This window comes from Mustela erminea, chromosome 7, assembly GCF_009829155.1.
Source record: "Mustela erminea isolate mMusErm1 chromosome 7, mMusErm1.Pri, whole genome shotgun sequence".
Classification (NCBI taxonomy): Eukaryota; Metazoa; Chordata; class Mammalia; order Carnivora; family Mustelidae; genus Mustela; species Mustela erminea.
In genome coordinates this window covers 88,790,440-88,934,618 of record NC_045620.1, presented here as the reverse complement: position 1 = coordinate 88,934,618, position 144,179 = coordinate 88,790,440, and the positions used below count along the sequence as shown (strand labels likewise).

Here is a 144,179-nt window from a genome sequence, read left to right as displayed (position 1 = left end):
ATAGTGCGGTCCTTCCTTTAGCTTTGCAGAACTTATTCATCTTGCATAACTGAAACTTTGTACCCTTTGAACTTCACCTCCCCAATTTCCTCTCCTCCCAGCCCCCATTCTACTCTTTGCTTCTGTGTTTGACTATTTTAGACTAAGAAGGAAAGTATTTTTTAATATAAAATAAATGTAAATCTATTAAAAAGTATATAATGACACTCTATGCTGGAAATAAAAAAATATATATATATAAAAAAAAAGTATATAATGAAAGCAGAAATTAATTCATTGAAAAACAGAAAAGTATCATTGATAATTCAATCCAATCTGGTTTCTTTAAAACAAAAACAAATTAGACAATGCCTAAAAGGTTAGTTTAAAAAGAGAGAGAGAGAGAGAGAAACTATGCTAGCTGGATTGAGGATCTTTATGAAATGGGCTGATTTTCAAAGGAGAATGTGTAAGTAACCAAAATTGACTAAATAGGAGGTAGAAAGACTGATTACACTACTAATCCTTAGGGAAATTTAAAAGTCATAGAAGAAAACCTCGAGGCACCATGTTTGGATGATCACTTGGACACCCCTTGGGCATTACTTGGAATCCTGTAGGCCTTAGTTGTCCCAATGTAGGATGCCACTGGGACCCTGCCTGATGAGCCAGAGTAAGAAGCAGTTCATGTCTTTTGGGTCAATGCTTGACCAAAGCTGAGGGGAGCAAGTGGTTAAATGCTTCCCCATTTCTTTTCATAGGAGCCAGACTCTGAGCTGCATGTCAGAAAGTTCAGACTGTCCATTGGGATTGAGCATCCTGGAGCAGTAAGTCAATTTGATAACATATCCTTGTTCTGACTCTCCTTCTTTTCCTGATTCATTTCCTTATACTTCCCTCACTCCTATCCCAATCCCAGCTCTACACTCCCAGATGAACAATCATGTTTGAGCCTTGGTCTCAGGCTCTGCTTTTTTTTTTTTCTTTTCCAATTTGCTTTCGATTTCATTTTCTGTTTGAAAATCTTAGTTTTTACATAACATATTTAATTCACTTACATTTAGTGTAATTATTAATACATTTGCATTTACATCAACTTAATACATACATATTTGTTCTTTTTAAAGATTTTATACTTTTTAGAGAAATTCTAGGTTTACAATAAATTGAGAGAAAGGCACAGAGATTCCCTATATCCCCTACCCCCAGATATATCTAGCATTCATCTATTATTCATGTCACTCACTAGAGTTATATTCATTACAATTGATGCCCCCATATTGACAGACTGTGATCTCCTAAAGCCCTTTGTTCACCTTGGGGTTCATTCTACGGGTTTTGGCAAATGTATATAATGATGTGATCCCATCCTTATAACATCATACAGAGTGTTTTCACTACCTTGAATATGTTCTGTGCTCCATCTATTCATCTCTCTCTTATCCAACCTCCCAACTTCTGACAACCACTTAACTTTTTATAGTCTCCATAGTTTTGTCTTCTCCAGAATTTCTTAAAGTTGGAGTCATAAAATACGTAGACTTTTCCAGTTGGTTTCTTTCACTTAGTAATAGGCATTTGAGTTCTCTCTGTCTTTTCATGGCCTGGTAGATCATTCATTTTTAGCACTGAATATTCCATTGTCTGGATGTTCATTCACCTGCTGAAGGGCTTCTTGGTTGCTTCCAACTTTTGGCAATTATGAATTAAGCTGCTATAAATGTCTGTGTGCAGGTTGTTGTGTGGACATAGGTTTTGTTGTTGTTGGACATAGGTTTTCAGAACCTCTAGGTAAATACTAAGGAGTGTGATTGCTGGATCATATGGTAAGACTATGTTTAGTTTTATAAGACACTGCCAAACTGTCTTCTACAGTTGCTGTGCTTCGTTGCATTCTCACCAGCAATATCTTAGAGTTCCTGTTGCTCCACATCCTTGCCAGCATTTGGGGTGGTCTGTGTTCCAGATATTGGTCATTCTACTAGATGTACTAGTATCTCATTGCTGTTTTGATTTTCATTTCCCTGAAGACATGCGATGTGGAGCATCTTGCTGTATGCTTACTTGCCATCAGTATATCTTCTTGGAGGTGTCTGTTACGGTCTTTGTCCCATTTTTAAAAATTGGGTTGCTATCTTATTCTTAAGTGTTAAGGGTTCTTTGTATATTTTAGATAACATTTCCTTATCAGATGTATCTTTTGCAAATACTTTCCCCAAGTCTGTGGTTTATCTTCTCATTCTCTTGACATTGTCTTTAGCAGCACAGAAGTTTTTGATTTTAATAAAATCCCTTTTAGGGGCGCCTGGGTGGCTCAGTGGTTTAAAGCCTCTGCTTTCAGCTCAGGTCATGATCCCAGAGTCCTGGGATCGAGTCCCGCATCGGGCTCTCTCCTTGGTGGGGAGCCTGCTTCACTTCCTCTCTCTCTGCCTGCCTCTGCCTACTTGTGATCTCTCTCTGTCAAATAAATAAAATCTTTAAAAAAAAAAATCCCTTTTATCATTTGTTTATTTCAGGGACCAGGCCTTTGGTGTTATATCTAGAAGGTCCTCACCAGACCAAAGGTCAACCAGGTTTTCTTCCATCATCTTCTAAGAGTTTTATGGTTTTGCATTTTATGTGTAGGCCTATGATCCATTTTCAGTTAATTTTTGTGAAGGGTATAAGTTCTGTGTCTTGGGGGGTGCGGTTTGCATGTGGACATTCAGTTGTTCCAGCACCATTTGTTGAAGACACTATCTTTGCTCCATTGTATTGCTTTTCCTTTTTTGTCAAAGATCAGTTGGTTCTATTTATGGGAATCCATTTCTGGGCTCTCTATTCTATTCTCTTGATCTATTTGCCTTTTCTTTTGCTAATACCACACTGTCTTGATTGCTGTAGCTGAATATTGGGTGGTGTCAGTCCTCCCACTTTATTCTTCTTCAATATTGTATTGGCTATTCTGGGTCTTTTACCTCTCCATAAAAATTTTAGAATCACTTTGTCAAAATCTACAAAATAACTTGCTGGGATTTTGATTGGGATTGCCTTGAATTTATAGATGAATTTTGGAGGAACAAACTTCTTAACAATATTGAGTCTTCATACCTATGAACATGGAATATCTCTTCATTTATCTAGTTATTCTTTGATTTCATTCATCAGAGTTTTGTAGTTTTCCTCATATAGATCATGTATGTATTTTGTTAGATTTATACCAAACCATTTAATTTGTGGTGGTGCCAATGTAAATGGCATTGTGTTTTAAATTTCACATCCCACAATTCATTACTAATATCTAGGAATGTAATTGACTTTTGTATATTATATTATGTTTTTGTTTTATATACTTGTATCCTGCAACCAGGCTATAATCACTTAATAGTTCCAGGAGGGGTTTTTTTCATCAATTCTTTTTGGATTTTCTATATACAGAGTCATGTTATCTGTGAACAAAGATAATTTTTCTTCTTCCTTCATAATATGTATACCTTTCATCTTGTTTTGACTGTTGCATTAGCACGGACTTCCAGATGATGTTGAAAGGAGAAGTAAGAAGGGACATCCTTGTCTTTTTTTAATGCATAAAATTTTTTTTTAATTTATTTGAGAGAGAGAGAGAGAGAGCACAAGCTCGGGGAGAGGCAGAGGAAGAGAGAAACAGGCTTCCCACTGAGCAGGGAGCCTGATGCAGGGTTCGAACCCAGGACCCCAAGATCATGACCTGAGCCAATGGTAGATGCTTAACCAGCTGAGCCACCCAGGTGTCCCGGAACATCCTTGTCTTGTATCCAATCTTCGTAGGAAAGGTTACAAACTCTTAATACACATTGACATCAAAATTACTAAGTCTCTCCCTTATGGTTGACTTGAATAAGGCACAGATGAAAAGTGAAGTGTTGGGTTTTGAGGGGCAGTGCTTGAATTATGGGAGGCAATTGCAAGGATAAGGATTTTGAAGTTGTTTAATTTTTTTTAATTTCATTGAAAGTCTTGAAAAAAGAAAATGATAGAATCAGGAGGGTCAATTCTCAACACACAAAGCATGCTGTATAAGCCAAACTGTTTCTATAGAAGCCTTTAGTGAAACCCCTCCCCCACAATTCCAGCAGCTCTGGGACACACCATGTCAAAAACCTGGCCCAGGATCTAATTGTAAAGCTATCAGAATAGAAAAGGAAATAATACACATCCATAATAGGTGTTACATGTTAGAGTCAGGGTCCTGATACAAAAAAGAATGAATTTGTGAGACAAGGCACAAGGACATTTTGATGTATGACTCTAATGATTTAAAACCCCCAGATTCCCCTGAATTGTCTGCACCAGGAGAATAGTTGTCTCCCTGTTATCAAGGAGAGTAATTTCCCCTTGCCTGGAAACTCTGCAAAGACTTCAGCTGAGGCAGGTACCTTGCAATGTCGACCCTCATCACTCCTAATCATCCACAGGCTGCCGACCTGCCTGTGACCAGCCTGAGGTTGTAAATACGGTTTGTGCTCTGGGAGAAATTATAGGACCTAACTCATAGGGTATTGGCAGGAACCAGGAAGAACATCTGGGAATAGGCTTTGAAGATTTGAGATGTGGGGATGTAAAAATATAAGGCTGCATAGGGAGAAATACATTGAGGAGAGACATTCACCAGTGAGTTGAATGTAATATTCCGAAAGGGCAGACTCAAACAATCTGGTAGAGTTATGTCAGGCCTTTAAGAAAAAAATATTGGGGGCACCTGGGTGGCTCAGTGGGTTAAAGCCTCTGCCTTCGGCTCAGGTCATGGTCTCAGGGTCCTGGGATCGAGCCCCACATCGGGCTCTCTCTGCTCGGTGGGGAGCCTGCTTCCTCCCACTCTCTCTGCCTGCTTCTCTGCCTACTTCTGATCTCTGTCTGTCAAATACATAAATAAAATTTAAAGAAAAAAATATTGAAGGAAAAAGTTGTTGTTGTTGTTTTTTAACTGCTCCAGAAAGGGATGCCTGGGTGGCATAGTAGGTTAAGCATCTGCCTTTGACTCAGGTCATAATCCCGGGGTCCTGAGATGGAGCCCCATGTAGGGCTCCCTGCTCAGCAGGGAATCTGCTTCTCCCTGACCCTCTGCTCCCCTCCCCCCATTCATTCTCTCTCTCTCAAATCATAAGTAAAATCTTAAAAAATAAATGAATAAATTGCTCCAAGGAATACAAAGCTATAAAGGCTTTCTGATATAGAAACTAAACTCAACTTCTAAAATAAAGCTAACATAGCCCTAAAGGCAAAAGTGATAACAAAAATTACAAACCAATTTCCATTATCAGTACAAGGAGGGAGATTCTTAAATAAAATTTTAGCAAATCTTCTTGAACAGTATATTTTTTAAATATACCACACAGTATCCGGATAAGTGTTTATTCCAGAGTCCAGGGGAACAATCAGAAAGAGAATATATTCAGAAGGAAAATGTGTTCTTATGTGATGGTACTGTTCCAAACTCTGTCCGCAGGATTTGTCTGTCATCTTTTGGAATAAATTCTTGTTCTTCTTTCTATGAAAGAATATTTGAACTGAAAGGAGAGTGCTTAAATATGTTTTAAAACATATATTAAAAAGTCAATGGTTTTACTATGTATCAGTAATGACTAGCTCAAAATATCCAATGGAAAAAAAAGTTCCCAGTGACCACAGTTACAGGAACTATAAAATATCTAAAAATAAATTTCATGTGAAATAAGCAGCAAATAATTTACACTTAGACAATATAATATACAATGAAACAGTATATTACAATAAATAACATTAATTGAGATAGCCATGGAACAACAAAAGCTTGATAGAAAAAAAAAGATTTAGGGAAAACATTAAAAAGTCCAGAAACAGAAAAAATGTACATAACATTCTAGTCTATGGTAAAGGTGATCCTTCAAACCAATTAAATAAAGGATAAAATTTTCAATAAATGGAAAAATGGCTAACCATTTATAAAAATATGAAGTTCCTACCTCACACAATAAATCAGCATCACAACCATAGATTAAAGATGTAAGTGTGAAAAATGAAATTATAAAAACCCTTAATGAAAATAAAGAAATAGGGCGCCTGGGTGGCTCAGTGGGTTAAGCCGCTGCCTTCGGCTCAGGTCATGATCTCAGGGTCCTGGGATCGAGTCCCGCATCGGGCTCTCTGCTCAGCAGGGAGCCTGCTTCCTCCTCTCTCTCTCTCTGCCTGCCTCTCTGCCTACTTGTGATCTCTCTCTGTCAAATAAATAAATAAAATCTTAAAAAAAGAAAAAAGAAAATAAAGAAATAGCTATATAGATTTTGGGGTTGGGAAGTACTTTCTAAGACTGAAATTATAAAAGAACTAGATCACTAAATTTTGGCAACATAAAAAAATAAAAAAATTCTTAAGATTAACAAGCAAATAACAATTTTCTTGGGAAATATTTGCAATTTGTAAAGGAAGCGAAGATTCTATATCCATAATATATGTAATGCTTTTATAAATTAATTGGAAAAAATAAATGGTGAGAGAGAAAAAGGAAAAAAAAAAAAAACCAGGAGCCTGAAATTCACAAAAGAAGACCAAAAAATGATACATGAAAAAAATGATCAGGGACAATAATGACCAGGAAGTGTGGGGCGCCTGGATGACTCAGTCAGTTAAGCATCTGAGTCCTGATTTTGGCTCAGGTCACGATCTCAGGGTCGTGAGGTCAAGCCCTGCAGTAGGCTCTGTACTCAGTCAGTGCTCAATCGACTTGCTATTCTCTCCCTCTCCTGCCCCTACCCCTGCTTGTGTGCATGCGCACACGCTCTCTCTCTCTCTCAAAAAAAAAAAATCTTTTTTTAAAATGGCCAGGAAATTCAAATTTTAAAAAATGATATATCATTGTATACCTACCAATTTGATAAATATTGAATAATGAAAATAATAACTACAATTACAGAAGATGTAGGAAGTGAGTCTCCTGCTAGTTTGAGTATAATATGGAACAAAGTTTTTGAAGGAGAATTTGGAAATGTATATCAAAACTCCAAATAATGTTTATATATTTTTGAACCAGAAATTCAACATCTGGTATCCATTCAAAGGCATTTATATTAAAAATATGCACTTTGACTTCAAAAAAAGGCTTTGACCTCAAAAATCTCATTGCCAATAGCAAAAGCAATAGAAGCAATCTAAATCTACAACAATACAGAATAGATTAAATTTATTAATATATTGTTGTATGCAATCCTATGCAAGCATTAGGAATAATGTTTTACAGCCATCCTTAGTGACCTGGAAAAACTAAAATATATCATTAAATCAGAAATCAGTTTACTAAGCATGTGTACCACATTTTTGTTTTATAAAATAAAATACAAGAAGACACATGTCAATAGTGGTTAGCACTGGCTTGTGGGATTCCCATTTAATTTATATGACCTTTTGTGACTCTCTGCCTTTTCTAATGGGCAACATAGCACTTTCATGATTTTTTAAGAAAACCATAAAGCCTGTAATAAACAAACATAAGAACATAAGAACGACTATAAAGTCATACCCCAGATGTGGCTTGTTAGCTGCCCAGGACAAAAGTGGCAATAGGAAATCGAAAATGGAGATATTATTCTTGCATTAATTACTATTATTATGGAGGCACAATTGCAGTCTGTCGGTTACCGAGTTCCTGTTATTACCTGAGTCTAAGTCTTCAGGGAGTCTCTGTGCCCTTCTGGTCTCTTTCATCAGCAAATCTCAGAGCGGTACACAAACATCCCCTTCCGGGTGAATGAGACATGTGGCAAAGACCATCCTGGCTTCTAGATGGACAAACAGAGCCCTGGAGAGGAAAGGGGGTTTTCTCATCACAACAGTGGAACCCCTGAGCCTCCGAGCTGGAAATTCCCCTAGGAGGCCTCTGTCAGCCCAGTGCACTGCAGAGTCCTTGTCCCCTTCCTCGGCAGAGTGCTGTGCCTGAACCCAGGCTCCGGGAGCGCACCACCTCACAAAAAAATGTTCTTTCTTTTATTGGCCTTGCTAAGAGTCTGAAGGCCTTTCCTGATATCAAGGCAAAATATGCATCCCTAGAATTTTCTTTTCTCTCCTTTCTTTTTTTTTTTTTTTTTTTTTTTTTTGCATCCCTGGAATTTTCACCCACTCACGATCTTGGTCAGAGAAAACGGGTTTTCTGGAGTTGTTCTATGTGGCTTTGGGCTTTGCTGGGCTTCCCAGCCATTGACCATCCTGCAGGAGAAATTACTCTTGGCATCTCTAATAGCTTTCTGTGCTCTGCTTTTTTGTTTGTTTGTTTTTTGTTTTTTTTTTCTTTTTTTAATTTAACAGCTTTTGTGTTAAAAATCCACACGCTATAATAGAGTAATTCAGTGATTTTGGGTAAATTTACCCAGTTTTACCTATTTTACTATTACCACACTCTAATTTTAGAACATTCCCATCACCCCAAAAAGAAATCCTATACCTCTTGGCTCACTGCCCTGTGCTCTCTCCTACCTATCTGTCCCCTAGGTTTCTATTTATACAGGGACCTACACCTAGGGCATTTCTTGATTATATTTGAGACTAGCATTTGCCTCCATACCTTTTTTCTTTTTTTAAAACTATTTACCTGTTTTTTTCAGGCCCCATTCTAAGGAATGCGAGCTAACCCAGGTTTAGAAACTGCAGAGGGCTTAAGGTAAAAAAAAAAAAAAAAAAAAAAAAAAAAGTGCCCTCGCCATGCCTAGATGCTACTGTGCTAGGCCATCTCCACCAACGCTTGGCAGGCATCTTTTGAGGAAGATAGTGCGCTCCTGATTGAGCACTGGGTGTGACGTAGTTCAGCTAAGCTTGCCCAGGAGAGGACAGGCCCCACGGTCCACCTTTGAACCGTGCAGATACGATGGTTCGCAGAGCCCTTGCTTCACACTGACCTTGCAGTGGCCGGCACCGAAGATCCGAGAGTGACGTCAGTCCTCTGAGGCGCCGAACTGGGAGGGTGCTGGACCTCCCAAGTGGAAGCCTTTTATACAGCAACTGGAGGCCAAGAAAAGCCTCCCCACGTCCGGATCCTCGGTGTCTGGGGATGCCGTGGGAGCGAGGAGACTTTTGCGAAGATGTAACTGTCCATGTGGGTCCTGCAATGGAGATGCGTGCCCCGTTGCTGAGTGCGTAAGGCAAAGCAAGGAGCCACGGAAGGAATGACTCGGCCCTGAGGAGTTCTTTCCACGTTGACTCTAACCAGGAGTAGAAGTCTTCAACTGTGAACATACATCTGTAGCGTACTGTTCCGGCCATATGTTCCTAATTAATTCTGTCGTGCCCCTACCCCCACTTTCATGTTAATATCATCAAGCTAATCCCTTAATCAGCTCCCCACTCTGGTCTGCCCCCGCAAACAGTTTTGGGTTATGTTTCCTAATCCTCGTTCTTCAAGGGAGCCTGCAGCCATTATGTTTAAACTAAACCGAGATGTTCAAGGTCTCTTTCCCTCCCAGCTTGGAGAAATGTTTCACCCCAACTACCGACACCCAACCTATTTCTCCAAAAATGCTTCACTCCCTGAAGTCTCAAATCACTATTTCAGGGGATGTATTGAAGGTGAGTGGTGAGGAAAACCTCTAAAAAGTGTAAATAAAGCCCTGGAAAGGAGTTAAATTTCCCTGGGGTTTACATCTGAATCTAAAGTTTCACCAGCCTCTCCGGCCAGCTCTAGCCGTCCTCTTCCACCTAAGAGAAGAGAAAAAAAAATTTTTAAACGTTTGTGAAGTTCACAGTCTAGAGGCCTAGGCTCACTAAAAGCCTAGGACCTAATCCCAGGATTACAGAACATTTCCCCTCCCCCAACACCTCATAACCACATTAGGAAAGGCAGGTCTTTTTACCTGGTACATTGTGTCCTGCTATCAAGAAAAAATTACAAGGCATAACAAAAGGCACAAAAACACTATTTGAAGTGATAGAGCAAACATCAGAACCGGACTGGGAGGGATGTTGGAATTATCAGGCCAACAATTTAAAACAAATAAGATTAACATGCTAAGAACTCTAGTGGTTAAAGTAGACAGCATTCAAGAACCTAAGAATAATGTAAGCAAGAAGGTGGAAATCTTCCAAAAGAACCAAAAAGCAAAAAGAAAACTAGAAATAAAACACTGTATAGAAATGAGGACTGCCTTTGATAGGCTTAGTGGTGAGCCCTGGATATAGCTACGGAGAGAATCTTGGAGCTGGGGACTATCTCAATAGAATCCTTCAAAACTAAGAAGCAAAGGGAAGAAAGGCTGAAGAAACAGAGCAAAACACCCAAGAACATGGCTCCATCACAGAAGGTGTAACATACATGTAATGAGACCAGAAGGAGAAGACAGAGAGAAAGGTACAGTAGGAATATTTGAAACAATAATGACAGATTTTCTCCCCAAATTAATGGCAGATTCAGGAAGCTTGGAGAACACCAAATAAAATAAATGCCAAAAAGATTATGCCTGGGCATATCATTTACAAATTACAGAAAAAGTGAAGATAAAGAAAAAATCACGGAAGAAGCTAGAGGTAAAAACCAAATCATCTTCTGTCTCTTCAGAAACCATGCAAGCAAAAAGAAAGTGGAGTGAAATATTTAAAGTGTTGCAGAATTCTGTACCACGTGAGATTGTCCCTCAGACATGAAGGAGAAATAAAGACTTTTTCAGACAAACAAAACTTGAGGGAATTTTTTGCCAGTAGACTTGCTTTGCAGTAAATGTTAAAAGAAGTTCTTTAGGGAGAAGGAAAAGAATAAGTCAGAAACTCAGACCTCCATAAAGAAAGGAAGAGCTTCAAAGAAGATTTAAGTGAAGATAAAAAGAAAAAAACATAAGGGTTTGAGGAAGACGAGTAGGTTGGTCAGCCATCTATGATTTGCAGAAGATACATCAAGTGTGGTTCTGCTTTCTAAGAGAAGCCAACTAGTGGGAAAGCAATTTGTTGCAGAGTTCAGTGTTTGGAAAATGTGAACAGTGAAAGGGAGGAGCAGGGAAAGGGGAAAAGAAGAGATAGAGGGAGGAGGATGAATCCCTGCTTAATGAAAAGAGTTAGAAAATCCCCTTAGGTGCCCCCATGTAACCGCTTATTATCATTTAGAGTCTTGCCACATTGTCTACAGGACAGTATAGCCCACCTTTAGAAAATCAAACCACTGGAGAGCCTGGGTGTTGCAGTTGGTTGGGCGTCCAACTATTGGTTTCTGCTCAGGTCGTGATCTCAGGGTCCTGATCTCAGCATCATGAGATCGAGCCCCACGTCAGGCTCAGCACGGAGTCTGCTTGGGTCCTCCCATTTGTGCTCTCTCTCAAATAAATAATAAAATCTTTTTAAAAATCTAACTATTTATGACTCCCCAGGGTTTCCAATACCTGGCTTGTGGCTCTGCTTTCCAAAGACAAATCTAAAGACGCACATAAACTGGGGAAGTTTTTAAGAAGCTGCAGCTCTGTCTTCTGATTTGGAGGCTGCAGATTCTCCTCTTCACCAAGAAATCTGCATCCAGCATTGCTTAATTGGCTTTGATTACAGGAAGGGACATTGTGAGGCTTAGTCGTCCTCTTGGATGGCTAGGCTTCATTTTAGAGATAAAACTATGCCGCAGGCTTTAAATATTGGCAGAAAATGTATTATTCTGTAGGCTGATTAAGAAGGGAAAATATAGGGGTGCCTGGGTGGCTCAGTGGATTAAGCCTCTGCCTTCAGCTTGGGTCTGATATCAGGGTCCTGGAATCAAGCCCCGCATTGGGCTCTCTGCTCAGCAGGGAGCCTGCCTCCTCCTCTCTCTCTGCCTGCCTCTCTGCCTACTTGTGATCTCTGTCTGTCAAATAAATAAATAAAATCTTTAAAAAAAAAAAAAAGAAGGGGAAATATATATATATATATATATAAATTTACAAGCATATATACAGTAAGCATATATATATTTACAAATATATATATACTATGCATATACTTTCTTTTGTTGGCATAGAAACAGAGATGAATAGTGAGAAAGTTGTGTTCAAGTGTGACATGAGGATAAAGATCAACCTTATGGAGTTGAAGTAGACCCATTAAGCAGGAGTATGGGGTGTTCTTGAGAGGGACCCCATCACGGGACTCACTGGATGGACATTCCCTGATCCCCGCCAATGAATAAATGAATAAAATATTCAAAGGAAAGTACTAAAGGTGTATTCAGAGACCATTTATAACAGGAAAGAACACACTGAAGCTCTTATAGAGTAGACTAATTCAATCCATGGTCTACTAGCAACAAAACCAGTGGGCTATGCATATTGAGAATTGTGGTTGAAAGATGACCAGAGAGGGAGACAAACCAGACAAACCATGAGACTCTTAATCTCAGGAAACAAACTGAGGTTGCTGGAGGGGAGGGGGTGGGAGGGACGGGGTGGCTGGGTGATGGACATTGGGGAGGGCATGTGTTATGGTGAGCACTGTGAATGGTGTAAGACTGATGAATCACAGACCCATACCCCTGAAAAAAAGAATACATTATATGTTAATAAAAGAAAAGAAAAAGAATTGTGATTGAAAGTGACAGGATATAAAGGAGAAATAAGAATTGTCAATGAAGGGGAGCCTGGGTAGCTCAGTGAGTTAAGCCTCTGCCTTCAGCTCAGGTCATCATCTTGAGGTCCTGGGATCGAGACCTGCATCGGGCTCTCTGCTCAGCGGGAGCCTGCTTCCTCCTCTCTCTCTGCCTGCCTCTCTGCCTACTAGTGATCTCTGTCTGTCAAATAAATACAAAGAAATAAATAAAACCTTAAAAAAAAAAAAAAGAACTGTCAATGAGGGCACCTGGGAGGCTCCATCAGTTGGGCTTTCAACTCTCGATTTCAGCTTGGGTCACAATCTCAGGCTTGTGAGATCTGCCCAGATCAGGTTCATCAGGTTCTGCGCTCAGAGGGGAGTTGGCTTGGGATTCTCTCCTTCTTTCTCTGCCCCACTTGTGCTCTCTCTCCCTTTCTCTCTCTCAAAAAAGAAGGAACTCTCAATGAATATATTAAGAAATGATCAACCTCACTAATATATGAAGAAATGCAAATTAAGAGTTGTCAAAGGTGAAAAAAATAGTGAAAAAGTTGTTTGCAGAGTGCTGAAGACAATATGGAAAGGGATTATTCATGTTTCAGGTGGAAACACAACCTCCATGGTGGCCAAATCATCATTTGGGTCATCCTTAATTACAAGTCACAGTCATACTCAGGAAATCCTAGCATTGCCCTTGGTACCCAAACCAGGCTTCCAAAGCCAGAGACAGCAAGGCTGAAACTGGATAACACCCACAGACATACCCATTCTGACCACCGCAGGCTGCTGGAGGTCCTCTGACCTTGACCTTGACCTTGACCATCATGGTTTTTTCTTAAAAGGGAAGAAGTCTGAGAAAGGGAAAGAAACGTTTTAAAATAGACTAATAATACTATTTTTCCCAACTTGTTTATTTGATGAGCCCAGGTCTTATAACAAGGGTCTGTAGCCTCTATGGGTGACTTCCCAGAGGATATTTTTTAAGCTCAGATCTATTGCTCTGACCTAATTCACCAACATCACATTAGTTAAAAACTGGATACTGTTATTTTTCTAGATCACATTTCAACAGTGCTACAGAGCAGTAGAGCAATTCCTGTGAATGTTGAGGTTAACACAATTGTGGTCTGAAGCATGGGTGGAGACCCAGATGGATACAATCTGTTATTTACAGCTGTGTGATTGAAACGAAACCACCAAATCCTAAAAGCTTTAATTACGGAAATGGTAATTTGCCTTTTCCTGCTTGTTTTCAGTATAAGTAGGACAAAATCTCAGCTAATAAGCAGACCTCTTGTATCATGAAGGTTTAAAATTCATACTTTCGGCCAGACTGGTATATTCAGCCACTTATTTAACATCTTAGATATCAGCTCTTAAGCTTAGCTTGTCCAAAACTGACATTCCCCCAAGAATCATGTTCTAGTTCCTGAGCAACTAGAACAATGCCTGGTACATAATTGTTATTGTCTTCTGCATGTCAGCAAATGGCTTTTCCAAACTCCCAGTTGCCCAGGCCAAAAAGCTCTTTCTCTCCCACGTTCCCCAGCTAATCTTGTCATTCCTCTCTATCATCAATATTTTTCCAAAATTCAAGCCCTTCTCACCAATTTGATGGGTATCACCCTGTTCCAAGGAAACTTCTTACACCTGCACTCTTGCAAGAGCCTTCTGCCTGATTTTCCTGTGTGTACTTCTGTGCACCCTCCTTGTTCTCAACCTCACAGCCAAAGTAACCAGGTGATGGACATGAAGAAGGACACGTGTTGGGATGAGCACTGGGTGTTACACGCAAATGACGATTCGCTGAACACTACAACCAAAACTTAGGATGTACTATATGCTGCCTAACTGAACATAATAATAATTTAAAAAGGGATCCTTTTCAAATATCAATCAGGTCATGTCACCCCTCTGCCTAACACCCCCCCAGCGGCTCCCATCAACTCATGTAAACAATGAGCAAAGTCCTTAAAATGGCCCACAGGGACCTATACACCCCGCCCCACAATCAGTTACTTCTCTACTCCTCCCACTGCTTCCCTTTGCCTTCCTGTTGCTCCCCATAAAGGGTAACATCCTCTTGCATCAGGGCCTTTGCACTTACTTTCCCTTACCCCAGACCACTCTATCCCAAATGTCTGCAAAGTTTACTCCCTCACCTCCTCTGGACCTTTGCTCACCTCTTAGTGAAATCTTCCCTGACTACACTTTTTTTTTTTCCCCAGACTACACTTTTTAAAAGGGCTACTCACCCCCACCCCTGTTCTCTCTCCTTCTTCCCTGTTTCATTTTAGCCCCATAGTACTTGTCACCATCACATATTTTCTATTCTATTCGTTTATCATCTATTTGCCCAATAGAATGTGAGCTACATGAGGCCAGAATTTTATGCAGGTTTTTTCTGGTGCTGTGTAGTGAACAGCAGAAGAGTGTCTGGTTTTTATGTACTTGACACTGATGAACAAATAAATGAGTGCTAGAGATTTGTCATGTCCACGGAAGGAGGTGAGTTCAGGAGCCTCCTAGGTTGCCCTCTTGGACTGGAACTTCCACGAAAAAGCTTCTTGACATGTGGCTTAGCAATGATTTTTTGGATATGACACCAGAAGAATAGGCAACAAAAGCAAATAAAGAAGTGGAACAATATGAAAAAAAAAAAAAAAAAAACCAAAAACAACTCTGCACTGCAAAGGAAATCATCAGTAAAATGAAAAGACAACCTAAAGAATGGGAGAAAATATTAGCAACTGCATCTCTGATAAGGGGTTAATATCCAAAATACACAATGAACCCTTCAACTCAATAACAAAGAAGACAAATAATCAGATTTTTTAAATGGGCAATGGATCTGAATGGGCATTTCTCCAAAGAAGACATACAAATGGTCCACAGGCACATAAAAAGGGGCTCGGCCTCCCTGATCATCGGAGAAATGGACATCAAAACCATAATGACCTAACACCTCGCTCCTGCCAGGATGCCTCTTATTAATTAAAAAAAAAAAAAAAGCTAAGTGTTTGTGAGGTTGTGGGGAATTGCAAAGTGGTACACAGCCGTTCTGGAATACAGCATAGCGGTCCCTCAAAGAATTAAAAAATAGAGCTGCCGTATGATGTGGCAATCTCACTTCTGGATGTTTATCCACAGGAATAGAAATCACGACCTTGAGGGGATCTCTGCCCTCCCGTGATCCCTGCAGCAGCATTCAGAATTGCTAAGGTATGGAAACAGCCTGAAGTCTAGTGACAGATAGATAGGAAAGAAAATGTGGGAGATTCATACTGCTGTGGACAGAGTGTACCCAGCCCTCCACAAATTCATAGATTGAAATCCTAACCCCCAGGATGATGGCATCAGGACGTGCAGCCTTCCGGACATGAGCTCCCTTTTCCCTTCTGCCATGTGAGGACACAGTGAAAATAGACCAACTATGCATGGATCCTTACCGGACACTGGGTCTGTCAGTACCGTGATCTCTGACTTCCCAGCCTCCACAACGTGGAAAACAAATTTCTGTCATTTATAAACTCCCCGTCTATGCTATTTTGTTACACCTGCCTAAGCACACGCGCGCGCGCACACGCACACACACACACACACACGGTGGAATATTACTCCCCCATAAAAAAGAAGCAAAGTCTGCCTTTTTTGACAGCGTGGATAGACCTGGAAGACACTGAGTGAAATGAGCCGGACACAGAAAGACGAACACGGTATGACTTCACTTACGTGGGCAATAGGAAAACTCATAGCAGCAGGGAGAAGAATGGTGATTTCTAGGGGCTCGGGGGAGGTCATAGTCTGAGAGCCCAAAGCTTCTCTTATGCAAGATAAATAAGAGATTTACTACACAGCATTGTACCTATGATAACAATAATATATTTTATACTTGAAATTTGCTAAGAAAGTAGGTCTTCTGTTAAGTGTTCTTACCACATACACACATCATCATCATCAATCACCATCACCATCTCCAAAAAGGACATGGGAGAAAACCTTGGGAGATGGTGGACATGTCTGTGGCCCTGATGATGACAATGGTCTCTTGGTTTGTACTTATGCCCAAACTCAAGCTGTATACTTTAAAGATGCACAGCTTTTTATGTGTCAATCATACCTCAATAAAATTTTTTTTAATGTAGGACATAAAACAATGATTTTATTATTTCCTTTTGCTCCTGGGAGCCAGGAACACAGGAAGGACTTAGCTCTATGCTTCTGGGATTCCATGCAGTTGTAGTTGGATATGATGGCTGGAGCTCAGACACCTGGGACCCGGAGCCATGGAGGAGCTGAGCAGGTAGTCACCCAGTCTTTGCTTCACATAATTGAAGGGCCTCTCTGTGTGATATCTTGACATAGGCTAGTTTGGGCCTCACAGCAGGGCACCTCCTTGCCGCTGGAATGCTTACATGGCAACTGAAATCTAAAAGAGTAAGTATCCCAATAATCCAGTCGAAGTTGCACTGCCACTTCTGATCTGCTTAGAGAGTCGTGCAGCCTACAAACCCATCTAGAGTCAAAGAAAGAGAAATTAGACTCCATGTACTGATGGGGCAGTAGCAAAAGTCACAGTAGGAGATTGTGTAAGATTTGCTTTGGGATTGCAGTCCTATTTGGAGAGAACTGATACCTAAACACTATTGTGTGTTTTGATCTGTGAACGTGGTATATTTCTCCATTAATTTTCGTCTTTAATTTTTTTTTTCTTTTCAGTATTTTGTAGTTTTCAGTGGGGAGATCTTGGAGATCTTCTGTTACACTTATTTCTATCTAAGTGTTTGATAATAATGCTATTGTGCATATTAATTTTACTTCACTTTTGCAAGTGGGAGATGGTGTGGGAAAGGGCAGATGGAGAGGGAGAGAGAGAATCTTAAGCAGGCTCCACACTTAGGCTGAAGCCCAACACGGGACTTGACCTCACGACAAGGAGATCATGACCTGAGCCAAAATCAAGAGTCTCACGCTTAACCAACTGAACCACCCAGGCACCCAATTTTACTTCATTTTTTTAAAATTTTACTTTATTTTTTCAGTATTCCAAGATTCATTTTAAATTATGTATTGCTAGTACCTAGAAATAAACTGATTTTTATATTGATCTTATATTCGGCATTCTTGTTGAAAGTCACTTATTAATTCTAATTGTACATTATATTGAATGTTATACATATGCAATCATGCCCTTTACAAATAAATTTTGCTTTTTTCCAAGCTGTACACTCCACCCCTGCCCTCTAGACTTCAGAGACTATGTTGAATAGAAATGGTGACAGTGGACATCCCTGCCATGTTTTCAGTTTCACAGGGAAAACATTTGTTATTTCACCATTAGTTATAATAGAAGCTATAAGTTTTCTGGGATACACTTTAACCAGATTAAAGACATTCTCTTCTATTCTCAGTTTGCTGAGAATTTTATCATTAATCCATGTTCAATTTTACCAACTTATTTTTCTTCATCTGTCAAAACAATCGTTTTTTTCTCTTTTCTGTTAATACATGTAATTCATGTAATTACATTGTTTTTTGCAATGCTAAATCAAACTTACATTCCTGGAATACATCCCAATTTGTCATGATGTAACGTCTTTTAAAAATGCATTTTCTGGGTTCTGTATGCTAAAATTTTATTTAGAAGTTGTTATCTCTTTTTATGAGAGTTGCTGCCCTGTAACTGATATAATTATGAATAGTCCCCCACTTCCACTCTAAATAGGATAAAGTGATCACCCTAATAAATTCGACATCTTTTTGGATTTTATTGAAGTTGTAATCTTCCTGAAATTTTCTTCTGGTTCTACCAGAGATTGTTTCCAAGAATCTTCAGAATTCTATCTGCTTTTCCTTAATCTGTAGGATTCTTTACATATGCCCCATTTTCAGGTATAAACAGTCGGATTTTTTTTTTCTCTCTCTCATCTTGAACCAAGACGGGCTTTCTGGACTCCATGTTGGTCATCAGTGAGCCCAAGTGTGTTGCCCTTGGCCACACACTCAGTACACTGTGCAATGAGCATCTCCTTTTCAGACTTGGAGTACAAGCTTCTGTGCACAGTGTCCAGACCCAATTTCAGCTTCTAGCAGGCAAGCAGCTAACATGGTTCCATTCTCCTGAGGTAGCACCTTCCTCCACCTAACTCTCTATTCCTCTGGCCCAAGGAGTCATCTGCAAACTCACAATGGATGGTGTATACTGCTATTAGTGATCTTCCTGTCCCCACCCCTGCCCTTAGTGCTTCACTTGTAAATATTACACCTCCCAGGATATAATACAAAATTGCTGTTTCTCCTTCCTCCCACCCCTCCCCCACACACTTCCTGACCAGTTACTTCCTGGGAGGAGCTACTTCCAAATAGATGTGGTATCAGCATCTCGGAAAGCAGCCCTTCCATGGCACGTGAGTATCCACCTCATGTACTACTTGGTATAGACCTTGGATCTCTGCGTCTTTAACAAAAAGTAGGGCAATTGGTTTCCTATCGACCTCTATTGCATGAGATTTTACTTGGATAGGTTTATACTGATCCAATGTCTTCCACTTTAGAATTAATAGAAATTCTTCCTAAATCTAGTAAAGCCATTGATTGGGTCCAAGTTTCTAGTATTTTTTTGAGTTCTTGCCTTCCTCTTTGTTTTCATAAACGTCACTAAAAAAATAAAAAAGTTGAGAAAGACTCATACACTGCTAGCTAAATGACATTTAAAGCTAGAAGTCATTTCTTTGTGTCTACCTATTTTTATATGTGTGTCATCAGGGAGAGAGGCAAGTTTCCAGAAATCTGTGAAATAAGACTGTTTGGTTTTGGTTGGGCATGAATGGCGTGAAGAAATAGAGTCCAGACCTTAGAGAATGTTGTTATCATGTCACGTTTCATGAGCTGTTTTTACAGGAACGGATTTTGTCTATACATATCAGATGTCGCTGCACTGATTACAGCATGAAGAGACCCCCTCTTTCCTACCTCTCCTTCCCCGGGAGATACTTTTCTAACCACTGGACCATGGCCTTTCTCATCAGTTGAAACCTCATAGAATGGAGACCTCCACGCAGTATGTTTTCTGCAAAGTGAAAACTCCACTGTCTTCCGCTTGCTTCTCAAGTCTCCTTCTTGAGTTTATCCTTTTACAGACATTTGATCATGTGGTAGAAAGTTGGAAGAACATAAGAGAAAGGGGTGGTCTGGCAGGACCCATCAGAGGTAGAAGGTGAGCCCTTGATAAACATACCGAATGCAAAGGGGCTGAGGCCCACTCTTAGTAAAATTTTCTTTATTCTTCTTACCTTAAAAAAAAAATACCCAAACACCAAAAAACCTTTTTTCAATATTTGTCATTTTAGACTTGCAGGGCTGAATGTTGGGTGGTGGGAGCTTTATGATTTTGCCTTGGTAGAACTTTTCGATAAGAGCGTTTGTTATTATCAGAAGAGCAAGGAATTTTTCAAAGATTAATTCATTTTTCCGTGGAGTGAATATTTGTTGAGAGTCAACCACATTGCAGACTGTGCTAGGTATATAAGTTTCCAACAGGGGAAGGGAGACATAAAACTGACAGTTTTGGAAGTTCTTCTGTAATTATAATTGAGTATGAGTATAATGGTTTTGAATTTAGATAAAAGATCCCTTTACTTTTTCGAAGTCAGATTAAATATTGCTTAGGATTCCACTTGCCCAGGTTGATGAGGTTCACTCTGGTGAGTCCCGCTACCCTAGAGTGGATGCCATCCAGGAAAACGGGGTGGGGCCCCATTGCTCGGGCTGGATGGCTTTCCCTTTGGCTGCCCCTTATCCTGATTCATGTATCCCTGCAGTGGCAGCTCATTCTTCTGGAGGTTCCACTCTACCTAAGCGTGACCACGAAAGCCCACTGAAGGAACCATGTTGACAGACTTAGTGCCTCCAGCCCCAACTCCTCATGGTTCCAATGCCCACTTTGGCTCCCACTCACATCCGGGATGGCCATGGCCTCCACAACCTTCTGGAGATGCTTCTACTTAACAACCTAGGATACTTGCAAGCCCAAGAGAACATAGTTGGGGGGGAGGGGTTAGCACAGAAGGGCATCCATTTCTGCATTCTGGGGTCAGATAAAACACCCTGGGATGGGAAAAAGGAAATGTCAAGGGTGCCCTTGAGAAGCCTGCAGGGTATTATCAGAGTTCATGGGTGGCCCTGACCGTGTCTGAGGAATCAGAGGAGGTTGCCTGGAGGAAATGGCATTTAGGCTGAGCCAGGAAAGGGAGGAGGAGTGAACTAGGAAAGTTTTAGACATCAGTAGTTGGGAAGGGTGTGTGGGTGGGTGGGTGGGTGGGTGGGTGTGTGTGTGTGAGAGAGAGAGAGAGAGTGCGTGTGTGTTCTGAGAATATAGTTAAGGGTAAGAAGTTAATTATTGAATTTGAAGGATGACTTTTTGATTGTGATCATAGCTTGGTGAGTAGGAATAGTTCAACTAAACCTCATGTTTAGATATGTTTTATCTTCCTGGGACTTTTGGAGACATTCCCGAGGAAACTGGTGGTGGTTCTTACTTCCCAGCTGAATTGTGCAAGAGGCAAGGAATTCAGAGTTGTATCCCAGATTTTAGGTTGTTCAGAATGCTCTACAGAGGTAAATCATTAGACATGTTCCAGACTTTTCTTTGTTCTGGCTTTGATTTCTTTCAAATCATTCACCACCACCATACATGTGAGAACGTGTTCGGTGGTAAGATTCCTGTGTGTGAAGCTCCGCGCAGGTAGAACCCCTCCCAGAGGGAGGCATGCTCCTCATTCCTCATGCCCTTAGTCACTTGTTTCTCGAGTAGCTTCTTTGGCTCTCATGTTTTAAAGGGTTTTTTGTGATTTTTTTTTTAATTGTTCCTCTCTCTCTCTTTTTTTTTCTTTTTACAAGTTTTTAAAAATAAAAAATGGGCAAAGCCAGCTTTCTTTTTCAGAATCAAAATGCAAAACAAATGGAAAAATTGTGGCATTTAACCTTTCCCAGCTCGAGCCCCCACAAATAATGCAGCCAAGTCTCACATTTTCTTTCTTTTTTCTTTTTTTCTAGTTTACACTCTGTCTTCTCTAACCGGGTTCCAAGTTTTCTCTTCCTTCCCAGTTTCACCAATCCCGTTGTTATCTAAAAAGAAAAAAAGAAAAAGCTTTTTTTTTAAAAGAAAAAGCTTCCTCTGTTACCAGAAAACCGTAGAGTGGATGAAGTGAGCTATGAGAGTCGAACACAATTCGTGAGGGTCACAGGGTCCTCACGTGAATCTGGTTGCTAACATTTCTATTATTTTGTGACAGTGATGCCCAACTGTTTTATCTGTGGAAAACGGGGGAATTCCTTTCTTTTTCACGCAGGTGTTACATAAAAGGGCAGTCTCATCAGCTGAACTGGCAGGGAAAATCCAAAGAGGCCAAGAAAGTTCTGAGATCTGAAAAATTGATGTCACAAGAGGACATTGTCTTTAATTCCTCTTTGCTGAGGGTCCTGGGGCTGGTCATGCCGTCTCCTGGAGAGATGGCCTTCTCAGAGAGAAGCAGTGACTTCCGTTTAGCTGATGGGAAGTGTCATGGGGGCAAATGTTTCCTGAGCCTACTCTGTGCCACGTCCTGGATTTGGAGTTCAGGGGCCAGAGCTCAGAAGCTTGCCATGTCCCTCCCTGGTTGTGTGACCCTAGACGAATCACTCAGGTCTCTCTGGGTCTCACAAGGCTATATCAGTAGTTTCACCATTTGATTTTGAGGTAACGATCAAATGAGATAATGATTCAGAAGTTCTTTGTAAGCAGCGCCATGAGAGAGAAGTGTTGGTTATCTACCTCGGTGTGATCCAACAGCAATATCATAGAACCTGTCCCTCCTAGGAGGTCCCGTCCAGGGGAATTCCAAGGTCTCATCCAACTGGAGAAGCAGGTCACTTGGCACATCCCTGTCTGGCATGGGAAGCCTGTGATAGCCAGCAGGCCAGATCTTAGTGATACTTAGTGATACTTAGTGATACTCAGGCAAGAGCACCGTAGGCAGCCATGCTCGCTTAGATCAGGATGCAGTTTCAAGACACAGAGAGAAGTAGGGTCACCGGCAGGCACCCACTTCCGCTGAGCTGTTTACTACTCTATCTGCAAACATGTGCCATCAAGTTTATATGAACGCCCACAAGAAAAAAGATATCAAAAGCCAGAAGTCCAATTATATGAGAGTAAGAAATAAAATGACAGCCTAGAGAATCTTTTAGACCAGGATTGAGGTCCAAAGGTGGTGGTTGTCGTTGTGGTTGATGAAGAATGACGTACACACTGAAAGGGGGGAAAAAGGAAGTGGATCCCATCTGGACAAAGGCCAACTCAATGTCGATTAAAACGAATAAGTAAAATGTTAACACACTGTCCTAAAACTCAGGATGAAATCTCAAACCTTACTTGGTAGGATTAAATAAACCATCATTAGAATGCTTAGTTTCTCACGTTGCTGGTGAACAGAGAGAGCCGGCGAGGGGTGGCGGAGTGAGGGGAAGGAGGGAAAGGAGAGGCCGGCAGGAGGGTGGAGAGCTGGGCAGGTAAGACGCAGGCCAAGGCAGCAGGAAAGCAAGCTGAAATAGGGGAGAGGGGAGAGGAAAGAGAAAGTTCTAGAGTTAGGCAGGGGACAGAGAAACTGTACTTGTCACTTTCCAGGTGGACCTCCAGATAACTTATTACTGACTTTGGCTTTCTGGTTATTTCTCAGAGCAGTCACTTCTGTTCTAGAAGTAGCTCAGCTACCTGTTTTAGGAAGAAATGCTTGTTTCCATTGGAACTCTGAAAAGCGTGTGATATGTGACGGAATGGCCTTAAGTATTAGGAGTTTTCTTTGTGTGATCTTAGGTAGGTCTTAAAGTCCATTATATCTTAGTTACATCTTAAATTCCTTATGCTATACCTGACAAATCTTAGTTATATCTTAAAGTTGGCTTACCTTTCTTCCATGTCCCTGCTGGGGGCCAGTCACAACTCAGTGGCTAACGAGGAGTAGATTGTGCATCTCGCCGGATCGCTAGCTCTTCCCCTGCTTCCAGTCAGGGCCTCAGGGGCTGATCTCTGACGAGCTTCCCCAGAAGAGCTGATTGAGGAAGTCTCTGGATCTGGAATGTGACAAGCAGCTGTCCCTTCAGATATTTGCCTCTGATGTTGGTAACTGGGCAAAGGAGGGTCACATGGATATCAGTTAGTGTCTCACCTTTCCTCTTCCCATACTGTTCATTTGCACACCACACACAACTGGTGGTATCACCTCTCATTGCCCCTCTCCATCTCACCCCTCTGAGAGAGGACTCTGAGGGCAGGGTCACATGTGGGGTGTGCAGAAGCCCCTCAGCTTGGGTTCTCATCCACCCCCCTTGACTATTACAGATATGATGGGAGTTACTCAAAACCAAGCCAGCATCAGGCAGAACGCCACTGTCCCTTCGGGCTGGGCTCTGCTGGGGCTCCGAGGACTCTCTGTGCTGAGTGTTATGATTATTTTCATCTGACCGGCGAAAAAACTGACAAGCAGAGAAGTCCAGAAAGTTGTCCCATTAGTACCGGAGCTGGGATCTCAACCTAGAACCTGCGAACGTCCATGAAATTTGGACTCCGTCGCCGTGGCCTTCGAAAGCCCATTCCCGGTAGTCTCAGACAGTCTTTTGATGTAGAACCACCTCGGGTTTTATGACGGAAATACTCCTTTTCCTGGTAAAACTTCCATCTTTGGTAGGTCTAATTTTCTAAGAGATGGGGATTTGAATGAGTATCTGATAGGAAAAGAGTGTTCCAGTGTGTGGGAGGTTAGGCGGAAGGGAGGGAAGACAAGGCGTGGCCATGAATATGTGGGTGCTTCCAGCCTAGAATGGGCTTCTTGCAAAAGGTCAAAGGTCACTTGTGCCAGCCAACCGAGGTACTGGGAATGCCCCATTTCCTGGGAAATGAATGGACAATTCAGGGGCCTAGTCAGTCACTGCTACTTCTTAGCTTTTAAGCCATAAATCTAAAACAAACAAACAAACAAGGGAAGCTCTTTAAGACTCCCTCAGCAATCTAGTCTGATTGATTTTTATTCAGGGAAGATGCCAAAAATCCCCAATCCACTACAATTTGTTTTTTTGTAAGAAACTGAAAAGAAGGAAAACTCAAATGTTTTTGCTGTCCTTCACTTGAACGTTTCTAATCCAAAGTAAACAGGGGACCTCTGTCCTTTGTGTCGGACGGTGGCAGACACAGAGCCCTTGTTCGGGGAGCAAGCGCGGTACGGGCCCATCACAGACCCAGCGCACACTGAGGCCTGTGTCCCCGAGGGAGAGATGGGGCCCCGTGCCTGCGGCTGCTGGTGCAGCAGCGCAAACAGTTGGTGTTCAGACTTCTCTCTCCCAACCCGGTGATCATCTTTACCCTGACAAGAAAAGAGAAACCCTCTCATGGCTCTTTCTCTGCCACCCTGAATCCCACCACACTGCCCTCACTGCCTTTCTCACTGAAGGAAATCAGTTTGTTCATTGTGGGATGTTTAAATCAGTATGGAGAAGAACAGACAAAGAGTCACTCCCTTTAACCACCAGCCCTAAGGCTTAGGCATGTAGTGTCTCAAGAGCCTCTGTTTCTCTATGCACGTGTATTAACATGCTTACAGGAAGGGGTGGCATTCGGAGCATACTGGACGTTAGTTAGGGATGTATTGTAAAGATTCTCCCAAAACATGGCAATTGGATTAAAGAATTAAATGTAGAAGGTGGTGGAACAAATGTAGAGGCGTATTTATTTCAGCTGTTGTTAACCCGGGGTCCATGCGTAAGCTTCAGAGTATCCTTAAACGTATATAATAATATGCACAGTTTGGCATATGAATGTAGGTAGACGTGGGTGTGAATATAGTTATAGACAGGGCTGTATGGGAAGTGTGGGGAAGATGCTTCGTAGTTTCCATCAGAATCTCTGACGTCTATGTGACCCCAAAACCAAGGATTTATATTAACCTGGTTTGGGGGAAAATTGCTAATATAGGAGACTGCCTACCACACAAAGGGTGGGAGTGTTAATGTGTTCAACTTTTCTGCAGGGCAGTCTGGGTACCCAAGTGTGAGTGTGTGTGTGTGTGTGTGTGTGTGTGTGTGTTTTAAAATACACATAGCACATTATGAACCTAAAATAATGCAAAAGAGTTTATTTATTTATTTATTTATTGGGGGACAGAGATAGACAAATTAGTAATACAGAATATAAAGCCTGGGGTGTGTAGGGCCAAGAATAGAACATTTCTGTGCAATGGTGAAGGAATTAGTGCAAACCAGTAAAGAAAGAATGGGGAAAGTTAATGAGTACCCAAAACCTTAAGGTTCTTCACCACCAAATCAGACTGTATGGAGAATGTTAATTAATATCCTTTTTTGCTTCCTGCTTGCTAATAGGAATGCTTCTAAAGTTTTCAAATGAAGGATTTTATCTGTGCCCATTTGGCACAGGTATTCCTTATGCTCATGAAATAGCCTATTTCTAGTTAATGAAGAACTTCTCCCACAACTATATATTTTATCTTTGATTTTAAAACGTGAAAAATGTGTAATTGTATGTGGGATGTATGTTAACTAGACTTACTGTGATCATTTTGGATTGTATACAAATATTGCAGCATTATATATTATATATAAATATATATTATATATTAAAATTAATATATGTCCATTATATCTCAATTTAAAATGTAATTATTTACACTGATAAAATATTACCTGAATTACCAGAACAAATGCCACTTGGTCATAATAAATTGTTTTTGTTTTTAGGTAGGCTCCAAGCCCAACCTGGAGCCCAACACAGGGCTTGAGCTCACAACCCTGAGATCAAGTATCAGATGCTTAACTGACTGAGCCAACCAGGTGCTCTGGTCATAGCAAATTGTTGTAAGTAATGTTTTCGTGTGTGTGTGTGTTTTTTTAATAGGACTTTATTTATTTTTTAAAAATTTTTAATTTCTTTTCAGCATAACAGTATTCATTGTTTTTGCACCACACCCAGTGCTCCATGCAATCCGTGCCCTCTATAATACCCACCACCTGGTTCCCCCAACCTCCCACCCCCCGCCCCTTCAAAACCCTCAGATTGTTTTTCAGAGTCCATAGTCTCTCATGGTAAGTAATGTTTTGGATTTGACTTGCTCGCATTTTATTTACCTTTTCTCATCTCTGCTCTCAACTCAGATCTGTCTTTAGTTTCCCCACCCCCTCTTTTTGTTTATTTTTACTACTTTTGTTAGTCTGAGGTATCAGGGTTACTTTAGTTTGGAAGACTGATTGTGGGGGGTGCCTGGGTCGTGCAGTCGGTTAAGTGACCGGCTCTTGGTTTCAGTTCAGGTCCTGATATCAGGGTCTTTAAATCAAGTCCCATGTCGGGCTCTGCAATCAGCATGGCGTCAGGTTAAGACTGTTTCTCCCTCTCCCTTGGCCCCTGTCCCCATTTCTCTCTAAAATAAATAAATTTTGGAAGGGGGAGGAAAAAAAGAAAGGGGCACCTGGGTGGATTAGTCTTTAAGTGTCTACTTTCAGCTCAGGTCATGATCCCAGGGTCCTGGGTTTGAGTGCCACATCTGGCTCCCTGCTCAGTGAGGAGCCTGCTTCTCCCTCTCTGCCGCTCCCCCTGCTTGTGTGCTCTCTCCCTCTTAAATAAATAAATAAATAAAGTCTTGAAAGAAAGAGAGAGGGAGAGAGGAAGGAAGGAATGGAGGGAGGGAAGGAAGAAAGGAAGGAAGGAAGGAGGAAAGAAAGAAAGACTAAATTGGGACACTTTCCATCCTCTTTTATGTTCTGGACCATTTTAAACAACAAGGACATTAAATTCCTTGAGGGCTAAAAGAAATATACTTTATAACGTGGAACAGGCACCATTCATTGAGTAATTATTTAACAACATTTCCCTTTCTTCCCTGATTATTAGTCTTTTCAAGTTTCTACTTCTTCTTAAGCCAATTTGGCATGTAGATCTTCCTAGAAAAGTGAATCATTTAAATAAGATTTTTCAAATTCATTGCGTTATACTCTATTCTTATAATTAAGAAATCTTTTCTGCATATGTTCTATCCCATTTTTAATTCCCAACTCTTCATGACTAGTCTTACCATGCTTTTACTATTTTTTCTCAAAAATGCTTTTGCATTTTGATTTTTGGTTTTCCTAATTTATTAATTTGTACCTTAATTGTGACCCTGTATTTCTGCCTTCCTTAGGTTTTACTTTTTTAAATTTCTATTTTAGTTAAATTGTTATTTCATTTAGTTTATTTCTTAATAGTAAAAGAAAATTTGTGGCTATTAATTTTTCTTTGCATAGCTTTGCCTGAATCCCAAACATTTTGATTTTGTTTCATCACTTACTTTGTAACATAATTTTAATTTTCTCTTGGATCCCAGAGCAGTTTAGGAAAAAATTTCATTTCCAAGTGATTGTATGTAAAATGTCCTTTTGTTATTAACTTCTACTTTAATTGTATTACAGTTAATGATTGTAGTCTAAACAGTTTTTTCTTCTTGGAATTTATTAAGGTTTCATTTGAGGGTCAGGATACAATCAATTCTTAAATATCTTTGAAGAATAGTTGAAAGGAATGTATTTATATTTGCAGAATAGGAAATCTTGATCTGGATACAGTAAATTAATTTTTTGGATAAATTACTCAAATGCATCATGACTTCACCTCGTTTTTACCCTTTTGAGGTGTCACAGACAGAAAGAAATATTCACATTTCATAATGCATATCCGTTATCTATGGCTGCATAAAAAACCACTCCAACATTTATGGTTGAAAACAATGACATTTTATTATTTCTCCTGATTCTGTGAGTTGGCTGGTTTCCCTCTTACAGCTGAATTCAAATGGTGGACCAGATGGGGTTAGGTTAAGGAATGGTGGCTTGTTTCTCCTCCATGTGCTTTCCCATCCTCTAGTAGACTAGCTTGCCTGTCTTCTACCCATGATGGCAGAAAAATTCCAGGGAAGCAAACCCTAAAGCACCAGCATTTTAAAATCTCTGCTTGTACCATCCTCTTTACTAAAGTCCCACTGGACCAAGCCAGACACGAGGCCAAACCCGGGTTTGGTATGGAAGGGGACTACCCAAGGCCATGAGTAACAGGAAATGTGCTTCAGTGGGGGCCATTAATATCACAGTCTGCCACACACATGAATTGTAATTTGTCTTTGTAGCTCCCGTATATTTCTAGTAGTTTTGATTAAAATAATCCTATTTAGAGACTCCTTTTTTTATTTTTTTGGCTGCAAATTTTCATTTTCTTATAGTATTACCTCATTGGATTTCTTTTGGTTTGCATTTACAGGCAATTGTTTTTGCTTTTTACATCACTGTTGAGTATGTTTCTTAAAAGCCTGTAGCTGGATTTTGTCTTTTAAAAGGTGAGTTAGGGATGCCTAGGTGGTTTGGCGGGTTAAAACCTCTGCCTTCGGCTCAGGTCATGATCCCAGGGTCCTGGGATTGAGCCCCGTATCGGGCTCTCTGCTCAGCAGGGAGCCTGCTTCTCCCCCTCTCTCTGCCTGCCTCTCTGCCTATTTATGATCTCTACCTGTCAAATAAATAAATAAAATCTTTTAAAAAAACGTGAGTTAAAACTATTAGTGTTTAATGGGAACACAGACACATGTGTGCTTCCTTCTACAGAACATCTGATCATATATAAGCTTTCTGGTTTTCACATTTCTTGCTAACTCAGTCTTTCTCTCTCTCTCTCTACCTCTTCTCCCGTTTTTCCTCTAGAAGTTTGGATGCTATGCATTCTATTTTTATTCTATTACTAGTTACCTTTAATTTTTTAATGAATCTATGTATCTATCAAAGAAGAATTTTACAGTAGCTCTTCAATGAAAGAGGACAAAATAAGCACATTTTTATTTCCCCTTCTCCTATGCCACCCTGGCCTCCTAGTTTTTTTAATAACCTGGCCTTTAGATTTAGATTATTATTATGTCTTAATCCCAACTCCTAACCAATGCATATATGTTTTCTTTCCCGAATTGTCTTTGTGGGTGGTACAGTTGGTTGAGCCTCGAGTCTTGATTTTGGCTTAGATCATGATCTCAGGATTGTGAGATCGAGTCCCACAACTGGTTCAGCACAGAGTCTGCTTGAGACTCTCTATGCCCCCCCCAATAAATAAATAAATATTTTTATAAAAGAATTATCTTCAATAGTTTTATTAAATTTCCATCCATAATTTCAACTTCACATATCAGACTCCATTCCAGTGGCTTGGACATTAAGGGCATTTAATTATATAGCACAAGAAGGAGGGATGTGGGAGACAGGTCCAGGTTGGTCCAGCAGCCCTTACATGTCAAGATGCTGAGTGTGCATCTCTCAGATTCTCTTGACCTTCCCCTTGTGGTCACAAGATGGATGTCATACTCCAGATACTTCATCTCTAAACAACCGTCTTCAAGAAGAGAGGTCACCTCACTGCCTTTCTTTTTTTTTTTAAGGTTTTTTTTTTTAAGATTTTATTTATTTGACACACAGAGATCACAAGCAGGCAGAGAGGCAGGCAGAGAGAGAGGAGCAAGCATGCTCCCTGCTGAGCAGGAAGCCCGTTGCGGGGCTTGATCCCAGGACCCTGAGATCATGACCTGACTGAGCCACCCAGGCGTCCCCTCACTGCCTTTCTTTATCAGGAAGCAATTCTCCCCCAAGAAGACTGACAGGAGACTTTCCCTGACATTTCTTTTTGGGAGGGTTCTCCCCCCCCCAAAAAAGGAGCAGAGCGAGAAGGAGAGAGAATCTTGAGCAGGCTCCATGCTCCTACCACAGAGCCTGATGTGGGACTCGATCTCATGACCGAGATCATGACCTGAGCCAAAATCAAGAGTCAGGCACTTACTGACTGAGCCACGCAGGGACCTCATCTCTGCCATATCACTGTTCAGAACTCGATCACATATCCAGCCCTAGGCCAGACTTCAACAATGGACGGTGAATTGTCTGGCTTCATCCTCTGCGTTTGGGCATGTTGTCAATCACACAAAATTGGGATTCTGTTAGTAGGAAGGGAAGGAAAATGGGCATCCTCCTGGTATCCAACAGTGTGTGGCACAATGTATTAAAAATCAGGCATTAGGCTCATTAAGTTCTGCTTTCATCATTCACTCCTATGTCTTTTAGACTATTTCTCTTGCATTATCGAGTTTATTTGCTTTGCTGGAACACTTTCTGTGGAATCTTTTTTTTTTCCCCCTCAGTTGGGTGGCAACTGAATGGTTTATGTTTTTAAAGCTGCTTGTCTAAGATATCTTGGTAAGAAACAGAAATTTTTGTCACAGTCACTTCCTCCCCAAAATCCCATGCATATTGCTTTGTTGTCTTTGGCATTTATATAGCAAACAAAAGATTTTTTTTTTTTCCTGAGGTAAGCTGAATTCTTCTGAGTGGCTTCACAAAGCAGAGAACACTTTACTTGTCCATTGTTGAATCCCTAGTGCCTAACTCAGTGCCTGGAACATAACAGGCTTGTCATGGAATGAATGGATGGAAGAAAACAATTAAGAGCCAGTTGTCTTTGGAGACTTTCAAAAGAGCAGTTTTGCCGTCATATTAAAGAGTTTCTTTCCCCCAGCATGTAACCACATCAAGCTAGCTGGGAGCCACTTTGGCTGGCCTCACCACTGCTCCCATGGTGATGTTCTTGTCCGTGCCAGGCATCAAATCTGAAGCCCCTCAGTGGGCCCCTTGCCCTGGGTGCACCCCCATACCTGGGCCCTTTCTGGGTGCTTCAAGAGGGAGGAGATGGCCCCTTCCAGCTTTCCTGGGATTAATTTTGCATACACTCTTTGTCACAGCCAACTTTGGGAGCATTACTGGGTTCTGGTGGGAGTCTCTCCCTAGAGAGACAGTTCTCGTCTGTGAAGGAATTGAAGGTTGTCAAACCCTTCTCTCAAACTGGTTTCATCTGCATTAAGTCTCATAGAAATTCCTTGAAGTGTCTGGTATGTGGGTGTACTCCTTGTTCAGTTTTGAACAATGACAGATTTCCCCCTATCATTATTTTCCTTTGGCTGTTTCAATGGGAGTTGGGAAGAAAGGCAGGATGAGAAGTTCAATTTGAGGGTTTAAATGTCACAGAATGGCAGTCTTTCCTTGCACCTATCGTAGGCTCTTTAGACCAAGTCCCCTCCACCTTACAGACCTATGGGAGGTATACGCCCCTCCTATCATCACTAACCACTCCCATCCAGGGTTCAAGAACAGGTTCTCCTCTATCAGCTCTAAGCTTCCTTGCTGGGCACTCTATGAAAAAGATTTTTAATATCTTGGCTTTGTCTTTCTCAGTCTCAAATCTTATCTCTCATATCTCTTCTGTCCTTTGGCTCTGAGCTTGGGGGGAATTTCTTGAGTTTATCAGGCAGATTGAGCCATCATTGAAAAATACATCACTTAGTCTCCTTTGTACAACTCTCCCTTGGATTCCTCCTTCCTCAGTTCCTTGTGTTTTCTTTTCCCTGTCTCCCTGTTGCCTCTCTAGATCATCTCCACCCAATTTCCTCCAACATTGTTAGTTTTACTTGCCTAAGGATTTCTAGGCATATGATTTCGGACTTTCCCCTCCACACTCCTAAGAATTCTGGGGACCATCTTCTCAGAAACGTATGGCTGCTGGGGGGACAGCAGCAAAGGCAAGATTGAAGGCATAGCTCTTCTGCCTCCAAGCATGCTTGATGGGATAGTTTGACATCAGCTGAGCTGAATCCTCTGGGTACCTCTACTGCTTCCTGGTCATCTAGGCAGTTCACAGGCTACATGAGAAAATGATGTCTTTAGTCACAGCCAGCCGGTAACTTCCAGTCTTAGATACTGACCAGTGCCTCGGTGTCTTGGCCCTGCGTGTACCACCCATGGAAGCATCAACCTCCAGACTTCACTAGTGGGCATTAGGGCCATGCTGTGATATTCCTTGGGGAGAAAAGAGTCAAGCTTAGTATGCAACTTCAGTGTGCATTCCAAAGGTAGAGAGCTGGGGGGAGGGGGGTTGGGAAACATTAAGCAGAAGGTCAAACCACTCTTTGGACAACATTGGCCATGAAAATCACCCAGGTAGCTGAGGGACAAAGCCAATGCACATCATAGATTCACACTCCGCCCATTGTGTTGATGAAAACTGTAAAAATGGATTCAGCACAAGGTTTCCTATTTTTCTTTTGACTAAAGGTAAGGAATATACTAATAGCTGAGGTTGTAGACGGGCCTGATACTCAGACAATACCTTACATTGGCTTAGATTTCTGTTCCTAAATCCCTTGACACAGTAAAATCTCCTCACTCTGTCTAAAGAGTTGTCCAGAGTTCTTTATAAACAAACACACTCACTCTCTCTCTTTCTCCTTCTCTCTCTCTCTCTCTCTCTCTCTCACACACACACACACACACACCATCTGACCTTTGCCATCCTATTGGGCCAGGCACCCTTTTCTGGTTTCCCTCTGAGCACCCCATCTGCTGCTACCACTGAGGAAGGTCCCAGAGCCACCTGAAGCCAACTCTGGTCATTGCTCTGGAAGCTTGTCTGCAGGGACCGCCGTCCCATCAGTGCTGCGGCCCAGAGCTGTACTCCCTCCCTAAGAATGCCAGGGCCATTTACTCACTAATATTGTGGGCGATTGCCAAGCGCAACAGTAAGCTCAGCTGGCTTGAATCATTCAGGGAAGACTCTGGTGCTTGTGGGCCCACAATCTCTTCCCAGATGAATCAGGAAAGAGGGGGAGGCTGATTACAGTGAAGAAGGGACTCTTTAAACATATGCTCTGTAATAAGTATGTAGAAGAAAGGAAAGGGAAAACGGACAGTGGGATTTTACCAGCCGCTGAGTAGAGCACAACACAGTTCTTTTGTTTGCATAGGGAGAAGAGACTGTCATTGGCTTAAGACAGAAGGGACGGTCCTTGAGCTCAAGGCCAGCTGAAGCAAGTGTGTGCAAAAGCAGCCCAGGCGTATTCCTAGTGGGACACCATATATTCATCAGGCAGCACATGGACACAGAATCAGGACCTTCGGTGGCCTGGCGAGACAGATGCCTACAGGTGAAGAATGCTGGAACATCACATGGCTCAGAGAGCGATGTATTCCATACGGCTAAAATACAAAAATATCACACCGTCTTTTAGGAAAAAATGATTTCTTGACTTTAAATCACATCCTCGCCATTGCTCTTACATCACAGGTTGAGAAACCAAATTCAGAACTCCTGAGGAACCTGTGAAGCTAACCCCATAGGAAGGCACGCTCACACATGCACACGCACCGTAGACATGAGCAAAAGAAGTGGTGTGGAAAAGATAAAATATGGATCATGCTAGGAAATTGAGAGAGGGGCAGGGTGTGTCCACTGAGAGACTTTCCCTCAACAATGGCTGTAAGTTTTGATAACAAATACGGTGCTAAGCCTGCAGATAGGTTCCTGTATCTAGTCCTCACGTCGACCCAATGAGTTAGGTATTATCCTTATTAAAAATGTGGAAACTGAGGCAGCTTGGCAGAGAAGCCAACACATGAGCCTGGGAACGAGCTCATTTTGCTTTCAGATTTGGGCTCTGCCACTTGCAAGCTTTGTGACTCTGGGTATTTACTAAATTCTCTCGGTCTCAATTATTTTCAAATAAAGGGAAGATGGACTGTATCTCATAAGGTTGTTGTGAGGACTGGATGAGACATGGAAGATGCCCAAGGCAGAATATTTGCATTTTAGGATATTAGGTTTCCTCCCAGCTCTATAAATAAATGTTCAGAAATGATCTCAATTCAGTCTACAGAAAAATGTTTAAATGCTTTGTAAGAAAATGCTGATTATCTGTTTGACACGAATGAATTGGAAGGTTTATAAAACCGTAGACGTGGATCTTGAACATGTTGGCGGAGAATTAAGAATTTCAAAGCACTAGATGTACTTTGATTGGAGTACTCTTTAGTTTACAAGATATCAAATTATCTCTTGATTAAAAAGATTTTACAGTCCTGAAGGGGACAAGCTCATTGGTTTGATTCTACTACTACTTCCCCCCACCCACAACTCTGTGTGTGCGCAGCAGGCAGAGAAGGGAAGACTGCTGAACTGACTCTTGCCAGCCTGAGCAGCTAGCTCTCCACCATTGTGAACTTGATGAGTGCCTCCCAGCAGGGAACAAGAGGATGGGTCCATTTTCCAGTCCTAGCTGGGGGTCCTGGATAATGGGAGAAGGGCACTGAAAACTGATTCCTTCCCTACTGTGACCAAGGCAGGCTAGTCTAGGAAAGAGATCAAAGGGCCACCAGAACAGGTCAATACCAGCCTGAAGGAGGCGGGCACTGAAGGGAGTCAGGGACCACTTACTAAAGAGAATGTGTGTATTTACTGTGTGCAGGCATGGTGTGGACACAGGAAAAGATGTACTCCAGAACTTACCACACAGCCCTCACTGCAGATGATTAAGGGTTGAAAGAACAGCAAATATCCTCTGACAAATGTATTGAAAGGAATGGTTTCCCAAAGTAAATTTAGGGTGTTTTCAAAATCCTTTTCTACACTGGTGTTTCCTGCCAAATGTTGAGGCCAACGGCCTGATGCCTCCTTTTCCAAACTAGGCCCCTCAGCTCCTATGAAACAAACTTAACAAAAGTCAACCCTGAAAGTCTGAGTTTTAGGCCAAGAAAACAGCAAGAGATTTCCCCCCACCTCGACTGCCCAGTCACCCACCCAAGGAAAGTGGGTCTAACCTAAGCAGCCAGGCGGGAGGGGTCAAGAGAAAAGATTTAGTCCCTCAGCTTGGGACATCTGGAAAATAAGATGGGTTACTGCTTCTTGAGGGCATACAGTCCTCTAAGAACCATCCTCAGGGGACTTTGGGATAGTCCCCAAGAAACCTATGGGTCTTCCATTCTCCACCCAGAAGATCTTCCCTCCATGCCCTCCACTTGTCCAAATGCCGGCACCAGGGGCCAGTTCCAAGCCACAAATCCTTAAAGAGCCGCCCAGGTGGCTCCAGCCCATACATCCCTCTCTCTGGCCCCCTTGCAGCACGCTACCCAGTTCTTGGCCCCAGCTGCCTGTGGCAGGGTGCGGGGGGGTGGGGGGTGGGGGTGGACTGGGGTGGTACTAATGGTGGATAACCAGGTACCCTTAGAGACCCATCGTCATTATTCATCCCAGGCCGGATATATGAAAGCCCGGGGATCTTAACAATGTGCCCTGGAGGCCGGCATTCCTATCATCGAGAATTCTTCATCGGGATAAGGGTGCGGGTAGGAAACCTAGCTGAACAAATTCTCTTGATTCTGGAGAGCCCTCTCCTGGGGCCAAGTACTGGCAGGCGGCGGGCGAAGCTCGCCGGTCCCGTTCCGGCCGGGAGAGCCCCCCGCAGCCGTCCGCGCAGGTGCCGGACGTCCGCGCGGCTCCGCTCCCCCGCGCAGAGCCTGGAAGCGACCACCGCGTCCGCACTCTCGAGCTGCGCGGCGGCCGCACGGCGCGGCTACTCTGAGGCTAAGTCGGGCGCTTCCTGCCTTCGCGGCCGCCCGGGTGCCGGGCTCGCGCGGCGGGGCTCCGAGATTCCCCCGCTCGGCTCGCCCCGCCCCGCCCGCCGCCGCCCGCGCCCTGCACGGTGCGCGCGGCGTCCCCGCCCCCAGCCCCACACCCCCACCCACTGTGGCCGTAGGGGGGCACCCCCACCGGGGCGGGAGGGTGGTCCGCGGTGGCCCGGTCGCCGAGTGGCGGAGAGGTGGCGGTAACCGCCTTCCCATTTCCGCCCGGCCGGCCGCTCAGCGGGGTGAGTGCGGCAGAGAGCGCTCGGTCCTGCCTCCGCCCGCCCGCGCCGGGGGCTGGCCTTGCCTCGCCAGCGCCTTTTTCCCCCGCAGCGCGGCGCCGCTTCGCCACTCGGGCACCGCAGGTAGGGCAGGAGGCTGGAGCGCCTGCTGCCCGCCGCCCGTAAGATGGTCCCCTCGGCTGGACAGCTCGCCTTGTTCGCGCTGGGTACGTACGCTGCCTGCTGCGCGCCCCGAGCCACCTGCCCTCGGCGACACCCCGCTTTCCCCTGGCCCCTCCATTGCTCTTTTCCCGGGGGTTTTCTGCGTCCGCCTAGGAGAGTCGAGGGAGGCTCCTGCTTTTCAAGGGTTGGGGGCTGGTGGGGCAAGGGGGAGTCACGAGGGCTTCCTAAATATTTGGGGAGCCCCTTCCGAAGGGGGGGACCGTGGAGCGCCCAGGCTTTCCCTGGGGAGTGGCCGCCCGGGCCGTGCGTGAGAACGCCGGCCGGGGAAGGGGAAGCGGTGTGTGAACGGGCTTGAACTTTAATCCGCCGCGGCTGTGTGTTCTTCCACTTGCTCACACCTACCTGCATACCTGGCAGTATCCCACCAAGCCCGTCTACGCGGACGGCGGTGAGCGTAGACGCGATGGGAGCGGCGGGCGTCAGCCCCTACGGCGGGACCCTGCCTGCTTCCCAGTCGTACCCCCTGCCTAGCCCTGAGCCCCAGTGACGGGCAGATGGTCACAATCAGCAGAGGCGCCCTCAATCTTCTAACTTGAGGAGCTCTCGAGCTTTGGGGTATGTTTTGGATTTTTGTGCGGATTAATTGTTCTTTTAATTAACTTCCCTGGGAGAAGTGGTTGAAGTGTCAGCCGAGGGCAGGAGCGAAACCCTAGACGGAGCGTTGCCAGTTTCCTTTGAGTTTGTTCTTGGAAGGGAACGAGAGATGGGGGAAGGGAGGGGAAGTTTAACCCGGCGAACCTGGGTCCTGTCTGTGGAGCCCTTGAGTTTTTCCGCGGTGAAGTTCACAGGTCTGCGTGTAACTGGTGAGGGGTGCAGCGCCGTGCGCTGGCCGGCCGGCCGGCTCTTGCCCCTCGCGGCGCCCGGCCTCTGCGGTGTTGAGACAGCCGGTTAATAGCCCAGGTGTCCAGGTTTATTGGTGCAGCTCCCTGAAATGAATTCCTCAGTCGGTGTCCTCTGAGTTTAACCCTGTAAAGCAAGTAGCTCCTACCTGGAGAATTTATTGGAGCCTGAGAAGAGCTGTGGAACCCTCCCAACCCACCTGCACCCCTAATGCCCAGCCCCACAGCCTCACCCAGTTTCAGGGGGCTTGCAGAGCCGCCTGTAATCCTGCGCCTGAAACGCTGAGAAAGAGAAAACGGGGGTGGGGGGTGGGGGGGGCGGTGGCAGTAGTGGAACCCAGTGCTCTGGGCTGTACCCTCCCTCACCTGAAACTCACCAACAGGTGGCATGATTCTGGGCGGCTCCCCCCTTCCCAAAACCCTTTTAGGTTTTTTGTATTGATGGTTGTTCTGATTTTATATATGTGTGTATATATATATATATATATTTTTTTTTTGAAGCAACAAAACGTGACCAATACATCAGAAGCCTTCCGTTTGTGGGTGCCTCTGCGTTGTGTTTTGCAAATTCTGGCAGTAATGGTCATAATAGCTAATGCTCTCTGAGTACTTACTCTGTGCCCGGAACTGTTCTAAATGCTTTATATGATTTCATTAACTTTTCTCACCAACCTGATGAAGAAGGTATCATCTTCATTTTACAGAGGAGGAAAAGGAAGCACACAGGCCCACCATTAGTAAGTAGTTGGGTCAGGATTATTAGAGTGTGGAAGAATTGAGGGTTTGAAATGTCACCTGTCGTCACCATAGTCTCCTCTCCAGATCTGGGGACTTTTCTTGAAGGAGAGATTATATGGAATGCCCAAGAACTTGTTAAATTGGGTTTTCTGGTGGACTCCGAGGATCTTAAGGTGGCCTTAGGTCATTAGGTGAAAATTAGAGATGGGAAATGATGAAGGTGTGCAAATTTGAGAACACCTTTGAAAGTTGCCCTGCCCCCCCCATACTGCACTTGCCCATGAAGACTGCAAGCATTCATCATGTTATTTTTCCTTTTTGCCCAAGAGTTGAACCTTATCTTTGCTTCCTTCCTTGAGAAAAAGATGTATAAACCTAAAAAGGTTGATCAGTGTGTAAAAAAGCTGCTCATACAATTCCAAAATAGAAGCAGTTGAAAAAAGAAAAAAAGAAAAGGCAGGATACCCGTTTTTTTTGTTTTGTATTTCTTAAAAAAAAAAAAAAAAAGCCGTTCGTTCTGATCATTGACTACAACTTCTGCCTCCCACCTCATTTTCTGCTAGATTACTAAACAGCACTCATCAGTGCCACATGCATCTTTAATTTGCACATTTCCTCCAGTGCTGTTTCCCTCTCTAATTTTTCTTAAATTAGTTGAAGGCAGTTCTAGGCAAATCAGCAAATCGAAAAAACCAAGATCTCTCCCCTCCCCAGCTTTCGTAGGGACAGTCTGAAAAGGAGTGGGTTGTTTGTAGTCTCAGCTGATGTTCCTGATTACTTGAACCTGAGCGTTGATTGATGTTTTGGCAGAGAGCAGGCGGAGACTGTTGCTTAAAAGGCAACACTGGAAACGTCATCCAGGTTCCTGTGGTGGCTGCCCTCCATGTCGGACTTCCGTCACTGGCCAGGCACACCTCACAGGGGCTTGTCACCTCCAGTCCCACATCCTCCTTTGTGAGCAGGGAGCAACATGTGTGCTCTTGGGCAAGTTACTTAGCTTTTCTGTGCCTTGCTTTCCTCATCTGTAAAATGTTGCTGTGAATAGAGTGGTTAAGTATATTTAATGAACATAGAATGGTGCCTGTCTTGTAGTAGGAGTTGAAAAAATCTTAGGGCCATCATCCATCACCATTGTCGTTGTAAATTTGGACCCCTTAGAGTTCCAGATGTCCTAGCAGGTTGTATCCATTCTGCAGCTCGGAGCTTTCAGCTCTCCACCCTTCCTAAGCCAGGAAATACCACCTAACCTAGAAACCTACTTAACGATTTTAGTGAGTCTCATTGGGCAAATACCAATTCAAGCAAGTTTAGAATCTGGGGGGGACGTCATGAATTTCTAAATTTTTGATGCAAAACATTTGTCTTTCCTCCAAAGGAAAGGGTGCCCCCCTATGGCAACAGTAAGTTCAGTGGTCAGTTTATTGAAGTCACCACTAAGTTTCAGTTTTCTCGGTGAGAATAATAAAACTGCACCTACCTCACAGGTTGTTACGAGAATCAGATGAGATAGTAAATACAGAAGCTGTTTATAAACTATACAAATAAAGAATGACACAGAAAATGAAATTGATTAAAAAAAAAACATTATTGTGTTTATGGCAGCTCCCAGAAATAGGACTGTGTGTAGCTTAAAAAATGGTCCTAGGACACTCAAGTGTCATTAAGGATGGGTAGAGATGAAGCCCCTTTCCCTGTGGATTTGGGGCCGAGGGACCAGTAGGGGGCAGGAGCTAAGACAATCCTCCTCTCCCTTACATGGAAATTATGTCTTCCAGAGTAGACGCGTAGGTTTGCCCAGGACACATGTTTTCCTTATTGGGCAGCCATAATTAGGGAAAGTTCACTTAGAACATAGGCTGTTAAGGTGTATATGGAAGCCTTAGAGGCTAAGTTTCCCATATTTGCTTTTCCAAAACTTGGTTTCCTAGGATAAAGAGATCTTTCTGTAAATATTCAATGTCCCCTGCAAAGGGGACCTTTCTTAGAGGAGTAAATGATGCTTCCTGTTTCTATGGTAACATAGGAAAACTAGCTGACTTTTCCATTAGACCTATCTCTAAGGGCCTTTTGAAAGTGTGTTTGAACAAAGTCCTACTCTTCAGGCTGCCCACCGAAAGGGATGGGCCGTGGGAAGTGGGGCGTGGGTCAGCCAAGACAGGACGAGCCTGACACGCCCAACTGGGCATCTTGTGCTTGGTTTCACATGTAAAAACCACTGTAGGACCTTCCACAGCAGTGTCCTAGAACCACGGCCACCTGGAGGGCTTGGTACACCAGGTTGTCCTGCAGGAGGAGGTGGGAGGGTTTGTGTGTCTGACAGGTGTCTAGGTGTCACTTATGCCGCTGGTGGGGAGGGAAGAGAGGGACACTTGGAGGACCATCGCTCTTCAGCCAGTTGATGTTCGGGCAGCTTCTGGCTTAGCCAGCTGTGTTTCATCTAGTCTGTCCTGACATTTCTGAATGCTGCTGTGGGTTTATGAGCCATTATTAAAAGGTGCTCCTGCAGCCTGTCTTGTTGACCAGAGCAGAGCAAGAACTCTTGCTGAGATCTCTTAATTGCCATTAAGTGTTCTTGACCTTTGGCCCTGGAAAACGTGATGGTCCTTTGTTATTAGGCTTAAGTAGACCAACACTAAGCATGTCACACTTTCTTTGGGGGGGGGTTGCCAAAAATTGACCGCTGTTTTGCTGCCATTTCAACAATTTTTAATGACCTCAATTTAAAGTATGAATTGAATTCTGTGCTAAAGGCTAACCTGGTTAAGATTGCATCTAGGGGCACCTGGATGGCTCAGTCGGTTAAGGGTCCAACTCCTGATTTGGGTGGGTTCAGGTGGTGATCCTTGGGGTAGTGAGATGGAGCCTCCATTGAGCTCTGTGCTCAGGACAGAGCTGGCTTGAGATTCTCCCTCTCCCTCTACCCCTTTTCCCACTCTCTCTTGCTCTCTAAATAAATAAAATATTTTTTGATTGCATCTAAATAGAGAATTCGAGTACTTTTACAGTGACTTCTGGTTTTGTTATGCTTTTTTTTTCTCCTTGTGAAATGTCAAGTATAAAAATTTTTCATGAAAATCAGGAAAGCCTAAAATCCAGGCTACCAGAACCATCTCTTAGGAGCTCTTCAAGTACAAGGCACATTCCCTTTAGATGAGCTCTAAAAATCTGGATAGTCTTGGGGGTGCCTGGTTGGCTCAGTTGGTTAAGCGACAGACTTTTGATTTTGGCTCGGGTCATGAGCTCAAGGTCCTGGGATTGAGCCCCACATAAAGACCTGGCTCTTTGCTCAGTAGGGGGGTCTGCTCTTTGCTCAGTAGGGGGGTCTGCTTTAAATCTTTTCCTTCTGCCCCTCCCTTCCCACGCCCCACTCATACGTGCTCACACTCTCTCTCATAAATAAATCTTTAAAGATTTATATCTGAGTAGTCTTTTCACACATTATGAATTGGGTGTACTGAATATGACTTGAATATGGAAGTTTGTTGAAATGGAATTTTATGTCTTTATGAGTGCCTTTTGTGTTTTCCCTTTAAGTCAAAGGAAACACAATTTCACATGGAGTCTTTCCCCAGTCAAGGGAATTCTGTGCTCAGCATTTTTGCTTTTAATTTGTTGTTGTTGTTGGGAGCGGGGTTTCCTTCCCTACCTTGAAAAGCTTTCAGTTTCCCCCACCTTAGTCTTTGTATTTCTCAAGTATTTGTGGAGAGATGGTTAAGGACTTCCTCAAGAAGGGATGTACATATAAACTACTTTTTTGTAACAAGCTTGTATGATGCCTTGCCTTCTTTGGCTTCAATCTTTGAATGTGTTAGCTTTTCTGGCTGGGAACCTTAGCAGTAGAGTTCAGGTCCCTCCAAGTCCTGCCTTGGATTGATATTGGTTGGTGCTTGTCTTCTCTACTAGGTGGAGGGTTCCTTAGAGACAGAGATCCTGGGTCTTCGTCTCTGCCCTTGGCCTATTCAGAGAACGGGTAGAGCCTCAGAGGAGACCACTAAGCACTTGATGATCCCCTTGGGGTATCTGGTCCTGGATTCTCCAAACTGTAGACTCAGTTGGCAAACATTTGGCCACATAGTTAACATGCATTCTGGAAAAATCTTCATTGTGATAATCAAGGGTTGCAGGTAAATTCTAACAACACAGATGCAACTAGTCTTCAGAATAATTGTTATTTTAAAAAAAGATTAGGATTTAGTGTTTTTAATGATCACAAAAATATTTTGTTTCCTCTAGACCATTTGGAAAATTCTAGAAAGCATAAGAGAAAAAGTGTTGCGATGACCTATAGTTCTACCACCCAACGATAACCGTGATTAACATTTTGTCATACAGACTGTGGATGAATGTATAGGTAGATATTCTTTGAAAGCAGCTGTGATTTCTGATGGACTCACACCATTTAACTTATTCATTTTTGCAACTTGACAACCTTTATAATAAACATTTTTATGTTATTAAACATTCATTCTTAGTGTCATTGCATCATTCTTAGTGGCTGGCAAGTAATCTCTTGACTATATTTACTACAACCCATTTTGAAACCCTTTTGACCATATAAATTTTTCCCATTTTTCATCGTTATGAAGAATCCACACACTTTGTTGGGAATGTAAGTTGACATACCTTTTTGGGAAGTCAGTATGTGGCAGTAGCTATCACTTTTAAGTGTGGGCATAACTTGGATCATTAGTTCCACTTTTTGATATAGATCCTACCTAAATACTTGCCTGTATGCGCAAAGAAAAAATGTAAAGGATGGTGATTGTTGATTTTGTTTGGAACCGTAGCAAGTTGCCAGTACCTACTGTTGTAATTATTTAAGAAGATTCCTTAAATAAGTTATATATAACAATACATTGGTTTACTATGTATCTATTTAAAAGAATAAAGGTTTCATTATATCTTAAATTTGGAAAGGCATAGAACCGTATGTATTATACAGTGCTTTGGTTTGAATCTGTTAACTTTTTTATAACAAGCCTGTATTAAATTTATAATGCCTAAAGTCAAGGAAGATAAATGGTACAACAGATACTTTTGTGCATAAGTGTTTGGCACATCTTTAGGATAAATTCCTAGCAATTGGCCTTTTTTCCCACAAGCAGTATATGAATGCCATTTTCTTGATTCTTCCCTAACACTTGAAGTTAGTTTTAAGACTTTGCCAAGTTGATTGGGGGGAAAAAAGACCTCAGCATAATCCTCGTATTTAACATTTTCAGGATGATTCGATTTGTTTGTTGGCCGTGTCCTCTTCTTTGCATCTTAACTTTTGTAATTTTTTTCCTGATTATTCTTTTCTTAGAGCTTTATCACACTTTATATAGAAAGGATATTAATATTAATATTTGTTGTAAGTCTTTTACTGTTTTGTTTATGGTGTGTTTGACATCCTGCACATTTTTATTTTTATGTAGCAGAAACTAGAAAAATAAATCTTTCCCCATAAGCTTTCTACCTTCACTTATGCAGTTAGGACAGCCTTCCCCAGCCTAAGATAGGGCAAATACTTATTTTTTTTCTCCTGGTCTCCTGTATCATGTTGAACTATTCTACCCAGAACTTTTCTTGTGTATGGTATGAGGTACGACTCACATTTCATTAAAAAAAAAAAAAAAAGATGGTTAATAGTTTCAATTGCTGTTTATGGAATAAACTGTTCTGTCTCTTGGGGCGTGAAATTCCATTTTTATCACATGCTAAATTCTGATAAGTAATTGAGACTGTAGAATTTTATTTTGGTTCTATTATTTTGTATTTTTGTGCTTATTGTGCATTTGTTCACTCATGTATCCTGCAAATATTTATTGAGCACTTACTCTGTGCAGAGACTGCTTCTAGATGCTGGGGAATCAGCCAAGAATAAGACACAGAGCTTGTGTTTTAGCGAATTCTACATTTCCCACTGCTCTCTATCCTAACTGGTTGCTGCTAGCATTTAAAGCTTTTTTAAATATACCTTTATTTTGTAACGGTTTTTGTTAATTCTAATAGTCCTTCAGTTTATTCTCTTAGGTGCACAGGTCCGTGACCATTCAATCTTGAATAATGATAGCTCTGCCTCCTTCCTTTTAATGTCTTTATCTTTTATTACATCTTCTTACCACTGACTGGAACTTCAGGAACACTTCTTTTTTTTTAAGATTTTATTTATTTATTTGACAGAGAGAGATCACAAGTAGACAGAGAGGCAGGCAGAGAGAGAGAGAGGAGGAAGCAGGCTCCCCGCTGAGCAGAGAGCCCGATATGGGACTCGATCCCAGGACCCTGAGATCATGACCTGAGCCGAAGGCAGCGCCTTAACCCACTGAGCCACCCAGCCGCCCCAGGAACACTTTTTAAAAGGTGGTAGATATCCTTGTATTTTTCTTGACTTACTGATAGGGTTTGTAGCATTTAACAGTTAAGTAGGGGGATGACTTGGTCATATATACAAGTGAGAATGTCTTTATCTACATATCTACAAAGATGTATATATGTGTATCTACACACATGAACTATCACGTTAATAAAAGGTACTAGTCTTCATAACTTACTAAAAGATTTGGCATTTTTGCTTTTGTTGTTTTGTTTTGTTTTGTTTTAACGCAAGGAAGATAATACAAGTTGTGGGTTTTGTTTTTTTCCAAATGTTTTGAGGACTTTGATCAAGTCAATGATGTTAATGCCATCCTTAAATTCCCAGAATGAATCCCTCATGGCTCTGTGGTATTATTCTCTGGGCACACTGCTAGACTGGATCCCTTCTGAAGTGTTTGGGGCCTTGGTTTCTTTTTTAGGATTTGATATCAGCATCATGTCTCCTTCATACAATACCTTTTAAAAGCTTCCATCTGTTTCATGCTCTTGAGTAGCTAAAATATCATGGAATTAAGTGGCTCTGTGAAGGCTTGAAAGAAATTGCTAGTGGTCAGTTTAATTAAGTTCTCCTCCTCTTGAGTCATTTTTTGGTAATTATTTTCCTCACAATCTATGCATTTCAGATTTTGAAATTTTTAGCATGGATTTTATAAATAATCTTTCAACCTAAATGCTTTTTGGTTTTGGGGGTTAGTTTGTTTGTTTTGGTTTGGGTTTTTTTTACGCATCTATGGCCCCAGTTAATGTGACTTTACCAAACAGGGAAGTGAGTAAGCACCTAGGCCCCCAAAATAAAATACATTTTCAGGTTTGTTTTTGTTAACAATACTTTGGGGGAAAACAACAACAACAAACCCTTCTTTTTAATCTTAAGTCAAATTCAAATGAAGGCTTCATTTTAGTATTGTTCCCAGGAGCCCAGGGAAATTTCACCCACTTATTTGCCTAACTGCGTGTGATGAAGCTGCCACAGTAATACCATTTCTGGTTTGGGTGATGCACGGCAGTATAATTTCTAGCAAAGGCTACTGACTAGCTTCCTGTTGGTTCCTTAAGCTTTAAGAAGTTTAAAAACCTCCGAATACACTATTGGGTCCATTCGATGTGACAAGAGTGTTCAAAGCAAGACAACCAGTGCTCCTGTGGGAGATTTTTGCTGTTGTTGGCTCATTTGCTTTGGGGTGATTTTTTTGTTTTTGTTTTTAAGATCAGAACTTGGAGGTGGAAATATTGGATTCTTACAAAGAGACCGTATCTTCAGCTTGAGTTCTGTAGGGCCTTTGATCTGAGTCTGAATGAGGTCAGTAAACAATTCTCCTGGGCACGTAAAGGATAGATGCGCCTTTCCTGCTCTTTCGTCCTCTCTCGCTGGGTCAGAGGCGTTCGCCGGGTAATTGCTGTACTTCCAAGACGTGCAGATTAACTGGCTAAATGGTACACGTCATGTAGTGACACAAAAGCAGCCGAAGCTGATAAATGAGAGGTTTGCAATTACACACTCTGTTCCCCTCCCTCTGCCAGGCCTTGGGACCCAGCAGGGTAAAAACAAATGCAACATAACTTTTCACGATGGAAAGAAGCAGCATAAGGCTTGTCACTGTTACCATGGCAGGGGCGAGGAGGGACTCTAAGCTGTGGAGGGGCCTAACCTGCTCACCTCCCTAGGTCAGAGCTCAGCTGGCAACTCCGGGCTTGAACACTTCTTGCCTTGGAACAGTGTCTGGGTTATTATTTTTGCACTGGAGGAGCGTACCATCGGGCCGGTTTGTATGCTGTACACACTCCCTGCCAGCACATTTAAACAATGACAGATGTTTTTTGCACATAGCAGACCTTGGGTGTTATAATTAGTGTTTCAGGGGATGAATCATAGGCCCCTGAACTGGAATGAAAGCAAGCTTGGGGCCCAAACATTGTTTAGGGAGGTGAGGTGAACTCCTCAGGCACACAGATGGGGAATCCTTCTGGATCTGGACTCCCTCTAAACTTCAGCAGCCACTCCCCTGCCATGCGCAGAAAACCCCAAAACAAACATACTTCTGGGGCAGACCACTTAGGGTTCATAGAACACAGGCACATTCTAGTCCCCACCTCCCCTCGTGGGCCATGCTAGAGACACGCCTTCTCTGCCAGTCTTGGTTAAATCCCACTCACTCCTTTTCTTTTTTTTTTTTTTTTTTTTAAAGATTTTATTTATTTGCTTGACAGAGAGAGATCACAAGTAGGCAGAGGCAGGCAGAGAGAGAGAGGAGGAAGCAGGCCTGATGTGGGACTCGATCCCAGGACCCTGAGATCATGACCTGAGCCGAAGGCAGCGGCTTAACCCACTGAGCCACCAAGGCGCCCCCACTCACTCCTTTTCCAAAGTCAAATCAAAATCAGAATTTACGAACAGAAGAATAAAAAAGCACCCCCAAGTTTGACTCCCAGAGTCAAAGTTTAACTAGCAAGTATCTGACCAGGTCTCTTTCTCTATATGAATATAGATATTATTTTTTAATATTTTTTTATTTTTTATAAATATATAATGTATTATTAGCCCCAGGGGTACAGGTCTGTGAATCGCCAGGTTTACACACTTCACAGCACTCACCATAACACATACCCTCCCCAATGTCCATAATCCCACCCCAATGTCCATAATCCCACCACCCTCTCCCTACACCCCTTCCCCCACAACCCTTAGTTTGTTTTGTGAGATTAAGAGTCTCTTATGGTTTGTCTCCCTCCTAACCCCAACTTGTTTCATTTATTCTTTTCCTACCTCCAAGCCCCCCCACATTGCACCTCCACTTCCTCGTATAAGGGAGATCATATGATAGTTGTCTTTCTCCGATTGACTTATTTCACTAAGCATAATACCCTCTAGTTCCATCCACGTCATCACAAATGGCAGGATTTCATTTCTTTTGAGGGCTGCATAGTATTCCATTGTGTATATATAGCACTTCTTCTTTATCCATTCATCTGTTGATGGACATCTAGGTTCTTTCCATAGTTTGGCTATTGTAGACATTGCTGCTATAAACATTCAGGTGCACATGGCCCTTTGGACGAGGACCACTACATTTGTATCTTTAGGGTAAATACCCAGTAGTGCAATTGCTGGGTCATAGGGTAGCTCTATTTTCAACTTTTTGAGGAAACTCCATGCTGTTTTCCAGAGTGGTTTCACCAGCTTGCATTCCTACCAACAGCGTAGGAGGGTTCCCCTTTCTCCACATCCTCGCCAGCATCTGTCATAGCCTGACTTGTTAATTTTAGCCATTTTGACTGATGTGAGGTGGTATCTCATTGTGGTTTTGATTTGTATTCCCCTGATGCCTAGTGATGTTGAGTACTTTTTCATGTGTCTGTTGGCCATTTGGATGTCTTCTTTGCAGAAATGTCTGTTCATGTCCTCTGCCCATTTCTTGATTGGATCATTTGTTCTTTGGGTGTTGAGTTTGATAAGCTCTTTACAGATTTTGGATACTAGCCCTTTATCTGATATGTCATTTGCAAAGGATATAGATATTCTTATACCCACTTTTTCCCTTCAAATAAAAAGGCATTTTTTAAAGATTTTATTTATTTATTTGACAGAGATTATAAGTAGGCATAGAGGCAGGCAGAGAGAGGAAGGGAAGCAGGCTCCCCCATTGAGCAGAGAGCCTAATGCAGAGCTCGATCCCAGGACCCTGGGATCATGACCTCAGACAAAGACACTGAACCACCCAGGCACCCTTCCCTTTCTACTTTTATGTTGTTACTTTTCCAAGTTGAATTTTCAGTTCTTGGGGAATGTATTTTGGTGTAAGATGTGAGGTAAGACTCTAACTTGCCTTTTTGCTAAATATGGGTCCAGTAGCTCCATGTGTGTTTGTTTAACAGTTTATTCTCTAATCTCTGATAGCAAATCCTACTTTTGTCACTTGATACAACTTAGGAGTCCTTCAGTCTACCTGTGGAGGTTTTGTTCCACTCCATTCATTTGGGGCTCATTCCATAGCGAACCATTCTTCTGAGCTGGGAAGCATCATTGCCCTAGGAAGTGGATGCAGAAAACATTGAAACTGGGAAAGGAGACATTGGATTACAATGGATGTCCCTTCATGTTCACATCTCCCTTTCATGACAAGACTTCTACTTCTGTCCCACCTGACCATATTGGAGGAAGAAACGTGGGTGGTGGTAGAGAGGATACTTACTGTGTTTGAATCCCAGGGAGAAAGGATGACGACCTCATTCCTCAGCTTGGCTGAAGACTGATAGACATTGGGTCTCACTGTCCTGAAAGGCATGGCGTGTGCTTGCTTCGGCAGCATGTATACTGAAAGGCATGGCGAACCTGCCTGTGTGCTCCTATTGTTTCTGGAACTTTGCGCTTTTCATGAATTGCGGGTCATGAGGCAGGCCTGCCGTCCTCCATGTGATGTTCTGGTTAACCAAAACTGTGTATTTGCATGTCTCCTTTTCAAATGGGAGTACTGTGGGATACGCAGTGATATGCTCAGAGCCTGGCGTATATGGGTACATCTCCCTGGAATAAGGAATAATTAAAGAATCAAAAAGGAATTTAACTGGCAAGTCATATTATTTTATATATTAAAACAAATTCAGCTCTACTAGTTGATAGAATGCAAGATTGAAATAACAAAATTAATTTTCAGGATAGAAAGATAAGTTGTGATTCTTTTTTCCATTTAGAATATTTCAGAGCGTGCCCCAGACTCTAGAGGAATTGGTATGAGTTTCCTTCTCTTTGCCATTTGTGGGGTGGGGGGGGGTCCTAGTGAAAAAGTTTGAGGAGCATTGTCTCATGGGGAGGACTGGTTTTCAGATAACTTAAAGTAGGAAAAACAGTAACTAAAACTAATACATTCATTAGTCTTCTGCTTGTTTCAGGTTTAATTTGCTTTCCTATGTTTTCCCAAGATGACAACTTGGATTATTAGATGAAAATTTAGCTTTTTCTTCTTTTCTAATCTATTCATTCAACGATGTCAGCTTCCCTGTAAGCACTGCCTTTTCCGCATCCCACAAATATTGATGAGTTGTATCACCGTTTTTATTTAGTTCAGAATGTTTTTTAACTGCCCTTGAGATCTCTTCTTTGACCCATGTGTTCTTTGGAAGTATATTGTTTAAACCAGTATTTGGGGGATTTTCCAGCTGTATTTCTGCTAATCGATTTCAAGTTTATCTCCATTCTGGTCTGAGAGCAGATGCTGTATGATTTCTAGTCTTTTAAATGTGTATTTTATGGTCCAGAATATGGTGTATCTTGGTGAATTTCATGTGAGCTTGAGAAGATAGTGTATTCTGTTGTTGGATGTAGTCTGTCTGTAGACATCAATGACCTCAGGTTGCTTGATGGTACTGTTGAGTTTAACTACGTGCTTACTGATTTTCTGCTGGTGAATCTGTCCATTTCTGATAGGGGGGCATTGAAGTCTCTATTATAGTGGATTCATCTTTTTTTTTCTTGTATCCTATAGCCTGACCTTCTGTTGTTAGGCACGTACTCATTAACGTTGTTAAGTCCCTTCACCATTCTTTAATGATTTAGAAGCTATTTCTGGGTCTCTAGGTGCCTGAAGGTCATTGCTAGGTCAGAGGGTCAACTCTTTAGCCCTGCATGGTACCTGATGCAAAACTTCACATTTTACCTGTGAATGAGGTGTTCACCGAATAAGGTTTTCTTCCTGACTGGGATAGCAGAACTCTGATCTATTTTAACTTATCTTATGGAGAGAAAAGAATCTATAAAAGCCATCTGTACCCCAATGTTTATAGCAGCAATGGCCACGGTTGCCAAACTGTGGAAAGAACCAAGATGCCCTTCAACGGATGAATGGATAAGGAAGATGTGGTCCATATACACTATGGAGTATTCTGCCTCCATCAGAAAGGGCGAATACCCAACTTTTGTAGCAACATGGACAGGACTGGAAGAGATTATGCTGAGTGAAATAAGTCAAGCAGAGAGAGTCAATTATCATATGGTTTCTCTTATTTGTGGAGCATAACAAATAGCATGGAGGACATGGGGAGTTAGAGAGGAGAAGGGAGTTGGGGGAAATTGGAAGGGGAGGTGAACCATGAGAGACCATGGACTCTGAAAAACAATCTGAGGGTTTTGAAGGGACGGGGGGTGGGAGGTCGGGGTACCAGGTGGTGGGTATTATAGAGGGCACGGATTGCATGGAGCACTGGGTGTGGTGCAAAAATAATGAATACTGTTATGCTGAAAATAAATAAAAAATAAATTTTTAAAAAAGTCATTAAAAAAAAGTCCTGGACTAGTGCTTTGTTAGGATCAAGATAGTGGGATCTTCTTTGACAGAGGCCATCATTTCAAGTACGTTCTAATTTTGAATCTTCTGTAGGTTGTAGAAGTTTTTGGCAAAAGGATTGGTTATGCCCCAGTGAACCACTTGAAAGTTAGAGATTTACACTTAGGAAAACAGCATCAACTCACTTTGTAATGTGAGCTTCTTTTCTTGTGAATTGCCTCTTTCCTCTACTGCGGAAGAGAGGGAAAAATAAACAAAACGGTCCTTTCAACTAAACTGGATTTTTTGGATTTCAGATTAAAGACCGGCCATTTTTCTTTTAACAGTAATGACAGAGGCATTTGGAGCATCTCAACTGTCATCCCATGTAGAATATACCCAAGTGATCAAACAGTAGTTTTAATTTTTGTGAATCAAGCCTAGTGTAACATCCGGTTCTTAATCCACCCAAACTGGCTACTTCAGTCATTTAAGGCTGTGCTATAGAGCCAATGGGATGAATTACCAAAAGAAGATCCATCAGATTGAAATGAGGGATGCTATTTATTTATTCATTTGTTTTAGGGGATTTCTTTTCTACATGGGTTGTTCATTCTAGCAAACACTTCATGTGCGTGAGATCTTCTCCTGGGTTTGGTGATAATAATGCAAAGAGGGCCATGCCCTAGCTTTTGCCCCCAATCCCTGAATTCTTGGCAGAAGCAGACACTGTTTTTATTTTGTTTTATTTTTTTACAATATAACACAAGGTACATGGTGGGTACCTTGCACTTAAGACCAGGGTTTTGGGCAGAGCATGACCTGAGGAGATGATGGCTATCACTTAAAACAGCGCATGGTAGGTGGTAATTTCTTTAAGAGTTTTATGTGTCATACAAATCCCTTTAGCCCATCTAGCAGCTCTATGAGATAGGGTGATTATCCCCATTCTACAGATGGGGAAACTGAAGCACAAAAATGTTGACTTGTCCACGCTCCCACAGCCAGGAAGTAGCAGAGCAAGGATTCGAACCCAGGTGCATTGCCTACTGATCTAGTCGTCCCGCTACTCCGTGTCATTCACGAAAGCCTGTGGGTGCTGAGGTGCCTAGTTTCTTTCACGTGCGAAAGTGCCATTTTGTAGCAGACTGTAGGCCAAGTGTAATTGGACTTTTCAAACAGCCACTCCCTTAAGGTTTTTCACCATAGTGAGAGTAATTGCCATACAGGTAATTGTCATGTTAGCCAACAAGAAATGTTGCCACTTCCCACTGCTGGGAAATAGAAACAAATGTGGCCCAGGTCTTTTTTTTCTCTCCTTCAGGTCGGGAGTTAGCTGTTCAAGAGACAAATAATCACTTGAGGCATGCTACTTGCCCTACTTCATTGTGATCGGGGTACCTCTAGTAATAAATTCACTCATGGAGGCTGGTATGCATTTATGTCAACCATTTTTTTCTTTTTTAAAATTTTATTTTATTTAAATTCAATTAGCATGGAGTATATCATTGGTTTCAGGGGTAGAATTCAGTTATTCGTCGATAGCATGTGACCCCCAGTGCTCATTCCATCAGGCACCTTCCTTAATGCCCATCACCCAGTTACCCCTCCCCCCCCAACCTACCATACATTGTTTAAAAGGTATTTGTTTTAAAGGGTGATTTCTTCCATTTATGTGGCAGCCTGTCCTCCAGTGAGTGACATGCCTGTAAGTCACATGCACATGAGCTCTAGCCCCTGAGACCTCTGCTCAACTCCTGGCTTCTTCTCCTCACCTCCCTCCTATGCCCCACCAGTTGACATGTCCCCCAAATAATAGCAGAAGTAGGCAGAGTCTTTACCACTTTTGCTTTAACACCTTTAGTTCTTCACAGCCCCACTAAGGATAGAATCTGTGTTAGCACGTTTGCTGGTAGCTGGCTTCACCCTTAACCTGAGCCATGATGTGGACCCACAAAACACACAGACATTTCCACTGACTTGCTAGAGCAGCAGATCAGAACAGAAATGGGCTTTCCTGCTTCACTCATATGTAGGAACTTCCTTCATTTGGCTGGCAGCATTTTTTTAATGGCCTTTGCACCTCCAAATAGATAGTTTAGTACCTGGATCCTCGGGTGTGAGCAGGGCCGCAGTGGGGACGTTTTACCGAGGTTTATTAAAGGTGGCGATTTTTTCCATTAGGTAAAGGAGTCGTACCCTTTGTCCCATAGTCCACAAGTACCCTCTTCCCCTTTATGAAAGTTCGTGTTAGGCCACTCAATTTTACAAAAGACCTACATCAGTGCCTTTTTTTTTTTTTTTTTTTTTTTTTTTTCTAACCAAAGGAAATCTAGAAGGAGAAATCGTAGGAGTGAAAATAGCTTCCAGCATCCGTTTTGCAGCGAGCTTTCATAGAGGCACCCTGTACCCGAGGTGGCGAGAGTGGCCCCACCAAGCTCGTTTCCCCGAACTACACTCAGCCTTTGCAGCTCCAGCCGCTATGCGTTTGAATGGTGTCTGCGGGCATCTATCTGTGCTTGATCTCTGTGCATCTGTTAGCAAGAGGTGTCCTATCGAAGTTGAGAGGCAACGTGGGGTTCTGGAGGGTAGGGAAGGGAAAAATGAAACAAGATGGGTCAGGAGGGAGACAAACCATAAGAGACTCTTAATCTCACAAAATAAACTGAGGGTTGCTGGGGGGAGGTGGTTTGGGAGAGGTGAGTGGGATTATGGACATTGGGGATGGTATGTGCTATGGTGAGTGCTGTGAAGTATGTAAACCTGGCGATTCACAGACCTGTAACCCTGGGGCTAAAAATACATTATATGTTTATAAAAAAATTTAAACATTTATTTTAAAAAATCACTGTCTTATTTAAAGGACCTTACTTGATAATCCTTTTCTAGAACACTGTCTCCCTAATTTGTAACTCCAGAGTATTCACATCTCTAGTTGGCTTACAGACGATGGCCTCCCCTGCAGTAGCTTCCCCGGCCCCTCTAGAAAAGGGTTGACCAGCTGGTCATTTCTGCACAAGCCCATCCTGCTGGCCCATCGGGGGAGGGAAAGTTGATGTTTTAGGCAGCCAGGAAACTCAACTATCGCCTGAGATTCAAACACCCAGATAGCACCTCCTCATAAAAATTCTGTTGTTCTCCGAGTAGAAGGCCCCCTTGTATTTTCTGAGGGCCTGTTCCTCGCTGCCCTGGAGGCTCCCTTCAACTTCACTTGCAGCCCCTCCTCTCCAGCGACCCACTATCTAGCATTTCTTCCTCCAACTGATGCTCTTGCATTGTGACATTCGGCAGGAGAAAAAGATGAAAGAAAGGTTTAATCTTTTGCAGCAGAGCAGTCCGTTCTGGGTTCAGATGCCCTCATCCTTTCAGCTTGACCCGAGACCCCAAGGAACCCCAGGAGCAGGGAGCTGCTGAGCTCCTGATAACTGGGATGAGACGGTGGCAGAATAACCCACTGTTGCCCAGCAGAGCAAAGGAAATACACGTGCTTAATCATTCGTCCGTGTGCTTCGCTTACTGATCAGGGAACAACCCTGTGTGGCTGCTTTCTCTTCCCCTGTGGGCGGCGGGGAGAGGGCTCCGCTCCAGGGGGCGACTGTTCCCGGGCCAAGCACGGAGCCGCTCTGTCTGGGAGCCACAGCCGGATAGCCGAGTCGAGCTCCTGGCCTGGAGAAGTGAGCCACAGGGCTGGGATCATCCCACAAAACGGGATGATAAGGGTCTTCCCTGGAATATGCCTCATTAAATGAGCAGGTGCCAGCTGCCCTCACAAATGGCGAAGAGGGTCGGGGTGCAAAATGGTAAGACCTTCCTGGGCCTGTGGTCTTCCTCCCCACGGCTGGCCGTGGCTCCACCAAGATGCCCTCTGGGGGCCGTGATGTCATCTGACTCCGCTGTGAGCGGAGAAGTGGGCGAAGGGCCTCACTGTTTGGCCTTAAAGATAAAGTCATTAACTTTTGTGTAAAAGCATGCTTAGGCGCCCAGTGAGGTCATTAGAAAGCATTAAAGACGTCTGGATTGTTCTCCACCACCTACCCATGCACGTTCTTGGTTTTCCTCCAGTTGAGCCTCTTTAGAAAGGGCTTCGTTGTTTGTACCTGGGCTGTTGATCACCTGGCGAGCTATTTTCAGAGGCTCCCTGGGCAGAAACTTTCTGAAAATCTAGGGCTTTGTTTACATAAAAACCTTCCATTTTAGGATGTAGATAAATTGGTATGAACAGCTATTGGTATTATCAGGTACTGCCTCCCTTATGCTAGGGAAGAAGAATCTACTTTCATTTTGTGGTCCTAACACTGGGGTGTCTCCGGGTGACCTCTTGCTCTGTTGACCGTGAGCCTGTGTATGTGTGTGGGCGGGGGGGTGGGGAGGATTCATCTAAGGATTTCTGTTCCTACTTTTTGACTTTTTCTTTCCCCTTTCCTCTTTCCCTTATTCTCAATTTCTGCAGTGCCTTGCATGATACCTGACATTTAACAGTTGACAGATACATTTTTATTGATGATGAATAATTTACTCCCAGAGTCTCCCTCTTCTTCTCTCTCCTTTTCCTTTTCCTTCTTACCCCTTGCTCCCCAAATAGCATTGACATAGCAGATAGGAACGCTGACTTCTGCCTTCCTTAGAGGGAAGGACTCCTTTCCCAAGGTTATGTGGCCTGTCCTAGTGCTCCAGCCCTACACCCAACTCACCATTATACCCGCATCAGCGGGGCTGCCTGTCTCTGTGTCTCTCTTCCAGGCACCGGGGGCTGGGGAGATGTGAAGGACAGTAGTGAGCGAGGCTGTGCTTGCACAGGGCAGGACATTTAGGACAGAGAATAATCTCTTGGTCTGTACATTTGTAGCTTGTGTGCTCTGGTCCCAGGTGAGTTCACTGGTTTTTTTTTTCCTTGTGGGCCCTTCTCTCTCAAGCCAGGAATGCGTTAGTCCAGTCTGCAGGCAGGAGTGGGAGGGACACATGGTAGGCAGGGTCAGATACTGTGCAAGCTTCCGCAAAGCCTTGAGCCCAGCTGTCATCACCCAGAGGCTAGCTTCTCCTGGATGTTGGATGTGGGTCTCACACGTGAGCCTGCAGTTACCTTGGACAGAGATTCCTGGAACCTGCCTGGGAATAACCAGGGGTAGAAACTTCATTCCAGTTTGTAGCATTCTGGGGGATCTCAGGGATTCTGGGCAGACTCTGCAAGGGAACTGTCAGTGAAAGCTCTTTAGAAAAGTCTGAGAACATCAGGATCAAGAGAAAATTGGCTTGTGTTAAGCCTGCTAGTGGGTTTCTCTAAGCCTGTGTTCTTATTTGTTTGTTTATTCATTTCTTCTTTTAATTTTTTGAGGGAGGTGAGGTCCTCCATCTGAGGTGGGCAGGAAAGATTTTTGCAGACATTGATGTTTGAACTGGGCCTTGAAGGTTGACCATGGCCTAGGAAGGTGAAGAGAAAGTGGAGGAATAGTAGAGGCAGAGACAGGGTGAAGAGTGGGGGACCCTGCAGGAACGAGACCAAAGCACACCTCCCAAGTTCAGTGAGTCTTGTTTCTGTTCTGTTGTATACCAGAGCACTTCTTGAGGCCTCCCCTGCCACCTCTCTCACCTTTTACCGGGACTCCTGCAGGTGTCTCATCCTGTCTCATCCTGCTCCTCCAATTTCCAGTCTTGCCTCCATAAGGCTTCTTCCCTTCTCAGTCTCCTTGGTGATTGCCATAACACCTACATCAGGTGCCACTGTTCCTCTGCTCAAAACCCACCTGTGGCTGTCCAGCTTGAAAGGAAATCCAGACTCCCAGCTCTCTCCATGAGAGACATTTGCCCTGGCATTTTCCCCAGCCTTGTTTCCCTTCACTGTCCTACTCCAGCCTTCTTGATCTTCCTTGAACACACTGCGTTGACTCCTACCTCAGTACCTTTGCACTTGCTGTTGTTTCAGCTCTGGATGCTCCTTCCTCAGTAGATATTTGCAGGACTGTTTCCCTCATTTTATTCAAGTCCCCTCATTTATTCAAGTCAGATGTCATCAGTTCAGACCATGACAACTCTATTTATCTGCGCACACACACACCTCCATGATGAAGAATACACTCCAGCGTCTGAATGATTTTTTGGAGAGCTGTCACCATAGAATAGTTCTAATGGTGTTGCCTTATACCAGAATGAAAGAACCTAGATTTTATAAAGTCCTATGAAGTGCTCCCGCTCAAATAGGAGTTCAAGTATTGTTTTTTGTGGTTCACGCTCCCTGACCGTCTCTGGAACTGTCTGACAAGTTTGGCTTGAAAAGCAACTAAATTGATTCAGTGAGTGTTGTTGAGAGTGATCTCTGTCAGGCACTGTCCTCAGCACTGAGAATAGAGCCAACTGAAAAACTCCCATCTCCCTCCCCCCACATGGTCCCAAGGAGACCGAAAATAAACATGCAATAAAATGTCAGGTTATGACCATGCAGGGGCTGGGGAATAAGCCACTTGCTTCATCACCTTGTGTGTGGGTCTTCACAGAAGGATGATGTTGGACAGTTAAAAGGCCCCCGCCCTCTCTCATTCCTTTCCTGCCTGGATCATAAAAAAGGGCAGGAAGAGGGGGATGGAAGGCTTCTCTGTAACTGGCGCTTCGTTTTGGTATGACGAATGCTGTGCTTGACACCCGCTTGGGAACCCACTCTTAGATGAAGCGAGAGGGTCAAGGAATTGGGTTGGATCAAACCACCCTTCTAGAAACTGCTCCCTCGGTCTCAGAGCCGACAGCCAGTTGACAACAGACTGAAAATTGTATTCATAACTTGTCCTCAGCTGAGTGATAGCATGTCTACAATGTGTTATCTATTTTATACTAAAAATCGCCAAAGCAAGGCCACTTGCCCTGAAACCAAGATACTGGATTTCCGCGGTTATTTTGAAGGCCTCCGATTCCTGACTGTCCCTACCAGCCTCTCCCTGGAAGAGCCCTCCCCCTCCCGCCCCTCCTCTGTCTCTGGCCTGTTTCTACAAGGAACATAATTCTCCTCTGTTTTCTCTCATCCGTCACACTCTCAGTTTGAGAGTGAGACTCAGGGTGTGTGGCAGCCCAGACCAGTCCGTGACCAGAGCTGCTCATTGCCTCTCCCTGGGAGCCGCTATCAGGAAAGGTTTATCGAGCACACCCGTACAACACACTTCACGATGTAAGAGAGCTAATTGTACTTCTTGTCCTCTGAGCTTTCAGCCAGCTGGAATTCACAGTGATGAATTCAAAGCCACACTTTAGCCAAGCTGACGGACGGGGAGGGAGGCTCAGATCCGGGGCCTCCATGGAAGGCTGAGCAGTGTCTAGTCCACATTTCCAGAAAAGTCCAATTCAAGCTGCTTATGCCATGACCTTCCTAGGGCGACATTTGACTTGAACTTAGGGAAGCAGAGTGATGGGACAGTTTGGAACATAGAGTAAAATAATTCAGCTTCCTACTGTGGTAATTGTCAACAGCTGTTTTTTTAATAGACTTTTTTTTTTTTTTGTAGTTTCAGGTTTAACAGAAAAATTGAGTGTAAAGTACAGAGAATTCCCATAGACTTCCTCACCCCTCCCCACATAATTTCCCCTACTATTAACATCATGCCTGGGTGGTACATTTGCTACAGTTGATGAGCCAATATTAGTACATTATTATTAACCAAAGTTAATTTTTTTAAACAAAACAAATGAACAAGCAAATAGCAGAATCAGACCTAGAAATATGGAGAACAAACCAATGGCTGCCAGAGGGGAGGAGGCAGGGGAGGGGGGATGGACAAAGTGGGTGAGGGGGAGCGGGAGGTGCAGGCTTCCAGTCAGGGAATGACTAAGTCACGGGATGGAAGGCACAGCGGAGGGTAAATGCCGTCAATGGTGTTGTAATAGCGCTGCGTTGTGACCGATGGGAGCTTACTTGTAAGCAGAGCACAGCCTCTGGAGAAGCTGAATCACTGTGTTATCCACCTGAAACTCATGTAACATCATGCACCAACCATTCACAAAAATAATAATAATAATATAATCGGGAATAGCATCAAAAAGTAGCTGTAAGCTCAAAGACAGCAGCTATAGTGTTAATTTAAAATCATAAATATGATGGCCAACAGTTGGGAAAATGCTTAAGAAAGAATGGTACCACCGCAGGGCAGACCCTTGGGTTCCAGGGTATGGACAGTACTTGCGGGGGTGCGGGGGATCAAGATCTAAGCCTACAAGAAAATATTCAGAGGGAGAAACCCCAAACTGCTAATAAAAGTGGTATTCTCCTCCCCCAAACAATGTCGATGCTCTTTTCAACTAAATTTAAAGTCCCTAGTTCACACTAGAGCTGATTCCTGTGTTATACATTCTCAGAGTTTTGACAAACGTGTAGTGACCTGGGTCCCCCCCCAACACCACACAATAAGTTGTACTGCCGGAAGCCCCCTGTCTTCCCCTACTTCTCTCTGCCTCTCTCTCTTAAACCACTGGCAACTGCCAAATTTTACCTTTTCTAAAATGTCCTATAGTTGGACTCCTACAGTTTAAAACCTCTTTTGCTTGGCCTATTTGACTTAATACCATGCATTTAATATTCCCCTATCTGGGTATACCCCAGTTTATCCATTCATCTATGGAAGGACCTCCTGGTGATTTTAAAGTTTGGGCAATTATGAGGAAAGCCACTATAAACCTGTGTGCGCAGGTTTTTCTGTGGACTTGGGTTTTCAGTCACTTAGGTAAACACCAGGAAGCTCTTCTGCTGGACCATGTGGTTACACGATGTTTTATTTTGCCACAAGCCCTGCAGCTGTCCCCCAGAGGAGCTGTACGTTCTCACCAGCTGGTTTTGCTTCCTAGACCACCTTCATCTAGATAAGTCTGATTTTTTTTTTCCTAGGCAATGCTTTGGAAATACACTGAATATTAAGCAAGACCCCCTTCTCACTGTGCTCCTGCCTGGGACTGAAACGTGCAGGCTGCCACCCACGTCGTTCTGACTTTCTCCTATTCTTGCCCGAGCTAAACCACCCTAGCAGAAAATGTCATCTTTTCCCTGTTCCCTCTTCCCTTTTGCTTCTCCTCTCTACTCTTTTCCCCTTCCAGAAGTTCAAAAGAGTAAACAGGGAAAGGGTCAGGAGCAGGTTGGTGTGAGAGATCCCATTCCCATTTCCCAAGAGGGCTACTATGTCTTCCCAGGTTTTTGGTCTTCCTTTAAATTGCATTAAGTTGACACAACTAAAAGGTACGTGATGTTGTCCACCCCAAAACTGTGGGGACAAGCATGCCCTATTCCTTACTGGTTTGTCTTCGCAGCAGAGCAGACTTTGCCCATACGACTAAGTGTTTTGGGGGCATTCATTGAATGGCAGTGCTCTCTGTGGCCAAAAGAATCCACATTGGTAGAGGGAAATGTGTTGGGGACCCTAAAATTAAGCAGCGGGCCAAGAGACGAGAATATATCCTTCCTCCTATCAGTTCCTCCCCCTAGGGCTTCTGGGAGTCTCTTTGGAACCCCATGACTATACAACACTGGGAGTGGGCTCTGTTTGTGCTTGGTCAATCTCATTACTTTATAGGTAGGCTTCATATTGTGCAACCCAAGCGCTCCAGGTTCATACAGAGAGACAGACAGATGGACAGAGGAATAGAGGGAACCGCGAAGGGGGAAGAGAGCATCCCAGTTAAAAGAAAGCAGGCAATGAGCAGAAGCCCCCTCCATCCCCCCCATGAGCTTCCCAGAGACCACAAGGCTCTAATGAGTGCCACCATCCATTCATGAGACTTCTGGCTTATTCCATTTCCCCCAAGTTTGGGGTACTTCTGCACATGTGCAGTTGGAGGCTGAATGCCCCGTGCTTGAAGGGACTATCCTGGTGGGTGCAGGACTTCTCAACGGGGTGTACTATGAGCCTCTTACGCAAGACAAAATCCTGTGCATTACAATAAATTAGTGTCCCTGCTCTTACTGCCTAAATACCAGGAGTGCCCCCCAGTCATTGTGACCATCAGAAGCCACCCCCACCAGTTTTCAGACTCTCCCTAGGGAGCACTGCTGGCAGTGAGAACCCCAGGGTAAGCGTGGCCTGCCCAGGGATCTCCCAGTACAAGGCTGGCAGTCCAGTGCCTCTTGCCCTCTTCTTGTCTGGATCCTTCTCAGCATCTGGCACCTGCCCTTGTCCCCAAGAAACTTTCTTACCCTCATTCTTTCTTCTCCTTTCTTTCTTCTCCTCCTGGCCCTCACCTCCAAGACCCAAGGAAAAGCACTTAACATTTTCCCAGTCAGCAGTGGGATGGAGGATGAGAAATGTAGGGTTACAAGAACTTTGGTGTGTTTTCCCCTTAACTCTTAAAACTGTAGTCCCAGGAATCTGTTTCCTCTGTTTGGCCCCTGCTTCTCGATCAGTGGCCCTCATCTGATCAAGTGAGTTCTCCTAAGGGGCATTCTGTGGCCAGCCTTGAGAACACAGCACACGATGGAAGCCTGAATAGCATTGGTGCGGGGCTGTCTGTCCCGCTCTGTCCACCATCCCCTTCCCAGGTTGACGCTACATCGATCTGAAATTCTTCCAAGTCACGCTGGTGTTTGTCTTGGCCCAAGTGCTGCAATGCCTTTGGCAGGGTGGTTCTGAGGGTGTCCGAGTAGAGCAGCGGGAAGGGATGAGTCTGTCACCACCAAGCCATTCACATGGAGGAAATGGGGCAGAGTTCAAGGATTGCGTATTTTTTATCTCCTCCCGGCGCCCAGCCTGATTCCAAGCCACTTGCTGTGAGTGGTGTGTACTGATGGCTGTGACGTAGCTGAGGGATCGGCTGGATTTTGTTGGGACTGCTGAGAGGCTAACTCAGCCAGTCGAAGGTCCTGAGCCTGAGCCACTGCTGACCCTGGGCCTGGCGGGTGGCCCTGGTGGGGCCGCAAGGCCAGGAGAAACTGAGCCGTGGCCATGGGCCTCAGTGGAGGGGGCGGGGGGGTGATTATAAGGTTCCCGGGGGGCTCTTCCAGAGCCGGCATTTGATTTCTGAATTTCCTGGCAGCCAGGTCTCAGCTCATCTGTCCTGGTGCCGAGGGACCTGAACCCTGCAGGTAGGACCACTGAGTCTGCCACTTCATCCTGGCCTGGTCTCTAGCCCATTCCCATAATCCTTCTCTCCTCTGGGACTCTGAGGATGTCCAATGTAGCCCTTTCCACGGACGCTCTAATGCCTCTGATCGGTGTCAGCGGGTGGCATCAGGTTTCGGGGTGCCTCAGCCTGGCACAACGGCTTGCCACCTCAGAGCTCGGCTCTGGTCGAGCCTGTTGGTGATTCAGCAACCAGGGTTCTCCAGCAGGCTTGAGGGCTCCGTGATCCTCCCCCCGCTGCCCCGCAGTCCCTCCATGGGGCCCTCAGGCAGCCAGCACGGGAGCAGGCCTGCTGGGAAAGGAAGTTTGACTCAGTACCCAGCCCTTGGCGCAGGCCCTTGCTAAGGCTTAAACTCTGTCCAAGAGATGACTGCTTCCTCTCCACAAAAAAGGGCGTAGCATCGATCTGTGGGGGGTGGGAGTGGGCACAGGGCCATTCCTGCCCAGGGGAAACGTTTGGTGCATCCTGGCTAGCCCATTTTTTGGTAAAGATATGTTGTCCCTGAATGTGCTTTGCTTCAGCAGAGTGAGTGCTCTATACCACCAAATCAGTGATGGCATTGTTCTAGGAGGTTCTGAGGGGGGAAGGGGTGTTAGAAGAGGAAGGTGTCTGTGTGGCAGTGAGAGGTGTGACGTCACCCACCAGATCTCAGAAACGAAGGTATCCCAACAGGCAGCCTCCACATCCAGCTGAGAGGGTCTCTCTGCTTTTTATTTAGTCCTTTATATTTTTGGCACACCTTTCCTGAAGTCCAAGCACACATCACCCTCTGCCGCCGCATTCCTTCTCTCATGCCTGTGCAGGAGGCCTCAGTCCCGGGCATTAATAGAGATCTCGACTGCAAAGAGCTTAAAGCATTTTGTAAATATTCTCATTTGGCCCTTGAGGGTAGGGGAAGAAAGACCAAAATCATCCGTTCTTCTAAACCAGAGACAGTGGGAAATGAGGACCTGGCCAAGAGAGGGAGAGCAAGGGGCTGGCCCATGGGCATGAGTTCGGTGGGCCCCGCACAGCCCGGTACCCGCCCTCCCCCCGGTGCTGACGGGGCCCACCCTGTCCAGGGCCGAAAGGAGAGGCATGCTTGCTGGAGAGGTCTGAAGGGTGCTGTGGAGGATGCAAGGGTCTAGTGGGCCCAGAAAGTTGGGTAGAAGAGGCTGGGGCAGCAGGAAAGAATGAGGAAATTTGGGACGCCTGAACCAGGTAGACATACTTGGGTGGAACAAAGGGCTTGAATAGAGATCACGAGAGATGCTTGCGGAAGGTGGGTACGTGTGTTTGCTTCGGTTGTGTCTCCTCCTATAGATTGTAAACTCCTTCGGTAAGTCCTGCCTTGGCCCAAAGAGCCCCTGGGCGTGTAGCGCTCAGCAAACAGTCCTTGGGCTGGCCCTCCTGCTGCTCCAAGCCATTCACTCTGCTCTGGGCCCCTCTTGACTCTGTCTCTTCCTCCTTGGGGTCACCGGGTGCAGGTCTTCCTGTTTTCTCATAAAGTTTTCGGGAAAAGCCTGTGAGTTAAGCATATGAACATAACCCTCTCTGGAGTCTGTCAGCAGGTGCCCAAACAAGTCAGGGTCATCTCAGCCTGCAGGTTCTGGAGACTCACTCCAGGCTGCAGAGAAGGATAGCACTGCCCATTCCTCTCTTCTACAGAGGCCAGTTCACATCACTATTGAAATAGAAGACACAGGGGCGCCTGGGTGGCTCGGTTGTTAAGCCTCTGCCTTTGGCTCAGGTCATGATCCCAGGGTCCTGGGATGGAGCCCCACATCAGGCTCCCTGCTCAGTGGGGAGCCTACTTCTTCTCCCTCTGCCTGCCTCTCCCCCTGCTTGTGCTCTCTCTGTGTGTCAAATAGATACATAAGATTTAAGAAAAGAAGAAAAAGAAGTAGAAGATACATTTTAACTACCCCCCCCCCCAGCAGAATGATGGTGCCTCAGATGTCTATCATGGAGTTTAGTGTGAATGGTTGCCAAGAAAGGGAAGGATTGCTTCTCACAGGAAGGATCTGTTGCAGGCCCTGTAAGACAAGGAACTTTTAGTCCTTTTCTAGGTCTGCAGCCCCTGGAATGGTGCCTGCCATGTAGTGGTACTCAGCAAGTACTTATTTTTCTTTTCTTTTTTTTTTTTAAAGAATTTATTTATTTATTTGACAGAGAAACAGCAAGAGAGGGAACACAAGCCAGGGAAGAGGGAGGGGGAGAAGCAGGCTTCCTGCTGAGCAGGGAGCCTGATGTGGGGCTCGATCCCGGTGTCCTGGGATCATGGCCTGAGCCAAAGACAGATACTTAACACCTGAGCCACCCAGGTGCCCCCAGTAAGTACTTCTTGAATGAATGCATGCGTGCATACCAGGTTTCAAGAGTTGTTCATCTTGGCTGAAACCAGAATGAGAACCAAGATTTAGAGTTGTGTCTCTGGAGGGTCTACCGTGGAAGGGAGGAAGGAATTCTGAGGATCAGCTGGTTTTCACATTCCCCGTCCACGCACTCTCAACACCCACCCCTCCACTCTGTTTTCAAGCTAGTGACCTCTTAGAGGAACGCAATTCAGCATAGGTCAAAGACCTAACTAGGTGTGAGACATGGTGCCCGGTGAGGGGTAGAGATGAGTGGTGCGTGGTTCCTGGCCACAGCAGAGAGGGAGACCGAGAAGATGGGAAAACTTCCAAACTGCAAGGCAGAATCAGATAAGGTCTGCTCTGAAGAAGAAATGATTATTTCTGGCATTTGGGTGGGGCTTTGAGAGGCAAATCTGACCTCCAAGGGCAAGGAAGAGGAAGGGGCGTGCCAGCCTGAGTGATCAGCCGAACATTCCCGGCAGCTCTAGGTGGGACCTCCATGTGTTGCATGTTTATTACATGCCACTGTGTGTACCCCACGTTTTCCGTGGTGCCCTCCCCCCATTTAATCTTCATCACAGCCATGTGCAGGAAAGAGATATCTTTTTAGCTCTTTTTACAGCAAAGAAACCTAAGGCTCAGGCAGTTAAGCATCACAGAGCCAGAAGGGCTGGAATCTGGACCCTGGTAGCATGAGCCTACGGCCCTGAGCTGAGTGAGGGCAGGTTGTACACAGGGAAAAGGGAACCATGACAGGCAGCTGGACTCTGTGGGTCCGGCGGGAATAGCAGGTGGAAACGGGGTTTGGGACCAGGTTCTGCATGTTGCTTCTCTGCTCAGGACTTCAGACTGGGTTATGTGGGCAGGTAGCCTGTGGGGAGTTTAGAGGAAAGAAGTGCTGTGGTCTAGCAAGTGTTTCAGGAAACTCACTCTGGCAGCAGGAGCAAAGGTAAAAAAAAAAAAAAACCTGTTGGCAGGCAAACCAGTCAGGCGGCTATTGTGATAGCCCAGGAGAGATGATGAGGCCTGAACTGGGGCATTGGCAGTAGGGATGCGGGGATGGATGAGATAGACGAAGTGGAGGCAGACTGCGGAGGAGGCCTGGGCTTGGATATGGGGTAAAGGGGAGGGAGGGGTAGCCGATGGCTGTGGGTTCCTCAGCCCCGCCTAGAAGCCAGGAGGAGGTGGAACAGGTCAGGGATGAGCCGAATTTATTTTTGAACACGTGGGTTGAGGTGCAGGCTACTGGAGAGTGGTCGGGGTGCTGGAGGCTGAGGAAGCAGGGTGTGGAGACCTGTGATCGGCATGACGCTTGGGCACCCCATCCTCATCTGCCTTTGCTGGCGTATGGAAGACTGTATTTTTCTCTGAGCCTGTGTACTCCATTTTATTGTATTTAATCCTTGCGGAAGCCCTGTGGGGGGGTCGTCCTCCATATTTGTGAATGAGGACGCTAAGGCTCGGCAAGGTTAGCTTAACACACCCAAGGCCTTGCAGGGAAGGATGGCAGAGCTCGGACTGGAACCCAGTTCTGAGGGCAGGGCTCCCTTCTGCTCTGCCATAACAGACCCTGAGTCAGAATTAGAGAACGATCAACCCTGCAGCTGAGACACCCTTCTGCTCATCTCCTCCTCCCTGATCCTGAAGGTTCTCCCTGAATACACTGGCTTTTCCCCATGCACAGATATATTGAGATGGTTATGGAAACTACCCATGAGCATTCAGCCAACACTGGCTTATTTTCCATGATGTCATAGTCCTGAGGTGTTGCTTAGACCCATCAAGCTGGACTTTGCCACTTACGGCCACCCCGAGGGTCACCAGGAGGGACAGCTGAGAGTCCCAAGCTCACTAACCCAAGCTCATTCCCTCGTGGACTGTGAGCTTGGAGTATATTTTCAAGATTGTGCTGAAAACGTAAAGATAGAAAGTGCTTGATTAGGATTAGAATAGGGTCTCACCCATCTTCTGATATTTGATATAAACACCCTGGAAAATTGAAGGACAAAATTACCATAAACCAAGCTTGTTCGCACACAAAAGGCTTTACTTGGTCTGGTCCTTCTTTGAGGCAAGGACCCACCTACAGCATGCTGGAATGAAGCCATTGTGCCCCCCTTCCCTGGCTGGATGGTTGAGGAAGATGTACAGTCCAGTATCTTCATAGATGCCTGGAATTTATATACTGGCAGACATTCTGGCCCAACTCTGTCCTTTAAAGAGCTAAGATTGAGAGAGGGGAAGTGCTTTGCTAAGGGTGACCCTGTTCATAGGGAACCGTCATCTCTGGGCTCCCTGTTAACCTGTGTTCCCTGTGCCGCAATGCGTACCTGGCTTCTCCACAAGGGAGAGGAGGTGGCGGCGGACTTTTCTAGCATGCCTTTGTTTTTTGTACCTCACGGGAGAAGCAGAAGCCAAGTGAGGCCAACTGGACCTGGTGACAGGAACTTGCAGTATAGGTCACTTACAAGCTAGAGGACCTTGGGCAGGTTACTTATCTCCTGCCCCTCTACTTTCTCACCTCCAGAATTCAAGCACTACAGTATCTACTTCCCAGCACTTGGTGTGACTCTCGAGGGAGACTGCAGGGCCCGTAGTCAGGTCTCAGGCCAGTGTTGCAGCTCTGACTCGTAGCAACACTGCCAGTCGCGGGGGTCATCCCAGGACAGAATTCCGGACAGACAGAGGGGAGAGCTCGCAAGACCAACCAGACTCCAGTGGTTTTCCTGCCACCACCTGCCACTGGCGTGGAAATGTCTTCCTGCTTAACTTGTCCCATGTGACACCTCTGTTGGGGCCAGGGGGTCAGGACCTTAGCCTGTGTGGGTTTGTAACTAAAAGCTGCCGCCTCCCTGCACGACTGGTCTCTTCGCTGTGCATGGCCACCTCCCACCTGCCCCACGACACTAACACTTTCAGAGAGTCTCTCTGGAAGGCTCTCTCCTTGGGTAGCAGGGTCCGGCCTGTGTTTTTAAAAGTGGTGTTCCAGAGGCTGGGTTGATGGAAGAAAGAGCCCTCTGTCCCATAAGCCCATCTGCTCAGGTGATTCATTCCCATGTCACATATTTCTGAACTCTCCCTGCTACCCCCAGAGTATCCCTAATCCTGTCTGGCCAGTTCTTCCACAAATTCCTCTGTGGCTTTGCCTGCCACCCTCTGAAGCAAGTGTCCCTGATGTCTCTGTAAGCAGGGGCCAATGTGAATTGTCACCTCTTCCTTGGAGAGAAACCATCGACTCTCTGAAGGCCACGCTCCCTACACGGGAGTGACGGGGATTGCATGTGTCTGCCTCCAGCCGCAACATTTATGGGTACACTCGTCAGGAGCAAGCTCGTGTCCTGGTCCTACCACACTTCCTCCTTGTCCGTCCCCTGCAGTGTTCTCCTTCTCTCTTCCTAACCAGTTCTGAACCTGAAGCCAGACAGCATTGTCCTGTGGATCAAAACCTCTTGCATTTAAAAATACTGATAAAATCCTACAATATTACAGGTTTTGCTATGCACTTAAAATCCTGCCATGCTAGGGTGCCTGGGTGGCTCAGTGGGTTAAGCCTCTGCCTTCAGCTCAGGTCATGATCTCAGGGTCCTGGGATGGAGCCCCACATTGGGCTCTCTGCTCAACAGGGAGCCTGCTTCCTCCCCCTCTCTCTGCCTGCCTCTCTGCCTACTTGTGATCGCTGCCTGTCAAATAAATAAAATCTTTAAAAAAAAAAATCCTGCCATGCTTACAGGTAAACCTTAAATGTTGGGATGCTGCTCAAAAGGGAAGAGGCCTTAGAAGTCATACCAGCAGGCCCTGGGTCCTATGTGACCTGCTTACATGTGTTTTTGTGCCCACACAATTGCTCCGTGTGGGTCCCCTGTAGACCTCGGGCCCACCCACCACTTCCTGAGCTCCTGGCTGTGTCCCCGATGACTCTCCAGCCCTGAGTACAGCAGGAGAGGAAAGGCAGAGTGGTGGGGGGGGGGGGCGGGTAGAATCCTGGCTTCCCTCCTTCCAGCACCCATACTCTCTTCTGCCCCTCTCTGCCCCTCTCCCCTGCCTGCATTGTTTCTTCATCCTTAGACCTCTTTTCAGCACCTCCTTTAAATCCAGTGTATCCTTGATCCAGAAGGGTCTACAGCACCCTCTTGCCCTCCCCTCATCTCCCTGATACCACAACCTCTGCTTCCCTCTTTCACTCAGGCAGTCTGACTTATGGGATTTTAACATGAATGAAATGTACAACTCTTGATTTCTAGGAGGAACGGCTGATCCGAACAGTGGACTGGGTCAGAGCCGGGAAGCAAATACTAGCTGTCATAGATGCCAGAGCAAGGCAAGGTCAATGCCACCAGGATTCCCAGGGAGCTGAGCATGCTTCCCCCAGATCTGGGCACCAGAGCTGAGTGTCCACAGAGGAGGAAGTCACCAGGCTGACGGGTGGGAGAGGAGAGAGGGTGTCCCAATCCCATGCATGAGTGAGGGGCTGCACTGAGGGACCAGGGGAGGGGGGAGTTGCTGCTCTGTGGCCCAGGGGAGATAAGGGCCCAACACCTCTCAGTAGCAGTTAGGACTGCCCCACCAGTGTACCGGTTTCATGGTGGCTTTGGTCTGTGAACTCACCAGATAAATAGGTCAGCCTCTTTATTGATGTTTTTTCTGTTGGAAACTTTAAGTTCCACACAGCTGAATTAGAAGCACTACAACACTTGCCCCACCCCCACCCCCGCCAAGGGCAGGTCTGGGTTTCCACTCTTCTCTGTGTGGAGGATCAGCTTTCATAGCTTTCCCCCACCCCCACTACTAACCCTTTTTTCCTTTTTGAAGTCCATGATCCAGGGATTCCCATCTTTATAGCTATTTAAGCAGAAATGTCCTGGCAAGAGCAGCGCAGAAGGGATTCCTGCCCCAGAAGGAGGTCACGGGGTTGGGGGTGGGGAGGTTGTGGCCAGCAAAGAGAGCCTGTGCCTACAGCCTCCAGGCCCCCATCTGAACTGTGTGTGGTCTTCCTGAGACCACTGCAGACCGCAGCCGGCCCATCCCCACACAGGTGCCCCAGGGAAGGATTTCCTGTTTTGGATGAGCCTCCAAGCCTATCAGGGCCACAGGTTTCTAGAAGGCCCTCATACGGCTTTTCCAAGCACAGCCATGGAGCTGGCAGTATGGGCTCCTAGCTATACACAGATGAGGCGGCTGGGGGTCTGGATTGCTCACATTCTAGCCCCTCAGAAGATGTGGCTCCTAGTGAGGGAAGTTGGAGGCAGCAAGAAAGCCCCAACAAGCAACACACACCTGCAGACCAGAGAGATGAGGCCTCGAGGCTAGGCTTCTGAATCTGTCTGTTGTTCAGACTTATTTGGAGGTTGTAGCTGGTGAGACACACCTGCCAGTGTTTCGTGACAGACTGTGGTTAGAGGACCGTGAGCGGTGTGATGATGAAACACTGTCCTGGGCATGGACTTCGCACAGCCTTGAGCTTGAACTTGACTGCAGGAGCTCAGGCAAATTCTTCAACTCTGGAAGCCTCCTGTTTCCTTGCCTGTGAAACCACGTGTTTCCAGAAGCTGGACCTGAAGGCAGGGAATCAAGACTTGATTCACCAGATGGTTACCATGGGTAATCAAGTCTGGTGAACGCCCGAAACTGGGTGCCGGGCCCAGAACGGGTACCTGTCCAGTAAGGGGCACCCCCACACGGTGGGGATGGGGGGCAGTGAAAGAGGTCCGGCCCCTGTCTTTTGACCTGGAACCCTCAGGAAAGCAGAGGCCTCTCCTCTCATCAACAGAATTTGTGCCTGAACCAAGACTGCAGGGCACTGGGTTGTTTACCGTCAGATTTTGCGGGTGTAGAAAGGAACTAGTCTCCATATTGCTCAAAAAACCCAGTGATTTTCATCTGTGGAACGTGGTGATTTTGCAAACTCCAATGAGTTCCCAGAACGCCTTTGTGAGCTCGGCAGCTGACGGCTTTATGGGTGAGGAAGAGAGCAGGCAAGGTGACCTGCCCCACAGCTCGGGGTAGGGGTGGGGAGGTGACCCCTCCATGGACGCTGGAGAGTGAGCGTCCGTCTCTGCTCTGTCCTGGCTGCAGTTGGACGGTATTTGCTTTCTTGTCCTGGCTTTGCTCAGGCAGCGGTTGATACGGTGACCAGGAATTGTATGGGCTCTGCTTTCGCTGACTGACAGGATATGAGGCCCAGGAGGGAGGGAGCAAGATAAGTCATTGGTTCAGGGACAGTTTGTGACAGGCCAGCAGCGCTTCCTCAGAGTTATGCAAAGAATCCCCGTGTTCTTTATGTTACCACCGGTCACTGGCTGACTTGGGCCCAGAGTGCTTGGTGGAAGTCCCAGCAAAGTCAGGTCATGGCTGGTCCCCAGTGGACAATGTGGACCTGTCTCTGGCAGGAGTCCTCACTTAGACGCTTGATGTGTGGATTCCAGACTTGGCTGTTTAAATATGGCCAGAGGAGGACACCTGGGTGGCTCAGTTGGCTAAGTGACTGCCTTTGGCTCAGGTCATGATCCTGGAGTTCCAGGATTGAGTCCCACATTAGGCTCCTTACTCAGCAGGGAGTCTGCTTCTCCCTCTGACCCTCTCCCCTCTATGTTCTCTCTCTCTCACTCTCTTTCTCAAGTAAATAAATCTTTAAAAAAATAAATATGACCAGAGGAGCCCCAAGAGCCATGCTTCCAAAATGATCGGCAAGAAGGAATTGCATGGAGAAAGGCGTTTGATTTTACTTACCCACTTTCTCTCCTCGCCCCCTGCCCGACTCTAGCCCCAGTATCTGGTTCCTGGGCTGTGTAAGGGTTTGGGAAATCCATGCCAGACCTCCAGGAAAAGTGGGCCGCTGTTTTGTGATGTTTTTTTATCTCAAAGGCCAAAAGGAAAGTCCTGAAGGTGATTGTTCTACCTGTGCCTAGTTAAGTTTCTCCCCTGAGAATCAAGGTCTTCTGTGTCTGCACCTGAGTGGAAAGGGGAAGGGGCCCTCACAACCTGCATGCAAGAGTGGGTGCTGGTGGAGCAGTACCAGCACCCACCTCTGCCTCTTTCCTGTGCTGACTTGATTCCGCTGTCTTCCAGGCTAACCTATAGGTGGCACGGCCTGTGTGTGGCCACCAGGGTATCTTTCTACATTTCAGTTTTAGGAAGTCATTTTAATTTAGTGCATGCTGATTGTGTAACTCCCAAGAGGTTCCTTCTTTATTGGAACTTTACTGCTCTTTCCAGAAACCTCCAGTACTGTAATGGGAGGGCACAGAAAGTCCTCTGCTGGTAGGGGCAGCTTCGTGGGCGTGCACCCTGTGTCTTCTGACGGAGTCCCTACCCTCACATGCTGTGCAGTTGCAGTCTTGAAATTCCTAACAGTTTTTACCCTTGAATTTGTGTTTCAAAAGTGAAGTTCAGTGAGACAGTAGAGAGTGTCCTGGGACTTGGAGTCTCGGCTCCCATAATCCTACCGACTGCCACCTCCCTGCCTCCCCTGAGTGGGTTCTCACCCCTGCCACATTCTGCCCTGGACACAAGAAAAGGTGGTGTTAGCTCCATAGCCTGTTCGGCGGGTGACTAGACAGGCACAAGGCTGTCCCCTGCCCCTGATCTAGATACCCGATGCGTCCAGACACAGACCTTGTAATACCCTTGGGGGTCAGTTGTCTGCCTCGGTTGGAGTCTCTGGGAAGACGAAAGTCCTGTCCAGATGGCCTTGCCCTGACTGGGTCTCAACACATCATCCAGCTGCTGTCGGGAAGGAAAACCAGCTGTGGGGGGTTACCTGTGCATGTACACACTTGTCCCTGGGGACCCTGGGCACCCAGGGTTCAGCCTGCCAGGATCCTTACACCTCAGAGAGAGATGACAGACACAACGAAACCACCCTCATGACATGCACAGCAGCCTGAATTACTTAATCCTACTGAACTATACACATAAAAATGGTGGACAACAGTAGATCTTATGTGTGTTTCATTACAATAAGAAAGAATTACACAGTGTTTAAAAAAAAAAAAAAAAAAAAAAAAAAAAAACACCAGAATAGGTAGAGACCGTGGAAGGAAGGAAAAAAATAATATATTGAGTACCTTTAAAGGCACACGTTTTTTTTTGCTGCTTTTTGAATAGGGGTCCAACATTTTCCTTTTGCAGTGAGCCCCCCAAGTTATGTGGCCAGGCCTGCCTTTTGGCCACTCTGTAGAACTGCCTGGTCTTTTCAAGGGGCCTGCCCTCAAGTCCTGAAAGCCTCTTACCTTTCCTCTCTTCTCCCCATGCAGGTCTCCTGTTGGCTGTGTGCCAGGCCCTGGAGAACAGCACGTCTGCCCTGAGTGGTGAGTCCCGCCCCCTCTGGGGGATGGTGCGGGAGTACTGGATGGGAACAGACCTGGCTGGCAGGTGGAGCCTGCCCTCCAAGCTTCCTGTGGGCTCCTGCCCTTTCTGCTCCCGCAGGGCTGTCCCCTACCCCCTGGGTGCCCTTCACGCCAGGGGCCCGGTTGCGCTCCTCAGGGATCTTCGTTGCAGGAGTCGGGGCGCAGGAGGCCGTTCCCCTCCCCTAAGGCTTGCCATCTCCCAGCTCTGTTCAGATAGTCCTTGTGGGCAGGGGTGCTGGAGAGCTCCAGACCAGCCGAGTGTTCAAGCTCACTTAGTAGTGCATCTGTAGAGGAGCCCAGATTCCTAAAGCCTGTGTCTGCTTCTGCTCGGTGATCTTTGTTTTGTTATTTTATGTCGTCTTTTATGGCATTTCTAGTAATATTTCCCTTATTTGGGAGATCCTAGATCAACATATTGGGAGGTTTGGGAAATGCAGAAGGCAGACGTCTCCTGGTCAGAGTACTGCGGATGCATCTACTCTCGAGTTGCTCTTAGCTTTGTCCGGGTGTGCTCCTATTTTTACACGGTTAGTCGTCCTGAGGAAACGATGTTGATTCTTGCTTTTTAAACTCAAGTTTTCAAGCTGTACATTTCTCCATGTTGCTGAAAGGTCTTGAAATTTATCCTTTTAAAATGTCTTGTCCAGGACACCCAGATGGCTCAGTCAGTCAAGGATCCAACTCTTGGTTTTAGATCAGGTCAGGATCTCAGGGTTGTGAGATCAAGTCCCACTTCGGGCTCCACACTCAATGGGGAGTCTGCTCCAGATTCTCTCCCCGTCTCTCTCTGCCCTTCCTCCTCCCTCCCCCGCCAAGCTTGGGTATGCTCACTTGCTCATGCTCGTGGCCTCAAATAAATAAATAAATCTTTTTAAAAAGGTCATGATGTTCCACTAAAATGGACATGTGTGATTCAATTAAGCGTTCTCCACTGGATATTTATGTTGCCTCCAGTTTAGATTATGATGCTCCCTCTTTGTGCCTAGAAACTTTTCCCTTCCTTCAGATTCTCTCCTCAGGGTATGTCTCTGGAAGCATGAATAAATATATTTATGACTCTTGTAACAAATTGCCAAATAGCTCTTCAAATGCAGTGAGCTAACTCTCATGCCAGAAGGTCATGAGTCTGCCAGTTTCACTCTTCCCTTGTTATTCTGGGCGTGTGTTCCCATCTGTTTCTGCGGCGGACCCCTGCTGTATCTCCCTAGTTCTTTCAGGCAGGAAGATGTGTATGGCAAGGAGGCGTGCGGTTCTCACATATTCATAAACCCTCTAACCCTCTAACCAACCACACAGTGTCCCTGGTACTTTGCTCTTCTCCTCTTCCACACCTTTCGTTCCAAACCCACTGGAGGGATGCAGCCGCTCCTGACAGCACTTCTGTGGCCCCACGCTCTCCCCCTTGGAGCGGTTATCCTTGATGCTGTTGGACCCTTAAGGTATCCAAGCCACCTGGTGGCTCATGATGCCACAGATGGAAATAACTCCCTTCCTCCATGTTTTGCTCTGCTTAAGGGTGTGCCTGTCCCAGAGCACCGATGCTGGGGTCCGGGCTCTGCCAGAGCTGCCGCTTGTTAATTACCTCCCCCCGTCACAAAGGGCTCAGATGTGAATATACTAGGGGTAAAGTGGGGGCATTGGATCGTGACCCACCATGCTGGTCCCAGAATTGTCGCGTCTCCCTTCCTAGGATGCGTTTGCCCCCAGGTGCATCCTTAGTCCCTCCCCCCCCCCTCAGTCCACACTGGAGGCGAAGAGCCAGGTTCTCTACTGAGTCACTTGCAGGTGGTAAGTTGCAGTGAGGCCAGATGCTGGCACCGCCATCCAGTGAGAGCAGATGCTGATGCAGCCCGGCGCCCTGGTCTCTCTAACCTTTTCCCGATCTTCGTCCATTCATACAGACAAGAAAGGCCTGGAGGGGTGTCCTCCCTCGGTTTCTTTCGTCAGGTGTGGCTCCTGCCAGGGCCCTTTGGGGTTTCCCAGTCTCTCCTGAGCAAACGTGGGAAGACCTGCTGTATTCATCCCAGAATGACTGTCCTTGCTGCGCTAGTGACCAGCTTGTGTTCCGTCTTTCTGGACTTGGTTCTATGAGAATGTCTCTGACATCAACAAGTACCTGATGTTTGTTCTTCCTCTTTATGATAGACCCTCCCAAAACTCGTCACGCCCTCCTGCATTGCACGTTACCCTGTAACAGGCTGAGGGCTGCTCTGTGGCCCAGTGTGGCAGGTGAGGGCAGGGGCAATGCCATGACATCTAGCATGCAGGGCACCTTGAGATCCTAGAGCTGATTGGAGGTCTGTGGAGAAGGGATGTGGGCTGTCTGACTGGCCTCTGTTTGATAGGTCACTTGGCTGTGGAACTTGGGCCCTAGAGAAGTTGAAGGAATATCTCTCTCCCATTTTTACGTACTCTCTACCCTGCCCTATTGGACCCAGACAGGAGTCCAGAGAGAGCTGGGCGAGGAGGCGGGCCCACGTGGCAATGATGGTGTCAGATCCACCTCTCCAGGCGCTAGGGCTTTGCACCTGAATCTGGCTTGTTTGCCTAACTTCCTCTTCCTCTAGGGTGACCTTCCTTCTCCTCAAAGACTCCTTGGGCCCTGGGAGGCCTTGACCACCCCCACTCTGTCCCTGCCAGACATAACTGAGATCCTGCTGTGGGTGCAATACAAACTGGGGACCACCCCACCAGCCACACTCACGACCCCCAAAGATTGCGTATTGAACTCCTGCCTAGTTCAGTAAGTGAAACCATTTGCTACTGTGGACTAATGGGAATCTTCATACACAGAAGAGAAATACTAGCGAAATCAATCCCCATAGCCCCATCACCCATTAGCATTATCTGCCATTCTTCCTTCCTCTATTCTCAAACCATTTTGATTTTCTCCCTTTGCTGGGATATTTTAAAGCAAAGTCCATTTCACTTGAATGTTACTTATAGCTCACAGATAAGGACTTTAAAAAACAAAACCATAGTCACACCAACAGAAGTAACAATAATCCTTTCTTGTTAGATCTTAAATTTGGAGGGTAGATGCTGCTGCATTCACTGTTTTGTTGTACTTCACTTAATTTGCGTTTCCTTTAACGCTTTCATCTTTTGCTTTCTACTTACATTTCCTTTTGGGTGAACACTGTTTTTGTTAAGTGAGCTCCTTTGTAGATGGAGTGACCGACGTGCACATCTGAATCCCTCCTAACTCCTTATTCTCTGGATGTGGGGGGGCTCCCTCACTAAATCCCAGAACTGTTCATTTAGGTGTAAAGTTGGGTTGTTATAGGGGCCCCTGGGTGGCTTAGTGGGTTAAAGCTTCTGCCTTCAGCTCAGGTCATAATCCCAGGGGCCTGGGATCGAGTCCCACATCAGGCTCCCTGCTCAGCAGAAATCCTGCTTCTCCCTCTGCCTTTCCCCCTGCTCATGCTCCCCTCACCTTTCTATCAAATAAATAAATAAAATCTTTAAAGAAAAAAAAAAAGATGGGTTGTTGTAGGACAGAAGCTATACAAGGTTTTATCCATGACATGAATATGCAAGTCTTTTCACTCTAAAGGTTGACAGGAATGAAAAACAGTAATGGATATAAGAAGGTTTTGATACATTCTTAAATTTTAGTACTAGAGCACAGGCACACTCAGGATTCAGCTCTAATGTTTTGATGGAGTAGCACAGAGGGAAAATTGTTAATTCCATGTACCAGTCAAGGGTGGCACATGAACTTAGGGAACATGGGGCTGATCCCATGTGGTTTTCTTGTGCTTTTGGAGAAAAAAATTCCATGATCTTATTACTTGAAAGTTGCCTTTGGCCTTTCTTTTTGAGGTTTCATTGTTTTCTTCCAGTCTTTCCCTCTCTCAGAGCTCCAAATGTGAAGAGTAAGTTATGCCAGAGGCAAAGGAAACTAGCATATTGTCATCAGTAAAGGCTTTTCAGACATCCACTTTGAGTGGGACACTGGAGAGATACATGCCTTAGGCTGGAGGTCAGGAATCTGGGGATTGGGCCCAGCTGGTCTGTTTTTGCCGAGCCCCTGGGCAAGTTGTCCATCTGTCTCCTGTTTGGATCTGAGTTTCCTCATCTGCTGGACTTGAATCAGGAAGAGCCTATAAGGTTTTTCACATGACCACTCTGATAAATTGGTAGAGATTGCTTGGTAGGCTTTGTTGAGAAAGATTATAAGGCTGCCTGCAGGCTCTTAGGATATATGGCCATGACCCATGGGTGATGCCTGCCATGGACTCTAAGTAGAGAAACACTGGTGTGATGGCCATGTGTTTCATTTTCTTGGAATCAGATGCTTTTTTACACTTAGGTTCTAAAATTCTAGTTCCTGGACTTCTTTCAAGACACGTCTCCAAAGGCAAGAGAAACAAAAACAAAAATGAACTTTTGGGACTTCATCAAGATAAAAAGCTTCTGCACAGCAAAGGAAACAGTCAACAAAACAAAGAGGCAACCCACTAGACGGGAGAAGATCTTTTCAAATGACACTGTAGACAAAGGGCTGACATCCAAGATCTATAAAGAACTCCTCAAACTCAACACCCAAAAAAACAGATAATCAAGTCCAAAAAATGGGCAGAAGACATGAGCAGGCACTTCTCCAAAGAAAACATACAAATGGCTAACAGACACATGCAAAAGTGTTCATCACCATTAGCCATCAGGGAAATTCAAATCAAAATCACACTGAGATACACCCTTATATCAGGTAGAATGGCAAAAATCGACAAGGCGAGAAACAACAAATGTTAGAGAAGTTGTGGAGAAAGGGGAACACTCTTACACTGTTGGTGGGAATGCAAGTTGGTGCAGCCACTTTGGAAAACAGTGTGGAGGTTCCTCAAAAAATTAAAAATAGAGCTACCCTATGACCCAGCAATTGTACTACTGGGTATTTACCCCAAAGATACAGATGTAGGGAAAAGAAAGGCCATATGCACCCAGGTGTTCATAGCAGCAATGTCCACAATAGCCAAAATGTGGAAAGAGTCGAGGTGCCCTTCAACAGACGAATGGATAAAGAAGATGTGGTCCATATACACAATGGAATATTACTCAGCCATCAGAAGGAATGAATACCCAACTTTTGCATCAACATGGATGGGACTGGAAGGGATTATGCTAAGTGAGATAAGTCAAGCAGAGAAAGTCAATTATCATATGGTTTCGCTTATTTGTGGAACATAAGGAATAAAATGGAAGACATTAGGAGAAGGGAAAAATGAAGGGGAAGAAATTGGAGTGGGAGAAGAACCATGAGAAACTGTGGACTCTGGGAAACAAACTGAGGGTTTCAAAGGGGAGGGGCGTGGGGGGATGGGTGAGCCTGGTGATGGGTATTAAGGAGGGCATGGATCTCATGGAACACTGGGTGTTACACAGAAACAATGAACTATGGAACACTACATCAAAAACTAATGACGTACTGTACAGTGACTAACACGACACAATAAAAAAAAGTTCTAGCTGCTAGGACTGTATGAAGAAGCAGCCCTTCTCCATCCTGGTGCTCAGAAAGCCCACCACACAGATAAAAAGGTAGCTCGGGAGCTCATAATATGAGCCTCATGATGACCTAAGGCCGCCTCAGCTGACTGCTTTGCTGGATGATTTGGGAAATAATTGCTGTGGGAGTCCAGTCAATAGTCCTGGGGTTAAGACAGAAAATTTTTATCTGGTTGGTTGTTAGTTTGTAGAACACGCAGAGAAACCTAGCTGGAGGCAGAAGGAGGGTGGCAGCACATACAGATTAGAACATCTGTCACACCCTCCCAAGGAAGGAGTTATGACCTATCTTCAAAAGGTGCCTTTTAATGCCCCTTAAAAGGGACAGAACGCAGCCGGTTAAGTTGTTGGGTGGCTCCTTGCTTAACCCTCTGAAATGTTGTACATTTCCCAGGCCGCCCATCTGGTTCTCATGTTTTCATGAGGCTCCCTGTAATGGCCGAGGGGTGTGGTGAGGCCCTTGCTCAGACACCTGGCAGCGGGCTCTGGGCTTCCCCCTGCCATCTGCCTTGCTCCATCTGCATGCCTCTTGAAACCCCTGAACTTCTCCTTCCTCTAGTCCATGCCCACTACCACCCAGCCAGAACCAGGGAGTGTTTGTGAGTGTCTGGGAGACTTTGCAGCGGCGGTGATGAAAGAACGTGGTGACGAAGTTACGTGGTGGCGGTGTTCGTGAGGAGGGTCACCGTGCTCGCTGGCTTGGGGAGATGGTGGTCAGATCTGGGTGAGGACATTGGGCTTAACTACAGAGAGAGGGTGAGCTCTGGCTGGGGGTGCACAGAGGGAGGGAAATCAGATCCCAGGGAGAAGTCTTTGAAGGCGTAACTTGTTTGGGAAACAGGTAGAACGTGGGTCGGCCAGCAAGCGAGAGATCTGTTTATTGCTCATCTCACCTAACAAAAGCTTTTCAGAACTGCAAACTGCTTCCCCGTTCCATTGTCTGGAGTTTTCCCACGTGGAGCTGAAGTCATTCTAAAATTAGAAGGCTCACGTGCTCTACGCAAGTACACGGTTCACTGTTCCAAATATGTGTCGGTAGTCCAGGAGATGTGAGAATGTCCTGGTCCGGGAGGCAAGAGCATACACCTGTGTGTGCCGGGACTGGCTTGTTTCCGAGGATGTTTGGAGGAACGTGGGGCCTCCGGAGAGAATGAGGGACTCTGCTTTCCTCTTGTCATCCATTTCCTCACTTCACCTTCTACTTTTTGCAAAGAAAGCTACGCTGGATGAGAGGGAAGGTTGCTCAGGGTAGCAGACAGACCACAGGCTGTGGAATCCATGGTTATAATTCTGACTCACTTAGCTGTCTGACCTTACTAGAGCTCTTCAACCCTCCTGAACCTCAGTGCCCCATCAATAAAATTAAGGAGTGGAATTAGGCAGCATCTTTTGAAACCGTGAGTCACAAAATCACTCTAGTGGGTCCAAGCCAACATTTTGTAAAAATGAGATTGGATAGCTTAGGACCGAGAATTTCAGCGTACATTTTAGGAAGGAAGGTCAAGGCATGATTCATGATATTCTTGTTTTAGTTATCAGTGGACTCCTGCCAACTGGCATTCTGCATCATTTACTTGTATGATCTGTACCCGTATTGCACCCTCTGTAATTTCCAGGTCTGATTTCTTCAGTGGAAGAGCTTACAGTGCCGTAAATCTTTCTAGACCTATACACTGCCCCCTCCACATATACCTAATTTCTTATAGTTGTCTTGTTCACCGCTAATTTAAAGTAGTTCTTTGAATCTATTCCCCTTTAACAGGTCTTTCCAAAACAGTCAACTTATAATAGAAACAACAACTTGGGCACAGATATCTCATTAGTTTATGTAATATGGAATTACATCACGTAAATACGTAAGCGAGTACAACCAACACAAACAGGTTTGGGAACAAAACACATATGTCCTCCTGGTAAATAGACAGCTTAACTGGTCCAAACAGTAATGGGCTTGTAAACCAGACTAGCCAACTAGCTAACTTTTTGCATGCTGAGGGCACTGGTATTGATGTTTGTAGGAGAGGAGGGGACTGGGCAAATGAGGCGCATGGTTTCGATTGAGCCCAGTTAAGAGACCACGTGCCATCTTTGAACGAAGCAAGGCCAGTGATGCAACTTGTGGATTTTTAACAAATCAAGGCCATTAGAAGCCTTACTGTTTTCCTGCTTTTTAGTTTTGGACATTTATTTAACACACACATTTATTAAATACACAGTTCACACAATCTATAGTCACGTACAGAGCAGGATCAAGGGCATTACACTGGACGGCCATTACAAGATGAGGCCCGTGTACGCTGACTTTTGTGCTAGCGTCATTATTCAGGAGAACGGTTCTTTTGTAGAAATCCAGCATCTGTTGGGTGAAACCTGCATCCACAGGGTTTAGAAGGGACCAAGAGAGGCTCGTTGAGTGTCTCGTGCCTGGAAAGATGAGTTCATTTTTGAAGGAAACAATATTGAACTTGTGTCAAATTCACTGTTTTGATTCAGCAAGCCATAACTATTAAAAACAAAGATAGCAGAAAATTTCTGGATGGTGTCTGTGTTTCTGAAAAAGGAACCGTTCAGCAGGCCAATGAATAAGATCTCGGTTATCCAGCTACAGAAACAGCAAGGTGCCCGATGATTCTTCAGACCAAGGATATTTCAAAGATGCAGTAAAAGCCGTATATTTATTTGAGGGGGAAAAAAATTGCATCTTGCTCCGCTTGGCGCATGGTGCTGGGCTGGTTTTCCACGCGATTGGTCATTCTTCTGACTCTGCCAAGCCCCCCATGTTGCAAGAACAGAACCCGACTGCGCATCAGCGTGGGTAAGAGGGGGTTGATTTTTTTAAGGAATCGGGCCTCACGAGATCCCTGGAAATGCTGTATAGGCTGGCCCTGAGGCTGCAGGAGCCAGAGGGACTGGCAGGGGTCTCAGCTGTGGCTGTTTGTGTACCCTGTACCTACCGTGAAGACAGTTCTGTACCAACTCATTCCATCTCTGTGCCTCGTCCCTCCGAAGCTCCAGAGAGAATCCTATCGGTCGGTCTTCCTAGGCCAACTGGTTACCCAGCTGCAGTGGTCAGGCTGGGAGGGGGATTATCTCTGGCGAATGGGAATATAGGGGATTTTTCATTTCCTTCATACATTCCTTTGTTTCTGCCATATCAGCAATAAGCATATTTTAATAATCAGGAAAAAAGGGGTGGGGGCTCTCTTTTTCAAAGGAAGTAAAAGGCAGTCACTAGCGTCTGCCCGCAGGTCCGTTGGCCAGCGTGGATTGAGCACAGGCACAGGCACTCCTGTTTTGTCCAGCGACTGCAGCGGTCCCCGAGGCTCAGGTGGCTGCTGTTCCTGGAACACTGGGACCTGCCCTCCTGCCCTGCTTGAGGGCTGCCTGGTCCCTGCAGCTTGAAGCCCACACCTTGCTCCCCTGCACGCAGGCCCTCCAGGGACCTTGCTGTCTGGAGAGATGGGTCCCGATCAACAATCCCCAGTTGACCTCCCAGCTCTGGGGATGCTTCTCCAGACTCTAATAGCCCTTTGTTTCTAGATCTGGATCTACTGTGCAGAAACCCAAAGTTTGCAACACCTCTGGGTTTCCACAGAGAAGCTGGGCCTTTCTGGGCGGTGGGGCCGGTCTCTAGAATGTGAGTATTTGGAACTAGACAGGCTAAGTTCAAATTCCACCTCTGCCACTTAACTAGCTGTGAGACCTCAAGTAAACTACTTAACCTGTTCGTATCTCAGCTTCCCTACTTATAACACAATCTAGTAGCACCTGCTCATGGGGTTCTTCTGAGGATGAAGAGCTTCTGCACGGAGCACTTGGAGTTGTGTGCGTATACAGTAGGCGCTCCAAGTGCGAATGCTGCTGCCTTGCTTACTAGGTTATCAGTGATCTCATAGAGCGAAGCAAGACCTCTGTCTTCATGCCACTTCCGTTCTGTCCTGAGGCCATGTCAGTGTGCAGAAGGGCCATCCTGAGGACTGCAAGACTCAGGTTCCTGGGCCCCACACAGGTGTGGCCCCGAAATCTGTACTTGTAGTCCTCTGCCACCTGTGCCAAGGCCCAGGGGGAAGAAGCCGATTGCGCAGGACCCTGTGGGCTACGACACCTTCTCCTGAGGGCAAGGATGCGCCCCTTCCCTGGAACTCTTGCCCCCCCTCAGCTAGACAGTGCTGGTTCTGAGTGTCCGGGCTGCATTCCTGTTCCAGAACTGACTTTCTGGATTTTTGGTGTGTTGTGTTGTTTGTTCTTTTTTTTTCCTGAAGATTTTATTTATTTATTTGACAGACAGATCACAAGTAGGCAGAGAGGCAGGCAGAGAGAGAGGGGGAAGCAGGTTCCTCACTGAGCAGAGAGCCTGACACAGGGTCCAATCCCAGAACCCCGAGATCACAACCTGAGCCGAAGGCAGAGGCCCAACCCATTGAGCCACCCAGGTGCCCCCAGTGTGTGTGTGTGTGTGTGTGTGTGTGTGTGTGTTTTAATTTAAATTCAGTTAACATGCAGTACATCATTATACAGTACATACATACAGTACATCATTAGTTCTTGATGTAGAGTTCAATAATTCATCAGTTGTATATAACACCCAGTGCTCAGCACATCACCTGTTCTACTTCATGCCCATCATTCCCTGGAGAGCTTGGGAAACAACAACAACAACAACAACAAAAAAAAACCCTCAGAACTCAGCCCATCACCTCAAATGATCCTCGTTCTCATTAGCTTTGCTGTCGTGAAATTATGACCATGGCAGCTTGGTCAGCTTTGCTTACTGAGGGCCCAAGCCCAAACTTCCAGCTTCGGAGTTTGGAAACCGCCCAGAGAGTCCGGTTATTTTCTATGGGAGGGCCCTCTCGATCTGCCAGTCCAGCCCGGCTCACACATCCTCCTGAGCAGGCTCCACGGCCGTTTGTTTTGCGGGTCCCTCTGCATCCCTCTTCTTAGCTTCCTGACTTGAAAGTTTTGGCCCTACTCCTCTAACTGAATGTGGGGTGGGAGGTGATTTCTCACACCTGGACCCTTTTTTCCACTAGGCTGCATGAATTAAACTGTTCCCTAAATACCAAAGCACACTAGTGCTAAGCAAGGGGAAAACCGGGTAAGATTAAACAGAACACAGGCCCCGGTTCTGCTCACACGGTCTCGCCATGTAGCCCGGGGTTCAGAAGAAGGACATTTTTCTTCCCAGCTGTCACTTGGCAACCTGGCTGGGGATCTCTTTTCTGGGCCTTTTTCCATCCTGACGACTTTGAGGGGCTTGGGATATGATGAACATCTCTGCTCACCTTACACCATAGGTCTCAGAAGGCATTCTTGGAGTCTTGAAAGTGGAAGATGTTAGATCTGACTGTGAAATCTTGCTGGTGTTCTGAAGCATGACAAGTGGAAACAATCGTGAATCACGCAACACTCCATGGGAGGCTCTCCCGTTAGAGAAACACAGCCCGCCACAGTGAAAGGCTGTAGAAAGGCTCTAGGTGCACATCTAACCAAACGATAACCATATTGCATTTGTCACTGCAGACAATTTCCCAGGGATTTAACTCCAGCTCAGTACTTACAAACCTCTTCCAGAATAGAGACCCACTTTGACCTTCAAAAGGCTGTGATACACCACAGAGAGCTATCATCTCACACCTGTCAGAATGGCTACTATCAAAAGACTAGAAATAAGACGTGCTGGTGAGGATATGGAGAAAAGAAACTGCTGGTGGGAATGCAGACTGGTGCAGCCACTGTGGAAAACAGTGAGGAGGGTCCTCAAACAATCAAACACAGCATTACCCTATGATCCAGCAGTTCTGCTTCTGTGTATTGACCTGGGGAAAGTGGAAACACTAATTTGGAAAGCTAGATGCACCTTTGTGTTCATTGCAGTGTTACAGTAGCCAAGATATGGAAACAACCAAAGCATCCATTGATGGAAGAATGGATAAAGGAGTGTGCGCACGCGTGTGTGTGTACACACATAATGAAATACTATATAGCCATAAAAAAGAATGAACTCTTGCCATATGCAACCACATGGAGGGACCTTGAGGGTATTGTGCTAAGTGAAAGAAGTCAGAGAAGGACAGTATTATATGATTTTGCTTATATCTGGAACCTAAAAAACAAATCAATAAATGAAACTCATAGGTGCAGAGAACCAGATTGGTGGTGGTGGCCTGAGGGGAGGGTGTAGGCAAAATGGGAGGAGGGATTCAAAAGGTACAAACCTCCAGCCCTACATAAGTCACAGGGATGCAATGTACAGCATGGGGAATAGGAGCCATAACACTGTATTTCATTTTATGTGTCTCTGTGTGGTGACAGGACACTAGACTTGCGTGGTGAGTGTTTCACAGTGTACACAAATATTTAATCTGACAGATGCTTCCTAAAGGAATCTTTGCAAAGATTTCTCTGAAATGACTGTTACTAGGCTTATGAAATGCAGAGAATCAAACCTGTAGACCCCAAGGTCACAAAGTCCACGTGGCTGAAAACCCAGTCCTCCCCATCTTATGTGCAGTGCTCCCCATTTGCTAGCTGCCTACGGCGTGTCTCCAGTGGGGGGTGGTTTTTAGGTTAGAAATACTCACAGTATTCTTTGATCAGGTGCTTCCCTTGGTGACAGCCTCTCACTGGCAGGTGAGTTACGCCTTTTTCATCCACTTCAGTTTGGCTTGACAGAAAGGGGCTTAAAAATGAAGGTCAAAGGAAACTTGGGTGGCTCCGTCGGTTACGTGTCTCCTTCAGCTCAGGTCATGGTCCTGGGATTGAGCCCCACATCAGGCTCCCTGCTCAGCGGGGAGTCTGCTTCTCCCTCTCCCTCTGCCTGCTGTACCCCCTGCTTGTGTGTGTGCTCTCTTTCTCTCTCTCTCTGTCTCTCAAATAAATAAATTCAGTCTTTTAAAATGAGGATCAGGTGGATCTGACTGCACGCCAATGGCAGTATGGGCTAAAGCCAGACAGCCAGGGTTCAAGCCTGAACTGTGCCCCTTGGCCACTGTGAGTTCGGGCGAGTTCCTTAACCGCTCTTTGCCTCTGTTTCCCCACCTATAAGGTGGAGACAACCACCGAGCCTACTTCAGAGGGTTGTGATGAGGATTCAGGGAGGTGACGTATGTAATGCATTGGCGCTGTGCTAGGAGCATAGGAAGTATCTGTTACCTAAATCTTTTTGTTTAGACTGACAGAGTAAGAAAGCGGTAAAGTCATGTGAGAAATGGTATCTGCAGTACCAAGATAGCCTAAGCCAACTGATGGCAGGGACGTAATTAAAGTTTGAGGGACAGGACCTCTGCCACGGCAGGGTCAGCCTCCCAACTCAGTGCTCAGGGGCGTGCCCTTGACACTGAGCGGGTCAGGAAGCCCCACCCTGCCGCCGGGAAGGGGTGTTATGAAACCTGCCACCCCAGTAGATGCCCAGAAATGCAGCTTCGCTTTCAGAACTGCAGCACTCAGTGCGGAGGGAGCGGTCTGCACCTCTGGTGCCGGGCGAGTGCGGGATGGCGTGCTCTGCTCTGAGCTGGGAGATGGAAGAGGAGGAGCAGGGGGAAATGGGAGAGAGCCACCCCGCAGAAAGGCTGGAGGCTCGCCAAGGCAACCCAAGGACAAAAAAAGGAAGGTCGAGAAGCCAAGACGGCTTCCTTTGTGAAGGGCTCAGCCCAGGTCACAGGACCCCAGAAGTGAACACGGTGTGGTCACTCGCTTGCAGAATTCACATTCTCACTTGCTACAGGGCAGCCCTTGGACGGTGTTGTTTGAAGGACTAACGTCTGCTCTCGCTTCACCGGCAGGGTTCAGGGAGAAGCTGATGATCACATGTGGAGACTATTTATAGTGATTTATATGAGAACAGTGCACTCCTAATTCCCCTTTTACTCGAAATGATTTAAGAATCTTAAGCGGGAGTGCAGGTTCGAGATGCATAAAGAGAGGGAAATAATTAGACAGTTAGTCTGAGAGTGTTCCTAATTGAAGAGCCGGAGCTGTTGGGATTCAGCGGCTCTTAGGATTAATGATCCAGGTGAAAACATGGAGGAAAAGCGTATCTTTTCAAAAAAGAAAAAAAATAGTTCTTTGGTACTCTTGAGAAAAGGGATATCATGCTGAAGGGATCTTTGGCCCAATTTGCGTTGAGTCCATCTTTCTGTGAGTATTATTTTTATATCCTTGTGATTGAATTTGAGGACTGACTGCAGAGGGCTATGCTGGGCAGCAGGGACAGGACACGGGACAGTCCCAGCCCTCAGGGCCCTTAAGTGTGGGGGTGAGCAGTAGACCTGCCAAGGGTTACTTGAATTAAACGACTGCCACCCCCCCCCCCAAGTTGTAAATAGAACAGTGTCCTGAAATGCCAAACATGGGCTGTGCTCTGCCTGAAGGGACTGAAGAAGGCCCCCTGGAGGGCATCTCTCATCAGAGCTCTACTGCCTGCAAAGTCTTCTCATTCCGGAACCATTTCAGCAATGACAGGGGCATAAGGATGTGTGTTTAGATGATCCTGACTGGTTCAAAATCCGGGATCTCATATCTGTGAACCATAGAAGAGTATGGCCTCCAAACCACTCATTTTTCAACAAGTTAGACTTAATATTTTTTTTTAAGATTTTATTTATTTATTTGACAGAGAGAAATCACAAGTAGGCAGAGAGGCAGGCAGAGAGAGAGAGAGGGAAGCAGGCTCCCTGCCGAGCAGAGAGCCCGATGCAGGACTCGATCCCAGGACCCTGAGATCATGACCTGAGCCGAAGGCAGCGGCTTTACCCACTGAGCCACCCAGGCATCCCATAGACTTAATATTTTTTTTAAAAGATTTTATTTTGAAAGAAACAGAGTGAGAGAGAGAATAAGCAGTGGGGAGGAGCAAAGGGAGAGGGAGAAGCAGACCCCCCACTGAGCAGAGAGCCCGACACTGGGCTTGACCCAGCACGCCCGGGATCATGACCTGAGCCGAAGGCAGACGTTTAACAAACTGAGCACCCAGGCGCCCCAAATTTAATATTGGTGAGGGATTCTGAAATGGAAATGTGGTGAAACGTCTAGACCTCCTATCAGCTGTGTACCCCTCCATGCTGGCCTCCCTGAAAGGGCACTTGTGATTAGGACAGAGCAGAGGTGGCACCCGACAACCTGTTTCCACTTTGCTTGTTGGAGGGAGCTCCTCTGAGCCAGTCTTGCTCCCTGCGAGTCACTCCTCTAGTTAAAATGATCAAAGCTGGTAAAGAGTATTGGGACTGCAGAGCTGTCCAAATACTTCCTCTTGTAAAAAGTCTTCAGAGGTGTCTTTTTGGCATTTTTACCGCAGATTGGCTTACTTTGTTGACCTCAGCTTAAGTAGTACAATTTGCGAGTAAATAGAATCCCCTGAACCAGGGTGTGGTTTGGGGGAGAGGGCTGGGACAATGACAATATTTTTAAATAGCACTGTATTTTTGTTGGTGTTCAAAAGCTTATACTGTTAAAAAAAAAAAAAAAAAATTCTGGCTCAAGGAGGATCCTGAGTTCATGTTTTCTTTTTAGGTGAATGAGTGCCCAATGCTCAGTGTATCCTCCTTGAAACAAATGTCTTTTTTTTTTTTTTTTTTTTTTTAAGTAAGCTCCACACCCAGTGCGGGGCTTGAACTCATGGCCCCGAGACCAAAAGTGGCATCCTCCATTGACTGAGCCAGCCAGATGCCCCTGAAAAGTAGGTCTTTCGTAGCCTCTGGCAGCTGCCTAGAGCAGCACCTTCCAGTACTTCCGCCACGAGTGACTGTGGAGCCCTTGCCATGCAGCTAGTCCACACTGAGGGGTGTCACAAATATCAAAGACACACCAGACTCGGAAGACCACCTCGTCATTCTTCTTTTTAAGAACTCTCTTATTAATGTTTATATTGGTGGTTTATTGAAATGACACTATCTTGACCCTACTGGGTTAAATGTTCAAATCAATCTCACTCCCCCGCCCCCCAAGGTGGCTTCCAGGAAAGTGTAGAATCACCTATCTGACTCAGATTTATTTCTGCTGGACGACACAGCTCTAGAGCCGTGTGGCACCTTGGTTCCCTCTCACTTCACTTCCCTCCATCCTGGAGCTTTCCCTGAATGCCAGCCCCTTGAGCCCTCCCGCCGCCTCCTCCCAGTATTTTGCTGCAGCCCAGCCAACTGTCTGATGCTTTCTGGTAGAGCTGTATCTGGGAAAACGCTCTGCCTGGGCAGTGTCAACCTGTCCTTGAAGATGGAGGCTACAGTCTCCCTTTTCAGAAAGCTGCCCTGCCTATCTGTAGGCAGGATTAATTTATTCCTCTTCTGTCTCCATCCCTTCGTTTTTTAAAATCTTTTGTATCCCCCCCACCCCCGGGCTGCCTTTTCTTATGGTAAGCTCCTTAAGGACAGGGAAGCTCTGTCTTCTTCATCTGTTTATAAGGTAAAAACTCAGTGCTTAACACAGGTGGGTGCGCAGCAGAAGTTGAATGAATGAATGAATCCTCTCTCTCTGAGCTCGCCAATCTCTGTATAAAGACATGAAACACGGGGCACCTGAGTGGCTCAGTTGGTTAAGCATCTGACTCTTGATTTCAGCTTAGGTCACGATCAGGGTCATGAGATGGAGCTCCAAGTTGGGCTTCATGCTCAGCAGGGAGTCTCTTCGAGAGTCTCTCTTTCTCTGCTCCTCCCCATACACACTCTCTCTCTCTTTCTCTCTCTAAAAATAAATCATTAAAAAAAAAAGACATGAAACACATAGACACACAAAAGACATGAAACACATAAAGTTAACACAGCATTGGGCACACTTCTAGAAGTGGAGGCCATGGGCTGCCAGCATGAGAATCACCTAGGTGCTTATGAAAATTAATATCCCCAGACTTCACTCCAGACTGACACATTCAGTCAGGAAATGTTAGGTTGTGCTACAGTGGCAAATGTCATTGCCTTAATAGCAAAAGTTTAATTCTCATTCAAAGTCCACTGTGGGCCCTGGGTCACTCTCCAGGGAGACTGATGTTTCAGATTAGGTGTTTGTATCAGTGAGGGGGATGTAAGATCTAGTGCCCATTGTTGACGCTCTTACCCAGATATGTGTCACTTTTCAGTGTTCACATTTCATTGCCTGAAGCACTTGTATGGCCATTCTAAACTTCCAGGCGGGGAGGAAGACCAAGAATTCTGTGTGCCTTCTGTGAAGTGTGTAAACCTGGCGATTCACAGACCTGTACCCCTGGGGATAAAAATATATGTTTATAAAAAATTTAAAAAAAAAAAGAATTCTGTGTGCCTTGAAGTAGAGGTATCTGTATATTGCTACAAAAGTTTAATGTGCATCTCAAAGGCGAGGTCCAGGAATCTACATTTTTAACTCCCTTGGTAATCCCTATTTATACTATAATTTGAAGACCTTTGAGAAGTACAGGAGTCCTTAACCTTAGCTGCTCATAAGAATTACCTGGAGAATTTTAAAAACATTGATGCTCTGGCCCTACTCCCCAGAGATCCTAATTCACAGGGGGTGGGGAGTCCAAGCATCAGTATTTTTTCAGTCTTCCTAAGGGATTCTAGTATGCATCCAGGGTGGAAAGCTACAGGTGTAAGAAAAAGCCACAGGTTGAATCCTGACTGTGTTATTGACGGAGGGAGCCTCCAGTTTGCATATCTGTTAATAGTACTGAAGATCAAATAAGTGTGAAAATCTTTGTCAACTATAGTATTGAACAAATATTGGATATTATTATACACTGGGGTGTGTACATTTATATAAACAGGATTTGTACGCATGCCATTTACTACACACACACACACACAGAGCCAGGAGAAGAAGGAAAGTACCCTCCACACTTCTGCATTTGCCTCCTCCTACAGTCAGTAAACAGTTGGTCCCATCTGCCAATCTTAGTGACAAAGGTGAGAAAAGCAAAGGAAAAAAACTTCCTTCCCTGCCTCTGTTTTCCTCTCCCTGGCCTGTTACAAGCCCTTAGCCCTTAGGTTACGGCTTTTGTTCCACCATAGCCTTTCCCAGGCCTCTTCCATTCGCTCTCCTTTTTGATCTGAGACTTATAATCTGCTACAGCCCTATTTCCAACCTCTTCCTATAGCTCATTCCCCACTGACACCCAAATCCCATGCCAGGACAGAGAGTGAGCACCCCGGCCCTGGGGCAGCCCCTTTTCTGCTCTCTGATGAGTTCAGCAGCATAGGAAATCCGTATCCTCAGGAACTGGGTCTCCAGGGTATTGTCCTGGAGGATCACTGGGGCTGGCAGATTCAACAGCGCTCAGTGAAGTCAGTCCACTTTTGTGAGTAGGTGTAGCATTCTCACCTACTCTTTGTAGTATCTTGTTTCCTGTAGTTTCATACTTAGTGTTACGTTAGATCCTGAGATCTAGCCAACTGGTTTACAGCTTCTTGAAACGCTGCTGTTCCGTAACCTGGAAATTGTCACAGAAGTCTCTTTTCTTTAGTCGTAAAAATACCACATTGGCTCTCTTCCATTGACACAGCTAAGACTTAATGCTGAAATAAGCTGTTTTTAATTATTTTTCCTCTCAGATCCAACAGTTTTCAAGGCAGAACAATGCAAGAGCTCCTTGCAGGAAATAAATGCAATGGTGCTTATAAAAATACAGATTTGTGCATTTGATATGAATTGTGGGCTTATAAAGGGATTGAAAGAATCCCTTGGCCTACACAGCTATGATATAGATCCTTTGAAATGATTCTTCATGGTATGACTAATGCCACTGAGGTCTTTGGCTGTGAAGACTGTGTGTCCAACATTAGACTATACGCCACCCCAGTCTATCTAAAATCTGGAGCTCACTTCCTACCTACCCGCTGGCCTGAGCCTTCTCCCCACTACGGGCTCTTCATCAGAAGTTGGCAGGACCGGAATGCAATAGGCCCAAAGGGAAAGTTGCCCAAGGAGCTTAGCACCCCACTGGCAGGGACCTCCCAGTGTAGCTTTTCTGTATGTCCAGTTCCCACGTAGGAAATGAAGTTCATGGTGGTGGTTTTTTTTTTTTTTTTTTCATTGATTTGTGCATGACATTGGATCTAGGAGCAATATTAGAGACTCACTGAATTTAACAGAAAGCTGAACCATCTTAAAAGGAGCCTCTGTGGTATATTTTCTTACAAATGAGATAGTGAACATGTATTTGAGTTTCTGGTCTAAATGGCGACCCAATACAGTATCTCCCATATCACCATCAGTTATAAGAACAGACCCAATGCAGTATCTCCCATATCACCATCAGTTATAAGAACAGCAGCAGCAGAAGCCGTGGGTTCTCAGAACAAGGCCCAGGCACAGCTTGCCCCGAGAGGCCCTGCCGCACACTGCTCCTGCCTTCCTCTCCAGCCGCCGCTCACAGGTCTGTCCTTCTCCCTTGCTCTGTCCTCCTCTCCTTCTCTGTCTCTAGGCTCAGCACTTGCTGTTCCTTCTGCCTGGGATGCTCTTTGCCCCTTTTCCCCTATACCAGACTTCTCTGTGTCCTCCGGACCTCGGATCTGCTTCCCCCACTCAGAGAGTTCTTGCTGATTGGTGACCTCCCACAGCAGCTCTCGGCCACACCTCTGTCCTTCATAGTCCTCACTGCTGTCTGTCATGATTTCGTGATTCCATTTGTTTGTTTACTCACTATTTGCCTACCTTCCCCAGTAGACCTAAGTTCCTTGAAGGCAGTGGCCTTGTCTGTCTGGTTCATTCATGTATCCCCAGTGCCCGGCACTGTACTTGGCATGCAGGAGACACTTGCTATTTGAGTGAGTGAGGGAATGAGTACCAAGCACGGCCCAGTGCTTTCCATCACGTTTTTGTAACATTCACTATTGATAAATGAGGGAACTATGGCCTAGAGGCGGTTGGTGGCTTGTCCAAGGTCAGAATTAGTAAAAAGAGCTGTGATTTGATCTCCATCTACCTGCCTGCAAGAGTGTGTGCCGGAGTCAGGTCTGAGGTTACGGTTCAGTTGTAAAGTTTTGCCTTATTTTGGACCTTGGTAGTTTTTTTTTTTTTTAAGATCTTATTTATTTGACAGAGATCACAAGTAGGCAGAGAAGCAGGCAGAGAGAGGAGGAAGCAGACTCCCTGCTGAGCAGAGAGCCCAATGCGGGGCTCCATCCCAGGACCCTGGGATCATGATCTGAGCCAAAGGCAGAGGCTTTAACCCACCGAGCCACACAGGCACCCCTGAACCTTGGTAGATTTTAGTAAGAACTATTTTGTGCTTATTCTTGTGGCTGAAAACTTTTTATCCATGACCTAGGAAAAGGGGTCATTTCCCACCATTTTGTGCAGAAGAACTTGCTAGTAACAAGGAAATACTCCAGTGGAAGCATATTTTGGAGAGAGTTGTAGACCTCCGCTTGAGCATGGAGGTTTTAGACGATCCTTATTTTAGAAGTATGGCGTGTTTTCAAGTCTAATTTTTTGGAAAACAATAAAAATAATTATGGCAGCAAATGGAGAGCCAGGTCAAGCTCCAGACAACACTGTTGACACTCTGGTAGCAACACGTCCCCAGCGGCAGGAGCTTGGGAGGTTTACACGCGTGGGTGTGGAGGCAGCTTGGCTGTGTTGCTAAGATCTGCAGAGCCATCAGACTTTTTAGACTAGAGGACTGACAGAGGGTGCTCAGCAGACTCTTGTTGGAAAGGAAAGACATTGCTGCCTTTGCAAACTATGTAATTACATACCTGGGAAACGCAAACTACCAGAATGCCTATTAGAAATATTTGGAGTATTTTTAGGGTCCAAATAAGAAAATAAGCAATCAGTGGTTTTCCTATAAACTATCAGTAACCAATTAAAAATATACAGGGGAAGAGCGCCTTCAAAATAGTGGTGAGATACAGGGGTGCCTGGGCGGCTAAGTTGGTTAAGTGTCCGACTCTTGATTTCGGCTCACGTCATGATCTCAGGGTCCTGGGATTGAACCCCACATCATCAGGCTCTGAGCCTAGCAAGGAGTCTGCTTGAGATTCTCTCTTCCTCTCCCTCTGGCCCTCCCCCATTCAAGTTCCTGCTCACTCTCACTCTCTTGGTCTAAAATAAATAAATCTTTTGAAAAGGTAGTTGTGAGATAGGGATTGTGTAGGAATAGACTTAAAAAGATGGTCAGGATCTATTGGAAGAATGGCATAAAACTTGCCCTTTTTGATAATTTGACTAAATGAAGATCAGTGGCTCGATAGGAAGGTGTAATATTATAAAATTGTCCATTCTTCCCATTATTACTTTAGAAACTTAAGGGAGTTCTAGTCTTTTGGAATAAGTAAGAGGGAATTTGACAAAGGTTTCTAAAGTTTACTTGGATAAATTAGACACAAGAAATTGTTGCTTTAAAAGGTAGGAGGATTTGTACTATCAAATATTAAGAAATAATATAAGACTGCTCTAATTAAAACTTTGAGACACCAGAACGAGAATAAACCAATTCAAGCTGGCATGGAAAGCTCCTGAAGAAAGCCAATTACACAAAACAGTTTGATGTGCTACAGAATGGCATTTCCTATCCCTAGGGAAACAAGGGGAAGACCTCACAAATGATTCTGGGGTCAGAGGCTAACCATTGAAAAAGAAATTAAGTTAAATAGGGAACCCTAATGATATCCTAAAATAAGTTCTAGTTTATTGAAATATCTTTTAGTGGAAGTGTAAAATTTCTCTAAAAAAAAAAAAAGAAAACATAGGTAAATATTTATATAACTTATTCTTTAAAGAGGGAACTAATCAAAACATTGAAAACTAAAACCAGGGACACCTGGGTGGCTCAGTTGGTTAAGCGGCTGCCTTCAGCTCAGGTCATGATCCCAGTGTCCTGGGATCAAGTCCCACATCAGGCTCCTTTCTTGGCAGGGAGCCTACTTCTCCCTCTGCCTCTGCTGCCACTCTGCCTGCCTGTGCTCGCTCACTCTCTCTTTCTCTCTCTCTCTGACAAATAAATAAATAAAATCTTAAAAAAAAAAAAGAAGAAGAAAAGAAAAGAAAACTAAAACCATAAAAGAAAATAGGTACTTAAAATTACAATCACCCCCCCAAAAAACCACTATAGAGAAAACCCATAGGCAATATTTGCCAGTATTTGAATCCTAAAGAGGAGTCCTTTCTTTCATAAGAAAGTGCTCTTACAAACCCATAACAAAACTTTTAACACACCAATATGAGAACAAGCAAATTATCTGAATAGTTAAGTTACAAATATGACCAACAGACATTAAAAAACATGTCTAGCCTCATTAGTCATCAAAGAAATGCAAATTAATGTGAGATACTATTTTCATTAATCAAATTAGCAAAGATAAAAATAAGTGTTGGTGAACAAAGTAGATAAGGTTGGAGACTTGTATTGTTGGGTGTATAAATTATTACAACTTGTATGAGAGCCATTTGGTAGTGCTCATCCTAAAGCTTTAAAATACCCTGCTTACCTGCTGACCCAGAAATACCACTTCTAAGAATTTATCCTAAGGAAATGAGCATGGGTAGATTTGGGTCATGTCTTAGTTCCAATGGTGTTCATTGCAGCAAGATATTAAGCAGGAAAACTCCAAGCATTGAAATGGTAAGAGGAGCTGGGGAAGGTTTAGAATTGCTTTAAGTGGATGGGCAGGGCCTGTGACCATATTACTGGACCACACCAAACATTTAGTACTCAGGTCACTGGCTGAGGGTCAAATGAGGCATACATGTAAAGTAAATGGCAGTGATGCATTTGATAGTCTTATTGTTTGGAGGTTTTTTTCTTTCCATATTTATGGATGTTTTTCAAGTTTGTATCTTTCAAGTTGCTGTGAATTTGGGGCCAGATTTACAGTTTTACTATTGAACATCTGCTTAGGTTTGCATAGTATTGGTAGACGTGGTCATTTTCTCAATCTCTAGCTTGTGTTGACTCTCTGAATGTACCTGTACAAACAGGACACCAGTTTCTTCTTCCTGCTGCTCTGCCCAGTTTTACGTTTTAGAAGGGCCAGCAAATTTGCAAATATTCTTCTATGGACAGCAGATGACTGGGCAAACAGAAAGTATTCTTTTTGTTTGGTGTGGTAGAAGGAATAACAATCCCCCAAAGATGTCCACATCCTGAGCCCCCGATTTTGTGATCATTACTTTACTTTACATGACAAAAGTAACTTTACAGATTGATTAGGGTAAAAGACTTCAAAATGGAGAGATTATCCCAGATTATCTGGTAAATCTATTGTTTAATCAAAGGGCCCTTAAAAGAGAGGAGGAGAAAGGTCTGAATCAGAGTGGGAAGGAAGATACAGAAATGGAAATCGGAAATCAGAGTGGAAGAACTCTGGCTAACCCTAGCAGCAGAAAAAGGCAAGGAAACACATTCTCCCCAGAAATCTGTAGACGGAATTAGCCCTTGATGACACCTTGATTTTGGCCCATTCAGACTCCTGCCCTCCAAAACTGTAAAAAGATATGTTTGTGTTCTTTTTAAGTTGCTTAATTTGTGGTACTTTGTTACAGCAGCAAGGGAAAACTCCTATATTTGGAAAAGATGGAAAGATCAAATTTATACTTGAGCTAGAGTTATACATCAGTTGGTCCCTGGTGAGAAGTTCCAAGACCTGGATTTGAGTCACAGCCTCGTTTGATCTCGTTTTCTTCATCCCAGAGGTTGGCTTCTTGCTGCAAAGTTCCGTTCCTCCTTGAGCATTTGTTTACCACCATTAGCTACATGGCTGTTATGACACTGATAAGTATGGCTGAGGCTGGTGAGTAGGTTTTAGTTTATTTGTTTTGGAAGCTGGCTACACTGTTGTTAGCATTTTCCTTTTTGGGGTGTGCGCCTGGGTATGTGGCATGTTCTTGTGTGGAAGATCCTGGAATATTGCAGTGAGCACCGTGGAAGACACACGCTCAGGTTAGAAGTCATTAGATCCATGACAAAAACATAGCAAAGTGAGCCTGACATTTAGCACACAGGCCTCGCAGGGTCTCCCACAATGATCCGAGACCCTCCTGAAGGATCTTCTGGAAGATCCCTCCTACTCAGACCCCTCCAAATGGTTGCAAAGTTTTACACACAGAGAATGAAAAGTTTGAGGGAATAGTGGCACAGCAGGGCCCTGCATTGGAACCCAGCAGACCCACAAGAGCCTCCCAGGAGAAGGAGTGGGCCTGGTTCAGTCTTCTCTGCTCACGCACGGTCTGCCTTCTGGCCCACGGAAGGCGCCTAGTTAGCGCTGCCGGAAAAAACTTGGAAACGTTAGTGGTGAGAATTATCACTTGATACCACAGAGTGTATGTATGTTTAATTATTTGATATGTGGGCATTTGGGGGTTTTCTTACATATATTCTTTCCTCATTAGCACAGGAACCATAATCAGCACCCATTACTGTTTGAGTTGGAATATATGAAAGGTAAATCTCTACATGCACTTTTCAAACTGGTGTTTGAGCCGACAAGGGATCAGGACTACATTTAAAAATAAGAATGAATTAAGCATATCACCATTGGGAACAAACTGTAGAATTCAGCATTCACACCGAAAGTAAAGCTGTTTCTATTGGGGAATGACATGAAAGGCACCATTGTGTTGCGGCGCACACTTGAAGCACGGTTGGTGATTGAGAAACGCACAGGAGGGGGTTCGTAGTTATAACTTGTTATCCCAACGTGTAGCGAGGTTGTGAAATGGATCTGGGGTTTTGAAGTGAAACATGGGAATATGGAAAACCCCTTCTTCACACAGATGCAGTTCAGTAATCAAAAGGGATATCAAGGAACATCAAGGTGAACAAGTCAGCCTAGTACAGTGAAAAAGTGGGAGTGGGAATCCCCGACTTGATTAACCAGACAGGCTTGGGTCCATGGCTCTGTTACCAACCAGCAGCGTGACCTTGGGCTAGTCACTTAACCTCTCGAGCCTGTCTCCTCATCTGTAAGACAGGAAAGATAATACCTGCTTGTCGGTGGTGGTGAGAGATAAGGGTTGATGGCTGTCACCAGCAGCTACTCATCTCGTCCGTACCTGACCCCAAGGGATGCACAAGCCAGATGAGGAGATGCCAGGGCCATGCTCCACTGACCAGGACCGAAGACAGAACTCATTAACTCCTACTCCAGAATCCTCTCTGCTGGGCCCCACTTGGCCAGGTGTGGAGAAAGACGAGCATGTCTGAGTACCTGCCAGGGCCATGATAGGCTGTGGAAGGCTCCGGTCAGTATGAGACATGCTCTATGGCTCTTGTTCCCCTTCTCAATCCTTTACTGTGTTGAGGCCAAGATTCTATCTACAGTCTTCCCTCCTTTCCTTTAATCCTTCTTCGTATCTCTGTTCTTCTTGATATCATGGTTTTTCTCTTTTACAGTAAGTTTTCTTGCACAGGTGATAGAACCCACTCAGTTAACATTTAGTGACAAGAAAAGTGTAGAGTGGCAGGTCTCACTTGTAAGACACTGGAGATGGACCTTTGTGCAACTCATTTCCCGAGATTTGCGAACTCTTAACCCACGCCATGTGGACTGGTGCCCTGGGAGTTCCCAAGGGATGAAGGTGGGAACCCGACAGAGTCATGGTATTCGCCACATGGCAGGGAAGCTGTATGAGAGACTTCCCGTAGGGGGTCAGAGGACAGCAGAGAGAGACATTCACTCATCAGAGCAGAGCCCTTGCGAGAAGGCAGGCGATGCCCGCAGTGTTGTGCACAAGACCCTGTTACACTGCTATTTCCAGAAAGGCCTGGCTGGCAGGGGACAGGGTGACAGGGAGACTTTTCACAGCATACACTGTGTTCCTCCTGAATTTTCATGGAGATAAAGAGAATTAATGTCTTAAAAGCCACATGTTCACATAGACCAGTTCAGAATCCAGGGAGATGCGTGGGAGCCTAGGTGGGCTTTGGGGGAGGGCCCTGGGGCAGAGCGGAGCTCCTCTGCCCATGCCCAGTGGTGTGACTTCTGGATCATGCCAAGCTGGAAGGTTTGGTTTGAGTCTGCAGGCTTGCTGTCCCCTGCAGCCTATGGAACTGAAAGGCCCTGGGCCTGGCCTACCTCCTGACACCTCACCCTTGCCTCCCTCAACGTGGGGCTGTCCTGGGCGACTCCGTTCCAACGCCTTTCCTGACACCACACCCCTGGGAGCCCAACAGCCCACGAGAAGCGCCGTGCCGCAGCCCAGATCCTGGCCCTTAGCCCCGCTCTCAGAGAACCTCCTGAGTTTGTGGCGGGGCCATGGGAACGAACAGCGCCTCCTGTAGGAGTTCAGGGAAAGCTGGGTGGGTGGGTGGATGGGCCTATGAACTCTGCAGTGCTCCTGGGCTGGGAGTACTAAATACTGAGCATTTTTCCCGAATCCAGGCCCCACTGCATATAGTCGGGTCACGCGTAAAACCTGACATGACTGAGGAGACCCGAGCCAAGAGTCCCTTGATATTTTCTCGAGTGACTTTAACAAACAAGTCAGTTGAAAGGAAGGCGCTCACCGGTACGAGGACGCGCCTGCACGTGGTCCCGTGGGCCTGCTCCGTCACCAGATCATCGTGCGACATGCAGGGAGCCCCGGAAGCCTCCGCTTGGCTTCGGGACTGACATCCTGCCTCGTGGCTGGAACGTTAGGGCAGATGTCTTTTCATAGCTCACCTATGAGTGTAAAGCAAAATAAGGCAGGAAGTCAGAGAGAGACCGATTCATACCCCCTTGATTATTTACTCAACATGATGCTGAAAGACATTTGTGTTTTTTGGAAGTTCTGTCCCCTGGCAGTGAAATAAAACCTCCTTTTTAGGCTAGAAAGATTGATGTCCAACTACATTAAAGGAGTAGGTGAGTAAAAGGAAACTCTGTATTCTGCGAGGAACACAAGAACTTCCACTGTACTTATGTAACCCTAAAGCAAAGCGCATTATCAGACCCGAAATGTGCAATGCAGAAATCACATCATTCCAGGAAGAGTAAAGCACAGAAATATTCCCCCTTGCCATAGTCTGAATGTGTCATATGAGGAGTTGCTGGTGTTGTGTTGGTTTTTTTTCTTAGTCACAAGATGGAAAGAAGATAAGAGAGAGGAAGTGCTATCTTTCAAATTCACTGGAGTATGATTCAATCTTGTTTTACTTCTTCTCTTCTTAAAGACATTAATCCGTGCTGTGTGGTAGAGACACCTCAAATCAGTGGTGACGTGTTCAGTTTTTTCTCAATGAATTTCCTTAGTTGTTTGCAAAGCTTCCTGTGGATTTCCATCTCATAGTCCAAGAAGGAATTTCTTAATTTTTTTTCTTTGAATCTGTTTATATGTGTACTAGACCAGGGGTTCTCAAATTTTGCTGCATATTCGAGTCACCCGGGGAGTCTTGTAAAAATCCCATTGTCTCAGCTGTACCCCAGAATAATTAAATTGTAATCTCTGGGGGTGGTTCTAAACATGGGTACTTTTCCAAGGTGGTTCCTATGTGTAGCCAAGATTGAGAAAGGGGGAGTGGGGGGGCGGTCTGGTTAAAATGCAGATTCTGATTCAGCAGTTCTGGGGTGGGGCCTGAGATTCTGCATTTCTAACAAGTTCCTCGGGCAGGGCCAACACTGCTGGTGCGTGGGCCACACTGAGCAGCAAGGTCCTGCACTGTAGAACTTGCAGCTAGACACAGTGATTATAAAAGGCTGCGAGGGTTCTCACTTGTCCCTTGACTGCTGGCTCCTGCTTTGTAAACAAACAGCAAAGCCACCCAAGTTCTTTCTCTTCCTTTTTCTGCAAGTCCCCCCTCCCCCGGCCCTTTTTGGTTATTTACAAACCCCAAAGGAGAAGCCCCTCTTCCTCAGACATGGCCTGATGCTTTTCTTGTGCTTGAGGACATCAGCCATCCTCGAGATGATGAGTGGGGTCCCTCATCCTGAACTGGGTGGCCGGGTCCTGCAGTCTCCAGGGTGGCAACCTATGTTCTCTGCTCTGGCGGCTCGCCCAGTTGTGGGAACATTCCCCGGGCAGCCCAGGGAGCCCTGGTCCTGGGCTTCGTCTCGTGGGGAGCTAAGATTTTAGTAAACACTGCGTGGGAAGAGGAATGAAATGGCAGAGAATGAGGTTAAGGAATGGGTGTGTGAAACGCCAGGTTGAGCGAGGCCAGGGTGCCTGGGAGCAGCATTCCAACACCCACCTGTCCCGCAGCTGGTGGGAGAAGGCGCTCACCTGCCAAGGGAGGCAGGCAGTACAGAGCACCGTGGCGCTTGTGCCCCGAGGGCTGACAGCCCAGCCACTCCGGGCCAGCTCTGCACGCATGGGTCTGGGGGTGGGATAAAGGGGCTGCTCCTGCCCGAGGCTCCCAGTCCAGGTGATCCACGACAGGTCTCCGTGCCCCGTCCTGTCTCCTGGGCCAGGAAAGCCCATCTTGCTCTGTCCCCCCAGGCTCTCTCAACTCCTGCAAAGGTCAGATTCAATTCCAAGACCCCTAAGTTAATGTACCTGGATTCTGTGACCATCTTTGGACCAAGGAAATGTCAGAACTGGGCTGCACTTTCTGCACTGGGCACTTTCTGTGGGGAGTGGGCAGATACTGTGGAGCTGCCTCCCAACACTGAGCTCAGAGAAACAGACTGACGAACACTGGCTTGAACTGTGTCCCCCTCCATTGTTCCTCTCTGGTCAGGAGTCTGCCGTGGTCCCTCTCTCCCATGTGTTCGATCTAATCTGCCTCACCCTACCCCCTACACACCCCCCCGCAACTCCTACTGCCTTCGTCCCGGACCTGTGCACTTACGCTCTGCATCAGGGCTCCGGCTTCCTGCTTCCTGTATCTGCTGTACCTCACAAGCTCCCCCATCTAAGCTCACCTCCTCCAGCAAGCTTTCTCAGATTAAACTAGCTGCAAACAAATACCCCTCTATTCTTGGCTTGCCTCTAAGCATACCACTAATAACAGCCATCCTGTTTTAATTTCTAAGAGACTCCATCCTCTTCCAAAGGTTCTCCCATCCACCATCTCACTTTTGGTGGAATCATAACTTTAACACATAACTTTAACTTGCCTATACAGGGAAATCCATTTCACAGAGGAGGAATCTGAGACTTAGGGAAGGGAACAATTGGGCCAGAGTCCCTCAGAGTGGGTGTCCTAGCCACCCCCAGGGCTCAGGCTGCCGACGTGGAGTGTTGTGCATTGTCCATCTTGCAGCAGCCAGGGCACACAACGATGGCAGTAGGCAGGGTGGCTGGGGGCCTTTGCAGATCCTTTCAGGGACACTTAGCGCTAAGCTGAGGGTATTACATAGAAAAAAAATAAATCCAGCCATGGTGATTGTGTGCTGGAGCTCCATGGAACCTTCCCGCAGGATGCACAAAGGAGATTTGAGTAGACGGACAAGCCTAGCATTTGTGATTAAGAAATCTGCCTGTTTGTATGAACCAGTCCTCTCTAAGCCCATTTAAAATGTCCATCTCCAAAAGATTTGGCAATGGGAGAGGGGCCTTTTAAATGATCCAAATTTCATCAGGAAAAAAGTAAACCCGGGATTATCTGTTTTTAAAAAATGAGGGCTGGGGCAGAGAAGAATGACAAATTTGTGCCGCCAGCTAGTCAACCATGTTACAACGTCACAATAAAGAAAATAGTTTGGTCCCCATGCAGAAATAGCCAGAATCTCACTGGAACCAAATAGACCACAAAAGGAGTACTTGATGTATGATTACGATAACATTTCAGATCAGTAGGGAAGTGAGGAAATGTATAAGTGGTATTGGGAAAATTGGTTGGATATTCAGAAAATAATAAAGTATACACTATACACTAAAATTATAGATGGTTTAGAATAAATGTAAACAATAAAATAGTAGAAGAGTAGATAAATATCTTTGTAATCTTAAGGGAGGGCCTCTAGTCATAATGCAAGGTGACTTCTGCATAAATAAAATGAAGACACAACCCCAAGTTATTTGCAGTATCTATAACAGGACACCAAGTTCTTATTATTTTAAAGACCTCTTACAAATAAATAGGAAAGGACGTATTAGTGGGAAAATGAGCAAAAGGTAAAAACAACTAATTAACTAGAGTTGAAATACAAATGCCAATAATCATATGAAAAAACAATGGGCATCATAGGTAATCAAGAAAATTCAATATGAGACAACCATCTACCTGCATGACCTCGGTCAAGAGGGAAATGGAGGATCGTATCTAGTGTTGGGAAGGGTGTGAAGAACTATTCATCTCCCCCTAAGGGGAATATAAATTGTTACAAATGTCCTGGAATGCAGCTTGACATTCTGAGAAGTCTTAGAAATAAATATTCCTCTGTCACGCCAATTCTGTACCCAAGAAAACCATCACAGATGTACATGAACAAATATCTATGTAGAAGGATATTCAGTTCTGCATTATCTACAAAACTGAGACATTGGGAAGCTATCACAGCATCCAGTGAGAAGAGACTGGCTGAAGAAAATGGATCAGTGGAAAACTTCAGCCACTGAAGGTTTCCTGGCAGTGGGCACCAGAATACTTTCCTGAGTTAGGGAAATGTTAATGGTAGCACCATTTTATTCCCTCTTGGGGACAGAGTGAGAACACAGAATAAAGAAAAGACAAAGGTTATCCTTCAAAGTACTAATAGTGATTATCTATGTGAAATGGGCTTATAGCTGACTTAGGTTTTATCTTCCTTTGTGCTTTGTCTCGAGCGGTCTAGAGTTTTCTACCGTGAACACACGTGGCTTTGTCAATTTCAAAAGTACTAAAACAAGGAGGGGAAAGGAGCTGCAATAAGAATCTAGGTGTGAGGGGTTCCTGGGTGGCTCAGTCATGAAGCATCTGCCTTTGGCTCAGGTCATGATCCTAGGGTCCTGGGATCAAGCCCCACATCGGGCAACTTGCTTCTCCCTCTCCCACTCCCCCTGCTTGTGTTCCCTCTCTCACTGTGTCTCTCTCTCTGTCAAATAAATAAAATCTTTAAAAAAAAATGATCTAGGTGGGATTTACAGATGTTTTTGAGAGACCACTGAGGTGCTTGTGATTGGGGTCTAATATGGGAGGAATGCACCCTAGAGGGAGGTACCCAAACAAAGATCAAAGGAGGTGACATATCTTGCCCTTGTTCCCTGGGTCCTTCCCATAAGGATTGGTGTGGAGTAGATGTGTATGCTCATTGTTTTACCATCCAGGTCTACAGAGGGCATTTTTGCTATGTTGTCTGGAGGCAAAATATAGACTTTGCCCGTTTTGATGAAATATCTCACAGGTGGGCACATGCAGAAAAGATCCACTTCAGTGGGCAGTAGAAAGCAATGGCCTACTGACTTGGCAGGCTAGGAAAAATATATTTAGGATGCATGAATTAAGAGACTTGCTCTGTGAGCTTCTGCCTTTCAAATACCATCACCTCGAGACATGGGAGAGTAGAAGATCCAAAGAGTCCTCAATTCCACGAGGAAACAATATAGTTGGGAATTGTGATTTCCTATTAAAGGGTGTGGTGTTGGCCCTGATGAAGCTAATTAGCAGGTATCTGGTTTTTCTTGACCATCTGACACATGATGTGGAAAGGCCAACACAGCCACCAAAGTGGTCCTGCTGCTGATATAAACATTGTATGGAACTATGACCATAGCCTATAAAGGTACTATGAGGAGATGAACTATAGCACGTAAAGATGGGAAAAAAATACGTGTTTGGTCAAAGAGCCATCCCATCTGATCTGTATGTCCCTAAACAGAAAAATTGGAGGAGAGAGAAAGACCCAAAACTATAAAACCAGATGCTATGGAGGGGGTAGCTGGTGTAGTTTGAAAATTAAGTAACACTTAGCCCTTTGAATTGATTGTCAATTTTCAGACACAATATGGCATCTACTTTTAAATTTCACAAGACATTAAAGGAGGCCATGAAGTTATGTTTATCAGACCCTGAGTTAAAAAAGAACAGTAATGATGTAGAACACAGCACTACTATAAACAATACTTAAGATTTCTGGAAACTGGTAGACTTCAAGCTCACTTTGGAGGCAGCTGATAGATTAAACTTGAAATTTTAATCCCCCTATGTCTTGTGAGTTTGTTGGGGAAATGTTTTTTGAAAATGAAAATCAGTGGATGACTCCAGTGAGTTGAGTAGGTGATTCCAAGATCCTGTGGGTCAGAGACTTGGTGGAAAGGAACAGTGGAATCAGTCATTTGGAAGACTGTACCTGGTTCTGGAGCATACCAGCTGGGGTTCTTCAGTTGCCACAATCAGTTCTAACTTGAATAAAAACAACCTTGTTGGAAAGCTGTTGGAAACTCACAAAAATCAGGAATAAAGCTGGAGAATCATAATTAAAAATGCACAAAACCAAGGTGGTTCCGGAGGGCCAGGATCTGGGAACTACAGAACCTGTCTCCAAACAAAGGTGGGGCTCAGCACACCACAGCTACATGCATGAACTCCACTTGCGTTACCTCTTTGTCTCCTCAAGATTCAAATTCTAGAGAGAGACCACATAAGGGAGGATAGGGCATCCGATTGCAGCCTTAAACCTGTGTAAAGCCATGATGGAAGAGAGAATTCCCCCAAAGAAAATCTGTGCCATTAGGAAGTAGGAAAATGTTTGTCAGGCAGCCCCAAAGTGTTGGGCACACACTCAACAGAGACTTGTATGTTTGAGTCAAGATTAATCCATCAAGATTAAAAGGAGGGAACATCAAAAGTAATATCATCATGCATCAATTCTGTGGATGATTTATCCAAGTAATTAATACTGGCTGGATGCTGATTCCAAAATAGTCATAAGGAGAGAATGTGGTTTGACAACAAACTGCAGATTGGTACATTTTCTGGAAATTTCAGTGTGCCACAAATCGAACACCTGAAAAATTCTTTACATGCCTGTTGGTTGTGGTGTTACTCAAAATACAGAGGAGACAATAGGGACACCTGCTTCTTTGAATTTGAAGGCATCTTGGCTAGAAAGGATAACAGGTTGATGTCCATGTCATGTTAAAGTTTGTAACCACGAAAGAAGAAAACCCTGGGCATAGTTCAACTTCAGGATAGCAGAGTCTACAAAACTTCAGAGAAAAGCCAGATGCAACCCCATGTTTAGGATTCTAAAAAGGAATATGGCCTGGAGAGTTTAGAAGGTTTGTAATGGCTCCAAGTTTATAGTCAGAGGGTGCATGAGAAAGACAAGGAGTCCACATTTAAAGACCCACGTGCATCTGGGGTTCTCTGATGTAGTCCTCTGGTGCACCACTTAATAAGCTGTGCAGAGAAGATCAAAAGAAAGACATGTCCCAAGAGGTATGACAAAGAACGGGACTGAATGACACTTTGTTGAGTGAACGAGGATGTTGGTGCTTCCTGGGTGGCAGGTGTTACTGTGGGTGCTGGCAGGTGTTTATGAGAATGTCAGGAGAACTGAAGGGGAAAAGAACCTGAGGATTGCACACCCGGCTGTTGGCCACACACTAATAAGGGTATTTTAAAGTTCTCTTTGGGTACTGACAGGCGAAAAAGGGAGGAATAAGTCTGTTCTTTGGGACAGGTAGCATAAGGTTAGTGCAAAACCAGGAAAAGACTACTCCTAACTATAATTTATTTTCATCTTTTCTGTCAAGGAGAAGGATCTTTAAACTAGAGAAGATGAAAGTAAAGAGGAAAAAAGAATGAGCAAGGATCTTGGTAAAAGACCACCTAATGCTATAAATGAATTAATTTTCAAAGGTACAGATTAATTACACCTCAGTATACTGAGGAAAGTTGTAGCAAAGATCATACCAGCCCTGATGGTGATTTTTAAGAGACGGTAGCAACTGTGAAAACTGCTCAGAACTTAGAAAAAGGCAAATAGGTGTCTGACATTAAGTGAAAACACCTGAATAGTCTTGCAACTATGGATGATAAAACTTGATGATTCCCGGAAGAAAACTCTAGACCAAATTATTCCAGCAGACAGAGAATGAATACTTGGGCTCCTGAATGCACCCACCAAAAAACAGAGCAGCCTAACCAACTTTCTTTTCAAGCATCATAGGACTGAAAAAAGAAATGCTGCTGCCAAGGTCATGCTGTCAAGAAAATACAATCTGATTTCAGCAAGGCACATGACAAGATGAAAGTATTCAGTAGGACAGAAGGGAGAGGTGGGAGTCAGGGGGGTGGCTTGTCGGCAAGGTGAAACAATGACAGGGACCTCCTTAAATGAGTGGATCCCCAGGTATATGATCCCTGGGTTCACCCAGGAGCTTTTAGGAAGGGTAAGAAGTTTTGAGCCAGAACAGCCCCAGAAAATGTTCCCTGATGTACTCATAATGATCTGGGATGTCTTGGGTGAGCCAGCAGGATTCATCTCCCACTCCTGGTAAGAATTTAAAGAACAAATCAAAAAAAGACCTGTAAGGCAAATTTATCACATTTAGAAATGATGGGTAGCCCACAAGTTTAGCTGGTGTTGTATGATAGAATAAAAAACAAAGGAGAAAAGCGTATTTTGCTAGAATGTTGGATCAAAGCCAGTCAACCACGTGAACTTGAACAGTGACACGTTTAGCACTATTAGGTTAAGAATGATTTAATTAGGGGTAAAAAGAGTTATCTAATTAGGAGGGGTAGGAGGTCAAGTTTGACAGCAGATTTTGTGGAAAAAAGCTAGAGGCCTTAGTTGACCACAAGTTTATATAACCTGATAGCATTCCAGGGCTGCTGGCAAAATTGATGGAGAATTAAGTTATGTTAGTATAGAAGGAAGGTCATGGGATATGGTATTCCTACTGTACTCTGTTCCCCATAGCCCAGAGCTGTAGAGCATGGGCTCTGGGGTCACTCTGCCTGTTTTTAGATTTCCTCTCAGCGTCTTGGAGCTCCATGCCTTTGGACAAGGCCTTACACTTCTCTATACCTGTATTCCCCACCCGTAAAATGGGTAGAATAACAGGACTATGAAGCCACAGAGTTCTTCTAAGAATGAATCTAAATGGTCCATGTAAAACTCTTAGCACAGAGGCCAACCCCTAAAGCATCTGGTAAATGTTTTTGTTATTGGTGTTATTATTGTCATGATTACTCTGTAGTGGACTATTTTAAGATAGGTACTAAAAGTCAGAATCCATTCTGAGGTAAAATGTTTACAGATGTTTTTCGCCTGAAGAGAAGCTGTAGGAACATAGAGTGTACATTTATTTATTGCTGTATAACAAATTACTCCAAAATTTAACAGCCTGTATCAATAAACCTGTATCACATACAGGTTCTGAGAATCAGGAATTCAGAAGCAGCTTAGCTGGAGGTTCTGATTCAGGGTCTTTCCTAACACTGGGGCTTCGCTGTCATCTGGAAGCTTGACTGAAAGCCAGATAGTAGCTCATCCACGTAACTTTTGGCAGGAGGCCTCATTTTCTTGCCACAGGGACCTTCTTTGAGCGTCCTGATGACTGGCAACCAGCTTCCCCCAGAGTAAGCCAGGAGAGAGAAGGCGAGTGAGTGAGCATGTGCGACGAAGAAGTTCCAGTACCTTTTGTGACCTAACCTCTGAAGTCACACACCCCGAGACAGTGTGGGAGGGGACATCACAAGGCCATGGATACCAGGAGTTGGGGATCCCAGCAGCCATCTGGGAGGCTGGCCATCACAGGGAGTTAAGCGCCACAAAGACTCAGATTTGGTGGCTAAATGCTGACAAATGAAAGGCCTGTTGTTCAGAGGAGGGATACTTACTCACTATGGCTCCCAAGGACAGAATTCAAACCAACAGTCAGAGATATCTTTAGGGCTTACTCGTATTCTTTTACTTTCGATGGAAAAGAAACGTTTTGTTGAAATATAAGGTCTTTGTTCCCAAACGAGTATGGCTTGAAGAAACTATTGAGAAAATGACCTTGGTGTTTCTGGAATCATCGAGCATTTCTTCTTTTAAGAACAAAGGGAATTGAGGGAAATTGGAAGGGGAGGTGAACCATAAGAGACTATGGACTCTGAAAAACAATCTGAGGGTTTTGAAGGGGCGGGGGGTGGGAGGTTGGGGGAGCCTGGTGGTGGGTATTAAGGAGGGCACGTATTACATGGAGCACTGGGTGTGGTGCAAAAACAATGAATACTATTACGCTGAAAAGAAATTAAAAAAAAAAAAAAGAACAAAGTGCAAACATGGTTGGTTTATACTTAGCCTGTGGGGTTTAAACCAGGAATTCCCAACTTTTTATGAGGCCAAGACTTTCGATTACAGAAGGGGCAGGAACATTGGCACGGAGTTTTTCTCACTGAGAATCTGGCAGACCTTGAAGAGAAGGATGGGGTTGCTGCTCTGAGGGATACTGGCCAGGTAAGGCTCGGGCATCCAGCAGGAGAAACCAGTCGACTCTTTGAGCATGCGAAGGTTCTTGCCACCACTTTGCTGGGGATTCCCATAGGGAGAACAGACAATGCGCTCATTTTTTAAATAGCCTCCAGGAGAAACTTTTTAAGAAACTTTCGAACTTTTTTGATAAGGGTGGCGAGGTACTGTTATATTGAAGTGAGTGATCACTGGAACATGAAACTATCAGTACTAGAAGCTCTGAAGAACTTCTGTCACCGGATGTACAGATGGGCCCCATTCTGCCCAAATGCAACACCCACTCTTCCAGGAGGTGCGGGGGCTGTCAAGAGCAAAATCACACAACAGCTCCACCTTGGAAGGCCAGGGCCTGGGGATAAGGGCAGGCTGTGTGGCCATGGGATTGGGGGAGGTCAGCCTGGATCTTCCTGATGCCTCAAGAAAGGACACCAGTCAGGGCTGCACTGCATGTTGAGCTCAGTCAGCTCTTGTTTCTGGTCTGGCTTGGATGCCTGGCAAACAAGGGAAGAAAACACTAAGAATCCTCCTTGCCCAAAGATGAAAGCCCCTGTTGGGCTTGCTCAGTATTCTGCTTTTCCCCAACAGACCCCTCAGAACTTTGAAGTCAATACATTTCAACTTCCCTTTTTCCACCTTTATTTGGACCTAAAACATTGAGGAGGACCACACAGTCTTTGATGGAACCAACCTTAACTCCTGATCATACTCAACAATGTAGATTTGTGTCTGTAGAGATGACAGTGAAAGAAACTACCAGCCCCATGAGAAGATTCATTATATGAGAAAAACCTTCTTGAGTTCCAGTGACTTCTGTACTCCTAACAGATGGGAGAAGATGTCGGGTAATCTCTAATTTGTGTCTCTAAGCCTAAAGTTGGCATTGCATCTGTGAAACCAGACCAGAGGGCTGTAAGTGAGAAACATCTGTATGCACCTCTGTGCATGGTCATTGCAAAATGGATGAAGGGGATCAAAAGGTATAAACTTCCGGTTATAAAATAAGTCACAGGGATGTAATATACAGCATGGCAGCTATAATTAATACAGTATTTCATATTTGAAAGTAGCTAAGAGAGTAGATCTTAGAAGTTCTCATCCCAAAACAAAATTATAGCTATTGTGGTGTATGTTAGCTAGACTTATTGTGATCATTTTGCAGTAAATACATGTCAAATCATTATGTTGTACACCTGAAACTAATATAGCATCAATTATATGTCAATAAAAGTGTTCCCCTTACTTAGGCAAATTATACTGTGTATGAAAAGCTAAGAATGGTTGGTATAGAAGTCTAAAATATATTCAGGTTATTAGTTAAGTAAGTATTAAAAAAGAAATAACTGCAGGGACAAAAAATATGACACCAATTTCGAATATTCACAGTGGACCAATGAGCAATGGCTGGATATTACAGTAAAATCAATGACATTTTTTTTTAATGACCTGGTAAATATCTTCCAGAACTCAGAAGAACAAAAAACAAAAATAACGTAAAAAAAAGAAATCCATGAAATAGAACTAGATGATCTAATATAGAGAATAACAATTCCAAAAGAAGAAAATAAAGCAAACTAGGGTTGACATAAGCATCAAAGGAATAATTAAAGAGAACTTTCTTGAGCCAAAAAAAAGACTTGTTCTTAATGTCAAACTATTAACGTTCAATGTAATTTAACAATTTTCATTACTAAAACAATGAAATGGTAAGAGACTTATGAAGTCTACAGTTTGTGACTCAAGTTGCCATTCATTTGCAAAGCCGCAAGCCTGATGAGAACACAGAAAAAGGTTCTTAGACCCATCGTATTTCATTATGTGGACACAACCCTCGGTGGCCACCCTTTCTGGGAAAAAAAAGTGTTTGAAGATCCTCTCTGGCTAGATAAACATCTATATCAAGATAAAAAGCCCCAAAGTGGGGAAGACAGAAAAACAAGTGATAGTGTGCATCCAAGTAACTTGTCAAGATAGTTATACCAAATGCAAAATTAACTATTAAAGTAGAAGTTACATATAAAAATAATATAGGGATATAAAGGAGCGCCTGGGTGGCTCAGTGGGTTAAAGCCTCTGCCTTTGGCTCAGGTCATGATCCCAGCGTCCTGGGATCGAGCCCCTCATCGGGCTCTCTGCTCAGCAGGGAACCTGCTTCCCCCTCTCTCTTTTCCATGCCTCTCTGCCTACTTGTGTTCTCTGTCTGTCAAATAAATAAATAAATAAATCTTTAAATAAATATATATGGGAATATAAAATCAAGTTATAATAATTGGTAACTGGGGACAAGAGGAAGGAGGTAAGAAAAGTACACTGAATGTCTTAGGTAATGAAACATCAGATTTCTCCCTTAAATTAATAATTAGAGTAAATAAGTTAAATTTTTTTAAATGTAAAGACCACCATCAGTAGATTGAGAAGAGAATACATCTATTCTAAATCACTACAAGAGAAAAGAAGTCAAAGAAACATAGTCCTATATGCAAAGGACAAAACAAGGAAAATTACTAGAAATAATCACTTGTAAAATGTTACATAAAAATAGTGGTTATTCCTCTGGGGCGCCTGGGTGGCTCAGTGGGTTAAGCCGCTGCCTTAGGCTCAGGTCATGATCTCAGGGTCCTGGGATCGAGTCCCGCGTCGGGCTCTCTGCTCAGCAGGGAGCCTGCTTCTCTCTCTCTGCCTGCCTCTCCATCTACTTGTGATTTCTCTCTGTCAAATAAATAAATAAATAAATAAATAAATAAATAAATAAAATCTTAAAAAAAAAATAGTGGTTATTCCTCGATGATAAGACTGCAAGTAATTTTCTGAGGATTTTTGTGTTTTCTAAAATGTCTACAATGAACTTGTATTACTTCTTAAATAACCTATAAAAACTCCTGGTGGGGTTGTTATAAAAGTTGTTTCAGAGACGCCTGGGTGGCTCAGTTGGTTAAGCAGCTGTCTTTGGCTCAGGTCATGATCCCAGCATCCTGGGATCAAGTCCCACATCGGGCTTTTTGCTCGGCAGGGAGCAGGCTTCTCCCTCTGTCTACCACTCTGTCTGCTTGTGCTCTCGTGCTCTCTCTCTCTCTCTAACAAATAATTTTTTCTTTAACAAAAGTTGTTTTACATAGAACACAATACCAGTAACACTAAAGGGTGGATAAAAAGCCCCCAGTGATGATGAGATTTTATCAAGATATTCTGGGTCAGGTGGTCATGTATTTTTTCCAGTTGTATTGATTTAAGATTTTGCATGATATGGCAATTTGGAGAAATTGGAGGTCATTCACCTTCTGTCTGACAAAGACTGAGGTTGTAGTACTTACGGTGCTAGCCTGCCATGGTGATTTTCATCTAAAGCACTTTGATATCCCAGGAAATTGACATCAGCTGTGTCATTTCAGTCCAAACAGCTGGGTCCTCCCTGATGTTGACTATGGCATCCCTGCCTTCTATTTTGTGGTGGTCTCAGACTTTGACTTAAGATGCAACCTTTGCTCCATCCATGCTTTATTCAGTTAAAAATGCTGATCTCATAAACATCCCGAGCCAGAATGGGTCACTCCTAGTCCCCAAAAGACCATTATCACCTATGGAGGTTTGCGAGCATCGTCCCAACCCCTCTAGGCTGGAGAATGGACAGGACATACATTCAGCTGAGGAGTAAGCAATGCCAAGTGGAGGCTTCCAAGCAGGGCCAGACTGACTTCAGATTCTGAGTCTAAGACATGTTGATATTTGAGTGAGTTTCCCAGAAGGGAGCAATAGGAGGAAAGGAGAAAGGATATAATTTATTACAAGGATTTCTCCCGCATCAGAAACCCTCCCAGACCCTATGCAAGCTTCAGGCTGGGCGTGAGAGTACTACTGCTCCTGCTATAACAGATGAGCCCTGAGTGCTTTTTCTTTCCTCCTTACGTCAAAGTCTGGGCAGGTGTTCCCGGCCTTGCAGACTTCTTTCCATGCGGTTAGTCAAGGGCCCAGGCTACTTCCATCTTGTGGTTCCTCCCTCCTCCATGCCCTAGGAAGAACTCTCTCCATTTCACCATGAGCTAGGGAAAGAAAAAGAGAGATCTCAGAGGTTTTTATGGACCGAACCTGGGAGGAGCACACATCCCTTCTGCTCACAAAGTTTGGCCACCATCTGGTCACACGGTCATACCTGCCTACAAGAGAGCCTGGGAAATGCAGTCTCTGCCCAGCAGGGAAAGGAACATGGTTTTGGGAAAACTCATGGGAGTCTCTGCTCCGTATATTTTTCTTTCTTCCATTCCTGCCTCCTTCATAGAATGGTTTCACTGCCATTGGCCTTTCAAGTGAAAAACAACAACAACAAAGATAGAAGAAGTATATGGGTTGGAAATGTAGTGGAATCACGTAGGCCATGTTCTTTCGGGGGTTTTTTGTTTATGGTAGGGGGGTAGGGGCATTTAAGGTTTCTTTGCCTAGAGGCCAAGCCTGAACTCAACCTTTACTAGACATCCTGCATCTAAGTATCCTCCATATTTTCTAAATATTTGTTTTGTGTCTCCTTCCACGTTATCCCCTTTTAATGATAAAACATGAGACAGTAACATGATTTATCTTACGCGGATTCAAATCTAGGTTCCTTAAGGCCATTCTCCTATAGAACAACACTCCTGGGGGCATCTGGGGGGCTCAGTCGGTTGGGCATCTGCCTTTGGCTCAGGTCATGATCCTGAAGTCCTGGGATCAAGCCCCACCTCAGGCTCCCTGCTCAGTGGTGAATCTGCTTCTCCCTCCTCCCACTACTCCTCCCCTGCTTGTGCGTACTCCCTCTCTCTCACTCACTCTCTCTCAAATAAAATCTTTAAAAAAAAAAAAAAAAAACCTGAGAGCAAAGCAATAAAAAAATACAAGTTGTTTATATTTTAATTACCTTTATAGTGTTGGGGGTAGGGTTTTCATTTCTTTTTAAGATTTCATTTATTTGACAGAGAATGAGAGAGCACAAGCAGGGGAAGCAGCAGGCAGAGAGAGAAGCAGGCTTCCCACTGAGTAAGGAGCCCAATGCAGGGTTCCCTTCCAGGCTCTGGGATCATGACCTGAGCCGAAGGCAGATACTTAACTGACTATGCCACCCAGATGCCCCATAGGGCTTTGATTTTAAATGTTTATTTTCAAACTCAAATGTTTATTTCATAAAATTTGGAAAATTATAAAAGAAAGAAATGATTGCCATAAATCCCACCCCTCTCTTAAAATCTAGGTGTCTTCACCCTGGAATATAATCTTGAAGGGCTTTTATCTAAGAGAAATCACAAGTCATTGCTATAACACCCAGAGAAAATAAAGAAGAGTCACATTTTTGTCATGGGACAAATTCCCAGCCACAAATTCACATCTGTGTTTTTAAGGCTGTTGAGCTTTGCCTTTACCTCTCGATGCCTCAGTTTCCTCACTTGAAATGAAGAGTATCCTTCATCCACCCAGACTACATCTGTAGACTGTAAATGAAAAAGACATCTATCAAAGGTTCTGAGGGAATAGAATGTTCTAGAAAAACAATCATCCCAGTAGTGCTTACATGTACTCAGTGTGGAAGGTTTGAAGGGATTACGGTTCAAAGACTCAACAAGAGGAAGCATTTTTTTCCTAAGGGTGGATTGAGGGTTTCTTGCCAACCACTTTACCTAACAATTTTGATATTAATAAAGAGGAGAACAGAGACACACACACAGACTGTAAAGCCAGGTAGCCCTGGGCTCCAACGGGGCTGTTCCTTCAACAAAGCCAAAACAGAATTCCCCATCCAGCAGGACTCACCAGAGCTGTTCACGTTTTGTTTCAAAGCCGGTTGATGAGAGCCAAACATAGATACCCCTGTTTACTTTGTAAATGGAAATTTGAAATGAAGTTTCAAATGCTGGTTGACACCCAAGAGGATGTAATTAGAATAAGGGGCTTTCTGGTTTGAAGATACAAAAAAAAAAAAAAAAAAAAAATAGAAAGAAAGAAAGAAATGATCTGTCTCTTTGAAATCAAATTATTAAATAATAAGAGAGAGGGGAGGTTTGGTTTTTAGTCTTCAAAGCAAAACCAGGACCTGCAATTTTCTTAATTGGTTTTTTTTTTTTTAAATTACTAAGGCCAAGGTAGGGAGAGAAGGACCAAACTGGGGGCTGGAGAAACGGGGTCATAAGGCAGAAGGCAGAAGAGGAGCTCAGTGGGAGAGAGAATCTTCTGGGTCCGATGTATCCCCTTCTAGTCCCATCTTTTTTAACCCATAATGGGTCTAGAATGCAGTGTGGGGACCCCTTGGGCATCTCACACATGCCTCTTCCTTCTTCATGCCCTTTCGGGGAGGAGGTAGTGTTACTTGTGGAGCTGAATGCAAGTCAGTGGCCAAGTTGAAATACATGTGCTGGACATCGCTAGAGGAGGATGCAGATGCTGGTTTTAGCCTATAATTCACATGACCACACTGAGATTGTATTTTAGATTCCTGAAGCCTCTTTGCTAATTAAAACCAATTTGCCTTGGGACTCTTAGCTCTTTTACTTCTAAAATGGTCCCGAGGATTGCATGTTTCATGGTAATTCCTGATTTGTTTATTCTTCAAATGGAAGAGTTGTCTTAACTGCAGAAGGTGCTCTTAAGGATTTCTTAACCCTCACCTTACTCATAGTCTCTCTCTTTCTCTCTCTCTTACACACACACACACACCCACACACACCCTCTGAAGTGACAATGTGGTGTGCATTAGAAAGAGCAAGAGCTTTAGAGAGAGCCAACCCTGAGTTCTGCCATTCCCTCTGCCATTCCCTAACCTAGCAGCACTGAACAAGCCTTGAACCCCCCAGTTTCATCTTCCTCATCGATAAGCTTGGGGTAGTAATCACTGACAGCCCAGGATTTTTGTGAGGATTAAATGGAACTCTCTGGGATACAGTGCTGGGCAATACTACTTGCCGTTAGTAGACAATTCATTAATAGTGGCTGGTATTAATAAGTCATCACCATCATTAGCATCATCCTAGTCTAACCTCAGAAAATCCACACTGGGTTAAAAGCTCTAAGCCCAGGTCCTTTAGGTGGGATATGAACCTAGCGAAGTACTTCTGTGTTCATGTTATCTATTCTCTTCTCCCTGTTGGACTAGGGAGAGGTGAGGCCTTCAGATTAAGCACAAACAGGATAAACCCCACTGGGGTCACATACCACCATGATTTTTGCTCTGAACGTGTATCTATTTTCCTGCCACACACACACACACACACACACACATTGTGTTCTTAAAACCCAGCATCTTTGTGGGAAAGTGGAAAATACGTTGTCCGGCTTCTTTATTCACACCTTTTTGTGAATTCGGAAGTTCCATCACATCTAATGTTCCCCTTGGGTTTTACCCGAAGAGAGCCATGATCAGAGGGAATTGAATTAGCTTAAATGTTCCTTTAGGGATTCGACCCCCCACCACACACACACACACACCATCTTGTTTAAAGCTACAAAAACAATTCAAGAGTCCATTTTAACTCGGCTCTGAGCCTGGGCCTGGGCACCACACAGCCGAGAGGCTGGGGCTGTGGTGGGAGTGTATCTTGTGAAGGACTCAGTGCCATCCGGGGAGTCAGCCCCCAGCCCGCTTCCAGCTGCTCCTCAGTTAACCACCCGTGCCATCCGTGGACGTATAGAAATCTCTTCTGCATCCCTGCTTCTCAGCCGCTGCTCCCTTGTGGAAATAATAAGTTCCATATGTGGCGTTTCCCTGTTCTCCCTGAAATAAAGTGGTGCTTCCTCTTGTTTCCTCCTAAAAATTCCCCTTCCTGATTACTGGAAGCAGCCTAACAAGTGAAGCATTCTCCCTTGCTGCCCCGTGATTTGTCGACTCAGATCGTGCGCCTTCCCAGCATTCTTCCTGGACTCGAATAGTATCCTCGTTTTCTACAGCTCTGCATTCTCTTAAAATCAGAAAGAAGGGAGAAAAATTTATAATTCTAGTATTTTCTAAGACTTGCTAACTGTATGTCCATTGGCAGGGTTACCTAAACTAAACAGGGACGACTAATGCTTACCCCACAGAGTGGCTGGACATTTAATGAGATGATGCGGTGCCCATGTCCTTAAGTGGAGTTGGAGGGGTGGGTAGGGTCTAAAAGCCAGTTTAAGGAGGCCCAATGGGGTCAAAACGAGACAGTGTTAGAAAAGCTTGCTGAAGAATTAGTAAATCTGTGTTCGGGGCTTGTGTTATAGGAAAAATATGTATCTTTTACATATAGGAGTTCCTCTCAGGAAGCTGAGAATCTTGGGGGTGGGATGATAGTCACAAAAATGGCCCTGTCTTCCCCTCCCCCCCCCCACACACACCCCTCCTCAGGAGGAGGGAGGAACCCCAGCACTAGTGAAAGTGACTTTTTCCCTTCATTGCCTACCTACAAGAAATGTCCCTTCTCTCTCAAGTGTTGGTACTTGGAAGCCAAACTCTTTCCACATTGCTTTGTTATTTTTCAAGTTTTTGTTGTTCTTGGTTTTACTAGTAAACGAGTTGGGTGAGAACGCTGATCTCTACACACCCATCTCCAGAAGAGCCAAACTATCCCCTCCCTGGTCAGGAGCCCCAGGGAGTAAGGTGTGTTCTCCTCCTCCTGGAAATGTGGCAGGGATTACTTTTCCATGCTCTGCTGATTTCCTCTGCTTGTTTCAAAGTTGCCCACCCCCCTGTTCGGCCCACTCACACAACCTTAGGAAATGCCCACGCTCATTAATCTATCTTCATGGGCCATTCCTCTCTGTGGTAGAGGTCACCAGTGTCCACCCCCCCCCCCCCCATCAATACGGACAGTGCTTTGTCCTCAGGATCACTTACAAATCTTCTACGAGTTCTTACTCTCACTCCTCAAACCCGCTAGGGCCAGAGTCTCTGCTCACCCCTCCGTATGTGGAGATGCATCTGTGTCCCACACCCCTGACTTCTCAAAGCCCTGGCTTACCATTTCTTCCCCCTGCATGCCGGCCTTTGAACCGGCCTTTCCTTCCCGCACAGGCTAACTCCGTCAGTTCCCGCATTGCCTCACATGTGCTTGGACTGCCAACCCTGTCAGATGGGCCTGAGGGTGGCCCGCACCAAGCCACCTCCATCCCACAACTGAGCCTGACACTGGAGCAGGATGGAGGCCCCCGGCCCCAGGGAGCATCAGAGTGTGGGTCTCCCTGCGTGCCCTCCCCCGGCTTCACCAGGGGCCGCTAGCTCGCTCCCGTCTTCATTAAAGTCATCTACTGCTTTTTCTCCTAGACATTCCAGAAGCATTAGTTGGTTTTGCCATTGTAGTGTCTGAAGAGAAACTATTTAGTCCCAGGTCAGAAACCTTGGCTGAAAGTTCCGGCTAAAAAGCCAGGCGTCGTTATTAAATTGTCACAAAGTTAGCCATGATATTTGAGGAAGTGATGAAATGGCTGTAAATGATGTAAGCTTTGCAACGGGCAAACGTGTCCGCAACTTCTGACATCTGGAGAAGAGAGCGAGGGGCCGCTGCTGCGGCCGGCTGCCCTGACCCGCCCAGAAAGTCCAATTAGGGCCGCTTTGCAAAGGGGCGATGGCCCTTGGTGGTGTGAATGCTGCTCCTCAGGGAACTGTCCAGATGGCTGCCTCCCTGGCCCTCCTGAGCTGGAGAGAGGCCTCCTGTGATTAAATCCCCGGTTTTCATGTCCCGTGATTACAATCCCAGACCCTTTTCCCACAAGTGGAGCTGGGCTCCGGGCCCTGTTAGTGGGTCTGTGGTCTCTGGGCAAAGCTTTCACAGCTTCCCTGGAGACCGTGGTGTCTGCAAGATGTCCGTTTGCTTAACAGCGTCGGAGAGGCCTCTTGTAAATTTCAGAGCAACAGAAACTGGGCGGCTTTGAAATTCCAGCTATGGATGGGCTTGGTATGAGGTCTGTTCCGAAAATGGGAGCATTTGGTTTTCCAATCAGCCCTGAAGACTAATCAGACTTGGGTCGGGGCCTGGAGGAGAGGAATTCAGGGTCCAGGGCCCTGGGGAGGGTAGCCAGCTGTCTGTCCCCTCTGCCTGGACTTCTGCGGGGCCCTCCTTGGAGTTACCTGTTGACCTTCACTGCCGCCTTTTCCTACATGAGAGGATTTTTCGCATTTTAAGTAGCTAGGCCTTTCCTTCCTCTGCTTGATATTTTCTTGAGTTTTCAAGAAAAGACAGACAAATTGTGAGGGGGAGAGGGCGAGAGAGTAGAGGAAGGTAAAGTAGAGGAAGAAAAGAGAGTAGAGGAAGGAAAGCTCATTTTGATTTCAGTTACTGAGCAAATCCTCCACGTGGCGTGACTGCCTGGCCTGCCCGCCTCAGAGATGATACTCGAACAACACAGGGACACAGCAGACATACAGGAGGTGGGAATCCCTCCTCTCCCCCTCCTGACCTTTCCCAGACTCCCCTTCTTCCAGAACCTTGCAAAAGCTTCTTATCTGTCTGGGCTGACCATGCTGAAGTGCTGGAGTTTTTTGTGCTGATTCTGGTGGTGTCTGAGGCACACATCTTTAAAAGTCCTAGAACCAGAACAGTCACTGCCCCACACCTGTGGCCTGCTTCCCACTTGGCACGGGGCTTCTGGGCACCCAAGCCTGTGAGGCCAGCACAGCAGCTCCAGGGGCCAGCATGCCCATGGCCTCCCCTCAGTCTGTGGCCGGCTTGCCCTGAGGTGGCACAGGGTGAGCACAGGGCCACGGGGTGGCTCCCTCCTGGGACAACAGTCTAGTTCCCTCCTTCCCCTCCATTTCTCAAGGGCAGATCACGTCCCCCAAAGCTGCCAAGTGTGCCGCTGGAAACAGGACCTGACCTGCACACTGCACACCTGGAGCTTCCTGGGGTCAGGGATCAGGGTGTCACCCTGCACCGATTCTTAAATGAAATGCTTGCTTTTAAGATGTTTGTGATTATATTAGGGGTGGGGGGAGGAGAATGCAAGTAACAGAGGAAGTAGTACGTTCACGTGACTGCACATGTGCAGTATGGAGAGAAGCCTCTTTGCGGGGTACTTGTATTTTTTATACTCCACGGTGCTTTTGTTTAATCTTACACTGATATTTACAAAAGGTTTCTGCAGGGAAGGATCACTTTTGTGGTCAGGAACAAGGTTTTTAAAATAAACAGGGTTTTCATGCTTATGACAGTCGACTGGCATCGAGCTCCCTTGGCACCTCGGTGCCTCGGGTTGCATCAGGCAATGGGGATTATGGAGCCCGAGTTCTACATCAGGTACCCATGCTCATCCTGGTCTCGGACGTGCGTGAGCTGCTGTCACCGTGACCATGGCAGGGACCTTCCTCGTGGCCTGGGCTAGCAAGCTGGGTGACACACAGGGTTTACACTGGCGGATGCCTCGGCTTCGTCACCAGGAAATCGAGGAGGATATTGTCCACTGTAACACGTGAGGTGCTCTTCAGAAGCAGCCCCAGAAGGAGAGTTGCTCTGTGGTCATAGACCTGGGCCACGCTGAGACTGCCCCGTGTGTGCGGAACGAGCGCACTTCCATCTAACGAGCCGCGTGCATCCTTGCGTAGGCAGCGCTGGGAGGCATAGGGTTCCGTTCGCTGCTCGGCTTCAGCCCACAGTCTGACTGTCCCTTGTGTGTCTTCATATATGAGCTGGACACCCAACCTCTTTGCTCTTTCCCCCTCCTTATTCTTCTTTCCCTGCTCTCCCCTTCCCTTTCCCACTGCCTGTCTCGGTCTCCCTCTCTTCCTGTCTCCCCGCTCCGTTCTCCTTCTCTGCCTCTGTCTCTCTCACTTGACTTTCCCACTTGTATCCCCTTTTGATGAGACCAATTTTTATAAAGACTCTTTGAGTCACTTGTGAGACGAGGCAAAATAGCCATAAATACAGACTAACTGAGAACATGGCATGGAGTCTACACCTTACCGATCCGCCTTGGAGAGTAGTGTTCCCAAAGAACAGATCCTGCGAGTTTTCTTCCAAGGTGTATCTGGTGACCTGACACTAGACCACAAAGAATGTCAGCAGATTGCAGGCCTTGGGGTCACTTGGGTTTTAAAGACCTGGCAGAGGACCAGCTCCAAAAAGGGTCCCTTTGAAGACCCCTGTTGTTTGGCTTTTTTCTAAGAGGTCTTTTTTCTCTAAACAATGTGTCTTGTGTGTACTACAAGCCTGGGTCTCCACATCAGTGCACATCAGAATCACCTGGGCACCCCAGGTACGCCACATCAATTCTATCTCAATAAACCTGACTTCTTTCTAAAATTAAAAAAAAAAAAAATCACCTGGAAATCTTACCACACAGATTCTTGGGCGCCATCCCAATGATCCTAATGCAGTAGGTCCAAGGGCAGGGCCTGTGCACTTGGCTTTCTGATGAGCTCCAGGGGTGTAAAGTTGCTGGCCCACAGACATTTGAGGAGCCCAACTCTGAACCCTGACCAGGGACTCTCACAAGCCACTTGGAGGAAGTCGTCTAAGTGGCCTTTTGTGGAGTTCACCAAAAGCCTTTTTCAGGTCTAAATCAAATGAGATCCACTAGTCTCCAGCCCGTCATCTCTCTGTATTTGCTCCTCAACAAGGTAATGAAGCCAGAGAAGCCAGTTAGGTGAACTGAAGCAGACCTGTCCTGCCCCAATGCCCCAGTGTCCACAGTCAGCAAGCAAACAAGCCCATTCCTCAACCACCCAGGCCTGGGACTCGCAGGCCCACTGTTCCCCGCTGAGGCTGTTGGACCGCATGTCCCGTAGGCTGCCACTGGACAGGGATTTCTCAAAGAGCAAGAGCTCTAAGAACATTTTTTCCAAAAAAAAATATGTAAGTGGGAAAGACCCACTCCCCAAAACACAAGCATCAGAGAACCTTTTGAAAAAGCATGGGTACTACATCTATCATGCCATCTTGAAATAACTGCCTACAGGGTCTCAAGTGTTATTTGGACGAAACAAGGCTGTTGAAGTTCCTTACAATAAATTCAAAGTGATGCCCTGTGGCCTGTCAGGTCTGTTCATGTGTCATTCCATACGGTGCTCCTAATGGCTGTTTTTATTCCTGTGTGAAAGCCAAGGAATAAAAACCCAGAGAGGTTTGGTGACACCCCCAGGCTCTTGTGAATGGTGGGAACCAGGGCTGTGAGCAGGACCCGTCTCTTTCTCTGCTGCCCTTCCCACCCGCTCCCGGCTTTCCCGGCACCGTGTGCTGCTCCCGGATGGGCTTCTGGGCTTTAAGTCCCCTTCATGTTAAGATCACTCCTCATCCCCAGAGAGCCTCTTGCTACCGTTTTTTAGGTATGGCTTTCCCAAACGTCTTTGTATCTGAATTTTTGTTTATTTCAGTAGAATTATATGATACAGAACAAATGGGAAATGTACCAGTTTCACTGACAATATCGCATCATGAGCATCTCTCTGTGTCATGAGCTGTTGTTCCTCAGTGTCAATTTAATGGTCATTAGTACTCCTCTGTAACCACCCTCTGGTTTCTTGGCTTTAAAACAGAGTTTTGTGAAGGCTCTCTTAAAAGAATGATCACTATCACTTTGCAAAAGTAAAATGAGGTCACATGGAGAATAGGCTTTAAATGCTCTGGTAGCTAACATCGCCCTAGTATCTCTGAATTACACTGAATCTTTGAGAGAGATGGTTTTGTTTCCGACCAAGGTAAGTACCTAACACAGCCCTGCTGGGAAGCCCGTGATGCAGGTGTCTCCGGTCCTGGACCAGCCATTAGAAAGAGAGGGCATGCTGAGGACGACAGGCAGGGAGGGACCAGAAATCCCAACCAGCAGGGCACCCCTGCTCCTCAGTCGGTGAGGAACTGCATATGTGTCTTGCTAAGCCATGGGTCTGAGCCAAATGTCTTCTCTCTCTCCCGCAGACCCGCCTGTGGCTGCCGCTGTGGTGTCCCACTTTAATGACTGCCCAGATTCCCACAGTCAGTTCTGCTTCCATGGAACCTGCAGGTTTTTGGTGCAGGAAGACAAGCCAGCTTGCGTGTAAGTGTTCCCTGGTGTCCTGAGATTCTGGGCTGGGGACACCCCAGCAATCAATTACAAGAACATTTACCTCCACGAGACATGCCTGATACCCCGGAAGCTGGACGTGGAGGATCAGAGCAGCAGGCTGAGGGACACCTGCTTCATACCCAGCTGGTGAAAAATCCAGGTTCCAGGGCCCCAGCCCAAAGCCACTGAGGCAGAACCCCTGAGGGTTGGAGCCTGAGGGTCCACATTTTTCACAAGCACCTCGGGTCACTCCTGGGTTATTGCAAAGTCTGTAAAGTTCTGGATCCAAGTTTAATTCACTCATTAGAATTCCTAGAGGGCAAGGTGTTGGGTTGGATCCTCTGAGTAGGCAGCGTCTCCAGGAAGAGGTCTCTGCCCTCCAGCATCTTTACAGCACAACTAATAAAATAAGCTGGAAGTGCATGCAAACAGTTAGTGTACATAAACTGTAACAGAACAAAAAACAGCTTGGAAATCAAGATGTGCGCCAGCGCGTGGTGGTTTCCATGCCAGGCCGAGCACAAGCCCCCTGGGGCTGCTGCTTAATGTAGAGCTGAGCCCCACCCTACCCCACTGAATCATCATCTCCAGGAATGGGACCCAGGAGTCACATTACCTAAGAGCCACTGGGGAGTGCCATGGTCAGCCAGCCTGGGAAAGAAAGGCACTTGAGGAAAGCTCCCCAGAGCAGATGTTAGGGTATGCCTAGTGGGGAGAACAGAGAGGTTATTCCAGGCCTGGAGCATTGGGGGGCCTGCTATTATGGGCTACCTGTTATGCCTACAGCAGGAGGAGACAAGATTGGAGACAAATTGGAGGCCAGAGCTTATTGGAAGTGAGCCTTTATTCTCTAGGCAGTGAGAGGCACGTTCATTTGGGGAAGGGAAGTTTTAAGAAAAGGAATCTGTCCGTAATTGAATCTTCTTAAGTGGCCCCATACACAACTTTGGTGCTATTGACATTCAGGGCTGGGTGGTCCTTTGCTGGGCAGGAGGATGTTAGCGGCAACCCTGGCCTCCACCCACCAGGTGCCAGGAGAACGAACATCTCACAGTGGTGACCATCAGAATGTCTCCAGATCACCAAATGTCCCCTGGGGGGGGGGGGGGACAAAATCCGCCCTCCACCCCCAACTGAAACCACCCATCTGTATGAAGTTGTCATTTCTATAGGTCACGACTGGTGGAAAGGTAGCAATGCCTTACAGTCCAACTTAATAGTACCAGTAAGTGATACTAAAATGTTAACAAAAGCCGGCATTTATTGAATTTTGTTCGCTTCACGCTGGACACTGTCCCAGGCATGATCTGTGTGCTAACTCAGGTAATCCTCCCCACAACCCCATGAGTTAGGAGACAGAGAGCTCGTGCCCAGATCGCAGGGCAGAGCTTACGGTCAAACGTCCACGGTCGAGCTCCTGAAGCTGAGTGTTTAACTGTGATGCTAAGGGTGTCAGATGCATTAGCCCGAGAGCTACTGAGGCTCTGGAGAGTCTGTGCAGAAAAAGCCGGCCAGGCGGGGGTGGGGGGGTGCTTTCCTCTTCCCTCCGGGCGCAAGCCTCACCTGGTGAAGTAGGCTGTCTCCCTTCCTCCTTGCGGGAGGACTGCATGAGGCCCCCAGGTCAAGTCTACAGAACTTGAGCCCTCCCTATCCTGTAAAGGCAGAAGCCTTCTGAAAGCCAGTGGGGCAGGGGCGGGGATAGGGGAGAGGGGGAGCAGAGGTGCTGGTGCTTTCTTGTTCTCTTCACTGGGGATCCCAAACCCCGCTCTTGGCCCAGGGAGCTAATCGTCCATCACACTTACACACCACTGCATTTGGAAAATCAGGATAACTGACTGTCTCTCCCCTAATTCACATTATAAATATCGCTATTAATAATAAGCTTTCGATAAAAACTATAGCTAGGTGCCAGGCCTGGCTCCCAGCACTCTCTCCATATATAGTAACTCATTGAGTCCTCACAACTCCCTTCACCAGTGGGAATTCTTGTTCTTGTTGCATAAATGAGAAAACTGAGTCAGCTCACAGAAGCAATTTGCCGAGTCCCAGAGCTAGTAAATGGCAGAGTTTAGGATTCAGTCTGATTGACTCAAACTCCCAGACTTGTGTGCTCAGCTACTGCCCCAGAGGGCATTCTGTCTTGGTCTAAAAAGTTCATCTCTGCTAAAAAAGAAACAACAGATCCAAAATGGAGTCACTTGTGCTAAGCCCAAACCAAAACATAGTACCTGACCCAATTGCAATTTCAGCCGGCCCCAGAAACGTGCTTAGTCCATCCATCTGGAATTTCCCTGGTCAGCTCCAGACCCCTTCTGTACCCCAAAGAAAGATGAGGTCATTTACTCTTTCCCTGTCTCTGCCCCCTTCTGCTTACATAAGTCTCCCACCTTGTACAGCTCCTTGGAACTCCTTTCCACTGACTAGATGGGATACAGTCTGATTCATAAATCACTGAATAAAACCAATTTGATCTTAAAATTTACTCAGTTGAATATTGCTTTTTAACATCTCAAGTCACTAAGCTCTTTCGTTTGCAAGAAAGGTGTTGGCATCTTCCCCCTGTAAAGAGAAACATCGAGGTCATTCCCAAGCTCTTTGCCCCAACCACAGACTCTTAAAGTCCTTTCTGTGGGCCGACTGCGGGATCTCCCAGAAACAGCTGGGCCATCCTTGTGGTTTGGAGAAGCTGACCATTGGTGGGGATACATAGCCATGCAAGCAATTACCACCTCTTTACCTCAGTTTCCCCACCAGATCTTGGCAGCCCAGTGGGTGGTATTCAGCCCACAGATGTGTTTTACGGGACAGTGGATGATGATCTGCGTTGTTCTTTGGTAGTTTTAATTTGTTGTCAGCATTTTAGAAGCCGTGTTTCACTCTCCATGTGAATGTCCAGCCCGATGGAATAAACAGAAAGATGGTAGCATCAGGTCAGGCCTGAATTCCCAAGTGTGCCATTTGGCTGGAATACAGGTGTGCCAGCCCCACCATCCGCCAAACAGGGCTTGCCCTCTCTGGTCCTCATTCCCCCCTCTCCCCACTGCTCCCCAATGCCAAAGCAGATGTCAGCCCCTGACTGTCCTGTTGTTGCTTCCGCTTGCCTCAATCATGGCAGCCTACTTTGCTCACTCCTGCCGTGTGAGCTCTTAAGCTCGGTGAGGACAGGAGCACGCCTTATACCCTTTGTAATTCCAGTACCTAGAAGAATGGCATAATTAATTAATTCCCCACTAGACCAGAAACTGTGATCTGTGCAGAGAAAGCAGAACATTCTGTTCCCACTCGTATGAACTGCCCCAGGTTTGGGTTTGCTGACACACACATTCTGGTCAATAAAACCAGCATACCTTGAGGGAAGGCCATATATGTCATGGCCTTATAAAGAAAACCCACAGCAACCCAAACTGAGAGTCTAAAAAGAAGGAGCTCTTTCTAAAACACTGTCTCGTGTAAGCTTTGTTTTTTATAAGAACAATAGTCTTTAGGTTTCCAGAGAACCTAAATGACATCTCACACTAAAATATGAGGTAGAGAAAAAAAGTTAAAACAAATAACTAGTCAGAAGTAGCCAAAGGTAGTGAATAAAATCATCAAACACTTATGTTTCAGTTGAACCCTGGCTGGTATTTTATGTCTTCCTTTAATAAATCCCCACTAGCGCCCAACTACCTCAGGAAACAAATAGGAAAAGGATTTCCAGAGACATTAAAGCCATAGAAAGGCAAGGTTAGGACTTGCACGCCATTTTCCCCTGAGGCAGATTCAGCGTGCTATTGGTCTGCTGCCGGTAGAAGCCTTCAAAGGAAAACAGTTGAAGGAAGACATCTAGGTGACAGTTTTTAAGAGTTCCAATGTCCCCAGCCAGTGGCAACCAGTTTGAAGTTTCTCACCTGTTCAAAATGCTCTTCAGTGACTAAACTCCCTGACTTGACTTTCCCACAGCGAAGTGTGAAAACAAATTGCTGAGCCAAGGAAAACACTTCACATGGCCCTGGCCATAGTACATTCTAATGGGATCTGAACAGAGTCAGACATCTGAGGAGAAGAGACTGTCATCAGTCTACCAGCAGGCCACGATGTGACTGAGGATGTACCCCAAGAGCTTAAGACAGGGAGCAGTTTGGGGCTCGAGCCATTTTCTGTAGATCTTCTGTCATCCCAACAGCTGGCAGATGATGGTGTGTAGGGGTTAAATTATGACCTTGGGGCACCAGGCTGACCCAGTTGGTAGAGCATGTAACTCTAGACCTTGGGGTCATGAGTTCAAACCCCACGTTGGGCATAGAGCTCACTTTATTTTTTTTTTAAGATTTTATTTATTTATTTGAGAGAGAGACAGTGAGAGAGAACATGAGCGAGGAGAAGGTCAGAGAGAGAAGCAGACTCCCCGTGGAGCTGGGAGCCCGATGCGGGACTTGATCCCGGGACTCTGGGATCATGACCTGAGCCGAGGACAGTCGTCCAACCAACTGAGCCACCCAGGCGTCCCCACTTTATTTTTTTAAAAAGATTTTTTTTTGTGGGGCGCCTGAGTGTCTCAGTGGGTTAAGCCTCTGTCTTCAGCCCAGGTCATGATCTCAGGGTCCTGGAATTGAGCCCCGTATCAGGCTCTCTGCTCAGCAGGGAGCCTGCTTCCTCCTCTCTCTCTGCCTGCCTCTCTGCCTACTTGTAATCTCTCTCTAAAAAAATAAATAAATAAAAATAAAAAACACACACAAAAAAACTTTAAAAATAATAAATAAAATAAAAGATTTTGTTTGTTTGTTTGTCAGAGAGCACAAGTAGGAGACATGGCAGACAGAGGGAGAAGCAGGCTCCCCGCTGAGCAGGGAGCCCGATGTGGGACTCTATCCCAGGACCCTGGGATCATGATCTGAGCTGAAGGCAGATGCTTAACTGAGCCACCCAGGTGTCCCTAGAGCTTACTTTAAAAAAAAAAAAAAAAAGGCAGCAGCAGCAGCAGCTATGACATTCTTCCATGCATAAGTCTGGAGAATATACATAACCTCATTCCCTCTCTCCCCACATAGGAAGCAGACACTGAGTGTCCTACCCCCAGGCAGGATAACACAGCAGTGAATGGATTTGGAGGCCAGACCTGAGTCTCTCGTACAAGTGGCTTAGTCCCATAAATGGGGATATTAATATTTCACAGGATCATTATGAGGACCCAGTGACCATAAGCTTGCAAAGCTGCTGCTGTCCAAGATGAGAGCCACTGGACACACAGGGCTATTTTAATTAATTCACTTCATTAAAATTTAGTTTCCAGGCCTCACCTGCCACCGTTCAAATACTCGGCCGCTCCAGGTGGCTGGTGGCTACAATATGGGACAGCGCAGATATAGACTATTTCCATCATCGTAACAGTTCTATTAGACAGCAGCAGAGAACATTCAAGCCCAGTTCCCCAGAGCAGGAGGGCTCAGTTACCAGACACTGTGACCATTGCCATGGCCGGAGGATGTTGTAAGGTCCTGCCAAAAGGAGCAGTGGAAGTCGGGAAGACCGCCAAACCCATGGCTGTCCATGAGACTCCAAGATCAGAGCTGCAGAGTGGAAGCCTGTACCCCATCCAGCCCCCTCCTCCCCAGCCCTGGAAGTGAAGAGGTTATAGGGCTTGGTGAATCCACTTCTTAAGAGGCCAACAGTGGGTAAGCCCAGTATAGGTGTCCTTCGACTCAGTTTCCCCACTCCCACCACAGCCCTGTGGAATTTCTCCATGGCAAAGACAGGTTCATGTAAATATATTTCTAAAACTATGGTCCTGGGTTCTTAATCAATTCAGTCCTCGGCCCTCATACTGAAGACCGTGTCTTGGGACCTGTGCCAAAAGACTTGGCTAAAAGAGGACTAGCCGCCTGCCAGAGAATACATCATTGTTTATAAAGACAACGTCTCTCGAGAGCCTTAAAACTGCTCCCATCCTTTTATTTACATTTTTAACACTTACACAGCACTTGAGTCAGACACTTCACAAGATATTAACTCAATTCTCATAACAACTCTGTGAAGTAAGTTTTACTGTCTTTTTTTTTTTAAGATTTTATTTATTTATTTAACAGATGGAGATCACAAGTAGGCAGAGAGGCAGGCAGAGAGAGAGGAGGAAGCAGGCTACCCACCAAGCAGAGAGCCCGACGCGGGGCTTGATCCCAGGACCCTGAGATCATGACCTGAGCCAAAGGCAGACACCTAATGGCTGAGCCACCCAGGCGCCCCATACCTGGCAGTTTTCTAATGACGTAGTAACATGGGGAGGAGATGTGAAATGAAATATTGATGCAAAATTGTAAAAAAAAAAAAAAAAATAGTGTATATATATATATACACACACAACATATATATGTGTGTGTGTGTGTTATATATGTTAAAAACTAGATAGAAATAGTTTAAAGAGAAACATGTCTGTTTGCCATTTGGGGAGGTAGAGTCGGCAACCGTGTGCACTTTTTTTTTCCTTTCTGCTTTATTATAATTTATATACTTTCCAATTTGCTTAGACACATTCCTTTTCCAGTTAGAGAAGTTTTTTAAGAAAGGACATTTAAGAGCATAGCCCTATATGCATGATCATATTTCTTGAAAATTGGAAAAGGGCCCTGTGAACCAGGTGAAACAGGGACTTAAGGGAAAAACCGGAACAAGTCTGTGGGACTGGAGGGTCCATAAGCCCTCGGCAGAGGGGAGAGAAAGGCACATTGTGGGTCATTTCATTCTTCCTGTACAGAGTGGCCTACAGCCACAGTTTGCTCCTATGAAAAGCCCCAGAGCAATCTTGACTGAGTGACAAAAATGGAAAAGCCTCGGGGATCCACCTGGCTGGAGCACACGGCCTTCATCTCCAGCCATGACGGCTCGTGTGGCCGCTCAGCGGGCCTCCTTTTGCCTTCTGTGCTACGCTCTTTCTTCCTTGTACGCTTCTTTCTTTTTGGTTCTTCTTTGGGAGAAATGGCCTGAATGGGATTCCAGAGCCTCATTTCAGAACCCTGAAGACAAAACAGCATTCCAGGACCTTCGTGTTTGGTAAAACCCACTACAGACAGACAGATGAAGTTGGTCAAACGATGTAAGAACATGTTCAGTCTTAACCCATTTTCCATTCCCCCTTGTGATAAAACAACTCGGATTTTGTTCAGATTCCTTTCTGAAACAGGGGTGTGGCATCTCCCACTCCCTCTACCCCCCTACCCTCCCACCCCCACCCCCCCACACCCCCACCACCCCACCACCCCCCTATCAGTTGGGGAACCATTTTATAGCCACCGGCCTGAGGAAATGCCCAGAGGGAGGGAGGGAGCAAAGGAAGGAGAAGGAGAATGGAGGTTTCAAATTGTTGGTTCTTACGTCTGTGCACTTAAACCATGGTTCTACCTCAGTGGTTCTCAGGCCTGGATGCACATTAGAATCACCTGGGGGCCCAGACCAACTGGATGAGCATCTCTGGGGGTGGGCCCTGGCATTTTCCATATCTTCCTGGGCGATTCCACTATGCAGTCAGGTGGGAACCAGGGCCTAGCTGAGGTGAAAGAGAGAACAGCAGCTGAGTCAGGCCTGATTCATTTGCAACCAGGCGAGGTGACTCTTCCCCTCCTTATGTGACTTGTGCCTAATATAATCGGCATAATGAAGTCTAATATCAGTAGAAGCTTGGGAAGTTTTTGCTTATTTGTTTGTTTCAAGAAAAGTTATGTCACCAAATTTTTTCTTTTCCCCCACCTTATAAAAAAACAACTGGGAATCCTCCCCACTGTTACAGACGATCGGGGAGAAGAAGGGGCCTCTCTTCACCCCTAGGCCCAAAACTCTAAACTGTGGCTCTCGACTTTGGCTGCCCAGTGGAATCATCTGGGAGCTTTAGAAACACTCATAACAGGCCTTACTCCCACGGATAGTAACGTAGTTGGTCTAGGGTATGGTCTGGATGGACCTCAGGATTTTTTCAAGCTCCCCAGGCAATTCCAGTGGACAGCCAAAGTGGATGTCCCTAGGAAAACCTTCATGGTGGCTCTCAACTCTGGCTTCATCAGAATTCCTTTTGGTTTTTTCTTCAAAACACCCGTTTGCCAAGAGATTTTGGTCTTGGGCAAGGCCCAAGGACTGGATCATGGGTTATTCTGCCTCCTAGCTGCACCTGGGCTGCTTGGGGCAAAGATCCACTCTTCTCAGTGCTCTCCAAGGCCATGACCTGGAGTCTCGCCTGTTAGGCAGCAGCCGTGTGCCTCGCTGGGCAAGTTTTTGTTCATGAGCACGTTGGGCTCCCTAATTCAGGGAGACTGAGATGTGAGTTTTTACAGCTGTGACACTGGGCGACAGAGACATTCTTGTTGACATGAAGACTTTCCCACCGGACTAGGACCCCTGCCAATATTGAAGCCACACTGGTTGTAAAGTGCCCAGCACACAAACGGGGAATGTTCCTCTGAAAGGAAGCATATGGAAAGTCAGCAGAAGGTGGTGACCCAGCCCAGAGGGTTTTCTTTCTCAATGAGTTAAGATGGCACTCTTTGGAGGAAACCGTGGCGACTTGCCATGCCTACAGCAAGGATACCTCTTTACGGGGCAGTGAACAATCCGTCTTTCTTCTGGCACCGAGGTTTGTGGGCTTGTCATGAAATCACTACCCCAGAGTGTCTTCCACACCGATCTGCATTACCCTAGAAAGGTAGCCTTCCTGGTTGAGTTCGTTAGTTTTTAAACCCTGAGAAGCCCTCAGGCCCCCATTTCCTTATCTGTAAAGAAGGTTAACAGCCACCCTGAGCTCACATGTGCCTGTGATTGTTGGAATTAAAAGAGATCAATTCATATAGGAGTTTGGCAATAAATGGTATGTGCTGTAATTAGAGCTTGGATGCCACACTTTTGTTTAAATAGAATTTCTTGGAGTCCCCCGTGTTGATGGGTTAAGTCCGTAAGATTCACAGAACCAAGTGCCTGGGGAGATGTTAGAACCCTCCTCTCCCAGGGCCTGCAGGTCAGGGTAGGAACACTTCATAAATGGGAGTACTTACCTTCTATAGCCTAGACCTTTCACAAACAAGCACACAGACCCTCACCGCACTGCCCAGGGAGGAAGCAGCCCGGACACTGGGCTATGCAAGAACCCAGACTCTGGGCTGAGCAGACCTGAGTGTGAATTTCTCCTTTCCCTAGCAGGGTAGCACGGGTCAATGACTTGATTTTTTCTGGGTAAGGATTAAAAGGCAGAACGTATGTCAAATGCACAGTAACCCTTAACAGAAAAGCAAGGGCCTGAATTCAAACTAAAAAATACCTTTAAGTAAAGCATATAACAAGCGGGCTGTGGGATAAAGAGCCCCAGTGAAAGCCTCCCACTAAACAGTGCTGAAGACAAGCCTGTGTGCTCTGGAATCCCAGGTGAAACCTTAAGCAACAATTTTTGCAGCATCTCCTGTGTGTCCTAAATCTTAAACTATACTGTACCTGTTCCTTTCACATTAAAATGATTAATTTTTTTTTAAGATTTTATTTATTTATTTATTTATTTGACAGAGATCACAAGCAGAGAGGCAGGCAGAGAGAGAAGGAGGAGGAAGCAGGCTCCCTGCTAAGCAGAGAGCCCAATGCAGGGCTCGATCCCAGGACCCCGGGATCATGACCTGAGCTGAAGGCAGAAGCTTTAACCCACTGAACCACTCAGGCACCCCTAAAATGATTAAATTTTTGTTAACATTGAGTGAAACCTACGCTCCAGAAAAATACACTGTGTTTATCTCGTGGCTCCAAGTTATCCCTCTGGCATCGGGGGTCTGGTGGCCCAGGAACACAGGCTTAGGGCAACCACAAAGGTAATGCCCCTGACACAGGAGCAGGCAACAGGGACCCTTAATCCCCTTTCCTTTCTCCTTGTTCTTCAAAGGCCTTTTAATCTAAATGTGAAGGTGACAGACTGGCTATTTCATCAAAAGGTAGACTCCTTTAAAAAAAAAAAAAAAAGTTTATCTAATCATTGCCGTGACTTTTGGGAGAAAAAGCAAGAACTTTAAATCCAGTGTGTGATGTTTGGTGCAAGGCTGCTCTTGGGGAAGTCCCTGTGGGAAGAGAGCTTCCCCTCCGAGAAGACAGTGGTGATCAAACATTTTCTTTACAATCACAAAGTCATCGGGGCAATGGGACCTGTGCATAAGCGAAGTGTCTTCTGTTGAGTAAACTCATATGCTTGGAGGGGGGAGAATGCCTGCATCAGAAAATGACCGTCCCTTCCTTATGGCTGGAACCAGTCCTGGGGAACATCCTACAAGAACCACTTGTGGTGGCCCCGGATGGTGGGGGGAGGAGGGGGCTGTGAGCAGCATCAGCCTTCTGAGGGAAGAGGCTGTTAAGTGAAAGAGATTTTGGATATTAGTAATACCAGTAATATCACCTTGGTATAGGCAGTGACCTTCACAGGCCACAGGGCACGTTCAAGGGCATGACCTCTTTTGTGCCCTTACCGATCTCCAGTGGAACGAGGCCAAGTGTCACCGGAAATGAGAAGCCGACTGGTGGCTTCCCAGGTCCTGCATTTACTAGAAGGTGGCACTGGCCCCTACCTCAGGAGGAACACTGTGTGCTGCGCCCCTCCCCCCAGTAAATGCTCATAGAGCTAATTAAATTTGATGAAGATAATCAAAAAGCAGACCACAGCCTGTGTCTGGTTTGGTGTGTTTTCTTTCTCTTATCATCGAATTCTGAATACATACACTTAGTTTAAAAATAACCTGGGTTTTTATGAACTGCCAAAATGAACTTGGTGTCCTAAACACATGTGCTGCCTTCTTTGTCCCCAGCATCTGACCTAGTGCATTACAGTGAGGTGCTTCCTCACATCAGCAAGCTGATTAGTGGCTCCTTGTCCTCCTACCAAGAGGTGCCCACACGAGGGAAGGAGGAGCGAGTTTTCGGACACCTTGGCCTTGAGTTGCAGAGGCTGGAGGGGCTCCTTGGGACTCTCCCTACAGCTTTGGGACCCTCTGGCCCAGCCTTCCCTGGGAGCGGGAGGAAGGTTGGGGGAACCAGAGCACTGTCAGAAGAACATGCTGACGTTCCTTTCTTCCGCAGCTGCCATTCTGGGTATGTGGGTGCGCGGTGTGAGCATGCCGACCTCCTGGCCGTGGTGGCCGCCAGCCAGAAGAAGCAGGCCATCACCGCCTTGGTGGTGGTCTCCATCGTGGCCCTGGCTGTCCTCATCATCGCATGTGTGCTGATACAGTAAGTGTTTGTCACCCCTGAAGTCCGGACTTCCTCCCCGAGCCATCAGTCCCATGGCCAGACGACACGGCCACCTTGTTTACTGCTGGGGAGTCTGACTGGTGTCAGCAGAGCCAAGAGGAATTTCAGTCATGGCCACCTGCGGTCAAGGGCACCCATCCTGGGAGGGTCCCCCGTGGGGGCTCTGTACGCTGTTGGAAGCCAGGGGGGAAGCAGAGGTTCATCTGCTCTCTGCCTGCTGTTGGGTTTGGAGCCTCCAGAGTGATGATGGGCATGTGCGGGCATTCCAGAGCAAACTAGAAGTGACTCCCAGCTTCCTGTGGCAAGCGGCAGAGGAGTTTCCTCTCTGCCAAAGGCACTTTGCAAATCCCAGAGCCATGTTGGAGGTCTCAGTTGCTCTTTGGACAGGCTGATGGCAGCCCTTCCCCCTTCTCCACTCCTCTGCCCTTTCTCGTCTTCCAAAACTCATCTTGCATCTTCCAGAAAGCCTTCCTGAGCCCTAGCCCAAGGGAGACCCTTTTCTTGGGCTTATTTGCTTGCCCACATCTCCCAACTGGACTGCTCCACAGACAGAGACTTCCCTAGTGCTGTAGTCACAGTATCTGGGCAGACGTGGTCCCTGGAAATGTCTAGAGACCTCTAATTCACAGAGCAGGTCCTCTAAGAAAGTATCCAGAGTCGGTGATGCATAAGGCATTCCCAGAAGAGCTAAAGGCTCCCAGTCAGCTTGATGTAGATTCACTCAGGATGGAGACGGTGGGGGATGGGCCATTCTGGTGAGGGCTGGAGGAAGCCGCTGTGTGTTAATGAAGGAGGCCAGACAGGAGCCCTCTGAGGCTGTCCGCAGTCTGGACAAAAAATTAGGAGTCTCTGTCCTGTTTGGTTATTGGTTTGCCACTGTTGAGGCAACATACACACCTCCGGCTCTGGTGACAAACTGATGTCCCATAGAGCCCCACACTGTTGACGGGAGCCGGTCCAAGCCAGCATTAAAGGGTGAGGGATGAGGTTGAACTGAGCTGGCCTTTCCTTCCTCTTCAAGCGGAACATGCTCTACTACCGCCTGTCTTGGAAAAGGTGGTGGACGAGCAGCCCTAGCTCATGCTGTAACATAGCCCAGACTCTCCTGTGCACGAGGGCAGTTCTTGTGGTCGTCAGGCTGTATGTACTCACCTCTCAGGTCCACTATCCTCTATTTCTGTGGCCAGGAGGGTCCCAGAGCCTCAGGGTGCCCCTGTGAGCTTCTCCAGAGGGATTTAAAAGCTAATTTTGATGCCTGGATGGCCTCTCTCGTTCCCAGGGAGGAAGCCAGTCTCACCTCCCCTCTTTTTCTTTTTTTTTTTTTTTTAAGATTTTTATTTATTTATTTATTTATTTGACAGACAGACACCACAAGTAGACAGTGAGGCAGGCAGAGAGGAGGAGGAAGCAGGCACCCCACTGAATAGAGAGTCCGACGTGGGGCTCAATCCCAGGACCCTGAGATCATGACCTGAGCTGAAGGCAGAGGCTTTAACCCCTGAGCCACCCAGGCACCCCTCACTTCCCCTCTGTCTTTTCCCAGGCCATCCTTGCTAGAGACCAGTCCAGAATCCCTGAGCCAGACACTAAGCCCTTAGCCCAGCCAGGCCACTGGGTGCCTGCGCCTGGGGCCCTCCTGAGTTGGAGAGTTGGTTGGGACCAGCCTATCCTGTGCCAGAGGTACTTGGAGGCCTTAGTCACACTGCCCTGGAACGCTCCTTGCTAGGAAGTGGCTGGGATAAGCCCAGTGCTAGCCGACTGCAAAAGACAACCTCTAGTGATGGATGGATCTGGAATCGGGTCCTCTAGATCCCTCCAGATCTGGGACTCTGCAGCTCAGCAGGGCGCCATGCAGAGGCAGACTGCTCTGGCCACCCAGGACAGAAGTGTGTTGGGCAGGAAGGTCTCAGGCTCCTTCTTGGCTCTGCTGCTCAAATGTTCGGGGGCCCTGGCGGCCTTCCCAGGATAGTGCCCAGAGAGAGGGGCTGGGGATCATAAAATGCCACCAGGCCCCAAGGGGACAACACAGCAACAGGTTTGTTTTCTCTTTTGTTTCTGGGCCCATGTCCACGAGGAGACCCTGCCCATCCCCAGTGAAGATGCACGAATTAGGCACAGGTCAAGGTTAGAATGAGGAGAAACAAAGTCCTCTGTGATATCCCATGCAAAAGAGCTCTACGTGTCTCTGCATCATCAGTGTCTTCCTCAGTGCTTTCTTCTGCCCTTCTTTTGGGTTCCCTGGTTCTCTTCATGCGAACTCTGCACACTGTTTACTCCCGTGCACAGAGTGGGGCAGGAGCACTCAGAAACCTGGGGCTCCAGGGCTCCAGGTAACACGCATTCACCAAGATGTTGGGTTTGCCACAGCTAGAGAATGGTAGTCCACGGAAAGATTCAAAGCTGTGGCGATTTGCAACTCATTCTCTCATTCTTCCCACGGGTCTGTTCAGCCCATCCTTGTTCCTTGCTTTGCTGCTGGTAAGGACGTGAGGGATGCTTCCCCCACACACACCCTCACAGCCCAGCCAGCCCGCAGTGGCTGCCTTGTCCCAGCGCTGACCACCCTTCTGAGGGCTTCCCCACCTACTGCATTGCCCCGAGAGCCAGGAGCAGAGCTGTGCTCGCAGAGCCGGTCCTTGAAGGCCAAACAGGTGCCTTTCTTGCCAGCCAGCATCTGTCCCAAAAGCCACCGCCCTGCAGGGTGCTCAGCCCCTGGCTATGTGCAGCTGGCCCTCTGGAGGCCCCGGTGGGAAGGTCGCTGCAGAGCCCAGAGCCACCCAGCGGGCTCTTCCCACGACCGCTGCACCAGCTGGGCCCGCCTGCCCTAGGCTCCTGCCCAGCCCGTGTTCTCTGTCCACAGCTGCTGCCAGGTCCGAAAACACTGTGAGTGGTGCCAGGCTCTCATCTGCCGGCACGAGAAGCCCAGCGCCCTGCTGAAGGGAAGGACTGCTTGCTGCCACTCCGAAACAGGTAAGGGGCTGTCGCGACGAGGGGCCTCTCTCCCTTGGGAGACACGAGTGGATGGAGAGGGGACCACCACCTTCTCCAGGGCAGGGCAGACGTTCTTAGAGGGTGATGCAGGAAGAGGGAGAAAAGGAAGAGGGTGTTGATCCACCCCAAGTCAGGTTGAGTTTATCCTAAGGTACGTTTCACTCAGAAAAAAGCTCTTTTATCTTCATTAGTCTGTGTGGCCTCTGACAAGTTGGTTGGCCTCTCTGAGCCTTCGTTTTCTTATTTAAAAGTTGTGCAAATTGGATGAGTGCTGATGTAGAGGACTGAGCAGAGTGTATCACAAACTGTGGACACAACTGATGTTCGCTCTCTTTCCCTTGAGCAAGTCCCTTCCCCTTTCCCATCGGTGAAATGAGGGATTTGGCCTACAGCTCTCAGACCACTGTTTAGCTCTGGGCTCTTGTGATCTTTAAGCTTACCATTGCTTCGTGAGTATTTTCACTGATATCCACGAAGAATACTGGGCATCCGGAAGTGGGACCAAACCTGCTTCTCAGGAGTCCTCACCTGGGTATGACCAGCTCGGGGCTCTTGGAGGCAAATGGCTCCTTTATCCAGACAAGCCCTGGAGAGTCACCCATCAACAAGATTTTCTGAAATGCTCTTGTGACCAGTCAAGCCCATCAAAAACCTGAAGTTCCTTTTCGGGAAGTAGTGGAACAGGAGACCGTCACCACAGGCTAACACCAAGGGTGACCTTCTCTAGTCAGCAGCTGCCATTCCAGAAGCTCACGGTTGCAGAGAGTAGGAAGAAGGGCGGCTGGGAAGCTGGAGCACTGACATGTCCATTAAACCTCTTGGCGATCTGCCCTGGCAGGCACCGAAGGCCCAGGAGCACTTTATTTGTTCTTCAGGAGCCGTAGTAATTGTGCATGAGCAGTTCTTGTCAGCTAGGAGGCCCACAGCTCTTAAGGATGCTAATCTATTCATCCTTCTAACGGCCTTAAGAGGAGGAGGATTTGTGAGTGGTGCGGGTAAACTGAGTCTGCCAAAGGTCTGCTTGGGTCCAACCATCAGTCCACGAGGGAACTAGGATGAGAACCAGGGCCTCTGAAGGCCCCCGCACCCCTCTCTCCTGCTGCCTCCAAGGACCATCCACTGAGCTAAGGAAGTTTTTAGATTGTTGTTTGGCACCAATAGAAAAACAGTTTAAATCTTTTCAGAAAATTTATAGTAGATTTTGTGCCATTTGTGCTCACCTCAGGAGAGCTATTTAAGGTAGAAGAAGTTTCTTATTAATGTTCCTTCTCTGCCCGCATTTGGGAGGACATTAGCTTTGCGCCGCAGAGGGGTCTGGCCTTCCAGAGATGGCCACTGAGACTGAAGGCCGCTCCTGGAGATGACGTGTACCTCTCCAGCTCCCAAGGAGCCACGGGAGGGAAAAGGGCAGGAGGATGTCCAGGCTGAGCCGGACTCTAGAGCTGCCTCCCGTGCGCCATAGAGAATGCCTCAGAGCCCCACCCACTGAGGAACAAATGGGTCCAATCTTAGATGGCCTGAGGGGAAGCCCTTCTGCCACCAGAGTCCTGGACCAGCTCACGAGCTGCCAGCCAGGCCACCCCTTCCAGGGGAGCTGTCCCCAAGCCGGGCGGACTCTCCTCACAGCACACTGTATCCCCATTCTCTGCTACCGTGACTCACTTCACATTCAGTCAGCCTTGCCTTTGGCCCCAGAAGCACAGTTTCAGAAGCTGCTACCCCTGAGGTTGAACCAGAGGAATCTGGGCTTGGGCCTGTCTGCCCAAGAGAACCTGGTGACCTTGGCTGATGCATCTCCAAGTTTCTGTCCCGAGCTTGTTTTCCTAGCACAGCTGGGGGGCTGGCCCGCAGCACTTAACTTGTTTCTCCTTCCTTCCAGTGGTCTGAAGAGCCCAGAGGGAGTTTGGCCAGATAGACTGTGGCAGCCTGAGGGAGAAAGGACTTCTTCAGGACCAGCTGGCTTCCTACTCTGCCAGCAATCACCTGTGCAGCCTTTTTGTCTTTTGTGGGCCTTCCTTCACAACTCTGTCAAGAACTCTGTCTGCTTGGGGTTATTTGGTGTGACCTAGAGAAGAAATCAGTGGATCATGGTTTCAAGACTGGTCAAAAAAGCATTGCAAAGGGGTGGACTTCTGTTGACGTAGCTAAGGTGTGTGCGTCTGCCGGCCTCGGAGCCCAGAGACATGTTGTCATCTTCTGCCAGTCGCCGAGGCCAGGCTGTGTTTCTTTTCCATGGGCCATCTCCCCACAACAGTATCCATCCTCCCCAACCCCAGAGATTGCTGTCGTTGAGTTTTTTCTCATCCGTTTATTGGAGAAGAAGGTGGAAAAGGATAACTATTGGTTACGGGAAGATGCCAAATGTCAGAGGAGCCATGTATGTCCTCTGCCCACGAGCCCCTCGGCCAAGCCCGACATCTTCCACAGACACATGATGCCGAGGACCTTCCCAAGTCGTCAGCAGCCTCGGAGATCATTCCTTATTTATGAGATGGATGATGGTTTCATTTTTAATCTCTTAAGTCGATGTAAAAAGCATAAAACCTTTTCAGACTTCTACACGAATGATGTATGTAATGCTGGCTGAAAAGTTAGCTGACTGATTACAACCGTCTGGCCCCTTTGGGACAGCTAAGGCTTGGGAAGAGCCCCCCGGGGGTGCAGAATTGGAAACAGAGGAGGAGTTGCTGATGAGAGCGAAGACTGGGGCTCACAGGTCTTGCATTTAAGACACAAAGCAAGGAAAGGCCCCCAGATACATTCCAGTAGAAAAGCTAGCCAGTCCAGCAGCAAAGATTTGTAGCTTTGTGGGGAGAGAGGAGAGAGTGCCTGTGTGTGCATCTCCTCGGGACGAACACAGGACTGCCCAGCTCCACGATTAGATGGATTAACTTCCTAGTGTTCCCTCCATGTATTTAGAAATAGAGCACAAGCAGAGAGCCACAGGCCTTCCGGGCCACATCCATGAAAAGGGGACTGGTCATTTACTTTCCATGTTGTTCGGTTGACTTGTGGATTTATTTTTAAAAGGAGAAATTTAACCTTCCTATTTATTTTCTAGCATTAGGAGAAATGTCCCCGTGATTTTTTTTTTTCTCTTTTCCATTCAGGATGCTGGTTTTATTAACAAAAACTCTAACAAGTCACCTCTACCAGGATGGGTCTTGCTTTCCTCTTAGAGAAGGAGAAATGTTTTCATGGGCCTCTGGGTGTGTTCTGACCTCCTGGGCTTGCCTGTGGGAAACACTGGTTCCCTCCAGCTAAACAGCAGAGAGCTCATCCCCAGACATTTTCATTAAAAACTGTACACAGAATAACAGTGAAATAGTACGTGAAGTCCTTATGTAAGGGAACTCTTTATTCACTAATATTTGAAAAATGAAAGATCTCTACCTATTAGTGTGTCTGGCCCCACCCATCACGAAAGAGGCCTTTAAAATATAGCAAGTTGGCTTAAAATTTCTAGCAGGTAATTTTGTCCTCCCTTAATTCTTCTTCCCCAATCTGTCCATTTCGATGAATTTACTTGTTACAACTGAGACCATTATGTGCCGCGTGTCTTAGCTCTGGCACTCGGATGGGATGACGGAATGAAGCAGTGAGGGCAGAAACGGGTTCTGCTCGCCTGCTGGTCCGCTAATGAGGCCTTTGACACAGCTTCCAGGCTGAAGCTTCCTTTCTTCCGCCCGTCCTCCAGCCGCGGGTAGGCACACGGAGGCCCACTTGTCGCATCTTGCTCAGAGACCCGTCCCACTGACACGGGTTTGCAGACACCCCAATTTTCACTCCTTTCTCTCACCAGACCCTCCAGAAAGTCTGAGAGCCTGGCGAGAGAGACCAGTGGTGTAGTGTGTCTTTAGCTTCAGTCACGTTCTGACTCTAGCACAATCTTTCCTCGGTCTTTTAGAGACTCTGAGGTCTGATTGCCTTTAGAGAAGAGGAACCCACGTGAGATGTTGTGTGGGGCTTTCGTCACCAGAGGGAGGGCAGGACCCGTGTTTGGTCTCCAAGAGCCTGAGAGGCTTTGCGGAGGTGTAAGAGAGGGATGAGAGCCTTCCGGGTTCCCTGCAGGGACGTCACCTCAGTGTCCGGGAAGGATCTGGTCCTCGGCGCCCCTCTACTCGCGCCCGTGCAGTCACTCCATGAACCGTGCGGGGAACGAGCAGCGTGCCTTCCTGTGCGTGGCTCCTGAGGCAGTTCTCGGCAAACCAGCAGGTCTGAAAAGAGTTAGCCACAGAGACTGGGTGAAGGCAGGCCTGGATGGACCTTTGTCCGTGCCCAGGAGAGGAGAACCTTGCTTCTTTGTAGTTTCTCTTTAAAAATCAGATGACCAGCAAACATTGGATTCCTGGGCCATTTCTTGGTATTGGTACATTTTGAGCTATCTGTAAAAATGTCCCCTTTTGAGGTTAAAAATGCATCTTCAAATCCATCTTTATGGGTTCCCTCTGTTTCCTTGGCCTTGAGAAAGCTGAGGATATGACTAGGGATTCCTTCCTGAGGCCCTTTCTGGTCCACAGCCGCATGCCTGGGAGTGGGAAGCAAAGCAGCTTCCGGTGTCCATCTCAGGAGAAGTGAAACGCCCCCATTAAAAAAAGAAGAGGGGGTGCTTGCAAATATTTTATGGAGCCTAGATTCGCCCACTGCTCTGCAGGCTGTGATGGGTCTAAGCATACCGGCCAGAAACCTTTTCTTCTAGATGGAAAGATAGACAACAGTCCACACTGATCTGGAAGATGGTTCCGACACACCTGAAATCAAGCAAGATCCGAGCTCGGCCGTTGTCTTCCCACAGAGGAGGCCGCACAGCATCCCAGAGTCTATTTTCCTAAGAAGCGAGGAGGTGGGATCGGCACCTCAGCTGCCCATGCATCGGGGATGTAGGAGGAGGTATGGTTCTAGAGCTTCCTGGGTATCTGTGCTCTGCAGGTGGAGAAGAAGGTGCCTCTTCAGCCCCATCTTCCAGGGCTGGGCTGTCTCACCGCGCGTGGAGTCTCTTCTCCAGGCAATATTGGCAGAAATGGATCAACAAGGTTCCAGCACTACTCAGGAGACCCTGCCTGCCCTCTAGGGTCTGGGCTTTGGTTTCTCCCAACCTGCTCGGCCAAGGAAGGGGGAGGATTCAAAAGCCCAGCACCCAAGGGGACATCACAGAAGGAAGACGAACCCATACATTTGTTCTCAGTGTGGGAACATGAGACCTGTCCTCTCCAGCCACTGATTTTACCAGGCTCTTGGAAAGATCTAGGGGTGAACAACACACAGTACTGAAAAGCAGCCCCTCTTCCTAGGGTAGTAACTTACTGAAGTATTCAACTTTCCATTATCTTTATGATAACAAACCTGAGGCTTTTTTTTTTTTTTTAGAACTTGTTACTCTGACTTCTGTATATGTTGCACTGAAAAGGTTAATATTTAATGTTTTAATTTATTTTATGTGATAAGTTAATTTTGATTTCTGTAATGTGTTAATGTGATTAGCAGTTCTTTTCCTTAATATCGGAATTATACTTATTTAAAGAGTAGTGAGCAATATAAAATGTGGTTCTGTTTGTTTCAGTCATGTGCATTATTGTCCAGTTGTACCGTACCTTGTTTGGAAGGATGAAGGAATGAACTTTTTTTTTTCCCCCTAAATCAAGACTGGAGCTTTTCTTTCATGAGAGTGGCATGTTACTGAAAAGCAAATTAAGAATCTTCTCCATGCATGCAAGTGATGAGGAAAAATTAGATGCTCTTTTGCAAAATGTGGTAATCCTCATTGATCCCTGTCTGCTTGAAGAAACCAAACCCTCCACAAAGTTCCCAATATATTAGCCTTTCATCTGCTAGGTGTCTGACAATACGCCAAATGATGCAGACGAAAATATAAAACACACAGTCCCCGCCCCCGAAAGGAACTGAGATTTGGCTGAGAGACTGACCTGCAAAAACTAATTCTGGACCAGTTGCAGACAACACGCAAAGGAAGCCTGAATTATAAGGTAGAGAGCACGTGTGCATAGCTGTGGTTCTCCAGGTGTGCTCCCCAGACCAGCCGCCCCATCTCAGGAATGCAAATTTTCAGGCCCCTCCCCCAGACTATTAAAATCCAGAGGTGTCCCACGCCCCCTCCACCTTCTAGGTGCTTCCAATACATGCTCAAGTCAGAGAACCACTGTACTCTAGGACTCAGCAAAAGACACCTTAGTGAGGGCGGGGGACGCAGCTTTTAGGAAAAGCTTTATAGAGGTTTTGCAGAGGAAGTGAAACACTGCAGTTTGCCCCTTAGGTGTTCAGAGTTAATGGATATCAGAATGTACAGTCATAACTTAAGGCCTGCATTTATTTGGAATTTCTCTGCTTAGCCTAGTGGAAGAGAAAAAGCAGACCTGTCCACCCCACCCCATCCCACCCCACCCTCAGTCACTCACCCTGCTCCCTTCTGCCCAGTTTCTCACTGTAGGGAACTTTCTACAGCTGTCAGCCCAGTTCTTACAAGCCTCGGTGCCCTTGAATCCCCATGGCTAAGGCCCCTGCCCTTCTAACCCATGTGCGGACCTCACGTGTGCGACCTAGGAGGAGCTCATGCAGATGCAGCAGAGAGCAAAATAGTGGCAGGACAGCATGAGCTCTTGGTCCCAGGGGATGCTCAGCTTCCAGAGCAAGGGCAAGCCCATAGAACGTGTTGTCCAAGCTGCAGAGGGCTTGGCATCTACCTGGCCTGCAGGAAAATGAAAACCTAGGCAATTCCTTGTCCCAAGTGCGCTGGCCTGGCAGCTGTCCCCCAACAGAGCCTTTACCCACCTCCTGGGAGAAGGAGGGAGAGACCTGCTCCCCGTACTTGGTGTTCCCTCCTGCCCCTTGACCCTATTCCTTCTCCAGGGACCTCTCCAGGCCTCGTTTCTAACCCACGAGATTTTTTTCTTGTCCTGCTCCTTCTCCTCCCTGAGTTCCAAGCCCTCTGCCAGGCCCCCCTCTGCCAGAGCCAGTATCAGGTGGCCACTTCTGGATCTAGCCAGGGGCCTGGGGTGTTGCGGGCAGGACACTCCCCAGGGAAAAATGCCGATGAACTTTGAGTCAAGCCAGACCAATCTCCCTCGTTTATTCAGGGAACTTGTGGTTGCCAGCTTGATTGCATGATCTGGACAGACGGGGCTCGACTTGTTGGAGGCTGTTGGCCCGAATTTCACACCCCAGTTCTACCTGGTCCCCGCATTGCCCTGCCTCCTGCCTCTCCCCATTTTTGGGGTGTGTGTGACCTCACCTTGCCTCCTGCCAACTCTGAGCTCTTTACCCAGCAGCCCCCTGGAATTCCAGCACAGCATTCCCTCCTCCATCTTCTAAAATTCCCTTTTCCACATTTTCTCTCTGCACTTGCTACTTGGGCAGACCCTGAGGTTTCCGTCCCAGCCTTCCACCTTCAAAAATAGACAGCGATGTGTCTGTGGACATGCAACCTGGGGCTAGCAACGCCTTTTCCACCAAGCCAGTGTCTCCCACCCTAGATTAGTCAAACTGTAGAATCCGCCGTCGGGGTGGCGCTTGGCATCTGTTCAAAATCTCTCCTGGAGATTCTGATCCAATCCCTACTGCCTTCTAAACATATGACGCCCCAGGGAGCGGACAGCACAGGCGAGGTCTGATGTCTGGAGCTGCCAGTGCCTGGTCCCTACCCGGGGCATCCCCCACCCCCCGCCCCCAGCCATGCTTCCATACCCAATATATCCGGAAGGTGGGAGCCCCTGGGAAGCATGGCCCCTTGGACCTCCTTTCAGCCGGGATCATCTAGGGCAGAGAAGTGAGAAAACTCCTATGGGAACCGGAGTCTGTAAGGAGCACCATGTGACTAG

The 144,179-nt window shown here is 45.9% G+C and overlaps 1 protein-coding gene across 1 annotated transcript; it reads left to right on the top strand.

The window, feature by feature from the left end:
- Positions 1 to 36,156: 36,156 nt before the first annotated feature.
- TGFA (transforming growth factor alpha) lies at positions 36,157 to 142,331 on the top strand. Its single transcript, XM_032352386.1, has 6 exons — positions 36,157 to 36,475; positions 72,353 to 72,406; positions 121,998 to 122,115; positions 133,186 to 133,335; positions 136,217 to 136,326; positions 138,227 to 142,331. Exons 1-6 carry the CDS (start codon positions 36,436 to 36,438, stop codon positions 138,232 to 138,234), a joined length of 480 nt encoding a protein of 159 aa, XP_032208277.1. The 5' UTR covers positions 36,157 to 36,435; the 3' UTR covers positions 138,235 to 142,331.
- The last annotated feature ends 1,848 nt before the right edge of the window (positions 142,332 to 144,179 follow it).

What these genes read in the sequence shown, in the direction of transcription:
- TGFA (XM_032352386.1), top strand. Translation starts at nt 36,436, where the DNA reads ATGGTCCCCTCGGCTGGACAGCTCGCCTTGTTCGCGCTGG. An exon ending in GCTCGCCTTGTTCGCGCTGG is followed by an intron (nt 36,476 to 72,352) that starts GTACGTACGCTG and finishes CTCCCCATGCAG; the next exon opens with GTCTCCTGTTGGCTGTGTGC. An exon ending in GAAGACAAGCCAGCTTGCGT is followed by an intron (nt 122,116 to 133,185) that starts GTAAGTGTTCCC and finishes TTTCTTCCGCAG; the next exon opens with CTGCCATTCTGGGTATGTGG.